The sequence below is a fragment of the Poecile atricapillus genome, chromosome 4, assembly GCF_030490865.1.
Source record: "Poecile atricapillus isolate bPoeAtr1 chromosome 4, bPoeAtr1.hap1, whole genome shotgun sequence".
Classification (NCBI taxonomy): Eukaryota; Metazoa; Chordata; class Aves; order Passeriformes; family Paridae; genus Poecile; species Poecile atricapillus.
The window spans coordinates 14,320,705-14,464,883 of record NC_081252.1 but is presented as its reverse complement, the minus strand read 5'-3'; the positions used below and the strand labels follow the sequence as shown (position 1 = coordinate 14,464,883).

The window sequence follows — 144,179 nt, the reverse complement described above, 5'->3', positions numbered from 1 at the left end:
CATGTGTATTACATCTATACCTACAAGATAAGTGAACATTAATTACTGCAATAGCTATTTCTGAACACACTCTTATTCTGTAAACAGAATATTTGGTCTGTCTTTCCCTTCACTCTCTTTGAAAGCATGTATGTGGATTGTTCATAAATCATTCCACCTAAAGAAAGATGCCGTGGGGAAGTCTTTCAGCATGCATGAAAGCTGTGGAATAAGATTTGCATCTGTCTTACTTGTGTTATAATGCAGCTCCAGTGTACCGACCTTTTGGCTCTGGGCAACGTAAAAGATGTCTAAGAGGCCAAAATAAAAGTGGCATGAAAATGTCTAAGAGGTGGAATTGCCTCTAAGATGAAAAACAGCAGCAGGGTCTCAAGCTGAAAACACATCACTAACAAATGATCAACTGTTCTCTGTTAACAGAAGAAGTAAGAAGATCCAACTGATATTTGTAACAGAAGTTCTCAGTTTGGCCTTTGGAATCTAGATCACGCAGGATGAAGGCATGTTAAAAATGGAGAGCTAATATATCTGCTTGGTACAGTGAGAAGGAAAAAAATTAAATAAAACGTAATAATAGACTATGGGATCAAGGTAGGCTAAGTGTGATTGAAAATTAGAAGTGTTGAGCACTGTGTGTTTTCTTTGGTGTGGATGAAATGAAAGTAATTTTGGAAGCTTAACAATTCTATTTCACTGATGTTCTTTGTAATTCAATGTGAGAAACAGCCCACTCCTCTTAAGTTTTGAAGACCTTAAACGTTTATAAAGGATGCATACACATAAAGCAAAACTTGCGGGCCTGGGTGCCTGGCAAAGGCCAGAACACATGCTTCCTTAACAAGTAGTCCATTTATACTTTCAATAATCATTATTCAGGATGACTTTGCAAATTTCTTATTTTAGGCCGCTAACCACAATCCCGCTCTGGATTTCTGCAGGCTTCACAGCTGCAGATGTCAGCAGCTTAGGGTGGTCTGATGATGTTCTCTTCTGATGCCTCTTGGAGCTTGGTACTTCTTTTGGAGTTTTTCTGCTACTTGCTTAGGCTATTTTGATTATACAGTTTGCAGTACCCAGCATACCTTAAAATTCATGTTTACAAGTGAGCTTCTACCATAGACCTTGCTTCCCCATTTTATGGTTGCCAGTTGTCATGGCCTGGGTCTGGATGCTGCAACCTTCCCAGAGAAGCATCCTTAGAAGGACACTCTCAGGTACACAGGCTCTCTGTGCCCTGCCAGAATGATCTCAGCTTTGAGCTCTGAAAAATACTGCTGAGTGACTGCAGCTCTTCCAGCAACATCCAGGCAACATGGAAAGAGGAACAGGAGCCTAGAGTGATGTTCTGGTACTCTTGGTCCACAAACAAGAAGAACACTAGCTACCACAAAGGTGTCAGGACAAAAGACTCCAAGTAGTCAGAGGGAAACAGAGGTTTATGTAGGAACATCAGGACTAGTCAACGGAGGGTTCAGGGGAGGAACAAAGGGAAAGGACCAATGGGGTACATAAAATTTGCATGGGCTGCAAGGCATGCTGGGGGCAACTCCTTTTTTTGCCCCAACAAAAGGAACTCATCTAGGAACTTTCCCTCCAAAGGAGAGTTGCAGGTTCTTTGTTAATCAGCCCACTGGCCTGCATAGCCAGGAAGCTATTACAAATTTTCCATATGTACAAAAATTAAAAACCTACAATAATTAATGTAAACAATTACAATCTTACAACTAAAACAGATAAATTGTAGCAGAGATCCAAGTATTACAATAACTAATTATAACATTCAAGCAAGTGTCTTTGCTGGTAATTTCTGCACAATCCTCCTGAAACCTCAATAGAGGTTTTTTAGAGAAAATAATTTTGTTTTCTAAATTCTAATTTTTCTTTCTTCTTATTTCTTCCTCACTCTTCACAGGAGTGACGGTTAATTATGGGCAGAAAATTAACTTTGGATGTTATAAGCAGTGGCATGTAGATGACTTGCAGAAGAACTCTCCAGTGTGCCTTGGACTCATGGATCCCCTTTCCAAATGCCTGGGGGAACTTGCCACAACTGCTGCCTAGTCCAGCTGCTTGGATTCCCTTTTGTTGGGTGTTATGGATGGGTCATGAGGTAATTGAGGTAAATGAGGTAAAAAGCATTTCACAGATGATTTTTGGTGTTAAAGAGGTTTATTAAGGTTTAAAGTTCCTTCGATATGTGACTCTGTTGTTTCAGTTTGGTTTTGGACCCCTTTTTGGACCTATTTAATCCTCTCTTACCCCATCCATGTTGTTTCCATCAGACAACTCCGGTTGTCAATGTTGTCAGAGACAATTTAACTTGTTGTGTGGCAAGGGTGTGTATATGTGCCCCTTGCATGAGATGGCTGGGGATGGGGGAAGCTTGCCACTGGCATGCTCACACCTCACCTCACCTCCGATCAAGTTGTATGCTCAGAGTTGGCTGTCTGGTGAGTCATGTCTTCCCAAAGCAGTTGGCTGTACAGTGTAGAAATCTTCCATCTTTCTCTCTTGGGTTTCAAACGTGATACCATCTTTCCCTTCAATCAGTGATAAAAAATAAGTTTTAGAGGTGTAACTGCAGGCTTGAGCAATGACTTTATATCCATCCTCATGTCCTGATATATTACCAGAAGAATAATGTAATTGAACATAATTTTGGAAACTTATCAGTGGGATAAAAGCGAGACCAAACCTATTTTGCCTTGTGTGTGACTTCCAAAGATACTCCACACATTGCAGAAGCTTATTAGCAGGTTATAGCAGCTATGAAATGTGTTTTGAAGGAAAGCTAGCTGTATAATTATTTGGCTTTGATAAAACTGCTATTGGTGTCAACTGTCTAGCAACTAGTCAACTGTCTAATCTTAGCACTGCATTGAAGCAGAATGTAGATGGCTTTACATTTTCCTTTTTCTACAGCTTGAAATAGTGGTGCCAGTATTGCCTGATATTACTCTTAGCAGAAAAAATTGCTGCCTTGTTGTGAAGTGCCTCAGGGAGACAAAGAGTTAGTTTCAGATAAGCATTGTGAAAGGAGAGGAATGGCTGTGGGCCACATGTGTGGATTTTGACCCCCTGTGTTGAAGGATGGGTATGTGAGCCCTGGATGAAGTTACCCCACCCCAAACCCCTTGTGAGGGGCGGTCCAGGAGTTCTGATTGGGTTTGAGTCCCTGGGGGGTTTCTCCCTTGCTGTGTTCCTAGTGGTCCCTGACCCTGAACTCCACCCTAGTTTTGTCCCTCAAAAACCCCTGCTCAGCCTCTGTTTGGGGCTCTCTGTTCTGGATCTGAGTTTGCTCCCATGCTGAATAAATGGTTTCATGAACAGAAGCCCATCTCGTTGGTGTTCCATGCTGGTCCCCAGAACCCTGCGGCTTCTCTGGATGTGATCCTGAGGTTGCGGTCTACAACACTGCGTGACATAACAAAAAAAACCCAAAAAAACCAAAAAAACAAAAAAAAAACAAAACCAAAAAAACTAAAAAAGAAAAAAGCCTGTCTTAGAGACTTCACTATCAAAAGGTATCTACAGGACACAAGATTACATGTCCTTTTTACCGTGACCTTATTGCAATGGTTGTGCTTCAACTGCTCTTTGTACCAAAAAAACCTAGCCCTGGAATCCTCTGGCAGAGCAACAAAGTTACTGTCCAGCTTAGCCTTTGGCTTTGGTCATTAACATGGGGCTAAAAATTCTCTTGTACAATAGATTTCCTGTATATTTTCTTACTATAATTATACTTTTAGAAGCTGCTGAATGTTTTGAGCTCAGTTGCAGCCTAAGTTGATCCTCTTTCTTTACATTTTATTCTGGTAATATTTACTCTTCTTTTGGTATACTACTGGGTTTGGTGAGAGAATTTTAAGTACCAAAAGATCAAGAAATAAGAATGTGACAGTGCTTTAGATTTTTCTTCAGCTATTCTTTAAACTAGCAAAGATATTAATGTGAAAATGAAAATACTAATCTTAAGATGTGGAGGTGAAGCTAAAGAATGCATGTACAATATTATTTAGTTATCCATAAATATGATGAGTGATCCTGTAGCACTTTAATTTTTGATTTTTGAGTATATTTAAATGTGTGATGGACAAAGAACTGCTAACAGCGAAGTTGGAAGAGGTAGAAATTCTTCCTCCTGCACAACAAATCTTGACCTGATATGCAGTGATAGGCAATTTCCAGAAAAAGCAGCCAAGTATGGATCATTTGTCATGGGAAAGTGAGGAACATACCATATTATGCTTCAACCTTTTAAAGTGTCCATCTCCCATGCTTACTCATACATATTGAGAAACCTCTCAGGCTATTCACGAGTCTTCACAGAACTATAGTGAATGCTGTTTATTTCTATGTTTAGCACCTTTTATAGGGTTTTACAGTGTCCATGGGCTTAGCAGGTTACTATTGGCTAATACACATAGGTTTACATTCTTTCTCCCATACACAAGGATATTGTTTTCTTTCATACTCTCTGCTTCAAGAGAGTTTCAAGGACATTAGCCTCTAATATCGCCACTTACACCAAAAGTTGGTTTGTGCAGACAGGCTTTTACTAAAATATCATGGACACATTCTGTTAAAATATTCTCTACACATACAGACAGTTTTCAGCAGAGGAGCAGTACAGAAGGTATGCACTGGACTGTAGAGTTCCACCGCTGGCCTGTTTTGTGTGTTGGTTTTAAAGTAGACCTTAAACACAGGACGAACCAAGCTTTAAGGAGAAGATCTGTTCTACAAAGTCATTTGGTAAAAACCTGAAGAGTAAGCTGCTAAGTTGTCTCAGCTTGTGTTGGTGTGTGATTGCCTTATAGTTTAATACTACTTTGACTGTGGGATTTTTCTTATAATTTGTACTACTTCTGTTCCATTTTCTGTATTACACCATTTCTCACTTAACCACTAATTGTTCAGAAATTTCTAGTGAGAATTCTTAGGTAGAAATTTTCATGCTGTCTAAAGGTTCAGTGGTTGTCATCCTACTAATCTTAAGTAGTGTGGAGTTGTGTTTTTGTATGTACTTATATATGCCTTATAAAATAACAGAATTTTGTGGACATATTTGGTTCATACTCTTAAGACGAAAACAGAGAGGATTAATGGAAACAAATTTATCACAGCATGTACCCCTAGGTGAAAACCCTGCAGTTTTCTGATACATTACAATGTTTTTCATTGTCACCTGTTGGGGAGGATGAAACAGGGAAACCTTATGAATGTGATCATTTGGCAGAAGATTCTGAAAATACGAAGCCTAGAATCGAAGTAGAAATGAAAGCCTGCTTTGAGTCATAAGATGCTGAGTACTAGTTACTATATAACCAAAGAACAATAGCCTAGCCAGCTAAAGGAGAATCCCTGCTGATGAAACAATGTCCCTCTGCTGATAGAAAGTCCAAAGGTCAAGAAGCAAGGAAAGAATTTGTAAAGCTTTTAGAGTTTAAAATGCAACACTGTATGATAATATGGGGATTCTTATAGGCTGTATGTAAATTCTTTAGTGGGTGTATCTTGTAGTGATGGTTACTGGGAATTAGAATATTCACTATAGAAAAAGATATATTGTATTGTAACAAGAACTTTGCTCTCAGCTCTCATCTCTTAGCCTTTCCTTACCCCATTCTCAGCTCTTAGCCTTTTCCTCTCTCAGCTCTTAGCCTTTCCCTACCCGGCTCTCTCTTGCTTTCCCTGTTCCTACCCCTCTCTTGTTTTTCCCTCTTTCCCCATCTTACCCCTCTCTCGTCCTCCCCCTCTCTCCTAAGCCTCCATAGTTTTCCCCTGCTCTCCCTCTGTTGCTCTTGTTTCCTCCCTCCCCATCTCTAACTTCTTTTCTCCCTCTCCCCACACTCTCTCCCCTCCCCCTGACCATGTGGATGCCGAGGCTGGTGGTGGACATGGGTCTCTCCCTCTCTTTACCCATGTAATAAATTGCTTATACCTGAACAGTTTGACCCAGGAGAAGTCTCTAGCCGTGAGAGAGTGTTCTGAACAGCAATAGTCACCTCTTGTTTTTCTGAATATATGTGCTGAATACGTGCTGGTGTGAAACTCATTAGAAAGCTGGACTTTTCAAAGCTGCTCCCTTGGCTGGAGCAAAAGTATGTAGCAATCAGTTGTTTCTGCTGTGATTCCTTTTATGTTCCCATGGTCCAGTAGTACCAAGGATGAGCAAATTATGCCTTCCCATGCTTTTATGGGTAATTTTGTTTTGGGTTTCTTTCACCACCAAAGGTAGCTTGCATTTATTTTTCCTTAAAAAAGTATTTCTGCCAAATTTTGTCAATCACTTTGTCATAATAGTACATAGTGATACTTTTGTGTAGCTAGAGAGAAACTTGCCATAGATTTGATTTAGCATAACAATGTCTTGACATACACTAGAATATACTCAATTGCTTCCTCTGAGAGTTAGTGACCATGGGAAAAGCTTTTTCTAGAGAGGTGAAGCTTAAAGCTAGCCAGTGACTTCTGACTCTGGTTTAAAGCCGGGCTGTGTAATGCTGGATAAGCAGAGGAGCTACATCACCTTTTGTTGTGAGAACCTTTTATGGTCCAGAAGGATTATACAGATACGCCTTAAAACCTGAGGACTGAAGGGATAGGTCAGAAATATGAGTAGAAGAAAGGAAAATTACATGTTTTCAAGTTCCTCTTTTCCCTGAATTATTCATGCCTTCCAAAAGTCTCCTTCCCACTTCTCCCTGTGTTCATTTCTTTGGTTACTAATGTTTTCTCTGCCCAAAGATATGCCTATGCCAATTTATTTGTCAGACTACTAGATTCACTTTAAGGCTAGGAGTTCTTATATCAGTTGGTGGTTCTTGTGTTTCTTGTGCCACTATTACCTGATGCTGAAGCTTTGTAGTGGATACACTCTATTTTTACCCACCTTGAAGTTAAGGGGTAGTTAATCTGTCAAACACCTCATTCTCCTGTAGCTTGCACTCATTGATACACTTATACATGCATCTTCAGTGGATCATTAGCTAATCATTATCTTGAATTGGCAGATGGTAATTGCTGTATTAAAATTCTACATAACTTACTTGCCATGTAGAACTCAGTAGAATTATATGTGCCTCACCAGTGAGTTGATTAGAGATGCCTTAGGCATCATCCTTTCCAAGTTTTAAAAAATTATTCACTACAGTTTTCATGTTAACTCAGAACAAGGCAAAGGTTGAAAACAAGACAGTTCTTGGAGCACACTCTATATATTCTGCATCTATATATATTCTGCATCTTTTTATGAGCCCAGTCTATCCTCTGCCTCCAATGATCCGTACCTGAAAGAAGAAAAGGAGAAATATTGTAATGAATCCCCTTTCTCCAGGCAGGGTTTCTATTTCTTGTAAAAGAAGATGTAAATGAGCAATTAAAAGCCAGAGTTGCTGAGCTGCTGATCTTGCCAGCAATGGAATGGCAAGGGTACCATACGTTTGCGTATGTCATGATTTTAACATGGTAGAGGTGGAGATGTTGTCTAGCAGAGGTGCAGAGTATTTCCAGTACAAAAAAAGACAAATTACATTCCCTAAGCCTGCAAAAGTACTCAGCTCTTAGTGAATCTCCTTCTACACTGGGGATTTTGCTATTCATACTTGGGCTGATGTGTTCTCTCAGCCACCAGTGGGTGGGTGGCTAATTGAAAACTTTATTGTATGGACAGTGTCCTCTCAAAAGAACAGTAATTCCTCTCAAAAGTACAGGAATTACAGTGGCCTAAAGAGCCCCTTTTGCAAAATATTTGAGGGAAGAGATAGAAGGTGGCACAGGCTTTTAGTGGTCACCACTCTTTACATAGCAGATTGCACCAATTTTAGTGAAGTGCTGGTCTTGCTCAGCTTTCCATGTTATGAGGAAGTCTTTGGTTAGGGTCCATCAGCAGAGCCAGAGAAGAAACTTTATGGCTTTGTTTTCCATAGCCTCGGGTCCATAGCTGGGTTTTGAGAACTGACCGAGTCTTCTTGGTGTGTTTCTATGATAGCTGGGAAAGATGTCTGCCAGATCAGTGAACAGCTGGGATGGACACTAGCACTGGAAGTTGCCACAGGAACGTGTATACTGGGATGAGAAGATGCCTGTGTGTGCCTGCGTACAGAGCAGTCTGAGGAATCTCTGTTGTGTTGATTGGTTTATATTTGTAAACTAAATACCCAATCCCTGCCTTAAAGGCTTTGCAACCTCAAATTCTATGTTGAATTTTGAGCTCTTTGCCTCAAGAAAGACACTGAGGTGCTGGAACGTGCCCAGGGAAGGACAATGAGGCTGAGTAAGTGTCTGGAGCACATGACAGGTGAGGAATGGCTGAGGGAGGTGGGGGTGTTCAGTCTGGAGAAAAGGAGGCTTGGGGGAGAGGAATGGAAAGTTGTAGCCAGGTGGAAGGAAGTTGGTCTCTTCCCCTGGGTAACATGTGATAGGACAAGAAGAAATGGCCTCAAATTGTACCAGGGAGGTTTAGATTGGATATTAAGATAAATTTCTTCACAGGAAGTAATTGGAATTGGAACAGACTGCCCAGGGAAATGGTGAACCCTCCCTGGAAGTGTTCAGAAAACATCTAGGCCTGGCACTTAGTGAGTGACATGGTTTAAAGATGAAGATGGCAGTGCTGGATTGTTGGACTGGTGACCTTAGAGACCTTTTCCAACTTAAATGATAAGAAGATTCTTAATACTACTGAAATATACCTAGTGAAATACCTAGAAAAATACCTAGTGGAATAAAATAAAGTATAGGAGTCACTGGGTAGGCAGTGGGACTGGAGATGTTGGCTGTAAATGCAAGAAGGTGGTGGAAAGAGAAGTTGAAGGGTCCTCCTCCTATGGTCTACAGTCATTTGGAGGCTAATAAGTGTTCCTCATTTTAAAAGCAGAGCGAAGAATTCACTTTTGCTTGTTACTCACATTAGAGAGGTTTTGAGAAAATCACAACAATTTTGCATTAGAAAATCTGACATACTGTAAAAGAAGCCTCTTTTGCCATTTATAGTTCACTAAGATGTAATGATGTTCACAACAAAAATGATGCCACAAGCACAAGATAATGATGAAATTTACAAGAAAAGCAATATTGTGGGGGCCGGGGAACCTGCTGGCTCCACGATCTTGGCTCTCCCCTGGAGGCAAGGCATCTTCACTCAGAGAGAGAAAAATTATCACTCCCAGGGATCTTTGAGTTAGTTATGCTAAACTGTTACACTGCATTGGTGTTCCCCCCTGTTGTCCCACCCCGATACATATATCCCGGTCTCCACCCCCCCCCATAAATACCCCAAGTTTTCCCCTGTTTGGCGGAGAAGCTGTCGCCAGCTCCCTTCGCTAAAGGCTCTGCCTGAATAAAAGCTAGTCCTAAGCGGAATGCCAAAACAGCTTTCTCGTCCCTTCATCCGTGTCGCCTGCACGCTGCCACAAGAGCTGAGCTGAAATCACTCACCGGGCTGAAGACGTATGCGTGTGTTGCTATATTTTATATATTAGTAAAGGCCTGTCTGCACAAACCAGTCTTTGAAATAAGTCATGATATTAAAGGCTAAAGTCCTTGAAACCTTTCTGCAGAAGAGAGAGTAAAGCAAAACAATATCCTTGTGTACAAGAGAAAGAATGTAAACCTGTGTGTGTTAGCCAATAGTAACTTGCTTAGCCCACGGACCCTGTAAAACCCTATAAAAGGTGTGCTAAAGATAGAAATAAACGGCGTTCACTTTTACTTCTGTGAAGAGTGGTGAATAGCTGGCGGTCTCTCAATACACATGCTTCTGGCCAGCCCTTTTCAGGGCAGCTTCGCCAAGGAAGTCGCGGCGCTCCGGACACCTCCACCTCTGCGGCACAATATGAGCAACTTACTTATTGAAAATGGGCCTAACTGAAGCCAACAGACAAAGGAGGGTAGACTGCTTTCTATTCAAACCAAAATCAATTCTTGATAGTCATGCAAAATCAATGATCAGTGTCTCTGCAGCTATGTGCTGAGGTTAGTCAATGATTATTTCACTGGATGAGCTTTTGGAGTAAGCATTGTTAAATCACATAGACTTGTATATGTATTTCTTTCTGCAATGCTGTGCTGAAGGTAAACGTAGTGATTACTTCCCTTTCCTTCCATGCAGCTTGTGTGGTATATTAAATAAATTAATGGTGTTCCTGGTTACTGCTGCCAGGTGGTAGGGTCACTTTTGCAGAAGAGGTGGTTTATATCACCGGGTTCATCATTTTCTTGATGGTTCATGACAAATATTGTCAAGTAGACATTCCTATGAACAACTGGATGAAAGAAGCTGCTTATGGACCTTCATCCTTGCCTTCTTCCAAGAGACCATAAACCTGAATTTTTCTTACCCACATATTAGGCGTAACAGTAGATTTAGCTGTTTAAATGTACAAACATCAGTAGCTTCAAAATGAGGAACTGCTAAATTTACTTTCATCCATAAAATCTGTCTCATTTTTTGTTGTTGTTGTTGTTTAATTTGCTATTGGATATATATTGAAAAAGTTCATGGCTGATAATGTGATGAAATTATTCTTATGTGTAGAAAACTCTAGCTGAGTAAGGAGCTGAAGATGTCTATGTGAACTGAATTCAAATAGTTCAAGCTTTAAGCACACCCAACAAATGTCTCTTAAAGGGTATTGTGTGCTCATCAAGGTCCGAATAGATAGATTCTCTGGTGTAAGCAATTGAATGAAGAAAGTCTTATAAGAAATGAAACAACTACAGTAGAGAAAAGTACTGCTTATTTTATTATGACATCCAAATTCTGGAGCCTGATCTGAGGACAGAATTGGTCCATATATAGTTCCTTGCAGAGAGGACAAGAGAGGAAGGTATTACACTAAAGCATTAATCTGTTGATTGACAGCTACAGTGAGATCAGTCTCACTGTACTAATGTACCACTTCTTCCTGTCTACACCTCAGATTGGCTCATCCAAGCTTTGAATTTGAGAGTGAAATGCCAAATAAGTGAAATACTACTTGTTCAAGGTTTTTCTGGAGGACTTAGAAATATTTAAGCACTACATAGTTTCCTGACCTAAATGAACAGTGTAAGAGGCTCAGAAGTCTCCTTTACCTTTGTTGTTTTTTATGGTATTTTTGTTGTTGTTTTTTTGTTCTTTTTTTTTTGTTTTTTGTTACCACCTGGTGAAAACTTAATGTAATAGTGAAATGTGCTATAATCTGTCTCTCAGAGGTCCCATTCAAAAGTTTATCTTCCTCTTCTTTAGCATTTAAGCCTGACCACTACTTCCTGAGGAATTTAAATAGGAAATGTTGAGATGTTTATAGTTTAAGTGCATATAGATGTCAAATTCCTTTGTGAATGATATTCAACAGTGTTAATGACGGGGAAAGGTCCTACAGTAGATATTGGTGAAGATCAAGATTTGGGATTTTTTTTCCTCTTTTTTCATGTTTTCTTAAAGTGGTTGAAAAATACATCTAAGAAAACTTCCCTCTAAACTTAAAGGAAACAAATTTAAGAGCAGGATAGTGTGGAGTTTCAATATGAGTGCATAGTCTAAAATAAAATATATTTTAAACAGAAATCTGGAAAGCATTTTTTTGTTTTGTTTTCTCCAGAGTTAAGGACTGATGCAAATTCCTGGTAGAGTAGTGTTCCGGCAATTAAATAGGGGTAATTCAGATGCAATTTTTGTGTCAAGAGCTCTTGGGACTGCAGCTGGAGGCAAGCTTTTGTCTTATAGGTGGATGATGTTTGCTGGGGAATCCAATTTGCCAGGCTTTGAAGAACTGCTATGACGAAATGCTATGATGACTTTAAGCTAGTGTACTGCAATTAATGAAGAAACAAGAAATGACTTATTTGTTATGAAAAGAGATGATCCTAGAAGAGAAAGGTGAACAATACCAGCTCAGTATTGTCTCACTTTTCTCCACCAAAAAATAAAGGTTGCTATTTTTTCTTTCTCTTAGCCTTTAGTTGAGAATGCACCAAGAGAACATCAGGTTACCATGGAAAGGCTTCAACATGAATAAGTATGACACTATTGGTTAAACTACTCAGATCTTCAAAAATCGTGACATCTGCTAGTTACAATGTTTGTTCCTCTGATTTTCTTGCCATACTCAGCCAACTCAGTTAATTGTGTGTGAACAATAATTGTAGAACTGGGCCAAACTGTGATGCCTTCAATATTTTGGAGATGTAGGTGAAAGTTGTCCAGCTGATGGGATGAGGTTGCACAAGGGTGCTGCTTTCTGCTTTGATGAAGGTGTCACTTCGAAGGCTGCCTTTTAGTGTTATTCATCCAAAGCATTTCTATTTTATTTCTGTCTGCAAAGACTTTGGATGCTAAGCAAAAAGTGTTTTTAAGCCTGAACAGGTTTTGTTGATACACAGAATGGGGACAGTAGAGAATGGAAATATAAGCATGCCACAGCTGAAATGTGTGTGAAAAACGATGTTCACATATTTTTTATAGAGTTTAAAAGTTTGATAGAAAGACAATTAGGAGATAAAAATAAAGTGTACCGATACGGCTGGGTGTCTCTGCATTCAGCTAAGAGAGCACACCTCACTAACAAAGCATTGTCCCTTAAAAACAGAACCCTACTACATATCTATAAATTCTCATACATATTCATACATTCTTCTTAAGTTTTTTGATGTCCCTTTGTTTAGTTTTTACCTTGCCCCCTTCCCAATAGATCAATCTTCTTGGCACCACCGGGTTTTCTATCTTCTGATAAGGATGCAATAAATCTTTCTCTTGGAGGTCTTGGAGGACCAGATAATCTTAAGAATGCAGGGGGGTCTCTGATTATCTTTTCAGTCTCTGGGTTATATAAACAAAAAGTAGTTTGTGCTTTAATATCATGTTATAGCCTAACATATATATGTATTATACCACTATTTCTTAATTTCATCAATAACAGAAATAAAAGAAACTATATTAATACAACAAAGTTTTCTAACCTTATACATAACATTCATTATAATATTTGCGAAAAGCCAGTAATATAATATGCAGTGATAACGTGTTAACAAGCAACTGAGATCCTGAACTATTTCACTGGTTATGTGTTTTAGTACTCTCTGCTTTGAATGAAATTCATTTTGCACTCAGAGTCTGTAGCACAGAGTTTTGTCGTGCTAGATGCATCTATTTAATGACTTGTACTTTCCTTATGTGCTGTATCAAAAGGGGGAAAATATATAGAAGGCAAAAAAAAATTTAAAAATTGTTCTTTTAAAAAATTATTATAGGATAGAAAAGAAAGGAGGATTTAAAAAATCGAAAGAAAAAACCCTGGCATTTCTTAGTTGGCTGTTCATGTTTTAATCCTCTTTAAGACACATGTGACCTCAGCTGGAAAACCTCTCACATTTTTCAATCTGTTGTAAAGCAGTGAGCTTAGTGACAGTCATAAGAACCTTTAAAAATCTCTGAGCAGTTTCTAGTCTCTCTCAGTGTCACTCTGCCTCTCTAGACTGGCATAATGGTACTGCTCAGTGACTTGGACCAAATTATAAATACTAAGCCTACTTCTATATATATCAGTTAGTCTGTTCCAGGACTACTGGTTCAAAATGACATGTCAGAAATTGATGTGTGGATTTTAATGCCATTTTTGAAAAGAGACTTGAACAGAATTTTTATTTTTGAAGTGGAATTTAATACTTTGTAGTGTGTGCCAAAAAAAACATGCCCTGGATTTTGGCTGTTAAAGTAGTTCAGCAGAGTTGAACTACTACTAAAAGTCCTGAAAGGACGCAGCAAAACATAATGCTGAAAGCTTTCCCTCTTGAATGACTATGGAGGTAACAAATTAAAGAGAAATAAAAGATGGTGTAGTACAATAGATGATTTTGTCTCTTATGTTGTCAAAGTTGAAGAAGGCTCATATATTGTTATTTTCAGTACTTATCCAGATTAATTTTGGTTGTCTCAAGGAGCTGGATTTTGCAGAGCTACAGACATGGGGTTATTGCAGTTTTTCTTTACTGCATGGGATCTTAAATATATTATCAGGAAATGTGGGCTGACTGAGAACACTAATAATATGGCTCATATGGTCTAACTATATGGATTAACTGTGTGACAATGGTTTTAGACCTTAAAATGAAATTATTACCTTTCATAATTCAGAGGAAAGAACAACCTAGAAAGAAAGAAAATGGTCAAATGGTTTTTTATTTCACCATTAATTTTTTTCTGCATTATCTATGAATAAGAACTGAACAGAACAGCTGTCTGCTTGAAATGATATTTTATGCTGAGCTCAGGTGAAGTTTATTTTAATCCCTTTGTTGCTATTGCAATATCTTTATTTTGCCTAAATTTTTAACACAGTTATACTGATGAAATTTGATGTTGTATGATTGCTTTCATATTGTGAGAAATGAAATACATAGCTGTCTGGAAACACCCCTCGAATAAAGTATCTTTTCAGAAATCTCATCAATTATGAGTACTTGGATTTTTCTGTGTATAAATGCTTCAGACTGATTGTCAGTAAACCTGGTAAACCTATAAAAATGGAATGAATGGTGAAACGTGGAAAATATATATCTGAAAAGATCTATTTTATCTGATGGTCATAAGATGATGTCAGGAATTAAGTACGAGAGTGTATTTTGTCTTACCAAGCTATCACTCTTAATGAAACCTTTTCATTCATGCTGACAGACTCTTTCTTCTTCCTAATTTATTTCCAGATCCTAACTAGTATTAATGAATTCAGTGACAATTTTAAAACTGTGTTTTTAAAATGTAAGTATGGCATCTCTAGTTTCATGTACTGCTTCTCTATCAACTGAAAAGGTCATCTCTAAAATTCACGTGTGTGTGTAAATTCAAAAGAAATTTAGTTTTTCCTTGTAAAATGTTCCAGTGAGAGTGATTCAAAAGCATCCTGGAAAGTGAGTCATCAAAAACAGAGGAAAAGCATCTTGAGAATATAACCTTGAGAAGTCTGGGGACCTGGTCCACAAATCCTACTGCCACTAAATTTTTGATGGCAAGTAATAAAACTCAGTGCAAAAGTTGAGTTGTATTTGAAATTATATTTTAAAATGAACTAACAGTAAAGCAGTATCTTACTGCACTTAGATGAACCTTAAAGCAGGTGCTAAATGAAAGATAAAACTTACAAAGAGAAAATATATGAATGGAAACAGCCATGAATGCAAATAAATTTCTGTAATTTGAGATCAGAAGAAGAGCATGGAAGAAGAAAAGCCATGCAGAGAAAGTTAAGTACTGAGCATGACTATAAAGACATGACAATTTCAAATACCAGAGATGTGCTGCACTTTGTTATCAGGCTACTGTGCAAGTCTGACTGGTTCAGCTGGCACCTAGGTAAGAAGGATATTGTAGTAGCTGAGAGGTTTAAACTGCACATCTGTCTTGTCCCAAGGGAAAAAAAACATCCTTTTCTCAATGTGATGGGTATTGCCATATAGGTACAGCTGGCTTTTTTTAATTCCTGAACAGGGACAAGGGCATGTCATCCATTCTCTGTTAAAATATACAGAATAGTCTCTCAGCAAGTTTCAGAGGAAGGAACAAGAAGTTCATTCATAGTTGCACACTCCCTGGTGTGCCAAAATTTCACTCTCTGGGTGAGAGTTGAGCACCTGGATATTAAGTTTCAGGGAAGAAACAAAGCAATATGTGTATGGTTTTGTTCACAGATTTTTTAATTTTTATTTTTTGTCCTTTCAGGACTTATTTTCAGAACAAAATAGTGGCAGATTTCCTTTTAACCCAGCAAACTTTAGTAGTTACAGTTCATTATGTATTTTGTGGTGCTGAGCTATGAATCTGCTTCTTCAATTACAGAAACTGCCAACACACATACAAAAATCCAGAACATAGAGGCTAAACCATTCCTGCTTTTTATCTTTGGAATTACTTTTGCATACTCTGACAATTTTCCCTTATAAACAAAATGTAGTAAGTAACAGATACAGTTAAGGAATGCAAAACAACTAATGCAAAACTTTGCTGTCAAAATAGAGAAGAAAACTACTTTTTCAAACCTGAAGTTGGCACAATTCCTGGCTTTTCTCTTCACCCTTCCCTTTGCTCTTCACACTCCCTAGTAATTAATTATCAGAAGGGAAGAAGAGGAATTAAATGCAAGATCATGCAAGTGGATATAAAAATGTATGAGTCTTACCCCAAGATGAATTCACTTACTAGGAGATCCTGAAATTTATAGCAGTGGATTTTGCATATCTGGATAGATAAGGTAGAATAAGCTCAGAAGATAAAAATAGAAGAGTGTATGTAAAAGGATCTCTGAAATTTGCAAAGGTTCCCAAATACATGGCTGCCATGCAGAAGCCAAGAGGAAAGAGAACACTTACAGAAAAACTGGTCTTTGTACTCTTCATTGGGAGATGAAGGGAGAGTTAGAAAGATGGACTGTGAGAGCATCATTTCTCATTTCCAATTTTTTTGACAGAAAAATTGTCAGGAGGTAGAATTTCTATTTTGTTGCCCAGTGTGTTCAGAACAGCTCTTGTCAGGAGAAGCAGTATTGGAAATATAATGAGAAACAAACTATAGAAAATAAAATTCTTTACTACTTTGACCTTTCAGTCCTTTACACTGTGCTTCATGGTGACATCCTCCATTTTGTGAAGGATAGCAAGGCTGTCCATACAAAGAGGAGAGGATTTCAAAATGCTCCCTACTCTGGTTATGGGATTTGTTGGAATTTCTGGATTACTGCCTCCTCTATTCTCTCTTCATGATAAAGAAGCAATGAAGCCTTTCCCATTTGGAAGGTGAGGACCAGTGGAGGAGGAGAATCAGAGAAATTACGCCCTAATTACCTCTAATACAGTAGTTGGTATTTTAATGATATTGCTTATTCTTGCTCTGCTTTGAGAAAAATAGAAATTCCTGTCTTTGGACTCTGAGTTGACTCTGCTCTGGAAAGCAGGAGCAGCACCAATGCCAAAATGCAATCTGGGAACTGCTGTCTCCTCAGCAAGATTCCTGCTTGTCTGTGCACTGGTGTGGACACACAAAGCTGGCTCAGCTGTCTGGTCATGTTTTCCTCCTCCAGTGTGCAGAACTGGCATAGCCTGAGGGGCAGGCAGGACAGAGAAAAGATCTGGATTAAGCTGCTTTGTTTGGTGAAGGTTTAGTTGAGCTATCTGGGATAATGATGGGTAACTGGATCAAAGAGTGAATTATACATTATTCATGAAGATTCACTGAGACTTGGGGCATTCACTGCCACCTGGAAAGGGTCATGAAAAAATATGGAAAGTAAGAAGAAATTCAAATGGGAATGGCTCCTACTTTAGTTCAGACTTTACTGAATGCATGCTTTCAGGTGGAAAAAAAGGGTGAGAAATAAAGATCAAAAACTAAAATAAAGCAACAATTAATGGCAAGATATCCTTATGCAGCAGATTCATTGCTGTCATGTCTGAGGAGAGGCCTTTAAATGTAGACATGACTTCTGAACCTGAGAGAATTTCAAGGTCTCAGGGACTGACTGTTCCCAAGGGAAAATCTTGAGAACCTTTTCTTGCTCAAGTATTATTTGTGTAAATAAGGCATTACTTTCCCAAAACAAGACACAGGTGTTTTAAGAGTGTTGTCTCTCTTGTCCCACCAATGGGATGAGGAAGGTGTTGTTCCTTCTACCAATCAGGATGACCTGACCGGAACAGCTTATAAATAGGGTTCTGAAAGCCTGTAATAAAGGCTTTTTTTTTGCCTCACAAAAAGCAGATGCTGTGTGTGTGATTTCTGGGAACCCTCACAATACCTCGCAATACTTCATGTCCTCTAGCCGCATTTAAATATATGTTATTTTCAGGAAACTGAACTGGGCTATTTTCCTTACTTTCTCTGAAGGGTTTTATAATTATTTTATAATTATTGAAGATAATTATTAACAAAAGGTGTACTCAGATGATTAACATAATCTATCTGGTTAACCTATACTCCTATCCAAGTAAACATGTATTTCTTGTTTAAATTAAGAACAAATAAAAGCCTACGTTGTGTAACCTGAAGAAAAATTGAAACAGGAGCAGCTCAAGTTTTCCCCAACTTAAATTTCGGTGGTATTTTGACCTATTCTGCAGTAAGTGTTCGCATGATTTAGTGCAGCATCTGTCTATACTCCCTCTCTGCGATCCTTCTGTCTACAACAGAGTATCTTTTACAGGGAGGTGTTGTGCTACTTGAAAATGACCACAGTTAAATTGGTGTGCTGTTTTAACTCAAGTACAATCTGTATTTTGATTCAGCAGGTGAGTATTCAGTACAGGAGGTATCTATATATTCAGGGTTGCATACTCAAGGGGAGGGCCATTTCAATGTGGGACAGGTTATGCACTGAGAAGGATTTGCTTTAGCTATAGAGACAGCTGACTAGATATGTTTTCTACTCTGTATATTAGCTCCAAATTTCAGCTGTGTATGTGTGTTAAAGATGAGTGAGAGTCTTTTATCCTATTGAATCCTTCTCTGCAACCATCCCCTGTGAGGGGACTGTTAGGGGCCTGCAGCCTCTAGAAAAATGTGAACAATACTGATTATATTAATTTATTTAAGGCAAGAGCCCTCAAATTGTGCTTTCTTAAAGAGTCCTCTCAACTCTCCTCTTTGAAATGCAGGCAAGGTTAACAAAGAAGACTAAAACTCTGAGGTTAGTGTCCATTTTGTTGTAAAAAAGCCTATGATAAAAGTAGAAACATTTCACAGGAAAGCCTCCTCTCTTAATCTTCGGACTAGATTGACAAAATCTGGAAGTGGTGCATTATACACAGAGTGGAGCTGTTGACTATTTCTAAGTTTATATGTGAAGCATGAGTTTGAAATGTGCTTAGGAATCCATGCCAGTACTTTTTGTTGTCCTGGAGACTGAGCTGCTCAGGATCTGGGTAAATGATACCTCTTCACAAATGTGGGGAGGGGGAAGAGGGCATATTTCTGGCATGGTTGCTGTTTTGCACAAAATTTTAAAGTCTAGAAGAAGAAACTCAGAAATACTCTATCAAGCCCACATAGTGTCCATCTGCCATACATTGGCTTCTTAGTCTTATTAGTAAATGTCACAAAACATTGTAAAACTACTATGCTTGAATAGGTAGTGCTGCTGAAGACTAGATTGTGAATGTGGAAAATAGGAACTCTGTTTTCAAAGTAAAAACAGAGGCTGACTAAACCTCTCAGGAATACCATACGGGAGACCCTTTCTCATTCTTCACTGACCTATCTGTGGGGTGTGTGTGTGAGTTTTGGATACAGTGACTGTCTGTGCCAACCCAAGAGTGTGTCTCAAGAGATGCTTTGGACTGGTAGCAGCAACAAACACTGTTACAGCTGACCTCAACAGTAAAATGCTCCTCTTTATTGAAGTGTGGGAATAATATACGGAGCTGCACTAGTACAAACTGCTGAAGCACCTTGGTGGTGCTCCAAGCATGTGTTTTTTCTGATGAAGTTATTAATACTTCAAGAAGGCAAAGTATGTGTATTTAGATGCCAAAAAAATGATTCCCTGTAGGATCCACAGGCTGCACTTCAATGCTAAACTGCTATGACTGTGTGAGTGATTGACTGCCAGTCACCGCTGAAACATTTCTGGGCGTGTACCTGCTTTTGCTTATCTGCCGGTTAAATCCCTTTTTGTGGTAAACTCTGTCACTGCTTCAACCCTTAACTGAGATGCTTCTGTCCATCTCTGTAGATGGAGGTGCTGTGCCATTGCTACTAAAGAAGCCCTGACCACCCCACAGCTCATTGGCTGAAGCCTGATCTTGCTGCATTCATGACCTGCGCAGTGCCCCAACCAAGCTTGCTTTGGTCTCCAGACAAAAAAAATCTACATTAAATGGACCAAAAAGGAAGAAGTGTGAGTATTGCTGCATGTGGCAATTGAGACAGGAATGAGAACAAAATGGGATCTACAACTCCCATTACAATTATTCTTGGGTAAGAGTGTCGTTTTTCTGCTTAAGAAAAATCAAATAACTTTGTATATATTCTCTATCTAGTCCAAATTGGATGCAGCAGAAGGGGAATGAGCTTGTTTAATCTGATGGGATACACCTTCTGTTAAGGGTGGAAGTAAGGAACTGGGCTTCAGATTAAGACAAGGGATCTGAAAGATTTCCCTACTTAGTGGTCAGTAAATTAAAACTTTGCTTAAGTTCTTGAATTTGCCTCTCCAAGATTTTGCATAGATTCTTTTCATAACAGAATTCAGCAGCTGAATCTACCAGTCACACCTGTGAACTGGGATAAGTATCATTAACCCTTTTAAAACAAGAAAGATATGATTCATAGTGGGAAACTATGATTCACAGAAAGTTCAGCACCTGATCAAGTAGAAGAGTAATGCAAATGGATGATCATACTGTAGAAATTGTATGAAAAATATGATAAAAGTGATTATGGAACTGCTAGAGCCAAGGATAAATTTGACAATCTCTGCAGTTGTATGTTTTCTTCACATTACAAGCTTTTTATCTATTGTGAAGAATCCTTCCACAAAAAATGGTGAAATGGTATAGAAAACATTCTCAATGCTTGACTCGATCTTCTCGAGTGTGGCCTGGCTAGCTCAGTGATGAGGTTTCTCTTCACTCAGGTTTCTAGCCAGCATATGTTTGTGGGGTTCACTGATTTTCTTCAAGAATTCAAGTCTATAGAGCGAGTAAAGAAATCAGGGGGGGACTCTCTCTCTCTGGTTTGCATTCCACAGTTTATTTCTGTGAAGGGGAATGCAAAGGACAAGAGACAAAGGATTTGGGGTCTGGGGGGTTTATTTTAACAGGGTTTCTCGGAGGGTGGGAACATCAGAGAGAGAACCAATTATTTTTCTCAGTTAGTACATCTTACAAACTTTCTACAAATCAAGGTTACACACACCAAGATAAGAAACAACAGACACCAACGTCTTCAAATGCCCACAAAGGTGTAGGAGTATTCTCTGCTGAGGGGCAGAGGGGGAGAGAGGGGGGGCTTGGTTTCCTGGCAACACAGGGGGGAAAGAAAGGGAAGGCAAGGTAAGCATGCCCGCCCAGCTTCCATAGCTCAGAGGCATTCTGGGACAGGAAAAACAAAGTTACAAACTTCCGTGTTGGAAAGAAGAGTCTCCTGGACTAAAGAAACTTCAAGCAGCTGGAAATGCCAGCAGGGTCTTCTCTTTACTCTATCCGGCCTCTCGCAGTGGAGATGAGGAGAGAAACTTCACTAACCATGGTAACTTGACGCCAGGTAAACAGGAGAAAGAGAAGCTGGGGGGAAATCACAACTAAAAGATGGGAAAAGATACATTTCAAGCTATCAACTACAACAAATGCTAATTCTGTCTCTAAGTTTTTCAAAGATTTTTTTTTTCTGAAGTGCCAATTAATTTTCTTCACATGCCCAGTCTAGCTTGAGTCATCTGAAATAAAATCCTGACTTGCTGAAGCTGCCAGCAGTCTTGCCATCGTGCCAGGTATCTGGCACATGCAGTTTTAATGGAAATTTACCCTGAGGTCTTGATTTCTTGAGTGCCATGGGTTATCTCAGTGTTTGCATCCAAAAGCTTTGGAAAAATAACATGGGGACTCTGAAAGTTGTTGTCTCATTCTGCTAATGAGAAATGCAAACACAGAAAGCTCAAGAATATTTATGTACAGCATTGCTTAGGTTATGATTACATATATCCTGAATATGAAAAATGAGGTGGTATAAAGTACACTCATATTTTCATATCCACAGGGCTTCAGTGAGAATTTGCTTTCTCTCATGTGGAGCTTTCATGCTTGATACCAGGTGCTAATGATTCCTGTCTGCTTAAAAAAGACACATTAAACTATGAAACCATTCAGCCAAGTTCATCGTGTCTTTTGAAATAAAACTTTAATAGTGAGAAAAAATAGGAGGGATTTCTAAAATCCTTTTTTCTTTCCTTCTTTTCCAGCTGAAAATTGACTGGCAGCTATCAGCAAATTGAAGATAGGGAAACTTTCAAAAGCATTTGCTTTCTAAGCTGCTGTTGCCTGCAGTCTTCTTGATATCAGAATTTTATTTGCTTCCTGCATTTTGTTGGAAGCTTTTGACTGAGAATACAAGAAAAAAATATCTGAATTGCTTTTGGATTTCTTACAGAGGTTTTATCTTATTTTTAAAATCTGTGGGCTGGATGTGCATTTCATTCCGTCTCATTTTTCCTTTTGCTGCTAAGTATGTTTGTATCCAGCACAAAGTGGAATGCAAAATAATTGAATAATTTGTAAGACTGACTACAAAATAACACAACCCCCAACATTCTCAGCAGTTCCATTTGTAACTAAAGATTTGACCTGTAGTAGAGATAACAAAGTATTTTGATATTCTCACAGTTCTATGTTTGCATTAAAACTTTAAAAATCTGTCCCAATCTCCTGAGATTTTTGTTACTTCATGATGATTTTGTCTCAATGACACCTTAGTTTTTAAATGCTTGTAGATTCCACCCCCCCCGCCCCCCCCCCCCCCCCCCCGCTCTCAACTAGTTAAATTCTTTCTCAACACTGCAATAGGAGCTAAAATCCTCACTCAAATCTTCTCAATGCTAGATTATCTACATGAAACAAATACTTTTAGGTGCTTTCCCATCCTTTGACATTTGAAACCGGACTATTGCCTTTCTACAAGACTGCTTTCTGAAGCTCACAAATAACTTGGCATTATACACAGAAGACTCAGATCAGTTTTCTAAACAACATTTTTCATGCCATGCCACCCACGTGTAAGAGTTTGGGGCTTTCCTCATCTCTCCAGTCTTGCTGTACTTCCTCTTTTTTTCCCATGTCTCCAGTCACCATGGCAATGTGTGGCTGAAGGCTTGGCTTGTGACTCTTCAGATTTGTTCAATGCAAAAAGCTGATAGACAAATGCCTGGAAAAATTTCTGCATCTAGAAATTATGTTTTTTGTGGGCTTGAGAATTGGGAACTCAAGTTCGGGTTTGAACTTTAGGTCCTTCTCTTCGCTGCGTCTGTTTTAGCATTACCATGAAGGTGAATGCTTTGTGTGTGTTTTGTAGCATTCCCCAGGGGAAATACGAAAATTGTAGCTTCTTTGGAAAGATACAGCTGTGTCCTGATGTTGGCAAAACTCTTATTAGTGTGATAAATAGGGGTAACACCATGTCAGGTGTGTTCAGCCTGAGGTACTGAGGTATTGTTATTCCCTGTGATTCTCAAGCACTGAGAAGAGAGGTGCAGCCGCAGCTGGCAGGAAGGTTATTCACACTGTGACAGGCCACTGGTGGCATTCAGGCAACCAGTCTGGGTTGCTGAATCTTCTGGCTGATGCTTTAGGTCTTTGCAGGGTATAAGTGTAGGACTTGTAGGCTTTTCTGGTAAGGATTTTTGTTTGGATCAGGCAGTGGGTCGATTGATCAGGGCTGGTGGTGAGATTCAAAAGGAAACTGTTTCACAGTGATGATCTCAGTTATCCTCTAAAATGTTTGTTCAGGAGAAAATGTCTATGAATTGGAAAAAAAACAACCAGAGAGAAACAATAAAAAGGCTATGCACAATGCCAGATGCCATTAGAAGATGAAAGTTTGTTTTGAGAACATGTTTTTTAGAAACATTGCTTCAAATAATTTAATCAGTCTAAAGAAAATTGCACCTTTTACCTTTTCTGTTCTGCTTTTAGAGTGACTTTTTATGGAAGATTGGGGCTGTTCTGAGTGTTGGATACTGAGCATTGTTTGCTGTGTTTGTATAGTGGTCCTTGCTCTGAGATGAATAATTGAAGCAAAAATGCCTGGTGAGATTCAAATAATCAGAAGAGATTTTGTGAGTATACTGTAAGTGGGATCAGCAGATAGTTATGACTTTCCAGCTTCATGACCTCCTCAGGACTGGGCTCAGTTGACAGATAATGCTCATGAAATTCCCAGAATATAACAAATAATTCCCCAACACCAAATAAATATTTCTTGCCTTCAGTGGAACTAATAATTTGAAGTAGGGCTGGAACTCAAAGGAGAAAAGCTCCTATTTTTCTTGTTTTTTGTGGATAGCATTGAGAAGCATTGTACACAAACACACTCCCTGGGAAGGCTACAAATGAGATCACTAGCAAGCTGCCAGGAGTTAAGAAAAGGAATTTTCTCCATCCAGCCATCCTCTGGTCCTACCTTATAAATTTCCCTGGGAATTTCACAAGATTTGTGTGCATTCTATTCCCATACCACTGAAGAAGCAAGCACCCTTTTTCCTGTGAGGGAGAGTGTTAATTGCTATGCCCAAAGGGGAAACATGTATTCTTCTGGCTAGTAATTAAATGAAATGATTGAAAGCCATTAGACTGCCCAGCATTTGTACTGGCTGGTTGTTGAAGACAGCTGGCTTGCAGGAAGTTGCCTCGGGGTCATCTGGTTATTGAGCTTTTGGTTCAATCTTGGAACCAACTTCCTGTGTAAATAAAAGGTAAACATTAGTTAAAGATGTCTACCTTAAAGTATCAGGTATTTGAAGATGTCATGTGTTTCTTCAATAAAAAGCCTTTGAAGATTAAAATAAAGGTCACCAGCCCAATTCAGTTCTCTGATTAATGCTTTTTGCTGGTTTGATTTGATCCAGTTGCCTAATTTTACTGGAGGGCAGGCTGTGGAACGTCCATCAAGAGAAAACATCTTGGCACAACATGCCACCTAATCCTGGCTTTTTTGTAGCCAGTGCCATGGAAATTGGGTTGGTTTGGGTTGTGGGGTGACAGGGAAGGCTCTGCCTGCAATCTGTGCAGTCACATGTGGGCTGCTGTACAGGGAAGTGAAGGATCATCTACTGAGCACACAGTAGGTAGAGGGATATATATTCAGAAAACCAACTGCTATGTAGTCAAAAGCTACAATGACTTCGCTTTTTACCTATATGCATGTAAATGAGATGTAAACTTTTTTAATGCCTTCTTTTATCTCAGTGCCAACTATTTCAGGTGAGTTATAACTAAAAATGCGAGGCTTTAAAAACACAGATTTTACAGCTGCAGCATGTTGGTAGTCCAGGATTTCTTCTTTCTCACAGAGATTTGAGAACACAATTGTGCTGTGAGCTCAGTGCCTGCTTTTTGAAGGATAAAATGGTTTAACTGATCTTATTTTTACTCCCAATCCTAGGTGCTGATTAAACAATACCTGTAACAGCAGTAACTGTAGCAATAATGTCTCACTTCACTGATCTAATCTGAAGCTATTAGCAGCTGCAATAGTTATACCACGAAGAATTTTTCCCCTTTAGCATATATTATAAAGGCTTTCCCTGGATTAGGTCAAAAGTGCTTGAAGGCTGTTGATTTTTGCTCTGTTTTAGGAGAACACACCTCTTTTTAACACTAATTGCTCAGTTTGAATTCGAATGATGGGATGAAGCAAATGTTTTTGTGCACCTGATTACCTCTTTATCGGGTCAGAGGAGCTCTGCGATAACACAAAAAATCCCCTTCTGATTCCTGAGGTGCTGGAGACCCTGTGGTGTGGGGTGTTGCCCTGCTCCTGCCCGGTCACACATGCAAAGTGGCTGTAAACCTTTGCAGTGCATTTTAACAAAGAAGTGGTGGTGCGATGCTGTTTCCTGACGTCCCGGAAACCAGCTGCACCTATGAAAATGCCTGTTGCGTGGAAATAATGCTTGTGTGCTCATTAGGCTGACTGGGGCGTGTTGCTAAGTAACTCAGGATAACACTGGGGCTGTATGGATCCTTTATGGTGGTTCCTGGTCCCTGCAGAGATTTCCAGATTAGTAACATGGACGTGGTAGAGGCTGATCAACTAAGACACTAGCAGTTCAGCCCCCACAAACTTAACTTTTGTTGAGAATTTTTCAAGAATGAAATTGGATTAGACCCAGGAATGACGTATCCTGTTTGATTTCTTTACCGCTTGTACTCTGACAAGCTTTGTGTTTAGGCAGGCTTTTGTTTCTGGCTCTGAACTGCTTTAAAAAAATTGGGAGTGCGTCTCAGGGTGTCGAGGGCGATATGCTTGCACTGACTAGCGAGGTTTAGGTCGAGCTGTTTGCTTTGTTCTTCTCACCACCCCCAGGCCAGTTGTACAACATGCCCGTACGGTTTAAAAAGGAAAGGAAAAAAAAAAAAAAAAAGAGAAATGCTGAGTAATGCCAGCGGTTTTTCAAATGGCTGATGCAAACCTGGAGAATTTGCATCATCATTCAGCTAGAGTAGCTTGGTATGACAAGAGCTTAAATACAAGTCCATGCGGAAGCTGAGCTGGTTTCCAATGATAGGGCAGTACCACAGTGTGAAAACGCAGGTGTTCCTGAGCTGAGCTTGGATCACAGGAAGGGCTCACATACTCTTAAAGAGCTTGTTACCTGTGTGTAGGAGCAGCTGGAAAGATAAGAGAAGACAGAGGAAGAGACAAAGTAGTTGGCTACATAGAGGGGGGGAAAAATCCCCTTCAGTTTCTGCTGAAAACTTTTCTGCCTGTGCTTGCCAGCAGTGTGTTGGTGGCACTGTAGCATGTTTAGGAAAGCTGCCGTGCCCACGGTCTCTAATGGAAGCTACTTGCAGGGACAAGGTAATGGCAAGTTGTCCTCTATGGACAGCAAACAGCCAGCCCAGGAGGGAAAAGTTATGCTGAAGAGGAAAGTGACACTTTTGAGGGGGATATCCATCATAATTGGCACTATCATTGGAGCTGGCATCTTCATCTCTCCCAAAGGCATCCTGAAGAACACAGGCAGCGTGGGCATGTCCTTGACTGTGTGGACAGTGTGTGGTATCCTCTCACTTTTTGGTAAGTCTCTGAAAAATTCTAATTGGTCTAGAGGGGCAGCTGGTGAATTATTGTGATTATTTCTCTGATTTTATGATTGGATAGGAAGTCAAAGTGCAGAGCTTGAGCACCAATGGGACTACAGAGGGTTTGTGCTGCATGATGGTTTTGTGGAGGGTGCAAAGATTTGCAAGCCCTGTCCCCCCACTCGTGGCACCAGCTGGTGAAAGTTGGAAGCTTTTTTTTTTTTTTGTGGGTCCCTAAAGGAACAGGAAAACCAAATGTGCGTTTTTCCCTATAGAACATGCTGTATGTATATTTTCCTCCTGTCTGTGAGATGTACTTATGGTTTGCTTGCAAAGCTCCTGGCTGCTGGATGAGCATGATGCATGAGCACCACTGAAATGTTTAGACAGCTCAACCTAGTTTCCTAGAGGCTACAGCAAAGTCTGAGGAATAATTCCCACTGTATGTAAGATGTATTGGCATGAAGGGGAGCAAAACAATAATACTAATAACTCCTTTTCCCAGCTCTTTTCTTCCTTCCTCGCTCATGATGTTGCTTTGAAAGACTGGGCTACAAAAAACTGTGATGGAAGAAATTTGCCCTGGGAGTTTTATTGCTAGCCTGCTTATTGTGGGAGTTTTTGCTAATTCTTTGTGTTCTTGAAGGGTGTTGAATTCTGAAGAAGTCCAGTTAAGTTGTTCTGTACACAAAACCCTCATTCAGAGTGGAAAACCCTACCCTGGCCTCTGTGGGACAGAGGGTTCATTGACCTGTTTAATAGAGTTAATCTCAAAGAAACTGAAGAACTAACATGAATATAGGCTTTATTTAAAAAGGAAACTACTTGTTTACTGGCAGGAGTGAAGAGGACAAAGAGGAACTAAGTATCTACTTAATAGGCGGAACATGCAAATGCCACCTTGTAAATTGGCTCTGACCTTAAAAGAAATATTCTTACAGGCTAAACCAACCCAGACCAAACAGTCCTAGTAAGTTTGGACCCATCTGGGTGAAATCGTAAATGTATGGGTACAACGTGCAGCATAATCTCTTGTACAAATGTGGAAGTTCTGCCTGCAACAAAATTCCCCTATCAAGAAAAACCTCAGATGCTATTTGTAACCCTGTCAAAAGATCTTGGGCTTTTGAGTTACTTAACCCAAAATTTGCTTAAGCACTGAATTTATGGCTGTAACTTTAGTAGTAGTAATCTTCTAGCTGTGTAGTAAAGCTTCTACAATAAAAAAAAAAAAAAAGCCTCACAAAGAAGCCAAACCAAACCAAGCAAACCAAAATAACCCCCTCTCTTTTATCAGACAGATTTTTTTAGGTAATTTTCCAGACTTCTAGATGGGAAGAACTGTGTAATTTGGCACAGCAAAAGATAGTCTCTTGTTCTCAGGATGGACCTGTTACAGTTTTTTGCTTTTTGGCTGTTCTTGCCTTTTTTAAAATTTTTTTCTTTTTTTTTTAGTTCCCTGCATGACTTAGTTATAGTTAAATCACATGTAGAGATCATGTAAGGTCTTGCTGAAGCTGTGTTTATAACATATATTAAAACACAATTTCATTTCATCCTGAACCTCAAAAAAAAGAGGCTGGCAAAAGAAAATGCATAAACAGCTTTCTTTAATGTGGCTGTAAGGGTTCCTTTAAACACATCTTCAGGTAAGCGAAAGAATAGCAGATAAAAGTTGCCACATTTTTGCAAAGCCTCAAACAAAACAAATTAATAAAGCTGGAGAATTTGTCATCATGTGGTACAGCTTTAATTGGCTTTTACATGTGATGTGGTTTTGGCAACTGTAGTTCTTATCTAAAAGTGTGTGACACAGAGATGTGCAGGGAAGAGAGCTGAAATGAGTTAATGTATGTTTCTGATCTTAACTCTGTGTGATGCAGTGCTAACAAACTTTATTACTGTTCATTACTGGCTCCTCAGAGTCGTCTTCCAAAAGGGCTGCCTATGTTTTTTGGTTGTGGAACACTATTGATGTGGTCCACCTGTGAAGCTGTGAATCCCTAGCTTTGTAGCTAGCTGATGGTTCCTGACTTTTCACTGCATTTGTACTACACAAAAAAAACTTCACCAGTGTTGAAAAGCTGTGGAGTCACCCCCTGAGTTTTATATGTAAAATGTTAGGAGTATTACTGAGGAAAATTCTTAATCTGAAGATCCTGGTTCCAAATTTGGGCCATTTGATTGCTTTTATCCATGGCTGAGGTGAGGTAATAGTTTTTAGACCTTTAGAGTTTGAGCCAGGCATCTCTAAGGCTGAGAGGAGTAAATCAACCTTTGATAACAAGTGTGTCAGAAATCTTTCATTTAGTGATGCAGTCTGGCTACCTGGGAAGTAACGTATCTCGTGTAACACCCCACTTTGTTGTCCTTCTTTACGAGATGCAGAGTAGTAACAACACTTACTGCAAATAGCTTGTCCAGTGGCTTTAAATATAAGTGGATAAATGGTTTAGTTTACTACGTGTCAATGAATTTAATGAATTACTACTGAATGAATTAAAACTTGCAAAATTCATTGGAAAAAAATTAAAATATATAAAAAGTAGTTATGATATCATAGCAGCTCTGTTGTTCAGGCTATAAATTATTTGATAGGTATTTCTGGATATCTCTCATGTTGGCCCTGTTGAATTCTCACAGGTGCCCTCTGCTATGCTGAACTAGGAACATGCATTAAGAAATCTGGTGGTCACTACACCTATATCCTGGAGGCCTTTGGCCCATTACCTGCATTTGTGAGGGTCTGGGTTGAACTACTCATCATTCGGTAAGTGTATCATGACTGTTTCTGATGGCAACGCACTTGTCAGTCATAAAGAAAAATCTCTTCTATATGTTGGGCAAAAAAAATCAAAGATATTTTGGTCAATTAACTGTGTTCTTTTACTATGATTGCTTCAGAGGGTTTAAAAGTGCTATTCTAATCATCTAATGTTCAAGGAGATGTGTGCATATATGGGGGAAATAAGAAAACTCCCTGCCACAAAAATTGAATTACTTGCCTTAATTTTGCTAAGCTTACTATTGATGGTCACTGATGTCACTAATAATGTTGTTTGCCATACCTAGATAGAGTACAGAAAGAGGGAAGTCACCTTTACCTTTTCTCAGTCTTAGTCTACCTTCTGGAGCAATTACTGTTGTCTGTGGATACAGGAGTAACACCTGGTAAAACTATTGTCCAGTAGTTTTTAGAGTTAAGGGCACCGTGTATGCTTTATATGTCAGATTGGGCCCTGATTTTTTGTTTTTGTGGGGTGTTGGGGAACTTGACTCTTATTTTGAAAAACACTAACTAACCAAATAATAAAACATTATCTTCACATTCCTAAAATGTCCAGTGTATTGCCTTGGTGTGCAGCCTTTGACCTTGTGCAGAAGAATTACAATATCAAGATGTTGAATTATATAATATAAACTTTCATAATGTAAATGGATCAACATAGCAAACTCATGTGTAGCCTCTCCTTTTATTTTTGCAGTTTTGCTGACTTTGGAGATCTTGATATATGTAGAACAGGGCAACTCACTTATACAAAATGTGCTTGGGAATGCTCCATCCCCAGCTCAGGCTGGTTAGCACTTCTTTCCCCTCTCTTCTGCAATCAGCAGATTAGTCACAAATGAGGCACAAGCCTCATTTCAAATCATAACTATGTTTACATAACACTGACAGGTTCTAGCATAGACTGTTGAGTTTAAAAGTGCTGACTGTGCTGAGTCATAATGAATCTATAAATCCTTATGTTGTTTCCAGGGGAAATAATTTTGTATGTCAGATGGTTCAACACAACCTCCCTACCAAAATGTAACCTTTGAATTAACTGCATAATTTCCATCAAATGTGATGAAAGGGCAGATGTCTCAACTGTATGAAACTTCTGCCAAAAAGGACAATCAGGAAGTGGATTGAGACCTATGTTTTTCATAGTGGTGTGAACAGCTATATCACTTCACATCAGAGAATCAACAAACAGGAACAGTATTAGAAATCCCCCTCTTAATCTACACTTTGTTTGACAGAGGCAACTTATTAACTTAGGCACAAACACCTATAAGAAACCAGGCATTGTAAATTCCTTTCCTCACAAAATAATTATTTTTTTTATGTATGACAGTGTCCCAGGAGTGTTGTGAAAATGCTTCTAGTAATCGTCATCTGCCCCACACCCAGAAAATAGTCATGTTGCATGGGAGAGAACATCAGTGGTTTCTTTAATCACCCAGTGTAAGAGGCAGTGAGGAAGGCATACATGTTGTAACTTGCAATGATCAGAGCAGCACTGCTGAAACTCTGTGTAGAGTTTTATAGCTGACTCCTGCATCAGGAAACTGACTGCTTCTATCAAAGAACTTGAGACCTCATATATGTTTATTTTTTGTTTTCAGCAGATGAAGTTGAAGACACACATCTCAGCTAGGCTGGGTTTTCTTATGAAAGATTGCAGGATTATCACACTTCCAGGCTGGTGGAGGAGTAACAACCAAAACAGACATTTCTTGCTCTCATATATCTCTGTAAAGCTGCCACTTGACAGTGGAGAACACACTTAACTACTCTGCCCACTTACAGAATAGTTCTGCCTTACGCTGCACTGCTTCTGACCCAGTGCAACTGTGAACCTTTTTCCCTCCCAAAGCCAGGTTGTATTTTATATATATTTATATACCTTTAAAAAACCTCCAACAACTATTTTTCAAACAAGTGAAGACAGCAGTGTGAATGCATTGTCTGTAGAGCTTCACTTGGTGGTTGCTACACAAAGGCAGGAGGAGTGTGCTGCCAGGTGCCTGACTCACCTGTGGTATGTGCTGGGACCCTGTCCCTGGGCCTCATCTGGTGTCTTCCTGTATCCTTGCCCTTCTGTGGAAGCTGATTATGCACTTTCTACCTGCTCCAGAACACACAGCTATTGAGGCCTGCCAGCCTGCCTGTAGTACTGTAGTCAAAAGGAAAAACATAGAATGAGTAAGGTTGGAAAAGACCACCAAGATCATGGAGTCCAACCATTAACTCAGCACTGCAGAGTCTGCCACTAAGCTATGTCCCTAAACATCCCATCTGTGTGTCTTTTTAATACTGCTCCATTCTTTGAACTTCTACCTCCACTAATTGACATTGCCAGCAACATCTCCCCCACGGAGAGTCGTGGTAATGTCGAAGGTAGAGCTATTAGCTCTGTTTTTAGAAACAGTGGTGTGGATAGCAGTGTCTGCTTTTTTAAAAAGGCTTTTCCTTGAAATGGGAGGTTAAAGTCCAAGTTATGGGGAAAGGAGCTGGGACTGAGGAAAAAAAGTCTGGGACAGCTCCAAAGATCTGATCTTTCATCTGATCTAGAGCACTCCAAAACTACTTATGGAAGGCTGCATGCAGTACTTAAAAACCAGAAGCCTGGTGATCTCCTGATATTAGAAGTATTGCAGTAAATGTCTGTGAAAATCCAGACAAAATTTGCAAAGCCATTTGCTGGCCAGTGAGAAGAACATCCCCATGCATGGGACATGCACATGCAGCAGCCTTTGCTTGTCTGTGCAGAAACTTACTGAGGAAGATTGTTCTGTGTTGTTCTGCAGCTTGGTCCAACACAGTGTGTGACTTCCGAGTTGTTGTAACAGAGAGAAACATTTTGTTTCCATGGTGCAACTCCCTTGTGGAAAATTCTTTTATAGTTTAATGAAGAACAACATCTCTGCAGAATTTCTACCCTGTTCCATAGAATTTTTATCAAAATTCTGTGAAGTGAGGTGTTGCAGGTTTTTTCACAAGAAATTTGGATGAATTCTGAATTCTTGTTCAACTCAGAAGTTCTTTGAGAATCATGTGCCTGTTGTCCTACAGTGTCTATATGATAAACCATACAGTGTGTATGTGATAAACCACAGATGCCACCAGCTGTCCTAATGAGGGTGAAAATGTCCTTCTAAATGGAACATGAACAGTAACCTGCAGACACAGGCTAATTTGCTACTAATGTGTGTCAGTGCTAAGGCTTCTGTCAAACAGTTAGCTTCTCTCACATAGAAGGGCTGTATGAATATTAGGAGCATTTCAAATTTGCAACTGCAACAGCTTTTTGGGTGTTGGAAAACTTAACTCTTACTATGAAAAACACTAGCTGGCCAAATAAAGAAACATTCTGTCTTTCTTCATATTCCTTTGTTTTATGGTATTCTATGGTATACTACAGGGATTTTTGCTTTCACTTGCAGTGCTAGGAAATCTTTAGTCAATAAAAGGAACAAATTCTGTTTGTATTTTAGAAATCCCATTTGGACTGTCTCAGAATTTAATAAAAGACCTGGGTATATTTTGGATACTTAATTTAGTAAACCAGAATGCTCAGCTTGAATGAAATTAATTTGCTTGTGTCTCTGAGAAGTGAGATATATATGGCCACTAAAATCCATTGACTTTTGTGCAGGGTGTTGCCAATGTAATCTGATTACTAGCTAATGCTCACTTCAGGTGAGTAAATGAGGATTTCTATTGATACTTTTCAGTTTTGATTATGACTGCTTTGCAACATGGAAGTTGTAAGAGACAATCTGGTAAGAAGTTTTGCTGTCAGATCCGAATCGCTGACTAGTGCTGCATTCAGAAACTGTGGTACATGTCAGCAAAGCTCAAAGAAAGCACCAAAATTAAGGTTCAGAGGTCTCTGATAATGAAGTTACAGCGTGATCCAATAAGAATAATAGCTATGTACTATTGCAGATTAATATAGTGACTTTGTTTTTTTTTCACTCTAGCCCTGCTGCCACAGCAGTGATATCATTGGCATTTGGACGCTATATCTTGGAACCTTTCTTTATGCAGTGTGAAATCCCAGAACTTGCAGTTAAACTTATTACAGCTGTCGGCATCAGTAAGTATCCAATTTTAGGTTTCAGGGAAAGGTAAAGATTATATAAATTGAAAAAAATGAGCAGGTAATTATTTAATGTAAATCATTAATTCCCATGCATCCAGTGCCAGGGGCACCTGTGTGACATTTTGCCTGGGTGTGTTTGTGAACAAATGCAGGAGCAAAAAGAACAGCAGACTTTATCATTGGCAGGAAAAATCTATTTTCAAGGCTGATTCTGTTGCCACTTGAATTAATGGCCAAATTTTCTTTTTGTAGAAGCAATTTCAGTCTCTAAGAGACGGTGAGGTAATGGCAGAGATATGCAAGAAAGATTACCTGCTTTAAGTGCTTTGCTGTACCTTAGATTTAGGAGGCAGTTAAATGCCAAGTATGATGCCATGAAGAAATGTAGTTCTCTTGAGTGCAGACAGACAACATGAGGTCATCTTCCCCAGTCCCACTCTTTCCATCCTGGCAATAATCCTTATTGAGGCACTTGTAGTTCAGAAAGCAAATTTTGGGAGCAGAACATTCAGCCTGGTGTGTGGTTGTTGCTCGCTTGTTGTCCTACACTTGCTAACTTTGTAGTTAGTGTAAAAGGGGTCATTTAGGGTTACAGAAAGCCAAAACTTGCAGTGGAAAGAGGGGCACTACTGTGAGAGCAGAGGCTGTACAGTGTACCTGGGCTGGTATGGAGGATGCATGAAATGGAAAGGCACAAAAGATTATGGGAATGGCACTCTAGAGCTTGTAGCATTTGAGGCTTGTTTCCCTGTCTGTCTGGTCACTGGTGAGGATACTCCTTGTGGGCACACTTTGGAATTCAGCTGTGCTGGGAGGGAGTGCAGAGTAGACCTGAGTAATTAGTAACAGATTGTTCCTTTCAATTTGCTCAGTGCACATACCAGAAACAAAAAGACTGGAAAAGGAATTAAGACATGAAAAATGATCAAAGGCCTATAGGAGACCCCTTCGGTTTTGCACAATAATAGGTTCAGATGACTTTTTCTTTCTTCAGGGCAAGGAGTTCAATTTACATTGAAATTTCCAGTCTCCAGGTTACTGTGGCTTTTTGTGGGAGCTCACTTGATAAGATTTCCTTTCCGGTTGGAGTGTTAAAAACGTATGTGACTGCATTCCTTTCTAACTTAATTATGCCCAAACTATGGGTTTCATAGGAGTAATTGAATTAGGGGTTTTAATTTTGAGGTCAATGATTTTTTACAGCTACATCTGTCTAAAACATTTTAGTGCAAGTGTGAAAAAGATGTTCAGTAATGTTAAGGTCACTGAAACAGAAGGAATGTTAAGTGAGGACTGCATCAAAGTGTTTTGTTAATTGCTTGTGAGTCAAGCACAATAGGTGAACAATTTGAAATACGTTTTTTACTGCTTTTAATTTAAGTGAAAATCTGTGTGATAAGCCAGGGCTTGGCAAAATAATTGAACTAATAAGTAGCTTTGCAGGGGAGGTGGAATTAGGCTGAAATAATCACAGCCTAAAGGGAGAAGGGAGGTCACAGCAGACACTCCTGTACAGAGTGGGTCTGTATGGAACAGGTGGGATGAACTGGCATTTCACTGAAAGGAGGGATTCTTGTAGAAAACTTGTAGTGGTGAATGGGATGACACTGAGAAAAACAGTGATATATCAGACTGAGCTTTACTCTCTGCAGTATGCTCTACAGTGGAGTTTCATTTGCAGTAGTTCTTAGAACTTCTGCTACACTTAAGCTCAGTGATCACAGAGTGTCTGGCTGTTAATCCTTGTAGGGTAAGAATCAGCTGCTGTGGTGGTAATTGTTATGAATGCTTGGTATTGGGCATGTAGGCAGAGCGATAGATAAGATTAAGTTGGTGAGCTGAACAGACACTCTGGAGCCCTGAAGATCTTATGATCCAATATAATGGTGCAAAAAGTAGTATCACTTCAAATTTTTAGTTAATCAAAAGTGAAATGACATGCCTTTTTTCTTACCCATGCCTGGTCCCTTTTCCTTCCTTGCCTGATGAGAGAGCACCGGTCATGTATATGTCTTTATTGCACAGGGAAGGGCAGTGGCATGCACCACTGAACTCTCTCCTTGGTTAAGACTTTGTTCTGTTGTTTTACCTTGTCATTTCTTGTTGTACGAGAAAGAAGAGGGAGGAATTTTGAAAAATATCCAGGTAATCCCCTGATCCCAAACACAATCAGTGTTATCTAAACAATTTCTTAGAAATGTTTGTCTAAACTGGGTTTAAAATCAGTAGTGTGAGAGTTTTTTAAAACATCGCTAGTATTTTAGCCCAGTTTTTTCTATCCTTGTCACAATACAGCTTTTCTCTTTCCTTTTTTTTTGTTTTTTTCTCTCCACCTGAATCTCTATTGATGCATCTTAAGCCTATTATTAAAAGGTTGACTGAAATGGATGCAACCAGGATTATGTTGGGGAGTGGCAAATACTATTGCTACTCTACCAGCCGCCAAAAAAATATTTCTTGTAAAAGGCAACAGCCATTCTACTCCCCACCATTTCTCCTCTGTGCCTCTTCAGTGCAAAAGGAATGATAGTGCAGAGGAGATGTAGATCAGATGAGAGTTAAAATGCAACTACTGGACACGGTGACATTTAAAAAATCTCTGTTCTTGCTTTATTATTTATAGGAAAAGGACTTTTGCTGGGCACAAAATTCCCCTCAAAATCACCTGTTTAGACCAATCTTGACCAATCTGTAAAAGAAAATTTTCTGTTCTCCAATATGCTGCTTTCGTTTTTAGTTGCCTTTATTATGTTTTTTCTTTTTTTAACACCACCAACCAACCAAAATCTCCAAACATTTCAATGTCTCAGTAGAGAGAAGGATGCTTGTGTGGAGTCTCTTTTCAGATGCCACAGCTTTCTGAAGCAAAACCTTCCTTTTTTTTTCAAACTTATAAATCACTTAAATTCACTTGGTGTTTCTTAAGCAAATCTTCACGAGGAGAAGAATCTAGATCAAATACTGGATATGCAGATATCAGTTTGTCAGAAAAAGTCAGTTAACTTTCTTAACTTGGTTAATTTAACTGTATGTGAAAGAAGAGCAGACATCTCAAAGATTTTTATTACACTATACATTTCATAGAATCATAGAATAGTTTAGGTTGGAAAGGACGTTAAAGATCATCCTGTTATGGGCAGGGACATTTTCCACTAGATCAGGTTGCTCGAAGCCCCATCCAACCTGGCCTTGAACACTTCCAGAGGCAGGATGTAATTACTACAATTTTGTGAAAAGAAATGGCCAGGTAGGGGAGAGAGAAGCTGGATGTGCTCCAACACAGGGAAGGACAGCTGCAGAAAATGCAAACAGGAGACTAGCCCTTCTAACTCCCCACTTAGTTCCAGCAGGACAAAATAGCTCCAGGACACAAAGCAAAGGGAAGTTGTCCACCTTTGTTCTGATACTGAAGGGAGTCTTTTTAGGAGAATAAGTTTAAAACTCATTTTTCTCTTGAAGTGAAAGTTGGTAGACTCCTCCATATTTATTGTTTCTTGACATAAACATCCTATCACCATGCCTATCTTTGCAAAAAATGTCCTATATTCATCTCTTGCTTTATTTATATCTATTAATTCTTTTCCTCATTGTAAACCTAAATATAATGGTAACAAGAAGGGATAAATTGCACTGTGGAAAGGTATCAAACTCTTCTGTCAATATGTAGCCCGAATAGGAACTGAGCCTGTGCCAAACTTTTCACATGGCCTCTGTACCAGAAAGCAGATAAACAGGTTTCAGCCATTAAAAACTGATACTGAAAAACACCACCTCACTTGAGTTTTTGCACTAATTCAAATGTTGTGTATTTTGGGCCTTTTACACTGCAATAATATATAACTTCCGTCTCTTTTTTTTTTTTTTTTTTTTTTTTTTTTTTTTTGGGAAGTATGCCAAAAAACTCAAATACCCCAAACTTTGGCTGTTAGAGGTAAAGTTATGCTTGAAAACTGAGATTAGCTGTACAGGTCTGTCAGTGCTTTTTAGAAAACGCTCCAGCCCCAAGTTTTATTGGTGTCTATGAGTCTATAATTAGATGCCTTTTTTCCCCCTCATTGAGGCAGATGTTACAGATGCCACTCTCTACTGCTGACAGTCATCAGACAAGCAATTTACATTAAAATATCTATTGGCTTGCAGGGATATGCTCTGATATGCTCTTGCAAATATGCTCTGATAGGTGCTTTTGTGCTTCCTGTGACTTTTAATTGGCTCATTAGGGTCTGCAAATTGAGAGTATTTTTTGGCATTTTTTGAATGCCTTGACCCTAAAAGTCTGACAAGTTATGGAAGAGCAGTTTTCTTGGTCTCCTGCTGAGGCAATGGTACATATATTCTGAAAAGTCAGACAGGATGTAATGCTCACTGCTGCTTCTCCCATTAGATTTTGTTATTCATGTATAGCTGTGTGTCTGTGGGAAGGAAAGAGATTGTGAAAAACATGCTTGGTGTTTCCATTGTGTTTGATTTTTTATGAACCCCATTTTGTTCTCCCTCCACACTCCTCTTGGTTAGGATTCATCTTGATTTTATCAATGTATTTAGGTAATCTATGCTCCCCTCCCCATAGAGTCTGTGGAGAAAGAGGAAAGAGTAACTTCCTGAAGGTAAACAATCTCATCTGGGATAGGCATCTCAGAGAGGTATTGTTATTCATCCTCTGAAGCTAACTGTCTCTTCATTGAGGATGCAGCCACACTTAATGTCTGACTTTTAGTTAGAAAAGTTAGATCCGAGTCCTCCTTTTACTGCCCTTTCTCTGAGAAACTGCTGTTCCTTCTGATATTTGCTGTGATCCCTTATCAGTGTCTGCAATCAGTTTCTCTAAATATCTCCAATAGGCCCTGTTCTGAAGGTTCTAATGGCCATAGTCCCAGAATATAATGTCCTTTTTGAACCCTGGCACAGCTGTCATCATCTTTTCTTGATTTTTAGCAGTTTTCTTCATGACTCCACTTCCCTATTGCCTTTCACTACCCAGTTGCTAACACAACCAGTTACTATGGTGCTGGTATATGATACTAGTGTAAGCTCCACATTTCTAGACAAGTGTTATCCACATAGAATCATTAAGACTAAATTTATTATTATGAAATACTACTACTATTATTAATAGTATATGATGAGCAATAATGTATATTATATAATATTATATTATAAAGAAGGCTGTATACTTATAGCTTAATAAGTACCATGAAATAAAATTTAAAAAAAAATGTAAAACTGGTCTGGAATTTTTCAAGCACTTGTAAGCACTTAAGTTTCAGCCCTGCAGCCTGAATTACTACTAGAACAGTCCTCCAATTCTGCACTTATTCTTATGAAGGACCATCAAAGGACATTTGTATCAAGGGACTTTTACAAGGGTAAGCAGTGCTAGGTGTTCTGGTTTCAGCCAGGTCAGAGTTAATTTCTTCTCAGTAGCTGTTACAGAGCTGTGTTTTGGATTTGGAATGAGAATGGTGTTGGTAACATACTGATGTTTTGTTTTTTTGGCTAAGTCCAGTTCATCAATAGTCAAGGACATTTTTTCCCTGCCTCCATGCTTTGCTAGTGAGGACGTTAACAAAAGAAACTGGGAGGGGACATAGCCAGGACAGGTGATCTGAACTGACCAAAGAGATATTCCACACCATAGAGCATCATGCCCAGCATATAAACTGTGAAGATTTAAATGGAAGGACATCTGATCTGGGTTTGGGAATGAGGGGTCTGGCTCTGTTCAGTGGGTGGTGAGCGATTGTATTGTGCAGCACTTGCTTTTTTCCCTTTCTGTTATTATTATTTATTTACCATTATTACTGTGTTTTACATTGTTTTCAATTATTAAACTGTTCTTATCTCAACCCACAAGTTTTACATTGGTTCTTCTCATGCACCGGTGGGTGGCAGGTGAAAGGGGGGGAGTTGAGCAAGCAGCTGCCAGGTTTAATTTCAATTTGGGCTTAAACTGTGACAATAGGATAAGGGGAAATGGCTTCATACCGGAAAAGGGCTGGTTTAGATTAGACACATGGAATAAATTTTTCTGATGTAGGTGGTAAGACACTGGCACAGGTTGCCCAGAGGAGTTGTGACTGCCCCTTTCTTAAGTGTTTGAGGCCTTACCATCCAGTAACTTTCTCATATGTGTATCAGGAAGGTGAAACCAATGCATTAGAAAACCTGGAGGAGCTCTCTCCACTAATGTTACCTATCTGACCTGTGTAAGATGACAGACTGATTGCTGCAGTCAACTTAAACTCTGGGTAAGCAGGATATCAAATTGCAGATTCTCTTACATGAAAGAAATCCTCCTTGAAATTTTCTTGTGCTCTGGTCCGTGCCTAGGCTTCACTTTCTACAGAATAAAAGTATGATATCCTGAGTCTTCTAGGAAAATTAAAATAAGCAAGTGCTTGACTATGGCACTGGATTATTTTATAACTTTAACACTTTCAGTGAAATTAATATTTTAAATATATTTTGCTGAAATGACGGTTGTTAGTCTTACTGGTAATCAAGCCCCAGGAAAAGAATGGGAGGCTCAAACAGCACTAATATTCATCAGCAACTTAAAGGGATCTTTCAAAATTTAAATTAGTCAAGATATGTCAGTGTAATATTGGAACAATAGAGCAATGAATCAGGGCCCTGGTATTTTCTGTTCCCTTTCAAATACAGATATACAAGGAAGCAGAAAAGCAAAAAAAAAAAAAAATAATTTTGGGTGTCAAGTGAAACTTTGCAGAAGTCCAAGTGATTTCTTTGTGACTTCAGAACACTTCAGCTCTGAAATATGGTGAAATACAGAACTGAGTAAAGATTTTGATCTTCAAGGTCCTTTTCTGGTGAAAAAATTGTGTTAGATGATGTTGTGAGTATATATTGACTTGTAAATAGCTCATTTGAGAGTGGGACTGTCTCTCTCCCAAATAAAAATTTTGGAAAAATGCTTTCTTTTTTTCCCCCTGGAATTTTTATTTTATTTAAAAATATATTAAAAATTCACTGGTATCCAGATTACTTAGAATTTTCTCCCTGTTCCATTAAACTCAAACTACTTTCAGTTGAAATGAGAAGATTTTTTTAATATTTTTTGACCTCACTGGTGAAGAGAAACTGTATAAAAGACTTGAGATAAATCAGTGGAGTTTTTTTTCCAGAAAGCCTGTGCCATGCTAGATTTACAGTGCTAGCTCCTACAAACTAGCAAATTGTGTTTTTGTGTGTCTCGAGATCTGTGATGTGGCTGATGATTTTGATGATTTACATAAACTGGTACTCTTGAGAGAGCTTGAATTACAGGAGGATTGAGATGAGGAGCTACTTCATTAGCTCCATATGATGGCAAGAAAGAGAAGAATATGCTTGACCGTGTTTCCCTGAAGCAGCAGGGGAAAGAGATTTTTTTATCTAGTAAAATAGCTCCCATTTTCCATTCTTTAGGGAAATTTTAATTTTGTTTTTAATACCTAAACTTCTGTTTAAGTAGAATAGAATAAGTGGCACTAAAATGACGAGACCTGCCCTCCTCCTGTCAGTCAGTGCTGTATGAAATGCTAGAAGATGCTGTCCCTGACCCAGAAGGAGATGCGAGCTGACCAGGCAGGGTGAAAAAACCCTTCTCTGATCTCTCCACATGCTGGTGAGCTGCAGACCTGGGCTTTGTTTTCAATAAGTAAAATGTCTCTGTTTCTTCACTGATTGCTAGCAAGGGTGGGCACAGCACTTGTGCTCTGGCCCTCCTGCATCTCTGGTGGTACAGCAAAAAGGAGGGGCAAACATGGAAAAGAGGAGCAGAGGTAAAGCAGTTACAAATTCATGCGTGGCCTAAACAAGGGTGAGAAAATTTAATATGGTTATTGTTATTGTTTTATGAAAAATACAAATCTCTACTTGAAGCAGCACAAAGAAATCTGGAGTGACAAGAGTTGGGCAATTAATTTCTTTCATCCGAAACAGGGTCCTGCCAGTCAGTTATCTATTAGCAGCTGACAATTATGGGTCAATGAAGCTGTAATTTGGTGTGTTGGGACAGATGGATGATCAGTGCAGTGGGTGAGGCGTAGAGGCTCAGCTCAAGCCTTTGGTGTGGTACCTTGAAGGGGGGTGAGAGAAGTGGGAGGACAAGAGCTGGAGAAGGTTATCAGTGTGTATTTCCTTTAATGCATCAGAATCTGTTGTTTGTGTGACCTCTCTGCTGGCAAAGAATTCTGTGACAATTTTTTCTTTCTGACTTTTCTTTTTCCCCTCACAGCACTGGTGATGGTCCTGAATAGCACAAGTGTCAGCTGGAGTGCCCGCATTCAGATGTTCCTTACCTTTTGTAAGCTTGTAGCAATTCTGATAATTATAGTCCCTGGAGTTATCCAGCTAATTAAAGGTACGAAATGAAAAGTAAATGCTTTTAAAGAGCTTTTATCTTATTTATACCCTCCACAGTCTTTCCCCACTTGCCTCTACCACATAATGCTTACAGCAGCAAAATCTCTTAATTAGTTTGTGCTTGCTTAATTGAGGTTTGGTACTGTCATGTCATTGATTAGAGTGGAACTACACTGGAATGAACTGGTATTTCCTTTAGCATGCCAATAAGACTATTCCAATCAGACTCGCTTTTCAAAGGAGCAAAAGACTGCTCTTCTCTGTAATCTGTCTTTGGCCTGAACTTTGTGAAAGGGGCGGGATGGGATTTAAAGGCAGATGTGCATACACCTCCCCAGACTATGTGCCCTGTCCAGGCAGGATGTCTCCTCTAACTGTGCTAGTCCCTAGTCATGGTACATGTGTGTGCTGGTAGAGGGGGCTCACAATTCACAGAACCACAAAATCATATGGTGGTTTGGGTTGAAAGGGGCCTTAACAATCATCTAACTTAAAACCTCTGCCATGGGCAGAGATATCTTCCACTAGGCCATGTTTCTCAAAGGCCCATCCAAAGCCTTGAACACTTTCAGAACATACCCAGCTTCTCTGAACAATCTGTTCCAGTGCCTCATTACTGTCACAGAGAAGAATTTTTCCTAATGTCTAATCTATATGTGCCCTTTGTCAGTTTATAGCAGTTTCCCCTTGTCCTGTCAGTATATGCCCTTGTAAAGGCCCTCTTTTCACTGACACCTGCTCAGCTGCCTGTAGAAACTTTTTTATTCCTGAGAAGCAGGTGTGAGATGGTGACAAGCCCCAGGTCACCCTCCTTACAACAGCTACACAGAGCATAAGCAGCCATTAAGCATAGCAAGGCAGAATAGGGAGGGAGCACTCTTGACTGTATTGGTGACAGAATTTACCTAACGAAAACTATCACAGTTTTTGGTTATGTCCCAGGGGATACTCTTTTCTGATGCTCACAAACCCTCCCCCCCAAGTGAAGTCTTGTGTTAGTGTTATAGTAAGCTCTGTTTCTCCGGGACAGATGGCTCTCTGTGGTTAATATAGACTCTGAAATAAAAGTTTTCCTGTGTAGCACTCTGCTGATTCACTGTTTTTGTTTTCTTGTTTTTCCCTTTCTTTCTGGCATTTGCAATGCCATTTCCTGTTGCACATGACACATGAAATGTGCAAAATTTCTCTCGGTTCCTATCTGCCCTCTTTTCATAGACCTTTGGAGCATGTCAAACTCAGGTTTGGTTGGGGATTGTTGCCCTGAACTAATGTCTAGTTGACTAGTGTCAATCAGTGTCCCCGATTCTCCACTGGGACCTTCCTCTGGCCACAGTTTCTCCCTTAACCAAAAAGTCTATGCTTCAATGGGAATTCTGACTGAGGGCTCAGTCAAAACAGAGTAAAGGGTAGAGGATATGACTCATTGTTTAACTCTGTATGACTCATAATTTAACTCTGAATTAATTTTCTTCCTGTTCCGTATCTATGGAGGATCATTGCTTCTCAGGAAATTTGGGATATGGTGGGGACATAAAGCACTTTGTAAATGAATAAGAGCATAACAAAAGTCTTGCATATTTGCATTTATAGATGTGTAGATAATTCTTAATTGATGTAATATTAGTACAGTATTGATTATCATGGTTGGGAGCTACTAAACTAATTTTTCAATAGTAGAAATGTTTTAAAATTTTGGGCTTATTTATCTTATAAATGTTGCCTCTGAATTAAATGCTAGCAAAGGTCCTTCTGATTAAACTGTTGAACAAGTGAAATTTTCCACATCAAAATCTACTGAGCTCATTCTGCTCTTTCATGTAAGCTGATCTAAGTCGCTGCTGGAAATGACAGAGCAGTGAGTGTCATCAAGCTCAGAATGCTTTGAAACAAACTAATAGGTCAAACTCTCCTACTGCATGAAGACAGATGCCACAAAGCCTTTTTGCTGGCAGATTATGGCTGCAAGGATTGGGTCAGAATTTAAGGTTAAGGGCAGAACTCGATGTCAGTGAACTGTTGGCTGATTTAATGTTCCATGATGTGTTATATTTATTTTCTTAGAAGTAGTTATGACCAAAAAGCTTATTTTTCAACATTTTTTTTTTGATTTTGCAGGAGAAACACAGCACTTTAAAAATGCCTTTGCAGGGAATGATGCCAGTATTATGGGATTACCACTTGCTTTCTATTCAGGAATGTATGCTTATTCAGGCTGGTAAGTGGATAAAACTTACATATATTTATCCTGAAAACGAACACTAATATGCTCTAACAAAGACATTTATTTTATGAAGCTGTGAGTATCACATTCTACATCTTCTGCGAAGCTACATCATACAACTAGGGTAGTTCTTACTACTGTTCCATATGCTCAGTGGTCATTGTGCAGGCAGCTCTGCAAAGGAAAGATTTTTCTTTTCAGTGTACAATTATATAAACATGCACTGACAACCAAAATAATCAAACCACAAGAAAGGAATATTCTTAATTTTTCATTAAATACTTTAATAAAATAATAAAAAAATAATAAAATAAAGCTTTAATTTTTTTTAGTCAGTAATTACATAAAAAACAAATCTATTGTTCTGTTACAAAGTTGTGTGGCCCTTAGCCTTGCTTTGTAAAAGAAGTATTTGACAAGTAAGAATCAGTGAGATTGGTGTGGACCACAAAACAGAATAAAAATCTCTAGATTTTTGCACTTCTTGCCCTGAGAGATTTGAAACTTAAAAGAAGTGCAACTGGCTTCCACAAAAGTCAAGTGTGATTGACTGTGAGCAGAAGTATGGGAATCTACCTTCAGATATTCTGCTTAGAACTTTCAAATTCTTTCTCTCTTTCCCCTCCAAAGTACACAGCAACTGCTTTGTAAGGTGCTACCACTTCTTGAATCTGCCTGTACAATTTATTCATGCTCATGAGGGCTCCACATTGTACAGTGCCAAAGGGCTTTTGCAGCAGCAGTGTTGGAGGAAGAAGATAGACTGCAGTGCACAGAGTGGGCTTATTTTTAGATAGCTTTGTCTGCAGGTCTTTCCTTTGCTTTCCATAGGCTCATAGGCAGCCAGGTTCTTTACCTTGCACAAAAAACGAGGGCTGCAAGATAAGGGGTTTATTTATTCAATTTGGAGGGACAATGGGCTGAGCATTGGAGTTCTCTGCCCATCTGTAACTCCCTGGTTGCAGGAGCATTATAAATCTGCATGCTGAAGTATGAACAGAACTTTATATATTAAATGGCAGCGGCGGGAAGGAACCCAAGAGAGTCCAAAGCCTTTATCTGTGATAGATATATATGAAAAGAGCCTGGCATTTTGAAGCCTCAGAGAAATGGAATTGATTATGTGAAGCATCTCTACTTCCCCCTCCCTTCTATAACTGCTTTTGTCTCTCATATCCATACATGTGATGGTTTCTCACTTTTTAAGTATTAACCTAAGTTTTTGTATGAAAGCAATTTTAAAAGCTCTTTAATATTATTCAGTTTCTTTTCTGCAAAATGCTTCATCAAAATACTGTTATTTTCCCCATATATCTTCACCATTTTTCACATAATGGTTCAAAGCCTTACAATAAAAATTATCTTTTTTTTTCTCTTTACACCTTTTGACTTTTATTTCAAGGTCCTTATTTGCCACTTATAAAAGAAGTTAGCAGGAAAAAGACCTATTTTGGCTAGTGGTTCTTCCCAGCTGTCTATTTTTCTTTGTCATCACCTAAATTCCTCTGCTCTGGAGGAGCAGATCATTAAGTGAAGTGTCAATATCCTTGCACTATCAGTTTCATGGGGCTAAATCAATACAATCAGCTGAATGTGAAGAAGTGTTGCAAGTGCTGGTGATGCAGGTAGAATTTTATGCATAGCTCAAAAGACTGTTAGCTTTTAACTGCTAACTTTTAATGATACAACTTTGAAGAAAAAAAAGAAAATCAGTATCTCTTCTGTGTGTGGGTTCATCCTACCAAGAACAAGTGTAGACTATTAGGTACGTAAAATTCCATCTGGAAAAGAACAAATGGAGAAAAGAATGCAAGGAAACATGTCTTTGCATCAATGAAAGGACTGATGCTGGGCTATCACAAACAGTTTGTGTTGAAAGGGACCTTAAAGATAATTTTGTTTCAGCCCCTTGCCAAGGGTAGGGATACTTCCTACTAGACCAGGTTGCTAAAAGCCCCATGCAGCCTGGCTTTGAACACTTCCACGGATGCAGCATCCACTGCTTCCTTGAGCAACCAGTTTCAGTGCTCCACCACTCTCACTGTAAAGATGTTTCCTCCATATATCTGTCTTCTGTGCTCTATGCACTAGGAAGTTTAAAGACAAGTACTGATGTTTTTGGATAAAGTGACAAAGAATTTCATGTTCAGTCACAAAATCACTATTTTTAAAAAGCCATCAGCCAACGTTAAGTTGTTCTGCTAACCCAGTTCTGCTCCAAGACTTGAGATGGGGCAAAGCTCCCAGACTTTCTGTCATATCAGTTACCTGTTGTTTATTCAGTGCAGCACTGCTGGCTCAGGTGCCATTCGTCTTTCTGCACAAGAGCAGAAGACCAGCATAGGCACTGTATTGACTGCTCTGTTTAATTAGACAAGATCTGACTCTAGGCCTGTCTCCAAGCCAGGAACAGTTGTGATCCAGTCAGGCACAGACCTAGTGCTAATAAATGTAGAACAGAGGGTTCGGTGACCTTGAGGCTTATGGTTGCTTTGTATGCAGGGCTGTGCCTGGTGAGCAGTTCCTATAAATTCCCATACAGAGCTATCTCTTGAATGCTACTGGAATATGATCAGAGTGCAACCTGTACTGGAGGTTGTCCAAGAGCGTGCAGGGCTAGCAGCCTGTGTTTGAGATTCTATACAAGTTCTTGGTTTAGGAGGGATTTTTCTAAGACTTTCTAAGGCTTCTAAGTTATTTGTATTGTTAAGAAGCCCTTGCTGAGTACTCTGATAAGACTTCTTGCCAATATAATCTGAAACCATAAAAGGCAGCAAACAAAAATGGAATATAAAATTTGAAGGGTGCATGTGTGTGTGTATGTATATAATTAAACCATTACCTCCATAGTATGTCAGGGGAAAAAAGTAATTACACACTGATTTTACATAGTTATTGTCTCTTTCTTTTCCTGCTTTGTTGTGTTTTCTGAGAAATTCCTTCCTGAGCGTGGAGATCAGGGAAGGTTAAATATCACTCTCTCCTTAATTCAAACATGGGCCTGCAAAGCCTACTGTAATTAACAGCAGTGATTAAATAAAAGCATCTTCTTGATTCTTAGTGAAAGAAATACAGAACAAAAATATAAGAATATAAGAATAAATCTTATAATACATTTTATAACTATTTTCTAGGTTTTACCTCAATTTTGTTACCGAAGAAGTGGAAAACCCTGAAAAGTATGTACTTAATGTTTTGCTTGACTTTTGAAAAATGGTAGCGGAATTTAAAATATTATAAAAGTAGTGATCTTCAGAAGTTCTGTATGCTGGTCAAGCTGCTTGCCTTCCAGCAGATCTGGTATCTAATTGAAGATTTGCTATTTTTGGTCTTTTGTGACCTTATTATATATTCTGCTTTTATGTACACAGAAAACAGAAAATTAAGTAGATCTCTAGGGCTCCAGTTCTCCCCCTCAGCATACAAGTAACTATCAGTGGCTCCTTTCAGTAGAAGTTACTGATATCCTGTCAGGGAAATCTTGCCCAAGAAACTTACCTACTGTAATACTTGTCAGTTTTGCTGTGTTTAAATATTAATCAAATATTTAGTTCTACTTATTTTAGTTGTCTCAGAAATGCAGGATCTTGAATACATATCACATGGCATCCAATCTAATTAAACCGAACATGGGATATGGGTCCAAGCCTGTTTCCAACCAGAGATAAATACTCTCACATCACTTACCTGTAAAACATAGAAAGAAAAGTTACCTTGTTAGGGAGAGTTTGATTTGTTCCATCTATTTTGGTAGATATGTTTTGGTATGTGGGGCCAGTAATAAAAAGCTACTAACATTTTCTAAAAGTTAGAGAGAAAATAAGCCTTTTCAGATCAATTTGTTTTCTTTCAGGAAAAGAAACTATTTACTTGATAAAGAAATTAATGGCTAAATATAATTTACTTGGGTTTTAAAAATAAGATAGCTGGCTGGGTACCAAGTTATTTTTTTATTTTAAAAGGACCCCCAGCACTGTACACTGAGATAATATGAATCTGAGACATATGGGAAAAGAAAACCCCAAGCCATTGATTCGGAGCATGCAGAAGGTTTTTGCTAGTTTCTTCAAAATTTGAACCAAAACTGGTGCTGTTTCAGAGGCCTGAAAATCATTATAAGGAAATGGATAATAAAACATGAGGCTGGTAGAAAGACTGGCAGATTTCCATTGTTTCAGTGACTTGGAGATGGGTTATGTGTTACCAGTTTCTTTGATGTGATCAGGATATGTAGAGTGAGAATTGTGTGACTGGAATCTGAGACCACAGATGCAGGTAGAAAATACTGCATTAATATTTATGAGTAATCATTATGGCAAGTACCTATGTACGAATGGCTTTTTCACTGGTAATCTTTGGTTCTGATAAAACACCATTTTAGGAGTTGTGGTTTAGTAAAACATTACTCTGGATGTATTTAAAATGTGTAGATGTGTCACCCTGAAAAATTAAAACCTTCTGATAATGTTTTCTTAGTTTTAGTTACTCTCCCATGAAGGTTCTATAAACATAACTTGTTTATCACATTCCTTCTAAGAAACTTCTTTTGATGGACATTTCGCATGACCAGTGTGCTTGGGAAGGTGGTAACTTGATTGTCCAATCCCTGGTCATTGTCGAGAAACTATAAACAATGGAGTCAGAGAATAAAGTGGCTTTTTCCTGTTCTAACACTGAGGAATGTTCATGTGAATCATTTCGTGTCCTTTAGCAACACAGATGTACTTGGGGACCTGGTTTAGTGGTGGACTTTGCAGTGCTGGTTTAATGATTGGACTGTACGGTCTTAGAGGTCTTTTCAAACCTGAAGGCTTCTATGCTTCTAAGTGATTTGTGTCAGTGGAGATCAGCTGGCTAAAGATTCCCTGGCCTGGGACACAGATTAACCCAAACTGGATGATATAGGGTTTAACTACCAAGGATCTGTGCTTTTTATAAAATCATGAGAGGCAGACATTAAAACCAAAAGGCAACCTACAAATTTTTTTACTTTTGAAAAATTGCTGTATGACAGACTGATTTTAAATGTGAAACTAAATGTAGGAGTGAAGGGATTCTGGTCCAGGACACCTATTACTTCAGGAAATTCTGGGGAGATAGGTTAGGAGTGTTGGTTGTGTGATCAAATTCAGCTAGAAGCAATATAATTTGTAAATTATCATGCGATTACCATCAATATAGCGTGATCTTTTTAAACATGCAGATGTCTACACACTTTGGGACTTCTTATACACTTCTGTGTCTCTGCAGTTCTTTTAACTGGAATTCTTGGTAATTTTCATTATAGTTGTTTTGATATATGTTGAGTTTTTTTGTGATATGAGCCAGACGAGTGCCTATTTTTGAACATTTTGCTCTCTGCTGCATAGGACAGAAAAACATAGTTCCTTTCTTTTTTAAAACCTAAGCACCCCTTAAAGCATGATATAGCTCAGCTAAGAGAAGTGGTGCTGGTTCAATCCTGATGGTTTTTTTCCATTGCTATAACTTTTTAATTCTGTTTCTTTTCTTTCTCTTTCTTTTCTGATTCTGCTGTGCTTCTTCCACACTTTTCTTCACTCCTGGATTTCTCAGCTTCTCTGAGCTGAGCTCCTTGAGGATACTCCCTCACAGGGAGTGCTGCTTATCTCAGTTCTCTGGATCAGGATGAAAACTCTAAAGCTCGTTAGGATCTTCTTTCTTGTGTTTATTAGGATGTTATAACAAAACTTGGCAGGTCTCTCCATACTTTCTGCACAAGTTTAATTCATCTTGCTCTTATGGCTCAGTTTATCCTTGTAGGCACAAAATGGCTCTGAACTATATAGTTCTTTTATCTTTATACTTATTCTTATCCAATTAACAATAGACACATACATTATTTTTCTTAATGACCCAATGACCTAACACCTGTGTGCTGCACTGCGGCATTTTCTATCCAATCACTTAGTATTACCCAAAAACCTCTAGAAGAAGAACATGAAAAAAGAAAAAGGAAAAGAAACAACATTCTAAATCTTCCATCTTGTCTTCTGCTTTCTAAACTAGCTTAAACTCTAAACTAACTTTTTCACCCAGTGACTTAAGAAAACTCTCTAATCTACACACAGTTTTGGCTTTTCTATCTACCTTTAACAGTTGTTTTCATGTAACACTACAAGAACATGCCCATAAATTTCATGTTGTATGAAATTCAGTGTTCTTCTGGATGTCAGAGCTAGGCATCAGAAACAAGGGCACACATTCTGTGTTTCAGACTCCAACAAATTGGAGCTGGGATGTGAGGGAGGAAGACTAGCTTTTACCATCTTGGAAGAGTTTCTCTGTTCTCCAGGTTATCCTTGGAGAACTGCTGAAGTTATTTGTGCTGCTAGTGAGGATGTAGTACTGGAGGGCAGACCATATACCCTGGCTGGTTTAGTGTATTCCAGGATGGTACTGGAAATGAAACAGCTCAATATTGCTAACATATTATATAACAACATGTTATTGTGATAACGTGTACTGTTATCACAAGGCTCTTAGAGCTTCCCTTTATCAGTCTTCCTCTTGAGGCTACACTTTGATAGGATGAATAGATGCCCAGTTTTTACAATTTCTGTGCAAAGGTATTATATAGAATAGAAGAGAGTAGGATTTTAAAAATTGCTAAATAAGTGACAGGTGAGGGTGAGGCAAATGGGTTGTTACTGTCTGTGCTGACAGAGACCTCTGCATCACCTGTAAATGGGGATTCTGGACTCCTTTGAGCTGAAATAAGCAATTAAAAGAAAAATTTGGAACATATTTTTTTATCTGGTTGCCACCTGTGAATGGCTCTGTTGGAAAGATGTCCTGAACCGAGGCCTGCTCTATCATTGTTCCCAAAGCTACAGAGCAAGTGAATAGTGTGCATTAATCTCAGTGGCAACTGTCTCAGCTCCCACTAAATCTAGTGGAAATGTTAGATGAGCCACTAATTGTTCTGCTGTTGTTATATAGGCATATATTAAGACTCAACTGGTTTTTAATTTTTTATTTATTCAGTTTTTTAAAAATTAAAATGCTGTCTTTCATTCTTGCTGTGAGCCTTATGTTAAAGGTTGCACTGAGCCACCTGGCCTAGTGGAAGGTGTCCCTGTCCATGGGCAGGGGACTTGGAGCTACAACTTTAAGGTCCCTCCCAAACCGAACAATTCTGTGATTCTACTGTACTGTATTTCTTTGTAGGTATGATGTAGCTTATTTTAAAAAGGAAGAGGAAAGTGCAGGCTTTAACCACTTAGAGCTTGTAACAGCTCCAGGTATGCAATTTGTAATGTTTGTCAATGATTAGGATGAATGCAAATTACGTACAGCAAAAGAGGGTGAGCACAGTGAGGTCTTCTGCCTTGAACCTGCCAAAGTAAATATTTGCCTGAGAATCAGTCACAGTTGTGCATTTCCAGGTCTGCAACAGCTTTCTAAGTAACTGAGGTAAATGATCAGCTCCATGCCCGTGTGAACCAGGAGGTTGCAAACCCCTGGTGAACGTAGCAAAGGGATGTGCCAGATTTACAGCAAATGGATGGCAGGAATGCTCTAGCAGAGAATGGGGATGGGGCTTTGAGCAACCTGGTCTGGTGGAAGGTGTCCCTGCCTATGGCAACAACATTGGAACAAGATGATCTTCAAGGTCCCTTCCAACCCAAAACATTCTGTGGAGGTGGGCCCTAGAATATATCCTGAGATGCATTAAAGGCAGAAGCATCTGCTATTAGACATTAAGTTTCCCATCTGTTATTAGACATTAAGACAGGGATTGCATTTCTTTCTGTGGTGTATAGCACCAGGAAAAATTTTTTAAGTATGGCGTGTGTCACTGGGAATGCAAGAGAGAGGCAGGGAAAGGGGGATGCTTGTGTCCTTGCCCAGTCCCCTTTGTACTCCAAGTGGTTGTTTGTAGAGGCAGGAAGGGCTTTGGATGCTGTGGGAATCTGTGGAGGTGCAACTGCCTGCCTGGGCGCAATAAATTCCATGCTGTCTTGCTTTGAAAAAGACAGGTGTCTTCTAAGGAAGGCAGAAACCTCCACTGAAATAAATAAAAATGTAAGCCACCACCCCCCAACCCCCGCTTCAAAATATTATAATCTTGAAATCAAGGTGCTCTCAGGCAAAGATATGGGAATAGGAATAACAGGTCTTTACTAAGGAAGTTTTATCACTCCTGCAGTGAGACACAATGGCCCATTAACAGAAGAGATCCCCCTGGAGGGAGGATGGATCATAGAAGGGGTAAAGAACACTGCCCCACCTGGCTTTAATAGATGGCAATAGAATACATACTTTTGGTTACATCTTGCATTTCAACCCAAGACACATAAGTAGGATAAATACTATGGGTCTTAGACACTGGGGTGGTGAGGCAATATGAAACCCTAGAGAGGGAGAGCTGAAACAGAGACAGTTGGGAATGAGCAAATCAGGGAGCAAGCACCCTTTGCATTACAGAAGGGAGAAAAAAAGACTTAAAAATCTCAAAGTGAATGTCATTACTTTCTGAACAGAATTTTGGAAGTAGTGTTGAATTCTCACTTTGGAAATGCCACTGGTCCTTCTTTTGTTTAAGGACATTATTATAACCTAAATTATCATAAGATGTAAAAGTAGCTGTTCTGCATCTCACTAAACCCCCTTTTGGTGTCTAATAATTAAACCTGAACTCATGTCTTTATTCCTCTTTGTTCAAGTGCTTCTCTCATGCATCTATTAGTGGGACCTCAAGAAACATGAAGTTCATGTTTATTTTAGAAGGAACAGTGGTTGGAGTGTTAATGTACAATTTTTTAAAATAGTCTGCAATAATCTTACTATCAAGAATATGTGGAACAACATTAAAATGCGACAACAAATTAATTTTCCTTTTTTTTTAAATTATGCTTTGAATGTACAGGCTGGATCAATAGCAATTGTTTCAAAATACCTAAATAATCCTTGAAGCAGAGCTTCACCAAAACAAACTTGTGCAGCTACATCACATGGAGCTTTGATCTTTTTTATTTTCTTACACTATAAGGATCAGTTTAAAACTGAGGCCTTACTGTAATGCATTATTAAATAATAGGTGAATGAAGGAACAGCCAGGTCTCTGAGAGAGTTTGTCAACTTGAAAATTGACAGGAGCCATGTTGTCTGAAGCAGGAAATTTGAACGTTCAGACTCATTTCTTGTTCTTAGTCTTTGATTTCATCTGTATTCTTGAGCACCCACTATATACTCTCAAAAAACAAGCTGAGTTTTTTCAATCAAGACCCTTAAAGCAGCTCATGCCTGAAGGGCACTTCCCTCTTCCCTTTCTAGGTTGAGCAGAGTTCAGGATCAGTGCTATAGTTGATCAAGAATTTTGGCAGCCTCCAGACAAGAAGATAACACAGCAGTATTTTCACAACACAGCAACATCTTCAGAGCCTTGTCAAAGTCAGAGCCAGGTTGTGTCAGATGCTGGCTAAAGAGAATAGCATTTTAACAAAACTGTGCTCCATCCTAACTATGAGTAGATGGTTGGCCTGAATGCTTCAAGTTCTGAAGATTAGGCTTGTGTTGGAAGAAAGAGAAAATATTTCACTGAAAGGGGAGGGAAACAGACTCAAATTCCTTACTAACTTCAAGGTAGTCTTGTCAAGGGAACAACTTGAGAGATGTTATTTTATAGCCCTTATTTTACTAAATAATTTTATTTCTTTGATAGTGTAGACTTTTGTTGGTGTTGTTGAATTTAGGAATTATTTTTCATTTGTTGGATAAAAATGATAGAATTTCAAAGGATGTCGATTCTGAAAGCATTTTACAGCATAGATTACTTTTCAGTTGCAGTTAAGTACTATTATATATATTATATATACTATTTGGCATAATCTGATTTACCAAAATATGGATATGATCAAGTATCAATATCCAACTGAAATGGACAAAGACGTTTTGGGGTTACAGAGTGTGTTTCAGTTTTGGAAGACAGGTGTCTGCGAGGGAAAGCAGGAGTCTCCCTTGGAATGAAAATGTAGACTCCCTCAAATTATTATAATTTTGAACTTAAGGGGCTCTCAGACAGAGATCTGGGGACAGGAATAACAGTTCTTTACTAGTAGGTATAAAAAGGCAAACAAACAACAATAACTACAGCATTAGCAAGAAAACAGAACCAGGGACCCCGTGACAGCTTTCTCAGCTGAGACAGGAAGGGATGGAGCAGAGGCTTTGCTTCACAAACCCCCTCGGGCGGGCAGTCCCGGTGCTCCTGCAGGGCTCTGAGGAACACTCAGCTGGAACAGCAGGGATGAGCTGAGATCCTGGGCCGGTGGCTGAGGTGTATCAGCAGCTCTGCGGCGGTGGCTGGCACTGCCACACGTCCCGGCAGGACAGGGGGTGCGAGGCCACCAGCGAAGAGGGAAGAAGGAGAAGAAGCAGCAGCTCCATCTGGGTGATAGCAAATTCCCTTCTCTCCGCAGCAATAGCTCCCAGCAAAGTGTCCTTCTCTAAAGCTAAAGAAGCCCAGCAAACTGTCCCAGCCCTCCCCTTTTCCTGCCCCCCTTTCCCCCTGTGCCCAGCTGAACTATTTGTGTTTCTCAAGGACCCACCAAGTACGAGCAGTCAGGTTTTCCCAGCAACTAATAGGTAAAAATTCCCCTGGTGAGCCAGAACTAAAGGAAAGACACCTTAACCTTCAACAAGAGTGGTATGTTTATTAGCAGTGCTGGGCAGTGCTGGGTCTCCCCTTAATGCACACGGCCCCGAATACAGGTGAATACAGGCTTTTTATTTAGAGAAATATTGAATACAAATGCATATTCGTAACCCAGTTGCCATCCACTTTCCACTTCCTATGCTAGTTGAGAAAAAAGCAATTAAGCATGCGTAGTTTGTTCCTTGAAATGGATCGGTGGTCCTTTTATGAGTAGGGGTCACAAAAAGAAGGAAGGGGTATGGCTCTTCCTTGTTTCTGACCTTTCTACCTTTTCAATGCAAAGTGACAAATGAACCCTTGGCTGGGCTCCCAGTTTCATATCTTCAGTGGGTTGCTGATTTGCAATTGTCTTATGTTCTTGAAGTTCCTTACCAGATTCTTTGTTTCTCATTATAAGCCCAGATGAACAAGCATAAAGTTGACAGACAATTAGTTATTAGCCAATGATTATCCTCTAATTTTAGCAAATCCTCTTTATCTACCTTAAATTTTAGCAAGGTCCATGTATTTTTTTTCATTAGATTTAACGGGGCTTATTTTTAATTAAGGCCTCAGCTTCTCTAAAATCTTGAATTCTTCAAAGTTTGTCTCAAATCCTTTCATTTTTTCCTCTTTTTTTTTTTTTTTTTTTTTTTTACATTTCCCTCCCCCCCTTATTGAACCATTTCATTTGCAAATATTTCATTTCTGTTTGTAAAATAACTGTGGTCAAGCCCAGGCAATCTATCATTGTTTAAAAAGTTACACAGTGCGAAGAACATATTATTGAGATGTATAGTGTTTATAAGTGTGGTCTCTGATTGATAAATCATATCTTGTGCTGCTGAAAAACCAAGAAGTTAATTGCTTTGCTATGACCTTGGGGTCTAAGATTAGTCAGTTTTTCTATTAGATTTATCCAGTGTTCTTCTCACTTCATTTATTCCTTCTTTTCCAAAGTACCAAGAAACAGTAGCTGTATAGCAAGTCACCAGAGCTTGATGTCATGTGACATTTTGTAAAATTAGGATATCAAAATGTTTGATATAATCTATTTTTATACTGTTTTTAAATAATGTGACTGTCATGTCTAGCTAATGTGCCAGCCACTCATTGTGATTATAGAGTCAACTTTGCATCTGTGAAGACTGAGTGAGAGAAAAAAAAGTATTAAGGGTGTTATCTTCAGTCTGTCTGAGCATTATAGAGATGCAGATGGATGGAAGTAGAATGGTGGCTAAGATGCTACAACTCTTCTAGCTCCCTTGTTATTTTTAGCCATCTGATTTTTGGCGTTTCACGTTAAAATGCAACCCCCTATCAAAGTCAGTCAGAAACTTGAATTGCACTATTGCTCACTGTCAATCTAGCCACTGATTAGGGATCAGATTCCCAGTAATCAAAATACTAAGAAATATTTTTTGTGTTAATTGAGAGGATGCAAGCCTTTGATATTTCTGCCTCTCTGCTTCTTGCATTTCTTTTTTGTTATCTTATAATTTAATGACAAGATTTACTCTGAGGCTCTTAGACACTAGAAAGATTTATCTGCCTGAAGTTTGAAATATTTCTTGTGTCATCATAGTCTACTTATTCTTAAAAGATACATTTGACTCCAATTCATTTTCTTCATGTCAGGCTACAGTGCCAAATATTCAGTGCAGAAGTTATAGGATTACATAGTGATATTTTATCTGAAGATAATCAAAAGAGACAAATGCTAATCTTTCCAGTATTTTGTAAAGCGCATTTGCTCATGTGAATTCATCAGATTACCTTAAAGGAAAAACCAGGTCAGTTAAGTGAGCATTTGCATTTTTTCCTCTAGATATTATTCGTGTCTTGCTATTTTTTTGCACTTGAATACTTATCCTTCATTTTAGATTGAGGATGTTCTAATTAGCTTCCCCACAGCGATTTTTATGTCTCTTTAATAGAAGTTTTATAATTTCTAAATTTGACTGTATCTAACAGCATTACAGTCTGCTTAAATTCTTTCAGTTATCTGGGAGGCATCTCGGATGAAGCATCCAAACCTGGTGAATTCAGTAATTTCTACAGTCTATTTGTTCCCTCTGTAAGTGATAAATCTATGTTCACAGATCTATAAAATCCTTTAATGGGGAGCTGAATCTGCCAAATACAGAAAAAAATTAACTTACTAGCTGAAATGTACTTTCACGAAACCAAGCATGGGTTTTGCTATTTGTAAAACATATGAAAATCATTTAACTAAGAATACAATTCAGTAGTATTTGTGTGTGTTTGAGAGGGACAAGTAGACAATTACTACCTCTTAGGGGAATTGACTCACCAGCATGAGACTGTTGTTAATAAAATGATCTTTACTTCTGTTTTCTCATTAACCTTATTAGCTCCTTACTATTTGCATGACTCATATCTTCAGCTCATTACTTACTGTTTCTTTTAGAAATTACTAATAATTCATTTCTGTAACTAAGTATTTCAGTCTTGGATGTTTTTAATAATTCAGATTTATGAAATCTCTGTATGTGAACTTTTATCTCTTCCTAAATTTCTTCTATTCTTTTTAGTTGAAGGATGCCACTCTTGCTGGAAGTTGGAAATTCTCTTATGAGTAGGATCAAAATAGTCTGAGTTGCTTTGCCTTTGTTTATATTCTTTTTTCATGCCTAATTTGGGAGATTTTAGACCAGGCTTCTCAGGGCCCCATCCAACCTGACCGTGAACATTCCTGAATTCTGGCTCCAACCTTTCCTCTTTTCACTCTTGTACTAGTTTGAAAGCAATAAGTGAGAGGCTCCAACTCAGAACTCCAATTTGATCAGAAAATTAAAATAAATGCAAAAAAACACCGACTCAACCTGACATAGTCAGGATACAACCTGACATCCTGTTGGTCAGGATGGTGGTAGTAGTCTGATTAAATGGTGGCTGCAATCCTTCTGAAGTGATAGATGTCATTCTGTTGGTGATCCTGTAGAAAGATCTGGTCATCCTCTGAAGGTCCAGTGGTGGTTATGTAGCTCTTGCCCTCTGGGAATTCAGTGGATAAGGCTCCTTGCGGTGTTCCAAAAATCAGCTTATATCCAGGCAGGAATGCTTAGTTCCTCCCCCTGGGTGGAGCATCTCACAATGGGAGGATGGCATTTTATCAGTCCTGCAGTGAGACTCAATGGCCCATTAACAGAAGATATCATCCTGGAGGGAGGATGGGTCATGGAAGAGATAAAGAACACTGCCACACCTGGTTTTAACAGATGGTAATAGAATACATACTTTTGGCTACATCATACATTGTAGCCTAAGACAGCTCTCCATCCCACTCCATAGGAGCTGTGCCATAAATGCCTTAACCTTGACAATCTGTTGGTTCTGCTGACAAAAAATGTGAGTCACTTTTACATTCACATTGCATGTGATACATGTAAATGATTCAAGGGTTGCAACTTGCTTGTGAGCCCTAATTGGAGTCTGTGATAGGATTTGTTGGGAGTCACTGAATCCACAAAATATTTCCAACCAGAGAAAGAAGTGAAATTGTGATTTTAACTGTGTTATCATCTTGAGTTAAAATGGAGAAAGGGTCAGAATGGAATTGGAAATGGTAACCCAAACTAAAATCCAAATAATAGGTTTCTTTAACCAAGAAAGTTAAAGTTTTTTGTTAGCTTCAATTACATTGGACTAGACTTTTGGATTTGATATTGTGGATTATCCTGTAGTCTTGTAGTGAAGACATTTCTTTGGCCCTGTAATTTTTGAGAGTTTCAACATAATAGCTACCGTATATAATATAATCAACTGAGGATACAGATTTGGTCCTTCTGTTCTTATTTTCCTTATTCTTGGCCATTGAACACAAATTCCTCCCACTACACCTGAGTGTCCACTGCCCCATAGGTGCATTGGGTCCTACTTAACAGCAGTGCTGTGTCACAAGAGAGAGGGAATAGAGAGCACATCTAGAAAGTACAGTGTTCTGTGCAGTCTGAGTCTGGAGGGATCCAGATGTATGCAGAAAAACTCTGCAAAACCCCTGCCCTGTGTTTGACAGATGCACTTTGTGTCTGAGCAGTGCTCTGAATTCACCAGAGAAATAGATGCAGGCAGCAGAGGGTCTGGGAAGATGACTCACTGCATGAATTCACCTGTCATCAGGGTGATGAAAGGAAGCAAAGGCTTCAGCAGGAGGGATTACAGATTTCATTGGGCACTGTTGCTTTTCTCTGAGACAGGCAGAGGCAGCGACTGTGTGTACCTGCTTCTTTCCAGAGGCTGCACGTTTTCCTTAGGCATTTAGTTAGGGACTGACCTAATGGATGCTGTTACAGTCTACATCTACAGATGTTCAGAGATGTGTACATGACATACATTCAACACATATTATTAGATATTTTTATTTATTTTTCCTTTTCTTGTGGGCAGTTGCTTGCTTTTTCTTTTTGCTACCCCATTTTTTTGGTTGCTTTTATGACTGCTGAGTCCTGTGGTGAATTTCTACACCATAAGAGAGATGACCCATGGGTGCTGTATCTTCGTCATTGGCAGCTGCTTTCTACCCAAATTTAGCATTTGAATTGGTTCACTTGTCTTCAGGTCTTTGTATCTCCTACTTCCGCTTCATTATCTTTCTATTTCATGTAAAAAAAAGGAAAAAAAAGAAAAAAAAGTGATGTTCTGTTTAGAAATTGACTGCAGTGAAGTGGCAGGGTTTAAACTGATAAGCCAGTCAATATGTGTAAATTAGAAAAGAGACTGATGTAATCTATAGTGTCTGTAAAGATTTCAAAGATGTACCTTGATCATTAATTAAGACAATAAGGATGTCTTATAAAACTGCAGTTGAGAAGACTAATGATTCACTATCGAATGGAGCCAGGCAAGGTCACTTGTATAATTGCCTTTTCTAACATTTATATTGATTGTACAAAATACTTTTACTCACATGAAAGTTAAGCTGAAGGCTTAATATTCAGGACTAGGCAATGCAGTTTTCATACCTAAACTTTGAGGGCACACTAAAGAAACACAATACTCATCTTTTTCTATGTATTTGTTTCATTTTTATAAACTAAATTATTACTTCATACAGACTTAACTTACAGCAGACACCTGGCATTGGGTGTTGGAGAAGAGTGAGTGGGAGAATGGCAGAATAGAAATGAGTGCTATAGATGCAAAGATAGACACTGTATTGCTCTGCTGGGTTCTATTTGTGGATACGTGTGTTGAAATTAATAGTGCTACCTCTGCTCTTTCTCCCCTAATTGTCTGATACAGAATCTGATTCTAACTCCTTTTATGTCTCAAAAATGTAATAAGGATACCACCAAGACATTAGTTAGAAATCATGAAGGTAGTCAGCTACCTGCAAAATCATATCTATTCAGCAAACATAGGTGTAGGATGGAAGGAAAAAGATAAATTGCAAGGGCAGAAAGTGTAATACCATACTGCTATATACTAACCCAGGACACTGGGTTAGTAGTGGCTGTTCTGTGTGTGCTGTTGGGAGGGAGGATGGTAAAACATCATGGGAATGCATGCTGCCTGCAGGATTGTCCCCCTCTAAGGCAGCATCTACATTAAGGCAATACTTCAGAAGCCATTGCTATGATACGTTTGTTTCTGTTTATGTAGATTCTATGGCTTAAGATAAAAGAACCAGCTTGAAATGAAAATGACTGGATGAATTCCTTCACAATCCTGGAGACAACTGAAGTTTTTTGAAGTTTATTTGTTAGAACTATTTGATAGTTCTAAAAATGCATCATTGGGGCAGGATCTTACTGCAGGAGAGATGGGTGGGAGAGGCTCCTGCAAACTCACTGGGTGAGTGGACATGCGGATGCCTGGGCTGCTGTGATGTATGTCCTTATTTCTTTTTTTTTCCCAGGGCCAGTGGAGAAATTGTGTCTGGGCTAATCTTTTCTGAGGGGATGAGGATTGAGCAAACTGGTCAAGGGGAAAGTGTCTGTGTCCATGGCAGAGGGTTGGAATTAGGTGGTCTTTAAGGTAGCTTCCAACCAAAACTATTGTATTATTACAATATTTTGATTTTTACATGTGACTGCTTTTGTTAATTCATTGGTGACAATTGAAGATGCCATGACCAGGTATAGGTGAGGTTTTGCTTGCAGTGTACACAGAAGGGGTAAATATCTACATGGAAATAGACACTTAGGATACAAGCTCTCAATCAGGTTTTCTTCTGCCAAACTTGTGGCACCTCTTTTGCGGAAGCAAAGACCAGGGAACTCGGCTGGAGCTTCCTGCCCTCCTTCCTGCTTCAGAGTGGAGAAGGTGTGTCCCAGGTGTCAAGGCTGTGGCTGGCTGCTGCAGAGGGTCCTGCAGCCACTCTGTTTCATGGAGCTTTGGTGTCTCCAAGGTGTGAGGATGTGACAAGACCACGTGCTGGCCCTGTCTGTTCCCTCAGTGGCTATTCATGTGGTGCATGGTGTTGTTCCACTGCACAGCAGATTGTTCCTTTCTAGCCCTCATGGCTCATCTTGTTTGCCAGTGTGATAACCTGCTGAGTGTAAGGTTTGTTTTTTAAATAATTTCTGTTTGTTTATATGAGTCATGGTTACTATGAATCAGCTCTCCTAAGAAAGTAAAACAAATGTTTATCCACAGTCTGGGTAGCTGGAAAAACTGCAATCTTTCTTGTAATTTACCAGCAGGGTAATGTAATGCAACGCAAAACATCAGAACCTTTAAAGTTTTCATTGCCCTGGATTTTCCTTCATTTTCACCAGCTGAAACTCATACAAAACTGTTCTAACATCTATTTCTGTTTCACTGAGGGACATAGTACCTGTACAGAAGGGTGGCAGTATCCTTGTTATGGGGAACCTGAGCTGCTCTGCAGAATATTCATGGTGGGAATAAAAATCCCTTACAAGACTGATGTTTGCTGAAGGTCCAGAGCTGTAGAAAAGAATTTATTTTACTGGAGAGACGATAAGTTTCTCAGGGCTGAGCAGCTCTCCTCTTGGCCACAGGGAAGGTTCCATTAGACATTTTCATTCTCTTTTGGTGGTTCATAAGCACGAGGCCTGACTGAAATTACTGGAAAAGAGATGGGCAACAGTGTATTAGGGGTAGATAGAAAAATTAATAAATTCACTGGGGTGACAAGTCCAACTGAGGTGGTTCAGAACAGTCGCACACATCTCTTGTCTTGGGTACTAGGGGTGTTGCACTCTTTATAAGAGCAAGCATGTTTTATAGAACTTCTGGTGTGAGTGCTGCTCTGCATTGTAGCAAACCTCTCCCAGGTTTTTCCCACTTTAAAACTGGAACCTGTTTTTGTCTGATGTTTGAGCTTTTATTTCAGTATTTACCAACAGCATTAGCTCTTGTGGAGGTGACTCAGAGCACTCACTCTAATGTTTTGGTCTGAGATTTAAATCTGTGTTTCAAATAACACTGAAATCTCACTGTAAACCCCAGTCAAAACCATGAAGTTCCTTATGAAATTGTAGATCAGCCTTTTCTCACAGGTACTGTCAGTGTTGGTTTATAGCCTGGGTATAGAAAAAGGTCTCACATCCATTTATCCAGGTATTTGTGAAAGCAAACCACCCCCATTATATATGGTTAGTTACATAGGGCAGCAACAGCTACTTTAATTCATAGTGCAATGTTGTGATCTGTATGTGGTGCATCCTCTTCTGGAGCCAAAGGGGGATGGCCCTCTTCTTCCACTTTTTATTTCCTTTTCTCTTTAATGCTGAACCTCAAAAATTAGGAAGAGCAGAATGCCAAGGCAGTTTTAGGTAAGCAGGGTGTTATACCAGCACAAGTAGCAGCATCTTGCTTGCCATTAACAGTAAATCTTTTATTGGAGCACCATTAGGCTGATGCCGGCTGGTATCATCTGACAGAGGTGGTGAGATGACTGTCAGAGAAAGAAAGACAGCATTTTTTTCTGTGATAAGATATAAAATCAGAGAATAAAATACAAACAGAGCAACGGGCAACAAAAATTGCAAGGGTCGTATGCTCTCTATTACAGTCATGCACATCAGATTGGAGTTTTATAATGCACAAAGAGTCATTAACATGTGCCATGCCACCATGATTAGTTATTCTTTAGAACAGCATGGTCAAAATTCCAATAGCAATGGTATTATTGCACACAAGGAAAGGAATATGTTCCACTTAGTTCAGCCAGCACAATAACTTACTCTGATACTGTCTTTTTGTATGAGACATTAAATGGGGTTCTCTTATATGATTGTTCATCTTTAATAGGTAGTCAGCTTGCTGGCTTGTATTTAAGATATGTAATAGTCATATCAAAACAAGACAGTGTGGCTTTGTACATCTTTTCTGTAGATGGATACATCCTTTCTTGTGTTACACCAGAATTTCCATCAGAAGAGCACTGATCTTAGCTAGTGAATGCTAAGATTCTTAATCCCCTGCACACCCCTTTCCTGCATGGTGGCTATTTTATGTGAGTGCTTATGGGTGTGCAGATGTTCTGGGACCAGGTTCTGGTCACTTACAGTGTAGCTTACATGTTGATATTTGGCTGTGAATATTCTTGGAATTTTAAACACATAGTGATAGTGATATTTTATTTATGGAACAACTGTTGTTAACTAAGTGACCATTAGGGTTTTTTAGTAGTTTAAATTACAGTACAGCCTATATCCATGAAATGTAAACTAAGAAGATTTATATAAGATTATTAACACTTCGGGGTGCTGTGAAGTGAATAAACTGCATTTCACAAGTTGTGGTGCTGTGGTTTATTATGTCAATCCTCATTCACTTGTGACACTTGCTGTTGAACAAGTGCTGTTATTTGTATCTTCACCTTCTCATTATGTTTTGTTTATTGTGAAAAAGTAGACTATATAATAATATTTAATTTTTTGAAATGTGTTGGAATTAAAAATCCCTTACAAGAACAGTTTTGATATAATCATTTGAAAATGTCTAACTAACAGCAGTTTAGAGACCTCCTCCATAGAGAATGGATAATGAATAGGAGCACTCTGATATGAAAAGAAGTGTAACTTCTATGTGGTGATATTTTAAAGGAAAGAAAATTTACATTTATCCAACATTGTAGAGGAATGACAGACATTTCTAGTTTATCATATCTGTTTATTACAGGAAAAAACAGTTGCTAAGCACAACCAGATAAAAGTAAAGATTTATCCACAAGGAAAATGGAAGACTGTGGAATTCCTTTTCCTTGGGCAAAACTCCCATCAGAGAATAAGCTGCTTGTGAGTCTAAGGGAGAAATATTTCAATGGATGTGAAAATAAGCAGAAATGCTTTAGGATTCTTGCTTGGTGATTGTGAAAGCCATGAAGAGAGTTTTTTTCTTAGTTGCAGGCTATCCCAGACATGAATAGATTCAAGCTGTAGGCCACCTCAGCTTGGTGTTGTTGACAGTCACAATGCTGTACTAGAATGACCATGGAGCACAGAGAATGACATATTTTCTCTGCTTTTAAGAATGTAATTTTTCTCACAGAGGCCCAGATCCTGCTATTTATTTTGTGCTTATTTTTGTTACTGAAAAAATGTGTTGCAAGTACTATTGCTAAACTAACAAGAAATTTGTCCTGTTCCACAGAGCTTATGTTTTTAAATGGGGGCCTGCAAGAGAAATGAAAACAAAATTTTGTGTTGGTTTTGGAAGACAGATGTCTGCTAGGGAGGGCAGGAGCCTCCCTTGGAATGAAAAATGTAGGCCCCCTCCCTCCCATATTATTATAATTCTGAACTCAAGGGGCTCTCAGACAGAGATCTGGGGATAGGAATAACAGTTCTTTACTAGTATGTATAACCAGGCAAACAAACAACAATAACTACAGCGTTAGCAAGAACACAGAACCAGGGGCCCCGTGACAGCTTTCTCGGCTGAGACAGGATGGAGGAGAGGCTTTGCTTCACAAACCCCCTCGGGCGGGCAGTCCCAGTGCTCCTGCAGGGCTCTGAGGAACACTCAGCTGGAACAGCAGGGATGAGCAGAGATCCTGGGCCAGTGGCTGAGGTGGATCAGCAGCTCCACGGCGGTGGCTGGCACTGCCACACGTCCCGGCAGGACAGGGGGTGTGAGGCCACCAGCGAAGAGGGAAGGAGAAGAAGAAGTACCAGCTCCATCTGGTACTGGTAATGGCGAATTTCCCTTCCCTCCACCGCAACAGCTCTGCACCCAATGTGTCCTTCTCCAAAGCTGAAGAAAGCCTGCCAAACTGTCCCCACCCTCCCCTTTTCCTGCCCCCTTCCCCACCTGGGCCCAAACGAGCTCTTTGTGTTCTTCAAGTATCCACCAAGTACCCGCAGTCAAGTTTTCCCTGCAACTAATGGGTAAAAATTCCACAGGTAACTAAAAGAACAACACCTAACCCCTAACAAATTTTTACCAGGATCTGTTGCAATCTATGGAAAAAGGAGTAATGATTGTAAACCAGATAGGTTTACATTAGATACATGGAAGAAGGGGTTTACAATGAGGATTGTAAAGCTGTGTGCTGCAAAGGCATATTTAAGATCACATTTGGAGTTTTCTGGATTTCTGTTCTATGTCAGAAATACAGAGTTATTTCAGTTTGCTATATGGGCTGTCCTTAGCAAGGCCATAATTTCCCTCCTTTCTGCAGAAAAAATAATTTATCTGCCAGATAGCTACATTCATGGAAGTGCAGTATTGGTAAGACATCTCCTTTTAATTTAATTTACACCTTTTTGTATCTTTAAAAATGTTAATGCTTTAAGGCACCTACAGTTACCATTTTTCTCATTTTGAATTCCTTCAGAAGAAGAGCCTTTCTTGGTAAATGATAATTCAGTTTCCATGGTGCTCCTTGTTACAAATAGCTGCTCTTTTCCTCACCAATGGTGCAGTTTTCATTAATGCTAAAATATCAGTGGTAACATACAGCAGCAAATTGTTCCTTTATGATTCTTGGCATTGTGGAAAGTCTCCTGCTCAAAACTAAATATCAAAGAATTTAGCAAGTATGAAAAATCTGTCTCCTTTTATGCACATACACACAGGGATACACACTCTTCCCTCTGTGCTCTGTGCACCTAAGCATTTACCTTCCTTCATTATGTAACTTTTGTTTCTCCTCCTGGATTTTTCAGTCTTCTCTGAGCTGAGCTCCTTTTGGGATCCTCCCTCGTGGGGAGTCCCACTTATCTTAGTTCTCTAGATTTGAAGAAAACTCCCGAGCTCGTTAGAATCTTGTTTCTTGTGTTTATTGGAAGGTCATTACAAAACTTGGCAGGTCTCTCCAGACTAGCTGCACAAGTTTAAATCACTGCAATCTGGTACATTTTTTCTGATGGTACAACAAGGCCTTGTGGCTCACTTTGGCTTTGAAAGCACAAAATGGCCTCGAACAATGCAGTTCTTTTATCTTTATACTTATTCTTACCCAATTAACAAGAGACACGTATATTATTTTTCTTAATGACCCAATGACCCATCACCTGTGTGCTGCACTGCAGTATTTTCTAACCAATCACTTACTATTACCCAAAAACCTCTAGAAGAAGAACATGAAGAAGAAAGAAGAAGGAAACGAAGCAACATTCTAAATCCTCCATCTTGCCATCTGCTTTCTAAACTAATTTAAATTCTAACTTTTTCACCCAGTGACTTAAGAAAACTCTATAATCTACATACTTTCACTTTTAGCTTTTTCTATCTAACTTTAACAGTTGTTTTCATGTATCACCATGAAAACATGCTCATTAATTCCATATTATATGAAATTCAGTGTTTTTCTGGATCTTAGAGTTAGGTATCAGAAACAAGGGCACACACTCTGTGTCTCAGACTCCAACATATTACTGTAAGGAGTTATTAATATGCTACCAGTTATATGCTTCCCAAAAAGTCCAGCTGTTAGAGGGGTTGAGGGGGTAGCATTCCTTCCTGTACCTTCCACTGGAACTGAGCAAGGTGTTTTGTATTCAGGCTACTTGTTGCCAGGCTGTGAGCTTGAATGGCTCATTTTGGGACTGATAGCAGCCTTGCCAGCCTGCTTCCCTGCATTACTCAAAGTGTTGCTCTGTCATTTGCCCTGACCCAATTTAGAAACCTGTATCATTGGTGTGGGCAATAGAAATACTCAGAGATCAAGGCAGGGCTCTTCTTGCACCCCAGCTCCACTCCCTGCACACAATGAGGTACTTACAGGAACATGGGTAGAGTACTGTGATAGGCAGCATGATTTTTAGTGGGATTCTTTTCACAACCACTGTAATCTCTTTCCTTGGCCATGATCTTCTTATGGAGTAGATGATGGCTTAGGTTTCTCAGTTGTGTGGCCTGATTGGCACACCTCCCAGATCAGGTTCCCTTGTTTAGAATTCTAAATATCCCTCACTCCCCCACTGCCAACTACTGCCAGTGGTCCATCTTTCCTAAGAAAAGTGATCCTGTCTGGAGAAAGTAGATGCTGTTCATAAATCAGGTACTCAGGGAATTAATAATTTCAAATTCCCAGGAGAGCCTGCTGTAATAAATGAAACTACTTTTAATACACAATTACTTCACTTCCTCCCTTTTACATTTATTTAAGTCTGGCAATGAGATATGTGTTGGTGTGGAGCTGTTAAGAGGAAGTTAGACCCACTATCATGTGCTAAATAAAGCAGCTTGGAGGAAGTGCTTTGGATTGTGCCTCTGCCCCTTTCCCCTTCATTTCCATACAGGAGCTGTATGCAGGCAGATGCTTTGTTTTTATGGCCCTGTGTCAGGTTTGTTGTTATAGCTTCCTTGCCTCCAAGCAAGCACTGTGATTTACTAGTGCTTCTCACCATAACCTACGCTACTGGCAGTACTGGGAGCACTTCCAGCAAATAGACCTCAGAAGAAAGTAACATGCTGGAGCTTTCTGAGAGAGCAGAGATGCTCCTTTCTACTCCTGGTTGGGAGAGAGCTGGGCAATAAAGGTAAAATCTGAAGTTTTGCCTCTCTGGTGGAAAAGGTGACAAACTTCCTTGAGGACATTAAGGTTTCCCACAAATGAAATAAAAGGAGGGTGATGTTAAATTATGCTGTAATATAGAAACATAATAGACATTCATAAAATTCAGGAGTGACAATATGTTTGTACTTGAATCCTCTGAATTTAGACTGTACTGCTTTTAAAAAGGCAAGTTTTATGAGAGTGGCAAACTTTTAATTACAGGTCAAACTTAAACCTCACTTTTGTTGCAGTACACTAGATAAATAACCATTGTCTTCATTACCATTTCAGGTTGTGAAATGCAAAATTCAGATTCTTTGCTAGAGATCTTGCATTTTCCAGGCATTGGCTGTTCTCTGGTTAAGCTTCCCAGACTCTAACACTAAGCACACTTGAGTTCCTAGTGTAGGCCTATTTTCCTGCAGGTATGACTATAGCAATAGGAAAGAAAAGCCAGCTCCTTGGGACTTTCAGGTTCTCAGGATGGATGTAACTTGGGGTCAAGTTACAGTGCAGAATAAAAGCCACATTTCACGTGCCTTTTGGAAACAGTTGTAAACTTTGTACAACAAGTTTGCAACTGAGGTAACATGAAGATGTTGAACACTGGCACTTGATATACTTATGGAAATAGAATTGACTGAGAAGTCAGAGGGGGTGATCAATATTTTATGTTTTATGTCTGTATTCCATTTTTTCTTTTAAAGAGATTTTAAAAATTAGTCCCCATAGCAGCTCTGTGTGCTGCCTCTTTTGCTCAGTTTCTGGCTCCTAACAGTGCTCATATGCCTGCTATACAAGAAATGACTAAGCAGAGACAGAGAGACTAATATTTAGTGCTGTAATCTTAAAAGTCTTTTGTCTTTAGCTGTCATCTTTGATATCTGTGTTTGCATAGTTTGCTTCAGGAATGCCGGTAGTGCTGTTTGCTCCATGCAGAATGATTCAGGATTCTGCTTGACCACAAGGAGTATCTCTGGCTGGTAATCCAAATTTCAGAGCAATCAATAAGAAAGATGTTTCATAAAAGGTATTGACTTGACAGGGTGGGGCTTGAGCCATGACAGTAAATGAGCACTCTGGTCAGATCTTGGCAACCTGAGTTTGTACAAAAAGACATTGTAGCCAACTTCAAATCTCTGTTAAAATTAAAGCAAATCCACTTGCGAGCATAACAACTCAGTTTCCCAAGGGCTGTGGACAGATTTCCTTCTTGAGATTTGAGCTGGGAGGATTTGCCTGAAAGGAGATGTCTTATGGAAAAGAGTGTTACTCTGTGCAATTTTTACCGAAGTCTTACTACAAGTCAGTATTTATGCTAATTGGTTTTTGAGGAAAGCCTGTTGGAAAAAGTGCTGAAAACATCTGAGAAGTTAAGGAAATTTCCTGCTTTTTGCAGCACACTGATGACACAATATGACCCTTTAAAGTTAGTTGATCATGGAAGACCAGAATATTTATGAACTCTAAGCAATTATAATCTGAACCAGCGAAGTTAAACACTAAGAAGTAAGTGAGTAACACAGCAGAAGCTCTTTTCTTCTCTTGCTGGGTGGTAGAATGCAAGAAGGCTTTTAAATGCAGACTGTAGCCTGACTCTTCACTTTTTTTTTCCCAGTGTCATGCTGCTGTGTCTCTGAAGTAAAAACCAAAGCATGGAAATGAAGAAGGGGAACTCTTTAAAATTCACTTCAGCAGTAGCATCCATGGAGTATGTGATGGTGTAAATGAGAGTGCAGCTTAATGACTGGGCTTTCCTTTCTTTCATTCCTTCTCTCAAAATAAAAAAAAAAAATCACAGGATGATGAAGAGCAGTTATGTAATTGAATATGGTCTATTCAATAATTTTGTAATTGTAAGCTGCAAGCCCACAGACTGCAAGTTCCTCTGATCTGGAACATAAGGATGGAACATAATGGGAGGCAGTGAAGGGAAGAGATGATTTGCTGATGGGAATCTTCAATAAACAAATTAATAATAGCTTGTCACTGAAGTCAGCAGTTGCTGAGACACTAGTTAGCATGTAGAAATACGTGCATTTGATACGTACTGTGATGATTCCTATCCGTTTTGTCTCTATTCCTGGCTTTGATTCAGTCCTGGGAGGTGACCTCCTTTGAAGTTTTACATCTGCCTTTTCTCCTAGCAGATGGATGAGCTTGTAGTTTTTTTCACCTGTTGACATGGTGAGGACTGTTTGATCCCTTCAGTGTAATGTGTTGTTTTATAGGCTGCTCTTTACATGAAAAACATGTCAGGGATAAGTGAGTTTATATCAAAATGTACTGCTTACTGTTCAGGATTTGGGATCGCCACAGCTCACAGAATGACTGCCTGGGAATGGTCAGAGACATAGTTTGGACTCTGGAACACAGCACTTACTAAGGCAAGCCTGTATGTCTTTTAGTCTTGCACTGAAGTCCTGGGAATATTAAATTTCTCTTGCCACTTTCTTATTTCTGTATTTGGTTATTTCTTTTCCAGTGACAAGTTATTTGGATAAATTTGCTCTTGTAATAAATTTGCTCTTTTTCTGCCAGGCTTCGGTGCTATGGGAAGTGCAGTGGATTTTTTTAAGAGTGCCAAAATCTGGGAAGAGTTCATTTGGAAAATTGCTTAGCAGATTGCAAATGGTGAATAAATTATTGCAAAAGGGAAATTTTGAAACTCCTCTGGTGGTAAATTTTCAATTAAGGAAATGTTGTTCTAATTGGGAACGGCCGGAAGAACGGCATGGACTCTCAAAGGAGTCAGAACAGGAGAGAATCTCTAGTTTATTGCTACAGCCATGTTATATAGACGAGTTCGTGGAAAGTACAGAAAGGAAACTCTTATTGGTTAGTAAGGTGCTACATTACCATCATTGGTCAGTGGGGTTCACCACCCCCCTGACCCTCTCCTGCAAGGAAAACACGGGAACAGACAAACAGCACCTGCAGGCTGTTTTCTGTCTTTGAGGATTGTTTTGAATCCTCCCATGAAATTCCCAGGCTAGCTCTCAGGCAGGGCTGGCAGGCCATGGGGCCTGCAGCTTGCTCTAAAGCTAGCCTCCACAAGGAAATACATGATATACAGCATCATGCTCATGAAAACTAAGCAAATACTTGCCTGTAAGTCATGTGAGGGAATTAGGATTTCTCTCCTTCTTTACTATTTTCATTCTAAATTTATATGTAAAATTATCTTCCACCTTTTCCTTTCTACAGTAAAGATGTAATTTCATGTAACTTTATCAGTAATTAAGCTATGTATTTCAACCTTTTTTTTATGTTTCCTGGCTGGGTCCCACTCTTGCAGGCTTGTTCAGGACAGTTGACTATGATGAGCATTTGTAAAACCTGGCTTTGATATGGATGCAAGGAAAAGGTTTTGGTATGACCTCTAAGGTTTTGGTATCACCTCTAAGGAACAAAGAATCTGGCAACAACGTACTTCATTGCTGTGAACTCAGCTGGCTTGGAGAGGTGTCTTTGACTCTGTGGTTGTCATTTCATAGAAAGAACACCCCTCAGTGGACACAGCTCTCAGTGCTTACTGCTTGCTCTTATAAAAGTTGCCATTAACCTGGGATATATGCGGTACATTTCCAGAAATGTTGCTCAGCTGATTTGTTGACATGTTTTTTCTCTTCCTCAGGTTCTTGCTCTGGCTTTCTTTCTTTTTTTCCTTTTAACTTTTTTTCTCTTTTTCCCTTCTCTTGCTTACTCTGCTTTCATTTTTTTCTTGCAAAAGTATTTGTAGGACTAGAGCTGTACTAGAGCTGAAGATCTATGATTCTGCAACACTGAAGGTTAAATGCAAAATCCAGTGGTTATCCTGATTAACTGAACCATATGCCCTAGCACCTGTGCCTTTTACAGGTTCTAGAGGAAGGAAATCTGCTTCCAAGCAATATACAGCATTACTTAGCAACAATTTCAACCTTGTATAGCACAGGATGGGTTAGCTGTATTCCCAGCACTGAAATTCTTATTGATGGTAGGCTCCTTGGTGACTCTTTTTCTGGGGATCACAAAGTAAATGTGTTCTTTGTTCAAGTGTGATTCTTCATTACAGTTGCTCTGTATATAGGGCAGAAGGGGAAGGTTTAGCTTTGAATAGCAGCTGGGATGGGTAAGTCTTAAAAGGTATGGAGATTCAATTCAATTTTAGTCAACATTTAGCTACATAGAAGCTGTCCTAATTGTCTCTCACCCACTTTTTAAAAGACTTTTTAATATCAATATCAATATCCTCAGATTCCTTTTGATATTGATTTTCTTCAAAGTTTTGGGAGAAGACATGAGTATTGCAGCAGCTTCCCCTTCTAACCAAGGAGCAGCCTGCTTGAATATCATCTAAACACTAATGCTCAAGACATTTACAAATAATTGTATAAGTTTGGAGCTAATATCAAGGCTAGGTTGAATGGGGCCCTGAGCAACCTGGTTCAATGAAATGTGACCTTGCCCACAGCAGGGGGACAGTAACTACATGATTAAGATCTGTTCCACCCCAAACAATTCTATGATTCTATGATGATTCTGTGATTAGCACCTCAAGGTCTACTCAGACAAACAGCTGGTTTGAAAAGAATTGTTTTTCCTTTTGAAATCTTTAGAAGTATCACTCTGAAATGAAGTGCAAAAATAGGAACACTATCCTATAGTAACCAGTAACCACTTCAATGCAAGTTGAAGTCCTGAGTTTGCTTTAAGGATATGAGATTCTGCAGTCTCCTGTATCTGAGCAGCCATGCTTTTTAAGCCATTGACCATTCTGAGGTCTTTGTCAGTAGGATAAGATTTGTGTTTTGCTTCTAAGATTTTTTTCCCAAAGAAATCTCCTACTGATAGGGTCAAGTTTCCCATCAGACGTTTGAGCTTTGATGAATCAAAATCTTTAAAAAAAATAAAAGTGGAAAATATGTTTTCTCAAATTTTCTCTCTCTCTCGAGTCCAAAAGTCTCAGCTAGCTGTGAGGCAGCTGTGAATTTGTTTTACATCAGAAACATTGCTAATCAGTATGATGGACACCCTGTCTTGTGTGTGAGATTTACAGAATGCAGAAGTGAAAAGGTGGAAACTCCATCAGTAGAGGAAATTTAATGGAGAATAGAACATAGGTATGATTTTTCTTACTTAGAGACAATATTTGGAAGTCTGGAGAATATCTAAAATATTCCAAGAAAATTGGTACAGTGATCCTCTAGGGAAAGGCGGTAGTCTTTATTGCGAATGGCACTACAGCTTTTATTTCAGCATGGAGACTTTAGTTCACTGCAGAGAGTCTGATAATGGGATCCTGTTGCAAATTGGAAACTGTCTCTTAAATTGGATGGTTAGAAAAGACACAATTAAAGCTCTCACTCAGTGGTTTTACATATGGTTCCTACCTGTCTGCCTGTGTTTTCAGGTGATCTGAGGACCAAGTCTGAATCTGAGTGGAGGTGTCAGTGAGACATGAACCATCCTGTATTGCTTATCTCTGAAATCTTGAAACTGGCCTTTTATTTCTGTCTAAATCTGTCACTGGAAGCAGTAGGTAATAAGCAGCACTTGGAAGGGTTGTGCGGGTGTACGACAGCCGTCTGAAAGGAGACAAAAGGAGGTGCTGCCTGAGCAGTTGTTTCCTTCCAGAAGAGGGATTTGGGAGCTTATAAGTCAGCATCCCTTGTGCTGCTCCAGGCACTGAGTTATGATTTGCAGGCTTTTTAATGAATAGTGCTTCCTGACTAGTTCTGGCTTATTCTTCTGAGTGTGTTTTTTTGTTGGTATTACTATCCAAGGGCGTTAGCACTCTTCAGCACAACAAAGCAGGACTTGCAGTGTCAAGATAATGGTCATGTTTGGAAGCATGATTCTTTGAACCCCACCCCCCTCACTCCCCCAGTTTTGAATTACCATTTTGTTTTATCAGAAATTAAACTGAGATTTAAATTATATGTGAATATAAAGTGTTTAGTAAAAGTTAGAATAAAGAAAGATAATCTGTGTAAGTTTAGCAATATGCTTTCAGTCATTTAAATGGTATTTGTGAAAAAAGCCCAAATTTGCTATATTTGGCTGAAAAAACTGTTTTTAAGGTTGGAGTCAGGGTTGATTTTTCAAAAGCTTGGTGGTTGAAGCATTCATCTGCAATGCAGAAAATACAGATAAAATACCCACTCTGAGAGGCTTTAAATCCATGTATCCCTACCTTGAATCAGATGCCAAGAGGATTGAATTCAATTTGCACCCAGGTCAGGTAAGAAGCTTAACCCAACTGATTGCAATGTATCTGGCAACTGACCTACAAGCCCCATTTTGGCATATATTATCAGCATGCAGAGCTGCAGTATTTTTTGTGTATTCTGTATTCTGGACTCTTTGCTCTAGTCCTTGCTGTTGTCTTCTCCAATTAACACATCCTAAAGTTGTCTGGCTTCCCTTTTTCCCATTTCTTCAACCGAGATGTGTGCATGAGGTATCTGTGACTTAATACAGTATCATGATGTATACCCAGATTTGGTGTTACATTACTAGCATGATCCTCTTACCTACCTGTGTGTCTGGGTTAATGGGAGCATTTGACACCATGGTTTCTGAGGTGGGCAAGATGTGCAACAATGATACTGTCCTGCTTTACTTATTTATAAATACATTTATTTATTCAGTCTCAGGTTAGAGCTTGTTTTCAGCTCTATATAGCCATACTGATGTGAAGGATCTATTTGAGAAATAAGGACTGGTAGTGAAGAAGGTCCTTAGATTCTGACCTGGCTGTGTTATCACAATATCAGAAAAGAATGGATCTTTGTGTTGGTTTTCAAAATACCTTTTTCTTTGTGGCAATTACAGTAGTCCTTTAGAAATGTACTTCTGGTCTTTTCTGGAATACCAGAATTCCTAGTTCTGTTTTTCCCTTCTTCCACCTCCTGGGGTGACCTGTTTTATGTATGGTAACCTCTCCATCCCTCCAAAAGCAGCCTTAATATAGACAGCTGGAGGGAACCAGCCATGAAAGAGGAGCTGTCAGCTCTCCTCAGAGGGACCGTACATACTGTCACTCAGCCTTGGAACTAAAGGATTAGTTTCAGATCTGAGTTTTTTCTAGACGTGATGTAGATATCAATAATATTAGATGGAAAGAGACTAGAGTAACACTTCAGGCATCTGGGTTTTTCTCCTGAGTCAAACAAATATTTGCAATGTGGCTTTGGACAAATTCACTGTGCCTTGTGTTCCTCCTTTTGAAAACAGAAATAATTCTGCTTTTCTAGATATAATTCTGCTGACTAGAAGGACATGCTATATAAAAGTTTGGCATTATTATATATTTGTTATTGTTCCATCTTCTAGCTAGGATGGCAGAGGGGTTGTGCTTTTCAATACCATTTGTGCTGTGCTAAATTTACAAATTTGTGCTGTTTCCATTTCTGTGTCATATTCTGCTCTCATGTTCCCCTGAATAGTGAGAGAGATAACTGGGATGTGATAAGGTATGTAAAGGAAGAAATACACCCAGGAGGAAAGGGCAGAATTTTGCATGCTGCATATTTTGGTATCCAGGGGAAGATGGCAAACACCCCCCGGTGTTTCGGTTCAGCTTGCAAGTCAGAGTAGGCAACTTAAATGGGAAGTGGGGGACCAGTGGGAAGCATGAGGGCCACAAGCCTTGGTGTCCCCAAAGGACTCTTTTTTCAAATGGTTTCTCACCTTTTCATTATAAACCTGTTTCCTTTGTGTAGAGGGTTTTGTTTATTCCTTTTTTTTTTCTGGTAGTTTCTGATGATGTTATTTTGGGATCACCAAATATGCATTCACCATCATTAGTGGCTTCTTCTCATGTTATTTGATTCATGTTCATTGAATCATGTTCAAACCAGATTGCAAAATAATGAGCTACCTTGTGTATTTCAGAAACATACCCCTCGCAATATGCATTTCAATGATTATCGTCACAGTTGGCTATGTGTTAACAAACGTGGCTTATTTCACTACAATCAGTGCTGGGGAATTGCTGCTTTCAAAAGCTGTAGCAGTGGTAAGTTACAGAAGAAAAATACAAAGATATATTCCTGCTGCAGTTGTGTTTGTTGATATTATTCTTATTTTCAGGGGGTAAAAAGATTGGGTGGACAGATACAGTCAGGTTTTAGTATGGCAGCACTCACTAGCATTCCAGGGAAATTTGATTTTTGGCTGATGAGTGGGATTGCACTTCAGGCCATCAGTAGCATTTATAATGTAACTTTGGACTGTATTTATTTACCTCTTACAACAAAGTCAGTAGGAGCTACATTTCATAGCCAAGTACATGGTTGAAAAATTCAGTGCTAAATTGTAAGTTCAGCTCCTGGGAAGCAGGAATTGCAGACATCGTGGAAGAGAGAGCTCTGAAATATCTTGTGTAGCCGAATACAGGACCTTTTTCTCTGCACAATGTGTGTCCTGAGTGCTTGGAAGGGGGTTGCTGTGAATACTGGAGCTCATTTGGGAAGAAATTGCAAGGCAACCTGGCTGGGAAATACTGCTTTGATTGTTCTCGCTGAATTGTGGTGATGACACTGATTTTTATATTTGTAGTGTCTGAGTCACAAGGAGAAAATAAATAATTCCATTTCTTTTCCAGTAGTGATACTGCTTGTATTTATTTCAATTGATGTGAGTTTTAAAAAATGACCAAATTCTGTAGCTTACAGGATGTCTAGAAAGAAAGCATTTTATAAACATGACAAAAATTATGCATGTTGTCTGTAGTGCCCCAAACTCCAGTTAAGGCTCTTCTGCTAACCTAAAGCACTAAAGCCTGAATGGATGGACTATACCACTGAGTCATACCAGCTGAGTGCAATGAAAGCTGTAGATGAAAGGTATTTGGTGTGCGGATCAGACCTTGATCCATTCAGACTTGGTCTTCTTTGGAGCCATAATGGTCTAAATTGACATGAGTCAGGGCCTGATTCCACCTCCTCATCACTGCTTCAACTGGAGGTCTTCCACATGCCATCAGGGGTAAGGGTAGGACAGCTCAGCTGTAGTAGCTGTGCTCTCACAGAAGAGGCAACATATACACAGCACAGTTTTCATCAAGGGATGCAGAGAAGGAGTATAACTAACACCATGATAATTTTTTAATAGAGGACAATTATCTTCCCATTTTATGAAAAATCATTGTGTGTTTTTCTGTTTTTTCTAACAGACCTTTGCTGAACGACTAATGGGAAACTTTTCTTTAGCTGTACCAGTGTTTGTTGCTCTCTCCTGCTTTGGATCTATGAATGGTGGCATTTTTGCAGTCTCCAGGTGAGCACTGCTGATGTTCCTGGGGGTGAGGGCTTGGGAGACATACTGAAAGCATGGAAGCAAGGGGAAGGGAGAGTAGGATTCATTCCTTTAGCAGGATATGATAAATGACTACACTGTTTACCAGGTGTAGGCCTTTTTCTCATTTTTTAAAAAATCTTTTGAATGGTTGGAAATTAATCTCTCTGAGGCTAGCCCTTAATCAATGGCTGCTTTTTTTCACATAAAGGAGGAAAACTGAAGGGAAGATATTAACTCCTTCCAAATCAAAGGACACCTTCAGAGATTATTTTGATTTCTGTGTGTGAGTTTCTCCTGCCAGTGCTTTCATTTAGAACGCCTCAAACAAGACTAAGAAGAGCTGCTCTGCTCTGTGACTTTCATGAGCCACTTTGCATACTCATGGTAATGAGTACTTTTAAAGTCTGTCCACATTTATTTCCTACCAGGATGTTCTTCGTTGCATCCCGTGAGGGTCACCTTCCAGAAATTCTCTCCATGATTCATGTCCGCAAGCACACTCCTCTGCCAGCTGTCACTGTTTTGGTAAATCATACAAAGAAATGTTCCTGCACTAGAATTCATATGATAGGCTTGCTCTGGAGGATTCAAACAGAATTTGGTCACTGCTTGAGTCTCATTTATTAATGTGAACATGGGCTTTGGGCAGGGCGGAGGACAGGAGAAAGAGGAATGAGATTTAGAAGTTGTTCTTATTCTATCATCTCCTTGCTTTCTTGCCTATCACTGCAATCTAATTCATATCTCACTGCTTTGAATTTCTAAGGACCTTCTAGTGATGAGCTAGTTCCCTTTCAGAGAAACAAATTACAGTTAAACAAACAAAAAAGGGATTAAGTTAACTGAAAGTTGAACTAAACACCAGCGTCTGGGAGCACCCTAAAGGCTCATTATACTACCTTATAGTGACAAATGCAAACAGTTTTGCACTCAGATAATGGAGAGGGAACCCTCAGCTGTCCAGCATTGTGTTGATTAAAAAATAAGAGAACATGTGCCTGGGAAATAGTCTGTGACTTCTCTAGGAAAAAACACTGGTGCTTTAGTGGAAATCCTATTACTGACTTCTAAAATAAGTAGCAAAGGTAAATGTTAGCCATGTGTTAGCTTTTCAGACTAATTTGTATGGTAAAATGTTACGACTAAATGTCAAAATATCAACTTTAAAGTTCAGTTTTTAAGTGCGAGGAAGATTCTCACTTAACTTGCAGTCTTCATAGTCATGGGTGTTCAGCCCCTCTTTTGGGATCAGTGACTGCAGTGTATCTGGATAGGCGTGTGCCATATTTGGGGACTTACAGCCAAAGCAAAAGCTGTACCTATGAGTCTATGCTAGTAAGAGCAAATGCTTGTGGAATTTGAATCAGCTTTTGCTATTGATGCCTGTAAGCTCACTGCTGAATTGTTGAATTTTATATGTACACATACAACCATAGGCTTTGAAATTTTGTAAATTAGGCAGTGTGATTATGGTGACAAGTTTTAATGAAATCAATTTTCCATAAACATTTAGTTTGAATTTATTTCTTTGGGTATAGTCATACCTTGTGAGTTAATTGCATTGACTATTTTTTGTGGAATGAAATGCACAAAATGTATTAATACATTATTCTTTACTGACAGACATTTTCTGCTATTGCATATAGTCCTGTTACACCAGTGCATTGATTTCCTTTGAAAAAGTCAGATTCTCATATGAAGATGGCTTTCCTTCAAAGATTGCAATGTTTTAGCTAACCTTATTGCAAATAGAGCAGTGGCAGGATATATTCTACATCAATAGTAATTTTAGCATTTCCCTATTTTATTTCTCCTTCCAAGTTCTGCACACTGTAAGAAAGGAAAGAGCTCTTCAGGATAAATTGAGAAAACAAGCATGTGTTTGAAGCTTGTTAAATTAAAAAACAAACCAACACCTTTTTTTGAAATTAAGAAATTTGTTTATGTGTGTATGTTCCTAGAGAAATTTCCCAGTTTGACCATTCACGAGACTTCCCGGCAATCACACGCCCAATGCCAGATCACTGCTGGGACCATAGCCCCTTCACAGTGGTGACTCTGGTGACTCGATGGGTCACCGCTGGACTCCTGCACATCCTACTCACAGGCCTGGTTTCCCCACTGCTTCAGCCCTGAGTTTTCCATGGCAGAGTATCAGATGTCTCATTCCATAAAGCCACTTAGTCCCAGCACAGGAACACAGAAACAGATGAACCTGTGCCCCTGAGGAGGGGACCCCCAGCAAAGGAATCCCATGGCTTTTATACCCTACATTCTCCCCACAAGTCTTGTTCTTCCTTCCAAGTCCTTGTTTCCTCCTCCATCTCTGTGTTCATCCACTTTGCTGGCTTCACCAGTCTTCATCTGCTTTGGTATCTGAAGGGTCAGCAATTCCTGGCTCCTGCTGTGTCACCCATTGTCTCTTCCTCTGGCTGGAGTCACCAGTCTTTCATAGGCTTTGTTATCGCAAAGGCTGGCACTTCATGGCCTCTTGTCAGCCTTCCTCATGGATCTATGAGCTCAGTCTGCATTTCAATTTGCATCTTAGTCTGCATCTGAATTCGCAAGTTGAGCTACCTGGACCAGAAGTATTCCTCACCAATGTGAGGAATTTTATAGATGTGTGTAGTAACTCACAGAAATTATGCAATCTGATTGTAATCCTGCTTTCTTGTAGTTTTTCTCTTCTTTTCTTGTATTTTTTGAAGGAGAGATGATAGCTCTCCTTCACTTGCATTATTGCATATAGCTTGCATTATAGTTATAACAGATTTTAAACTTTTAGAGGCTGAGTCTGTAGAGAAGAAATCTTTCCCAATGTAATTCAGCGGTACAATTTCCCTTGACATTTACGTAGGAGTTTGTTTAATATCTATATGTAAGTAACCAAGTACTTTATAAGTCATTAAAAGTTGGAGTCCAGAGATCCACATTTGAAATATCGATCCTTCTGATTCAAATCCATGTTGTCTGCACTGCTTTGAAAAAAAGGAGAGGCTAGATAAATGATACAAGTTAATTTTCTCTGTTTAAAGATTTAGCTCAGTGTTTTACTGTATCTGCAGTTGATTTCACCTATTGCCTTGTTATAAACCTAAGGGCTCTCACTTCCAGGATCTTTCCTCTTGCTGAAGAATGAGGGATATGGTGAATTTGACTTAGTCCTTCATGCCCAAATGCAAAGACATTTTTTGTCCAGATACTACTTTGAAATTGATCCATGTAGCCTTCACTAACCATCTAACTCACGACAAAACACTCTGTTTTATACATAACCTTCTGCCTGCCTCTCAGAAGCCTTGTATTCAGACTAGCTTTTTAAGGAGAAACACTAGTCTGGTATCTCCTCTCCTTCTAGCTCTTCTGTAGCTGCCTGAATGACAGCTAAATTCTTCCTTCTGCTTATAAATATTTGCATTTACAATGTGCAATAAGTCTGCACTCTGCAAGTCAGAAAGGCAAAACTAAGCTGGTGGCAACCCAGTGTTCCCAGCTGGTATCTCATGGTGTGGAACTGCCCCTTGCCATTTCCTCTTTGCTTACTTCCCCTTTGAAGCCTGAGGGACTAGGACGTTTTCCTTCCACAAAACACCTAGAAACCTCTGCTTTCATATGATCAGATGTGACCAAAATTTAACTGTTCTTATCATTTGCATCAGCAATGAGCAAGTAAACCTGCAGTGGGCTCATATCCCATGAGAATTCTGCCCAGGATGCTCCAGCACTTTGGTGGTGCAGTGTGCCTGTGCATTTTTGTCTGGGTCACAGGGGACAGATTTGTATTGACTATGTGTGGCCACCCAGGGGGTGGGCTAGACATTGATCACACACCAGATTGCATGACAAAGGCAAGCCTGAAGTCTGTGGCACTCAGGTGTGTGCATAAGGCTGTGGTGCTTGTCCCTGTGGGAAAATTTGACATCACTGCTGTAAAATAATAGAGACCGATCTACTGAACCCCTCTTATGCTCTGAATTTCTTTTGCAGCATCCTCTCACAATGATAATGTTATTCAACGGGGATCTCTACAGCCTCTTGAATTTCCTCAGCTTTGCCAGGTGGCTTTTTATTGGACTAGTAGTTGCTGGGTTGATTTATCTCAGATATAAACGTCCTGATATGCCTCGTCCTTTCAAGGTAATATCTGCTCTCTACTATTTTACATGAATCCTCCTTCCTTTTTATCCTGTAGTCAGATAGCAAAGGAGCATTTTCTGATGTAACTCTTTTTCAGGAAAAACAGATTTAAGAGACAACAGTGTTTTGCAGTGAAGACAGAGTTTTCCTGCAAGGTCCCCAGTGCTACCCCAGCTGTGTTCCATTCTGGAAAAGAATTCTTGCCTCTTCCCTGTGCTTGGGGGGCAGAGACTGAAGCTGCTGTGCTGAGATGAAGGTGTTTGCTCAGTTTTGCCTGTCTGTTGTGTTCAGGCTGTGTGATGTGAGCTGTGTGATGGATGGAAATACCTTGAGCCCTCTGCAGTAACAAAGGGTTCAGACTGCAAACACTGGGGTTACATGTGCCAACCTAATTTTCAGCCAGTCTTTTTATTCTATTTGATGTCTCTTTTGATAAAGGTCGGGATAATTTTACCACCAAAAAGTCATGTCAAGCATTAGAATTTATGAGAGAGAGCATTTATGTCTGTTGGGGATTAGGTGTCCTTCTTTTAGTTCTGGCTCACCTGTGGAATTTTTACCCATTAGTTGCTGGGAAACCCTGACTGCTGGTACTTGGTGGTGTCATAATTCACAAGGTGGGATTCGTGGTGTAGTTCTTTTATTGAATCTTAGAGTACAAAAGCTTATCAGCAAACCAAGGACTTAAACAGCAAACCACATTTTATTGAGTGCTCATCAGCACTAATATTTGATAGAGGGAAAAGAGGAGAAAGCAAAGCATAAGAGAGTAAGGGGTTATAGCTACCAATGTTGAAGTCCACTCAGCCGTCCAACGATGCAGAGTCTTCTGTCCGTTGGGGAGATGTCAAAGGAAGGTAAACTTGGGTGTGATTTTATAGTCTTTTACAAAGCAAGGGGCACAGGGCCAAAAGCAGAGGAGAATGGTGATCATTGTGATGAATTCCATTGTGCAGGGGGCAGGTGTAGGGTACAGAGCAAACCACATCTTGCAAGCCTCTGCTCACCAGCAGGAACGAGGGCAATGTGTTGTGGAAACCCATTGTGCGGGGTACCACGCACAAGCCTCTACTCACCAGCAGGAATGAGGGCAGTGTACTGTGCAACCACCTGCAAACAGTCACTTGGCAAACATCCACCTCAGCTAGGCCCAAACCCCTAAACCAAGTCCTTTGTGATATTCAGGGTCTTAGTCTCTGTTCTTGAGATGGTTGTGAGACAGATGAGGGAATCTTCGGACTGTCTGTTATGGGTGGGTACTTGAAAAACACAAAGCTGGGCCTAGGAGGAAAGGGGGGCAGGAAAAGAGGAGGGCGGGGACAGTTTGGTGGGCTTCTTCAGCTTCAGAGGACACTTCACTAAGATCTGTTGCTGTGGAGGGAAGGGAATTTTGCCATCACCCAGACAGAACTGGTACTTCTTCTTCTCCTTCTTCCCTCTTCCTTGCTGGGCCTCGCACCCCCTGTTTTGCCTGGATGTGTGGCAGTGCCAGCCACCGCCGTGGAGCTGCTGATCCACCTCAGCCACTGGCCCAGGATCTCAGCTCATTCCTGCTGTTCCAGCTAAGTGTTCCTCAGAGCCCTGCAGGAGCACTGGGACTGCCCACCCAAGGGGGTTTGTGAAGCAAAGCCTCTCCTCCATCCCTTCCCATCTTGGCCGAGAAGGCTGTCACGGGGTCCCTGGTTCTGTTTTCTTGCTAATGCTGTAGTTATTGTTGTTTGTGTGCCTTGTTATACACACTAGTAAAGAACTGTTATTCCTATCCCGAGATCTCTGCCTGAGAACACCTTGATTTCAAAATCTTGGCGCCCAACAGTGGGGCCTGAGGGCACTGAGAAAAAAAGGTCAAGAAAGAAATAACAGTTCTTAAATAACCTAACTTGTGTGTGCTAGATTTAGAAACCCCATTAAGTAGAACCATGTGGTCCAGCTTACCCAGGTTCAGGTGGCATGTGGTCACAGCTATATTTCTCCCATTTGCTCCACCTTATCTAAATATGGGTGCTATAACTAAGGCTTGTGTGGCTGTTATCCAGTTTGTTTTGTGAGTTGATAAGGTGAGGAATTTGTGGGTGTTTAATTTCTTCTGGAAAGCAGGCACATGGATTCAGAGCTATCACACACTGACTGGTTGGTTTTGGGATTGCTTTAATAATGGTACCTACTGGGAGAAAATGACACCTGGGGAAATTTTCTCCCAACCTTTCACTCAGTTCCTTGAGCTTACCCCACCAGCTTTCAAAGGGTTAAAATCTTCTCTAGGTGCTAATGACACCATACACTAGCTGGTGTTGCTGATAGGCCTGTTCTACTTAGCATTCAGAGATAAGGGGAGATTGACTGGGATACGCACCCTGACACCCACCCCAGAAACTAGGGGTGCTGCCCCAGAGCCTGCCCCTGCCGCAGAGCCCACCTCAGAAATGAACCACCCAGAGTGGGTGGGGGTTCTGGTGAGGGAGATGCATGAGATGGGCCAGATGCTAAAGGAGTGCATTTACTCAGCTGCTGGGAAACCCTCCCCCTGTCTCGAAGATGGAGAGTCTGATGGTGCAGCAGTGGAATCCGCAGATGTTACAACTGTCCAGGCTCCAGCTGAACCACAAGGGCAGTCACAGCCAGCAACAGTTGCCCCTGTGGAAACGAGGAAGTCTCAGATGAAATCACAGCACCCTGTTGATAAGGATAAGAAAGGAGGGCCCTCACAACCCACAGGGGAGCCAGAGGTTGAGATCTTCACCAAGTCCCTGATGTATGAGAGCCACCATAATCTGCCGAAAGACATTGTGAGGCAGGGGCGTGAGGCTTATACAACCTGGTTACTTTGGGTCTGGGACCTTATGAGTACAGGCATGTAACTGGATGGTGGTGAGGCAAAGAATGTGGGACCCTTGACCCAGGACTCAGGTGTGAATCAAGTATTTGTAAGGGAGCCAGGGCCCCTTTCCATCTGGGAGTGGCTTTTGATGAGTGTAAGAGAGAGAGAGGTTTGTCCACAGAGAGAGAATGGAAGAGCACTATCATAGAAGGGAATGGAAAACCATTGAGGAAGGGATCCAACAGTTGAGAGAAGTGGCAATATTAGAGGTCCTTTTTGGAATGGGTGGACAGCATGATAATGACCCCGACAAAGTCAGGTGCACTGGGCAGATGTTGTGGAATCTGGCAAGTCTAGGGCCATGTGAATACACCACCTTCATTGCAAGGATTAATGCAGATAACAACTGAGAGACAGTGGGTTCTGTCACCAACAAGCTTAGAGAGTATGGTCCATGGCCCGCTGCAAGCTCAGGTCTCTGCTGTGATTAAGGAACTCAAAGAAGAAATGAATGAAATGAGGGAAGAGATGAGGAAGAGCAGCTCCCATATGGCAGGCACCAGGGTGAGTCACAAGCCCCAAACTCCACCCCCAGCGTCCCCCAGCTAGAGAGAGAGGGTACACCTCACGAACTGAGCTGTGGTTCTTTCTACGTGACCATGGGGAAGACATGGGAAAGTGGGATAGGAAACCCACTTCTGCCCTGGCAGCATGAGTGCGTCTACTCAGGGAAGGAACCATTAACCAAAAAAGTTCCACTAAAGTGAAGGTAGCCTCAACCTCCCATGACCAAACTGCCAGATATTACAGAAAAGAGGATGATCTGTCAGATTGCCTTGAAGGAACCTCTAGGATGTATGCCCAGGGAGGAGAGGATAATCAGTGCTAGAGGAGCCCTGCCTGTAGCCAGGAAGAGGCACAGGAAAACCGGGTCTTTTAGACAATGTGGATCCGATGGCCTAGCACATCAGAACCACAAAAATACAAAGATTTAGTTGATACCAGTGCACAGTGTACCCTAATGCCATCGGGACATGTGGGCAGAACCTGTTTCCATTGCTGGGGTGACGGGGAGATCACAGCAATTGACTGTTGGAAGCTGAAGTGAGCCCGACTGGGAAGGAATGGCAGAAACATCCCATTGTGACTGGCCCAGAGGCCCCGTGTATTCTGGGCATAGACGTCCTTTGGAATGGCTATTACAGAGACACAAAGGGACTCAGGTGGGCTTTTGGAATAGCTGCTGTAGAAGCAGAGGACATTAAGTTCCAAGGTATGGAACACCTTGCCTGGACTATCAGAGAACCCATCTGCAGTAGGACTCCTGAAAGTAGAAGAACAGTGAGTACCAATTGCCACCTCGATGGTGCACCACTGGCAGTATTGGATGAATCAAGATGCTGTGATCCCCATCCACAAGATGATCTGTGAGCTGGAGAGCCAAGGGGTGATCTGCAAAACCCATTCACCCTTCAACAGTCCCATCTGGCCTGTGCACAAGTCTGACAGAATGGAGATTGACTGTGGACTATCGTGCATTGAATGAAGTGACTCCACCGCTGAGCGCTGCCGTGCCGGACATGCTGGAGCTCCAGTATGAGCTGGAGTCCAAAGCAGTGAAGTGGTACGCCACTATCGACATTGCTAATGCATTTTTCTCCATTCCCTTGGCAGCAGAATGCAGGCCTCAGTTTGCCTTCACATGAAGGGAAGTGCAGTACTGTAGTGGTTTAGATTTGCTATTTTCGTTTCCTGGCCAACGCACCACATAAATGTCGTGGTTTTAAAGCAGCAACTAAAAAAATCACTAGAAAACTTACTTATTTCTGGCTGTGAGATATGGATTAGAACAAGAGCAAAACAGGCTTAAAACTTAAAAGGAATAATGAAAGTTTATTAACAAAATTACAAGAATAAGAACACAAGAATAAACCTCCAGAAAACCCCTTAATCCCCCACTACCAAACCATTCCCTTGTTCACATGACAACATAGAGACAAAAAACTTTGGAACTTTGACGTTTAAAACAGTTCCAATTCCTGCTAGAGTCTTTTCATCAGTCTTTGTAGAGAAACAGAAGTCTTCCGCTAATCTATGGAGTTTCTCACAAGAAGACTATTTCTGTTATAGCTTTCTATTTCTGATGCCAGCTGCCCGGAAAAATTCTGCCATCAGATTTTTCTCCTCCCATTTCACATCACTCTGAGGTGTGTTATGGGTCAATGAGTCTAGGGATGTCATTTTAAGGATGAATTATTCAAAGGCAAAAGTTCTCTTCATCTGTTTCTGTGAGCCTCCCTGGAAACAGAAGTTTTCCCTTTGCCTCTACAACGGCCCCAAATCTTCAACTATTACTTCTTCTCCTCTGTTCCAGCACCTCACTGTATCACAACTACTTCACTGTTTTGCTCAAAATCCACACTTTGAACACTCTATTCCTCCCAATATACTCTGTAATGAATTAAAGGAGTTTTTTCAGAACACTATTGTCTATCTCCATAGCTTTAACAGAAAAAATATTTCAGCTTATAAAGCATCTTCTTATTCTCTCTTCCCTATCTAAAACTTAACTCTTTTCTTCACTGTCTTTGATGGTTTTATGATGTCTCTTTCATGTTGATTGTGTCTCTCTGTCTCTCTGGGAAAAAAGGAGTAATCTGTAAGTCTCATCCAGGTAGTAAAAGAGTTAAAGTCTTGGAAAGCTGCAGATGTTCATGGTGTCGTGTATCAGTTCAGCAGCAGAAACTGCAAACCAAGCCAGGCCGGCCAGCTCCGTTTCTATCACCCCCGCCCTCTGCAGCCTTGTCCAGCCTGGAGGGGGGGAGGAAGCTGAGACAGAGCCTTGTTACCTTGTCAGAAGCCGGAAACCAAAGAGGACAAGAGAACCCTGGCTTTACATCTTAAGGTGGTGTTCACAAGTTGATCTCACTTCTGGATGGTTAAAACTGCCGCCAATTCTCAGAAATGACCGATAACTGGTCAGGAGAAAAGACTCCCATCAGCCCCCAGCAGCTTCAACTTCCTTAGCTCCCAAAGCTATCTTAAAGGTAAAGTCACCCTATGACAAGTACACCTGGAACTGACTGCCCCAGGGGTGAAAGCACAGCCCCACCATCTGCCATAAACTGATCCAGGCTGTGCTGGAAAAGGGTGAGGCTCCAGAACATGTGCAGTACATTGCTGACATCATTGTGTGAGGAAACACAGCAGTGGAAGTATTTGAGAAAGGATCATCCAGTTTCTACTGGAAGCCGGCTCTGCCATCAAGAACAAAGTCAAAGGACCTGCTCAAGAGATCCAGTTCATGGAGGTAAAGTGGCAAGACAGATGGCGTCAGATTCCTGCTGAAGTCATTAATAAGATCACAGTGATGTCTCCATTGACCAGCAATAAGGAAATGCAAGTTTTCCTAGGTGCCATAGGTTTTTGGAAGATGCACATTCCTGAGTACAGTCAGATTGTGAGCTCTGTCTACCCGGTTACCCGAAAAAAAAAGATTTCCACTGGAGCCCTGAACAGCAACAAGCCCTTTCCCAGATCAAGCAAGATATGGCTCTTGTGGTAACCCTTGGCCCAGTCAGGACAGGACCAGATGTGAAGAATGTGCTCTACTCTGCAGCTGAAAACAATGGCTTGTCTTGGAGCCTTTGGCAGAAAGTGCCTGGTAAGACTCGAGGCCGACCACTGGGATTCTGAGCCAAAGCTAGAGAGGGTCCGAAGCCAACTACACTCCCACAGAGAAAGAATTTTTAGCCACCTATGAAGGAGACCAAACTGCCTCAGAAGTGATTGGCATGGAAGCGCAACTCCTCCTGGCACCCTGACTACCAGTGCTGGGGTGGATGTTTAAAAGAAAGGTTCCTGCTACCCACCACATCACTGACGCTACATGGAGCAAGTGGATCGCCCTCATCATGCAGCACGCCCATATTGGAAACCCAAATCGCCCTGAGATTTTGGAGATAATTACAAACTGGCCTGAAGGTGAAAACTTTGGTCTCACTGATGAAGAGGAGCAGGAATAAGTGACACGGGCTGAAAAAGCTCCACTGTACAACCGTTGCAAGCAGAAGAAACACGTTATGCTCGTTTCACTGATGGTAACTGTTGCATTGTAGGGATGAACCAGAAGTGGAAAGCAGCTGTATGGAGCCCCAGACAACAGGTCGCAGAAGCTACTAAGGAGAGATTAGATCGAGCCAATTTGCTGAACTCAAAGCTGTTCAATTGGCCCTGGACATTGCTGAAAGAGAGAAGTGGCCAAAGCTCTACCTCTACACAGATTCATGGATGGTAGCCAATGCTCTGTGGGGATGGCTGGAACGGTAGAAAAAGGCCAATTGGCAGCATAAGGCCAATCTGGGCTGCTGATGAGTAGAAAGACATCGCTACCAGGGTAGAGAAACTGTGAGGGTCCGTCATGTGGATGCCCATGTCCCCAGGAGTCGGGCTAATGAAGAGCATTGAAACAGTGAGCAGGTGGATCAGGCTGCAAAGATAGAGGTGTCAAAGATAGTCTTAAAATTAGCAACACAAAGGTGAGTTGTTCCTAGCTCGATGGGCCCATGACGCCTCAGGTCATCAGGGTAGAGATGCCACCTATAAGTGAGCACGAGACTGAGGGATGGATTAAACCATAGACAGTATTTCTCAGGTTATCAATGACTGTGAGACATGTGCCATGATCAAGCAGGCCAAGCGGTTGAAGCCCCTCTGGTACGGTGGGCGGTGGTCCAGATAAAAGTATGGGGAGGCCTGGCAGATTGACTACATCACACTGCCCCAAACCCGCCAAGGCAAGCGCTATGTGCTCACCATGGTAGAAGCCACCACTGGATGGTTGGAAACCTACCCTGTGCCCCATGCCACTGCCCGTAACACCATCCTGGGACTTGAAAAGCAGGTCCTTTGGAGGCATGGCACCCCTGAGAGGATTGAGTCAGACAATGGGACTCATTTCAAGAACAGCCTTATAAACACCTGGGCTAGGAACATGGCATTCATTGAGGGGGCTGGGAAAGTTGAACGGTGCAATGGCCTGCATAAAACCAGCTTGAAGACACTGGGTGGGGGCACTTTCAAGAACTGGGAGATTAACCTAGCAAAAGCCACATAGTGAACTCCCGAGGTTCCACTAACCGAGCAGGTGCTGCCCAATCTGAGCCCTTTAAAACAACAGATGGAGATAAAGTTCCAGTGGTACATATGAGAGGTATGCTGGGAAAAACTGTTTAAGTTAATTCTGCCTCCAGCAAAGACAATCCCATCCGTGGGGTTGTCTTTGCTCAGAGACCAGGTTGCATCTGGTGGTTGATGCAAAAGAATGGAGAGACCCAGTGCATACCTCAAGAGGACCTTGTTTTAGGGTGAACTACCCATGACACTGTGCTTGTATCTGTATCTGCATGTACATAGGTATATAGTTAAAATAGTGTGTGTTTGTATATAATTTAAAGGTTTAAAATTAGATGTAACATTTTGGTATGGGAAAAAAATCGAAGTGGATAATGTTGGGGGTAGGTGTCTTTTTTTTAATTCTGGCTCACCTGTGGAATTTTTACCCATTAGTTGCTGATAAACCCTGACTGCTGGTACTTGGTGGGTCCTTGAAAAACACAAAGAGTTCAGCTGGGCCCAGGGGAAAGGGAGGCAGGAAAAGGGGAGGGCGGGGACAGTTTGGCGGGCTTCTTCAGCTTCAGAGGAAGACACTTTGCTGAGAGCTGTTGCTGTGGAAGGAAAGGAATCTCGCCATGACCCAGATGGAGCTGGTACTTCTCCTTCTTCCCTCTTCCTTGCTGGGCCTCGCACCCCCTGTCCTGCCGGGACGTGTGGCAGTGCCAGCCACTGCCGTGGAGCTGCTGATCCACCTCAGCCACCAGCCCAGGATCTCAGCTCGTCCCTGCTGTTCCAGTTGAGTGTTCCTCAGAGCCCTGCAGGAGCACCGGGACTGACTGCCCGAGGGGGTTTGTGAAGCAAAGCCTCTCCTCCATCCCCTCCTGTCTCAGCTGAGAAAGCTGTCACGGGGTCCTTGGTTTTGTTTTCGTGCTAATGCTGTAGTTATTGTTGTTTGTGTGCCTTGTTATACACACCAGTAAAGAACTGTTATTCCTATCCCCAGATCTCTGCCTGAGAGCCCCTTGATTTCAAAAGTATAATAATTCGGAGGGAGGGCGTCTACATTTTCATTCCAAAGGAGGCTTCTGCCCTCCCTAGCAGACACCTGACTTCCAAAGCCGAGGCAATGTCATTGCATATCCAATATCATATATTCCAATTTTCTGTGCAAATTAGTGTGATTATTGTAATATTTGACACTTGAAGGGGATTTGCAGACAGAGTTATTGTGAACCCAGAAAGAAAATGCTAATAGTCCAGCCTTTTGAATAGTAGCTATTTTTCTTGTTCATTTTGAGTAGCATCATACTAAGTTGTCTCATTGTGTATCCAGAAAGATAATATCTATCCTCAAAAAATTGAGAAATATATCCCTATTTAGATGCTGCCAAGAAGACTATTTTGTGAAGAACTAAGAATCTGAATTGTTGCATACGTGTGTAGGTATATTAGTAAATAAGAAGGTGAACAGTACAACCTATTTTGCTTTGATTAAAAAAATGCTTTGACAGTGCAAAAAAAAGAGGAACAGTAATGCTTTGAGGCATGAAAGGAAGAGAACAATCTCTAAGGAATTCTCGATTCTCCATTACACTTAATGTATCATAAGCCATGCCTGTAGGTATTTCCTTCAGAGAGTTGTTAAGAGAGTGATTGTATTGGTTTTTTGAAAGTTGAGCAGATAAATTTGATATAGTTACTTTGTGTGCTTTCAACAGTGACACTGGCAATGCTATCAGTCATACAGTCAGAAAGTGCTTTTTCAGTGGCTATTAGGTGCATAACACTACCAAATGTCTTTATGACTAGTCAAATTAGTGTTTAATTTGCTCTCTTTTACTAGATTTTGATTTTTACCTTAGGAAGAAAATCAATATGTTCTTAATAGTTTCAAAAGGTGACTTGAGCTCCTGGTTGTGTTTCAAAATGTTTTCTAGTAGGTAATCATCAAAACGGAAATCTTTGCTGTGGTTAGACCTGCTTACTTATATGCTGGGGGATTAGAGCTTTAACAATGTAACTTATTTACAGTCCTTACATTTTAATGGATGTAAAACACTGGTGTGTTTTAGAGTATAATTAAGAGCCTTCTGTGGTGCCCACTTCATAGCAGTCAGCAGGGCCTGCCTTCTGCAGACACTGACATTTTATGTGTTTGTTCTAGATATCCTTATTTCTCCAGAACTGTCCTGTACTGCTGGGTCTTATCCAATTTATATTTCGTGAAATGTTAAATGCCTTAGTCACAACTTTGCATTGACCTTATCTTTTAATGTTTCTTTGTGTGGTTATTTTTCAGGTTCCTCTGTTTATTCCAGCACTGTTTTCCTTCACTTGCCTCTTCATGGTTGCGCTGTCACTTTACTCTGACCCAGTGAACACAGGGATTGGATTTGCAATAACCCTGACTGGCATTCCTGCCTACTACCTCTTTATTGTATGGGACAATAAACCAAAGTGGTTCAGAAAGCTTCTAGGTAAGTCCTGGTATGGGACTTCTCTCCTTCAAGTTGACTCCAGGAGTTTCTCAGAGCTCTCCCCTGTTGTGAATTCCATCAGATTGATGCTCTCAGCTCCTCTGAGCTAGGGCTGACAACACAAGTTGCTTTTGGGCACATACTGTAGCATTGCTCTGCCAGTGGCAATCAGTGTCCCCTAACTAATGAGGTACATTCACAGCAAGGCTGTTTTTTCAGCCAGTGATTGACTTTAAATGACTGATGCTTCTTCTCCTCACTCCCCTACAAATATCTAATTCCTTTTAAATCACCATCATCTTCTCCTGACCCCATCTCTGTGCTAATAAAAACAGTACTGCACTCTTTGGAGAATCTGTTTTGAACCTTGAGCAAAACAGCTGAGATGACAGGATGAGCTTGGTGTTCCTCTACTGAGACTATGTCTCTGTGGACCACTGAGGAGTGTTTGGAATGGAACTGGAAGTGTCTGGAAGGTTCAGGCAGGCTGGGCTTGGGGATACTGTCCTTAGCAGTATCTCCTGACAAGGTGAGAGCAGCATACACCATGGCTGACATGCCTCTATGGAAATTATTTCTGTGCTTCATGAAGAATAACTTCTGTATGACTTGGATAGTAGTATTTCATGTCTGAAGTACACTGAGAATCCTTTCTGTACCATTTCTGAAAGGTTTTGAAAAGATTTGTGGAAGTTCTAATGTGTTAGAGAAGGATTACTTGGAACATTTCAGTTAGAAGTCAATATCATTTATTACAGTTCTTCATTCTCATTATTTATTACTCAGGATGATAGGCTTCCAAAATAAAGGGAATTTTCAAAACATGAAATAAAAGCATTGGCAAAATATTTCAGGAATTATGGATAATTTATTGAACAAAGCAAAAAGAAAATCTCTTTTGCTGCAAAACTAAAACTCATCCTGTGAAATCTTTAACTAAAAATAGTTGATTTCCGTAGTTGATGAATCAAAAGTGCATATTGTCTTCTGTGCTTCAGTCTTAATTGATGATTTAAAATGAGCTGCTCACAAGAAAATAATAATACTTTTATATGTAATTACAGTATAACCAGTTGTATGTATTTTCTCAATATAAATATGTTATTAAGTTATATCCTATCTGCTGTAGAATATGTGAATTTCCCTCTCAATATATACTGGGAAGTCCATAGGCAATAGGGCAGAAAGTACTTACAGAAAAATATGTTAGTTTAGGCCAGCAAAATCTTGATTTTATAGCCAAAAAGTTATAAATTACTTGCAGTGTCCTGGGAATGGGTAGAAATCTTCAGTACAAATTAAAGCAGTTTTATGCAGAAGGACATTCTATTAAGTAGTTGGGGTTTAGTCTGTTTATAATTTCTCAGTGTTGACTTTCAGGGTCTAAGAGTTTTTCCCTTATCAAATCCAGGAGCTTTTTGGCATTTTCTATCATATCTCAGAGGTTTTGGAATACAGCTACTTGAATCTTTGGCCATGGGATGCCAGTGTTGAACTACATTACTTGGGCAAGAGAAAGAATATTCTCTTTAAGGTAGACTGGATAGATGTGAAGATTTTACTGCCAGCTGTGACAATGAAGGTGAATAATTTCTAGCCTTTGAGATAACACAAAATTCTTCTCCTAGAAGGAAGTCTTTGTGCCTGTGTCATATCTATGGATAGGCATGGTGTACTGGCTCAGAGGGGAAGGCAGCAGAAGCCAGTCAGTGAGGGAAACAGCTTCTTTGCTTTGCAATTATCATCCCCAAAATAAAAACAGTAATGATGGAAAACTGATGCTAACAGTTTTGAGGTGGAGCAGAGTGGAGATTTACTTGTAAAATAAACAGATTTTTCTTTTCCTTAAGAAGAAGCAATAAACCTTCTGTGTGGAGTCATTTAAGCTGGCATTATTTTAGAAGTCCCATTGTATAGCCTGAGAACATTTACAAAAGGTATTGAATGAGGATAAATTGACTTAAGGTAGCTCTGTGAGATGTAGAAAAGAAATTGGGCAGCTGATTCTAACCTTGAAACAATATGTCTAACATAGGCATGAAAGTGTAATTCCTGACATGAGGTAAAGGACAGTATAAAAAAAATGGGATTGTCATAAAAGAGGTAGATTTTTGCCAGAGTAACTGGGTAACTTTCTATGAGAAGGTAAATTACATTTGTTTTGTTTTTTTTTTTTTTTTACAAAGGAGAATGTGATGAATCCAATCTACATAGATTTAACCAAAGCATTTTGTGTGTACCAGAGGAGAAGTAGGAACCTGCTAGGCTGAACACACTGCTGTGCTACCAGTACTGTTCACAAGTTGCTTCATGTGCTCAGATCAGCGCATGGGCAGCTGGTGTGAGGCTTTGAAAAGTCACTTTCTTGAAGCATTGACTGGTTCAGCTGCCCAGCTGTGCTTTGTCAATGAGAGACGGCTCTTGTTCATAAAACCCATAAAGTGCAAATACCCATGGGTACAGACCAGCCCCACATAAGGTCAGGGGAATATCCTGAATAGGCTTTGTAAGGATCAGAGGAAAGAAAGGGATATTGAGCAGCCGGAGTGGGTAGCAGGATAAGAGCCAGTGTGAAGATACATATATTTCTGAAAGGAGTTTCAGGCTTATCTGGTAACACTAGCAGAGCCCTCAAATGCATTACCAAGGAATCCTCTCCCAAGGCTGAAAGTCTTTGTTCTGTACTTATGGCATTTACGTTACCCATTCTCTTTACGAAATTGCTCCATTGAACAAAAGGTAACTTTACAGCTTGTAGGGCTTGTAGATTCTGAGATGGTATTTTGCAATGAGAATAACATTTTGTTCTCTCTTCTTCCAAAGCAATTTTACTGTAGTAGTAGATGTGATGGAACTTAAAATTTTCAGCTAGTACAGGCTTCAATTGACATCTACATTCGTGCTATTTGTAAAACAAATGTGAAAATGAAAAAAGTTTAGCCTAGCAAATCCTAAGCAGCAAATCAGTGTCTAAAAGGATGCATCACCAGCATGAGAATGTTTCTATCTGCTCTTCCTCATTTGAAAACCCAACTTTATACTCACGCTTAAAACATCTATTTCTTTATAGTGGGTTGAATTGCGAGGAGGTAAAAAGTTGAATCCTACTTTTTTTCATAGCTGAGCCCTTGCTGGAAATGAGATCTCTTTATATAACAAAATATCTCTGCCAGGGTTATTTAGCAATACCAGAGGATGACTTTTGTTCACTTAGGACAAAGGTTTATATGCTCAATTTACTTCTCTTTGTCGAGTTTGTGGTTGGATCCACAGGAGATTATTTCAGCATTTTGTTATTATAGATTTAATGTCCAGTCATATATGTGTGATAAAATTCCTGCTTTCTTTCTTCACCTAAATTTTATGTGGTGCTTGTGTGGATACAAGGTCTGGGTTTTTTTTAATAAAGGTTGTCCACTGGGATCCATTCGCAGTGTATTCTCCTCTCAAAAAGGGAAAATTAGGATTTAAAGTGGGCTGGGAAAGTTATCTGCTCTGTCATGGTATGTTGTCTTGTAACTCTAGGTACTGCTCCAAGCAGATACTGTAGAGGTACTGACTGGAAACAGATTGGAACATTTTCGTAGGGGGAAATGCTCCTTATACTGATTTATTCTGGGTACATTGCAACCAAAAAATGCAAAGAAAGCCAGCTCCCCCAACTTGTCTGCTCTGCTGTGGCTTCATCCCAGGAGAGAGAACTGCTGCATGGAAATGGACTGGACAAGGTCTTGCTGCTGGTGGGTCTGTCCACTTAGGTGAACAAAATCACACCCAGCTCTAGAGATGCCCAGGATTTCTCTCTGCTTTTCCAAGAGCTGTCACACTACTGCTCAGCTTCAGAAAATTCTCTTTTTCCCTTTGCTTGTCCTCAAAGCTGGAAGGGCTGGGATGGCAGGGGAGAAGCCCTGCTGTTTTCCTGCTGCTTGCTTTCCTCCTGTCCTTTGTCCCTGCTACACACAGCCCAGCTCTGATGTCCCCACTATGAGTAGGGAAGGCAGATGGGAGGAAAATGCAGAAAACCTGGAGACTCTCAGCCTCTCTGCGCCTATCAGTTTATAGTCTAAGGGCAACCTGAACTGCGCTGAACTGGTGACATCCAGAGAAAGGAGGAAAGGGTGGTAGAATTTGCCTTAGACAAGAGGTCAGAGAAGTGGTTTCAGTTTATATCTTCTGTGAGTTGCACTGTTTTACCCTCCTGGCTTTGCACGGTGTTGATGTCAATATTCATGCCAGATATTCAAGGAAAATCAGAACTTCCTTTTACAACAATTTCTGCTTATTTAAAATAGGATACTAAAAAAGAGTGGTAAGTGAAAGGAATTGTAAGAAAATGTTCTTTTACTATTCTGTATGTGCTATAGGTGAATTAACTGTGCCATTTATGCTTCAGTACCCTAAAAAGAAAACCACCAAAAGCACCAGAATGACATAAATGTCCAGAATGAAAAAAAGAAAACATGAAGTTACTTTGGATGGGTGACTTTTTTTTTTTTTTTCTTTTTTGCTTAGGCAGGTCTTGGCACAAGTAAATTAATTTATTTGAATTCTTCCAGACTTTTATTTCAACATAACATGTTGATTAAAGCTAAGCAGTAATGAAGAGTAGTCGTTTTTTAAGATAGCCTTTAAAAGCATGCAGACTTTTATTGAGTAAGATTATACAGCCATGCCCTTCCATTATTACTGTATATGCATAGCCTTGGATCAGAGGCACAGGAAACAGTTAAAAAGAATAAAATTTTAAGTTTTAATGATATATGTATATGTGATATATATGAAGTCTATGTGTTGTGTGAAGTCTATGTGCAAGTAGCCTGTATAGAATCTAAGATAATTTTCCTGACTGCGTCTCCTTCTTCATCTCTCCTACAAAATTTTACCATGTATATGCTTTTATCTTTGCAGGCAGGGTAACCATAACATTGCAAATCCTCTTGGAAGTCATCCCAGCAGAGGAAGATCAGAAATCATGATCATCATGTACAGCTTTTGGCTTGGTGTTTCATTTCTACCTGAAATAAAAAGAGTAGGGAGACTTACTCCCCTTCCTAACATGCTGCAAACTGGAGGAACAAGTCACTTACCAGAATTGTCTTTTATAATGCTGTTGCAAAATTTTTTTTAACATGGTTATGTATATATAGAAAGCAAGTACTTGTGCTATGAGGGAACTCTTTACTATTTCTTTTGGTACAGTGTCTTATTTTAACAAACTGCATTTGTTTTCCTTGTCACTGAAGATAGGTTCAAGTAATGTATAATAGCTGGGTGAACTGTGAATAATGTACCTTACTTTCTGTCCCTGGAGATCTCAAATCTCACCAGGGCAAGGATGAGATAAAGCTGCTGAGTTTCACATACTACATTCTTCCCATCAATGTCTTTGGCAGCCTGATTTCTTTTGACTTCTTTTGACTCGCTGGAAGCCCCAGGACACTGATGCAGAAGCACCACTCCCCAGATCTTTGTGATGGTAAACTCAAGGTTTCTTCATTCCAGAGTTCTAATACCATAGCCAACAAAAACATGTTTTGAGACTTAATAATTCTGCCAGTGGGGCAGAAAGATTTTAGCATGGGAATTTTATGCAGGTTAAATTTTATGCATGTTAAATTTTTTACCAGGCTAGAATTGTTTTACCAGTGTTTGTGTACCCACACACTCAAAATCCAGTAAGTTGAGCAATGACCTTCAAATGAATCAAAATATTTGAATGTCACCTCCACTGCTATATGAATATTTTCTGTCTGGAAGCATATGGTTCTGCAGTTATCAGTCAGGCAAACTTGATTTTAAAGTTTTATTATCAGCATTGGTGGGCAGAAATAGATGTCAGTTGGTGGAAACATGGTAGAGACATGACAATAAATGCAGTACTTTTTTATGAATAAGGTATAAGCAGATTTGCTGATTCAGATAGGATGTTAGCCTGATCTGTGGGCTTTTCACTCAAGCACACTCCGGTTAACAGGGCTTTGGAACACTGAGGAACATGTGCTTTTCCTGTCTTCTCATGGGTTTTATCTCAGCAGAAACAGAGAAAGACCTTCAAAACTGATAAAATAAAATTAAATTCATCTCCAGAACTATTTTTGAGCTGAGCTCTGGCCCAAAGATGAGCTGAAATTTTGCCCTTTTAAAAATATAATTGTATAGTTAAAGAAGTTTTTTAATACTTAGAAATTGAGTTTTGTATTAATGACTACCCAGCCTTAAGGTTAAGGTTTATTACCACCCTTTGAAGAACACCTAACTACTGAATGCACTACTATTTGAGCTGTCTGCTTTCAGCAAGTCACATTTCATGAAAATTCTAATGGAACTAAGCAACATTTAACTTCCTAAATGGGGAGAAAAGCACAACTAGTAACCAGACCACTACAGTAAAGGGAGTCTGTGTATTGTATATGTGTTGTATATATCCAGAATATTTACTCCTTTAAAGGTTTTAAAGGTACAGTAATGTGTCTTAAATGTATACATGTTTTTTGATTTTGTATCTCTGGTGGAATTTCACAAAAGTAGGGAAATGCAAGTAACTGCTTGCGGAGAAGAGCAGTAATTTAAGACACAGAAAGCATTTTGGAAATTATTTTTCTTTAAATGTTTTCTGTTTACAGTAATTTAATGTTATTTGAATTTTTTTAGGCAAACTTTTTGAGAGACTTTTTTTGTGTTGACAGTGGATGTGTTTATTTAGCACTTACATTTGGGTCACAATTCTGCCTTGAGGCCATCTTCTACCATCCCCTTTCATCGAGGTTTGGCCTGTGTCATCATGGAGCATTTTCAAAGTACACAAACTCTTCTTCTCTCTGACAAAAATAAACTGTCTGGCACCTTGCAGGAATGCACCTAACCCATTCCTTCCCTAATGAATGCAAAGTGCATGGGATCCAGAGCAAAACCACTTCCAGAATGACAGTGGATGTGACTTTTTATCTCTGTTTCATTCCCATGTATTCACTCCTGTTGTGCCACATTACTTGAAAGTTTAATTGTAGGCAGTGTTAACTTGTAGAAATAAATGGGCTTCATAAATAAAACCGAATGTTGTTTTTTTTTCCCATCATGGTCTTTAAGGTTTAGAAATGTTTCTGAAGCCTGATTCAGTGATCATATTTTTACTAGCTTTATTTCATATAAAGGGTTAATTTATCCCAAGGGAAATCCTAGGACTTGTTGATTGTGAAGTTGTATATTTTAGGAAGGAAAAAAATTACATGCAAAATAGAAATTGGGTTTTTTGAATGTGCATGGGGATTTTAATTTCAGGTTTAGTTTCATTAGCACATGCAAGTACAGTACAAAATAATGTAACTGGGTTTCCATTCTATTATGAAAGTCAGTAATAAGGATTTTTATTACACTTGAAAGTAAGGCATATTTTCAGAAATTGAGGAAAAACATTTTTTTCTGAAAGTATCAAGTTCTCTTATAAGATTGTTAAGTATTTCTTTTCTGAGTCATAGAGAAAATTCTTCTAGAATAAAGGATAGACTTTATATATACTTTTTCTTATTAGGGCCTGAGGTGGTCAGGCCAATGAGACTATTTCTATTGAGAATCTCAGTGTTTCTTCTTTTTCTTGCCTTTTGCACTTTTATATCAACTGGATGTGCCAAAAGGTACCTTTCTTTTTGTTTAGGTGGTTGTTGCTATTTTTTTTTTTTTCTTTAAATTTCTTCCTTTTCTGGGTTATAGGTAAAAGTGTCACTAAAGTCAAGAGAAATGAACGTACATCAGTAGCAAATACTGCTCAGGTTTAGCGCAACACAGAGAAACCGTTCAGCACTTGAAGACTCTGAATGGGCTGACAGGCCTTTGCATCTCCTAATCTAGAGCATCACAATTACAGCCCCATAACAATTACTTATTTTCAATTCAAATTGCAATAGAGGCTTCTTTTGACCACAACACATCTTCTGTATTTTTCAATCTGAATGAAAAACAAACCAAAAAACTTTGCTTGCCAGAGGTTCATGTGCCTTTTACTATATGTATAGAAATATAACTCAGTCTGAAGGTGTATGATCCTGCTTTTTTTGATTTCACAGGAAAATCAGGCTTCAGTTTAAGAATGGTTTTCAAATATTTTTCTACAGAAGAAGGTAGTAGTTACCTGTATCCACAAGGTGCTTAATTGTGTTGATGTAACAAGATAAAAAGGATTTCCCATTATGTTCAGTACCCTCCAGAATTTCTGACTTAAAAATTAGCCATATATCAGGATCCAAACAGATTTTAATTAGCATAAGTCTTTGAGAAATGGAGATACTTAATTTTTTCAATGTACCTATCAAATATTGTGTTTAATGACCAGCAGACCACAGAGAGCTTGGACAGCAGAGCATGGAGCAGGTAACGAACACACTGAAATCCAACATAAAACTTGTATTTATGTCTGTGAAGGATGCAAAGTACAAAGTCTGGCATTTGAACCCAGGGAGGGGTGGTCAGAAGTGCAGGATGACAATGTGTGATGACCCCTATCTGGTTAGAGGGCAGCTGCCCAAGGCTGGAAACTCTTCTACAGGACAACCATCCCAAGAATGTATACTTGTGCCCATGCCAGTTTGTGTCCTGCCTAAGGTGCTGTGGCGTCCCTTTTAGCTTGGCTCTTCCCCTGGCAGGATAAGTCTCATGGAAGGCTGGTACTGTCGAAGGGACAGATCGAGATATCCCTGTGCCTTTTCTGTAGAAGACATCACTTGTGATTTTTCTTTTCCCCTTTGAACATCCCCCTGCATTCTTTGAACCATCCCTCCCTGATGGTGTCTGGAGTAACTGAGAAAATCCTCCATGCCTTAAACACCTCTGGGGATTTGTTGAGGCTTGGCAAACTGATGGAGTTTTTTTGTTGCCTTCAGAAGCCTGTAGAATTTTTTTGTGTGTTAGTCCATGTTTAATTTGTTTACTATTGTATTTTTGCCAAGGAACTCTTGGGGAACATGTAAGCAATTTACACAATTTCTGTTTACATCTGCTTTCTTGTTTCTTTTTTGTTCAAAGAAACTTCTGAAATAATTTTTCCTGGAAGTGCAAAGATCCAAATGGATAAAATACCTGTTCCAACAAAGGATTAACTTTATCAAAAGAGCATGTGGATTCTCTTCATATTCCCTGTGACAGGAAGTCTCTGTGGTGTTGTGATGTATATCAGAGCTTTGATATTTTCTAAATATGATATTGGTGATGATCCAACATGGTTATAGATATGCTGCTGCTACAGTCAGTTTTATGCTGCTGTAGCTCATTCTCTGCTCCTAACTCAGGGTTCAAAATGTTCCCACTACTAAGATTTTCTACAAGCCTTTTTCAGATCCAGAAATTCACCTACATCTCCTTTGAAAGGGAAATGCCATCTCTTCCTTTATGGTCCACCCCTGTCCCTAGAGCTGGATGTTAGCAGGTCACCTTAGCTCTAGACAGGCTCTTTGGTGATCCCAGAGTTTCTTCTGTTCAAGCGAAGTTGGAGCCCTAGGTTTCAAAAAGTAGCTGGCTTTTGAAATCACTTCTCTCCTTTGTGCTTAAAATGTTCCGTAAAACTTTTAGATAGAAATTTTGGTGCTGTTTTTTAATGTGGTTTTGTGTGTGTGTGTGATTTTTATTTTTTTCTCCTCCCTGTTAGTTATGAGAAGATAAATGTTATGGGATCTTCTAATTTTACCCTGTACCTTTGGCTCTGCCTGAAGAAAGCCACTTGATGCAGTTTTAGCTGCCAATATCTCTTTGCCACTCAGTCATTACAGTGTAATTTGATCTAAAGTACATGTATAATTTGCTGCTAGCAATGCTGGCTTGTCTTAATTATGACTTCCAGCTGATTTCTAACTATACTCATCAATGAATATGCATAGCATAGCAGTCAGACTGGTGCAGATTAATAACTTCTTGAGAACTTAAGCTTTCATGCTATCCATGTATCAACTGTTTAAAAGCATCAGGGCAGGATCTCTGGCTTAAACTGGATGGAGGCTTTCAGGAGGGCCTATGTCACAGCACAGGACACAATGAGTGCAAAACCTGAGATGTTTTAGATTCTATATATGTCTGCATGCTTCCACATTTGGCAAAATTTCTGGGAGAAAATGAGGAAAATCTGAGACATATAAATGTGACCTCCTAGGCAGACAACTTCCCCAGCGCTTTCTTCTGCATTCACCTTAACAGAAGGGTACAAATACATTTTCACTGAGAGCATTTCTATTCAGTGTCTTGTCTGCAAGCCAGCTCTTTGAAATGTCTGTATTTAATTTTAAGCTGGGTGCTACTCTTGCCCATCTGCTTGTGATTTTTTTAAACCTTCTATTTTTCCTCACCTGAAAACTGTCATGTCATAGAAAACTGGTTTTCTAGGCTGTAACAGTGCTTTTAAAAAGTAGCATGGTCATAAATTAGGGTCATATAAAGCTCTAAAGCAGTTCTAAGTAGCTCCCACAGGTTCATATAGTTTTGTTTGCAGATTGCAGCCAGAGGATCTTAAAGTTTATCACAGAAAATGCTCAGCTCCTCTCAGGTATCAAGATGTGTTGTTTTACTAGAATCCTTGCACTTGCACTCCAACACCTGATTAGAGGTCTGACTTGGCCTACTTGGCATTAGAAAATTTGGCCATGTGGTAAACCCCACCCAAGGTTATGAAAACTCTGTGGGGATAGTGAGAGATTTGAACAAGCTGAAAGACATGCACAACAGTGAATTTTATGATTAGCCATGTACCTATGCTTAATTACTTGCATATTTTCAATTACCAATACCTTCTTTAAAAAAATATCTGTTGTACTGTTCTAGAGAGACATTTCAGGTTTCCTGAGTTTGTCTTTTTGTTTGTTTTTTTGGTTTTTTGAGTTGCTTTTTTGTGTGTGTGTGTGTTTTTGTTTTGGGTTTGTTATTTGGTTTTTTTTTTTCATTTTTCTTTCCTTTGGTTTTGAGCCTTATATTTAGGACAGCTTCCCCAGCTGTTCTGCTTGAAAGCTGGGGCAGACAAAGAAGCTTTTAGGGAATTCTCATTGTATTTTCTCTACCTTTGTTGCACAGTGCAATTCAGTATTCAAAAATTACTTATGGATGCTGTTAGTATTTCTCATCTTTGTTTGATAATTCATGTACCAGATATATTTAAAATTAATCATTAAACAGCAGGGGATTTGATGCTTGTTCCACATGCAGCAGCTCACCATTGACAAAACTCCAGTGCTTTCTACTAATGCTAAGCCATACCTTTGATTTGGTAATAAATATAGGAGTCAGAGGCAGAATAAATACGATCCTGTACTGTCAGGTTGGCAGAGATGATTGATCATACCTTTCTGACAGCACTGCATTTGACTGCAGGTATCATGCAGCCTTACTTTAGATCATATAGAGTCATCTAGATGATGAAAAGCAGGCTGGCTTAGAGGACAGTGCTGCACCACTGTCATGTTTATTTAGTAGCATGTGTCTGCTAAAATGCTTCAGGTTGTAGCTCATGGTAGTAATTCTCTCTTGTGTTGAATCCATCTTGGCCCATTTTTATTTCTTTACCCATATTTTAAACAAAAATTGTTTTAAAAAATCTTTCCAAAATGGAAACATAAAGCCTTTCTCTAAAGCAGGCACATGTGGGTAATAAAACAGCTCATCTCTGCACTCACTAAGAGTGCTGTTTTTAGAAATTAAACCATTATGTGTTAGTCAAAAGGTTAGGTGGTCACGCAAACACTCATGTTCTTCCTGCTTTAGAAAAGCATCTTCTTTTTTAATACTATTTCTAAAGTAAATTGCAGCAAGCACACAGCTATCCCACATGGAATAATAAATTGATATAGAATGTGTAGGGAAAAGGTAGTAAGCCAGTATTATTAAAAATCTCAGTGCATCACTCCAGCAACACAAAGCTGAGGTTGGAATTGCACACATCAAATGGTGTACACCAGTAAATCTGGCCCTGGTAATTTTATTGGAAATGACATAGAAGACTGAAAAACATTTAGCTAATTGAAATTAACACTTTTAACAATGATCTATAAAGCAGTGAATGATAATCAAGAGGTTCTTTCAAGCTCTTTGCTGCAAACCTATAGTACTTCACCCTATATTTTTCTCCGAGATAAATGAGAGAAAATAACACAGATCCTCTTTTCCTTAAGAATAGAACATCTTTTTGGTAAGGTATCATACCAGCCCCTAATTTGCCAAATACTACAACTGTGCATGGAATGAAGGCTTGTTATTTTGGTCTTGGAACAAAGTTGGATGAAAAAGGAGCTGTTGGAAAAACATTAAACTTTTTTTTTTTTTTTTTTTTTAATGCAAATCTGCACCTGTGTTTACTTATATCAAAGTGACTGTTCATACCAGATCATGTGAACATAGCCCTTGGGTAGGTAGAAAAGCTGCTGCAAACTTTGAAGTCTTTTGGAGGGTGTAACCACTACTGGGAGACTTTGGATAGTCTTCACTGATACTCTCAAAATTAAAAAGCTTTTTTATTTTGTATTTCATCTGCTTCATATTTTTCAATATTGCTCTTAAAATACAACCATTTCCTTTCTTTCTAACTAAACTGATAAAAGAGAAGATTCAATGTCTCAGGCAATAAATCAGCTTTTTAATGTTGGATCAGCTATTTAAATCACTGTTTGACCATATTATTGGCCACTGTCTTTTTTTAAGCTGCCTCCCAAAGCCACCAGATAGGGAGCATGCTATTTTACAGCACCCTATACAGGCTACAAGCCTTTAAAATTAACCTGGGAAGAAGTGGGAAGACTGCTTTGCATCATGTGCACAGGGATGAAATGTTTCCCTGTGAATTAGAACTAAAATCCCACCAGAACCCTTTTAAAAACTGAGATAGTTTTACTTTAGCTTTCTGTGCAGAAGTCTGGCCATCACTTTATCAATCTGAGCTCTTTCATGAATACCAGATTCATTTAAAAAAAAATCAGAGTCAGTAAAACAATTTCTGTAGAGGAAGCAGCAGTATTGGGAGAGTGATGGAAATATGGGTTTGCATTAAATTCCCCTTTTTTGTTAGATGATAGGGATGCTTCAGAAGTATTACTGCACATATTTTAAAATAACCCAACAATTTCTCCAGACTTATATAAAACATTCTGTTCTCAAATAAAAGCAGACAAATATGTCTGTGTGAGAGAAGAAATAAAGCATTGCAGGTGGGAGAACACATAAGAGCAATGTTCTGTGTACTAATCCTAAAACTCTGAGGAAGGAGTGAGTGCTTCAGGAGGGGAATTGTGCTGCCAAAATTTTGTGACTGATATTCCTATCTCTTCTCCCTAGCACCTCCAGCATCAGTCTTTCAGGTGCTGCCACCTGAAAGGTGGAGAAATTTGGCTGGAGTAGTTTTGTCAGGGTGGTGGATAAGTTGCAATATACCTGGGAAAGTCATTAGCCCCTATGGAGAGGTGGCCCCTTACCCAGTGGGACTGTGGAATATAGTGAGAACAAAGTCTGGGAAAAAATGGGTGGCTTTTGAGAACCCACCCAGAAGCCCATTTTTGTGACAAATATAAGTTACTGGAAGCTCTAAAACCATGAAGTCTTTTATACCAAGCTCCAATAGACTGTATAAAAGAAACTGCGCTTCAAAGTGAACATAGAGGTGCTGTCAGTGTTATATTTCTGTGCTTCTGTTTCTGTGGAGGATAATTAATTCACCTGGAGAGGTAAACACATCTCAAGGAAAAAAAAAAAAAAAGAAGGTACAGTTCATGAGGGCAGTTGTGAAAACTGGGTTATTTTAGGAGGCTGGAGAAAAGGAGAAAAATAACAGTAGGGAGACAGGCTGAATTGAGAGGATCAGGACAGTATGCCAACAAGAGTGATCACCCGTAGGAAAGAATGGGCAGAGTTTTCTCCCTATGAATTTCAAGTCCTGGTGTCATGAAAAGGAAACTACAGGCTTAAAGTCCCCTTAAGGAGGGATGCCAGAGATAGAGACCTGTCTCTTCTTCCAGAGGAAACTGGTGGCTACTGTATGAAACCTGAGGGCAAGTAAGAACTGCCTGGGACAAGTTATAATGACCAGGACTGAGCTGGAAAGAGGTCCAAGCAGTTGCGGCATTTGTTTGTATGAACAGAGAATGAATGTTCATATAAACCTTGGGAAATATCTGATTTGCCTTCCATATTTTTCCTCATATTTACATTCAGAGAACAAATGCATTTGAGTTTGGATGACCTTGTACCAATTAAAAAAGTGTGGTTTCTTGACAGTCAACTCATATTCAACAGTATTTGAGGAATATTGTTTTGAAATCGTTAGTCTACAATTGAGGAATTATATCCATAAAGAAATTGTGATTGATTGATTGATTGATTGATTGATTGATTGATTGATTGAGACAGACCCATAATATTGTTCCTGTTCTGCTAAGGCACCTACTGATGTTGTGGATATCCCATATATGGAAACATTCAAGGCCAGGTTTGGTGGGGCTTTGAGCAACCTGATCAAATGAAAAGTGACATTGCTCATGGCAAGGGGGTTGGAATAAGGTGGTCCTTAAGGTTTTTGCCAACCAAACTATTTTATGATTCTATTCCAAACATTTATGTTCCAAGTATCATAGGAAGAGCATCCACAAAGAACTTCAGTTACAATTACACTTTTGAAGTTATAAAATAATAAATAAAAAGACAGCAACAGATTTTGGGTTTCTTTTGGAACATCTAATTTGATATGTCTTAAACTGAGCAACTGAATATTCAAATTTAAGAGGAACTTACAGAGGCATCATTTAGAAGTTGTTGACTCTTTTTGGAATGGTAATTCTTTTTCCCTCTTAACTGTGTTCGTATTGCTCATGGGATTCCAAAGTACTTTGAAATTTTTGCTTGCAGTTCAAGTCCATTCCTAAAAGATTTTGTTCATTAAAAAATAAAAGTGCTTAGCTTTTATTTTCTACACAGTTCATATTCTTGCATTCTTGGCAATGCTGGGAGCAGACCAGGAGCTATCATTCCAGAAGCAGCTATCTGAAATCCAGGCAGACTTACAAATTTTACATTAACAGCCTATTTTTCAGAATCTTTTACTCTTCATTAAGAAGATACAAGTTTGATAAGTATCATGATACTCCCACTATTTTATGTCTCTGTTATTACAAAATTTGTAAGATTGTGACTCCAGCTGGTTTTCCTATCTGGTATAATAAGCCAAGTTCAATATGCTTTTTTTAAGACAACAATTTATGTTTAGAAGTTCTAGTCCAGAAAATCTTATTATTCATCATTTCTTTCTGGTTTTCACTGTTTATTTCTAATAATTGGTAATGCTCAGAGTCCTGCATTTCAGATTTTTTGTCTTCCTGCCAAAACTTTCAGAATCATTCTGTTGTCCTTGGTACTCAGTGTTTGTTCTTGTAAACAGCTACAGGATTTCCTTACAAAGAGGTTATTGACAGGACAAGGGGAAATAGCTTCCAGCTGAAGGAGGGTACATTGGGAATAGATATTAGAAATTCTTCCTTGTGAGGGGGTTGAGGCCCTGGCACAGCTTGGCAAGAGAAGCTGGGGATGCCCCATTGTGAACAACTGAGTCACAGACCCAGACCAGCAGGGAATCTGAATCCTTTATTCAAAGAAATGAGCTGGTTTTATACGCTTTTTCAAGGCATAGTATTTCCTTGCATGGTAATTCTCACTATGTGACCCTATCCCATGTTGCCATGTCAGCAACACACTTTCTAAATGTCCTTCTATGGGGTGATCACACTCTGTTCACCCATCTGGCTGCTTCTGGCAGGCTCCTCTCCCATAGGGGTCTGCCGTATGGCACCTCCTCCCCACAGGGTCGGGCAGAAACAAGCCTCTCTGTGCCACCATGGGCTTCTCTCTGCTGCCATGTACTTCTTTGTGCTACCATGTGCTTCTTTGTGCCACCATGTGCTTCTGCAGGTGGGTCCCATAGCCTGCAGCTCAACTGCATCCCATCTTTTCCTACCTCCCATCCCTGAAAGTGTTCAAGGCCATGTTGGATGGGCTTCTGGGCAACCTAGTGGGAAGCATCCCTACCTGTGGCAGAGGGGTTGAAACTAGATGATCTTTAAGATCCCTTCCAACTCAAATGACTCTATGATTCTATGGGTACCTCAGTAGAATACTTTTATTTATAAATATATGTATGTAAGAATTCAATTTTCTTGATGATCTGTGGCTGGTTCTGCAGCTAAAAAGCAGAAGTGATCCTGCTAAATATTGCTTTACAAAAAACATTAGGGAAGACTTGTTATTGTGCTGTGTTATAATTTCATCTCAAATTTTTCTGTTTCTTGTTCTGAACGTTATAGCTCAGAACATGAATATTCTGCTGTCTTCACTCTGATGCCAAGTGTTCTGGACTGTAATAATAGAACACACTAAATTCCTTACTCCAAGTCTTTGTATCAAAATAATTGGTATCACTTCACAGATTATACACCAGTTTCAGCCTGGGTTACAACAAACTCTGTAACCTTTGTGTAGTGGTACACAAAATACCTCCCCATATTACGAAATTTTTACATAGTCAAAACATGTTTTTTTTCATTTACAAACCTTATAGTTTTCTTTTTAGTCTTTATAAAAAGTTATAGTTATAATAATTTTATAGTCTTCTTTTTTCCTCCTCGTGTCCTATAGTACAAGATTTCTCTTGGCAATTCCTTTTGTATTCTTTGTATTTTAGGAGTCACACTGAGAAAGGTAAAGCTCTGCAAGGGCTGTCTCCTTTTGAATACATTTATTTACACATGTATGTGTAAATGGCCAGGAGAGTACTTTCCTTTGGTCCTTATGTTTTTTTTCTGTCCCTTAAGTGGATCAAGCTGCAGCAAAAAAATTATATTCCATCTGCATGAACAGCCTTCCAGAAAAAAAGAAGAGCGAATTAAGAACTAACTTCAGAGCTGTGGATGCTGGATATTTGAAGATGTATTTATTTCACTTGCCTCTAACCATCTGAAAACTCAAGACTGGAAGGTCTTTGTAGTAACTGGAGACAAACTGGTCCTCCCAGGAGGCAATGTGAGCTGTTCTGGTGTATGAAGTATGAATTTTTATGTGTCTGCCTTCTGCTTGTAGAAGTTGTACTTTCTTATCTCTCCAGCACTGTTGGATTTCATTGCCTTTCACTCCCTTTGACACATCTCAGCTCACAGCATTGTGAGAATGGTGGGTTTTCTCTTCACCCCCTCTGGAGCAGTCTGGTTTTCTCCACTGACCATGGAGAACCACTCTTATACTATAAAGGAACTTAAGTCACACATCAGATGCCAAGGCAACTGAGAATTTAGGAGAGAAATCCCAGTCTTTGAAGCAGTACTGATAAGCCAAATGTCCTGGTTTAGGGCAAATTTGTGAGGAAACTTCCAAAGATATCCCTCTAGAAAGCAGTTTTAAGTGAGCCTTCCCCCAACTGGTTCAGGAAAATATTTCCTTGGAGAAAAGTGGAAAAAACCTATTTAACAAGTGAAGTATTCACAAGCATTAAAAAAAAAGTGAATAGTATTAAACAATAAAACCTCTCACTGTTCTGAAGAGATGGCAAATTCAGAAAGTTCTTTTTGTAGGGTGGAGTTTGGCTCACTCAGTCTCTTATCAGTCCCTGCTGCACTGGAAAATGCCACGTCCTGGGCCCCAGTGGACCACAGGTGTGAGCTCCTGGTGTTTTTTTGCGTTTTCAGCCCAGAGGAGGGCTGATCAGTTCCAAGAAAAATAAAAGCCACAGTCCAGGAAACTTCTCTGCCTCAGGTAGCTAAAAAAAATCTAACTAAAAAGCAAAGGAGAGCTCTCTCCTACTGTCTGTGCTACAGATAACACGGTCTGTGAGAAGGAATGCAGGGGAGCAAGTGCAGTTTCTGAACACAAACTGCGCTGTTATCCCCCTGTGCTCTTGGAACCAGTCTTAAAGGTGAAGAACTTACTATCCAGCATAAACAGAACAGACGATTTGGGATACAAGTACCATAAAGTCACCCTAAGACACCCAACAAGACAATCCCTCCAACTAGCAGTGCACATGCCTGCTAGTGTAAGTAGTAAGAAGAGAAAGAAGTCAGGAAAATGTGCAGGGGGAAGAAAACATTTGGGGAGAATGCAGAAAAAAGGGTGCTTCAGTCCTACTCCAAAAGCTATGTTGGTTCTATCACTGGGACAGATGGAGTGACTTACCTTTTGCAGATTTTATAGCCGTAGAGTTAAGGGAAAACACATTTGGGTTTTTTCTTGTTTGTTTTTTTTTTTGTTTGTTTGTGGGTTTTTTTGTTTTTGTTTTTGTTTCCAGTAAACCTCAAACACAAAAATTTGAAGGTGAAATACACGGTGGTCAGTACCAGTGATGGGAGCCTTCATTTCAGATCTTCCCACTCCTGCAGTATTGCTGGGGACTCTCCGTCCCTTATCCTGAGGCTGCTTCACTTCATCCAAACCCTTTTGTGATAAATGCAGGCAGTGGGAGCAACAAGGGGTCCAAGGGGAATGCTTCAGCAGTCATGGCCAGAAGGGATTTTTACTCCCATACTCTTTTTCACTAGTCCCATTCAGTTCAAAATGCTTCAGACAATGAACTGATGGTTTATTTTCTGAAGCAAATAAGAACTTCAGAGAGAATCTAGTGTTCTGATCAAAAGAAAGGCAGCATTAAAAATATGCAAGCAGTAGGAGGAACATCTACTGTTAGAAAAACAATGCTTTGCAGCCCTGATCGGTTACTAAAAGCTCCCATTAATCCCTAGTAATACAATCAATCTGTGCTGAAAATTTAGTCTTACATGTATGAATTGGAAGTGATCTTACTAGTTTTTTATTACATCAGGTCTAATAAACTCCCATATCTATTTCAGTTAAGCTTGTATTGATCCACTTAGAAGATAATTTTGACTTCCATTATTTTTGGAGGGCAATTTCATTTGTCTCTGAAGTTATGAAAAGAGTATAGTTTAGCAGTTGGGAGATGCATGCACTCTCCCACACGTGCATGCAACACACAGATATCCACTTATTTGTGTAGCAGAGGTGCCTGTGTGATGTTTTGGAATTACTGTCTTGGTTCCTCAGTTCCTAATACTGTACTTGTGTCAGACTTGGGTGTCTGAACTGCAATATACCTATGGGAAGAAAAATTCAGTGAGTAACAGAGACTTCCCAGTTCAGCTGCAAAGTTCCATCTGCAAGTCAGAAAGTGTACTACAAGCAAAAGGCTTTGTTTCCAAAATAAGACCAAGGATGCTGATGAAGGAGACAGGTGTGAAGTCTAGACCCTGGATAAATATCAACTGCAATAGGTCATCGTTAGGAAGGAGGTTTCTCTGTTCTTTTCTGCAAAAAAATAGATAGGGGGATGTAGCACCTCTCCTGTGAGGATAAGCCAAGTCAGGTTGTTCAGCATAAGAGATGCATAGAAATGCAGCATAATTGCAGCATTTCAGTATTTACAAGGAACTTGTAAGAAAGATGGGACAAACTTTGAAGACTTTCTCCAGAATGAGGAAAACTGCTGCTCTCAAGAAGGTTTAATTAGTTCTATTAATAATGAAGGGCACCACCTATGGCCACTACTTAGTTGAATGATCACAGAAAATTTTTATTTTTTCAAAACAACGTGATTTACATTAAGATACATATTAGTGGGGCCTATAATAATAGGACAAGGAGTAATGGTTTTAAATTAAAACAGGTTCTGTTTAGGTTAGATATAAGAGTGGTAAAACACTGGACAAGTTCCCAGAGAGGTGGTAGATGCCCTGTCCCTGGAAACATTCAAGGCCTGCTTGGACAGAACTCTGAGCAATCTGATATTGTTAAAGATGTACCCATTTGTTGTAGAGGAGTTGGACTAGATGACCTATAAAGTCCCCTTCCAACCGAAACTATTCTAGGATTTTTTCAGGTGTGTTAGGTCATGCCCATAAGTGGAGGGGAATAAGGAGGGAAGGACTGTGAGAAACCGCCCTTTCTCCAATGTATCTGCCAGTGGTTTTTGGCTTGTCTTCCACCAGTGAAAACAGAAATAGCTCCTGGAGGTGTGGAATAGAGACAAGATCTCATCCCACATGCAGGTTTACATCTTTCTCTCACATGAGGCAAATACTCCCCATTTCCCATTGACAATGCATGGATCAGGACTGTGCCTCCTGTTGCTGCTAGTCCCAGGAGAAAAAAATTGTACAGGCAAAGCACTACACTCATGGTGAATTTGAAACATTTTTTTTTTTAGTACTGACATGGGAAGGAGGCATCGCTGCACTTCTTCTCTGAAATGCATTAAGTCACTGAACAATCACAAAAAGAAGAGTGAGGAAGGCCATAAGAAGTAACCCTGCTGTGTTATTTTTCCTCTGTAAAGATGTCATAGACTAGTTTCTTTTAGTATCTATTCCTTTATAGTAGCATATGCTGAACTCAATTTTTCAGAAGGTATTTTGCTATAAGCTTACTCTCTGTCTTTACCATTGTTATTTGCACTCTATATTCAGATGAAGTTATTAACAGATGACCTATAAATTCAAGTCATTAAACAGAATATCTGTCATTCCACTGAAAATAATTCAGAATAATAAACTGAAAACATTAAAACCCCTTCCAAACTTAGAGTTAGACATCTTGTCCAGAGATCTGAAGACTCTGAGTCACCTAGTAAAGGCTACTGGTCCCCTCCATTCACTGTTTCACTGTGAATTAAAAACTGATCACATTTGTCATGGTTTCTACTTCAGCAAAAGAAGACTGGTGGAAATGGAATACTTGACCCAATATGCAAAACCTCAACGTTTCTTAGTGACTCAGGAGGTGTCAATTGACCACTCCCTATGGTCAATCTCAGAATTCCTGTGGGAAGAGATACCACAGAAGTGAGTTACAGCTGTGGGACTCACCTGCAGAGGTACACGACAGCACAGAGAAGCACATGGCAGCACAGAGCAGCTTGTCTCCACCTGACCTTGGGGAGAGGAGGCACTACACCTCAGAGAGTTAACCTATAGATGAACGTGCCAGAAGCTGACAAACAAGTGAACAGCAGTGATAACCCTACATAAGGACATTAAGAAAGTGAGTTGCTGACATGGCAATGCGTAATAAGTCGCTTAGTGAGAATTGCCATATAAGGAAATATTGTGTCTTAAAGAAGTGTATAAAACCAGCTCCTTTCTCTGAATAAAGGATTCAGATTCCCTGCCAGTCTGAGTCCATGCCTCAGTTGTTATACATTTCCGTGGGTGCAAGTATCCTGCTGTGCAATAAGATTGAATTAATATAGTTGTCCTATTCCTAAATGCAGTAGATATTACAGTCTTGGAAGCTGTCTTGTCAATGGCGGGAAACAAACTTGTTTATTATGAAGCTTGTAAAGCAGGAAACAGGAACCTTCCTTTTCAGGAGAGCCTGGCACAGATGCAAAATTCTTCGGAAGTTATTTATTCACCACTATAACTGTCAATGGATGAAAAGTCTAAAGCAGAGTGTAAAATATCTTGCTTTTCCAATACTCTAACTCCACTTGGAAAGGCTCCCAGTGGCAGACTGAGCACAGTCAGTACTGCTGCAAGGGTTGCTCATGAATTCAACAAGGAACAGGAGACCTCCTGGCATAATATCTTGCAGTTCCACCTTGGAGTACTCTGCAAATTTGTGTTTGCATGAGTCTGAAGTGTTGAAATATGCTGATGTTTAGAGCTCTGAGAAACATGCTTTAAGCCTGCTTTCCTTCTTGAAATACTGCCTTATATATAGTGAAATATAATGCAAACTAAGTGAAACAATGTCAGAAAATAAGTCCTTTACAATCAAACTCTGGAATATATTATTACTGCTTACAATTTCTATTGATAGAAGTATTAATAATAGTGATTATCATCACCCTGCTGTATCTTTCCTTTCTGGTGCTATGGCAGTTTCTGCACATGTGTGCTATTCAGACAGTTTCTCTTAAAATACTTGCTCAGATTTACAGATAAATATGCAATTTGCAAATGCAGCCCCCAGCTGAGTAGTGCATTCTTAGTTAGCAAACCGCATCTGCCTCCTATAAACTGGAATGTGCTTAAGTGCTTTTTCAGATGTGACTTAGACATATAATATTGGACAAAACAACGGTCTAGTAGAAGGCAAAGCTTTTAACATGCTCTACAGAGCCACTATTTATTTCCTTCATGCAACCTCTGCTCTGAGGGCTAAATTTTTGTTTAGCATAAGTGATAAACCAGGTTAAGCAAAAGAATGTTTGTGTCTTGCACTGTTGTTACAGTTAAACTTTGCAAAATTGGCTTTTGAGTTATTAAAAAAAAGATCAGGAAAAAGGAGAGGGAAGAAAGAAATGTAAAGCTCTGGAAAGATAATTTACGTGTCTGCTATGAAAGAAGAATTCTCTTACTGGAATGTAAATAAATAAAACTTGAAAAAAAATAGAGAAAATCAATGGAATAAATTCTAAATGCCACCTCGTCTCTCTTATATAGGAGGAATTAGAACATAAATGCAACAAACTCCCTCAACCTTTCATTTCTGGGAAAGGTGAAATTTTAAGCCACAATAACCTCCATTACCCATCTCATTAGTCATCATGCAGTCATAATTGGTATTGCTAGGCTAGATGCCTGCTTTTCAGCTTTTCACCTACTCCTGTTGAGCAGAGAGTACAATTAATCACCTCTTCTTGGGCTGGCTGTCCCTCTGTTAAATGCCATCAAAAATCTGTGCACATTTTGTGAGGAGAGGAAGATTGTCATTCAGGAAGACTTCTCTCAATGTTAGTGCACTTTATAAAAGAACCTTAGGAACTGGACATTTTCCTCGTGATGTTTGTGAGGTGCTTAACCATCTCAAATGGCAGAGGAATTAGTCTCGGATTAAAACTACCCTGGTTTCTTCCCCTTCTTTATACCACTACCTGTTGTTTTGTATCTTACTTCATTTCTTTGTAGGACTTTTATATTTGCAAACAAGAATCACATGAGAAAAACTGGGTTGGAAGGGACCTCAATGGATCATTTGGTCCATCCTGGAGTCTGGTTTACAGGCTGATACTAAGTCTGTAAGTAGGACAGAGGGAACCGGGGGTGTTGGACATTATTACCATTAAAAGTCTGTGAGCCTTTAGGCAGTGTTTGTGGTTTCTAAAAGAGAAAGCAAACCTCTCTCACAGCATAGCATGACAGCACACATGAGGCCAGCAAATAAAAGTATTAAAACGGCAGGAACAGCAACCAAAGCTCCTATTAGACTGAGGATAATAGTAAAATAAAATTTTACTTTTAGAATTTGGTGTGTATAAGTGACCTTCTCCCAAGTAACAACAAACAGGACAAGATGAAATGTTTTCAAGTTGCATCAGAGAGGGTTTAGATTGGATTTTAAGAAAGAATTCTTCATGGAAAGTGTTGCCAAGCATTGGAGTAGGCTGCCCAGGAAAGTGGTTAAGCTACCATCCCCAGAGATATTTAAAAGATGTGTAGATATTGTACTGAAGGACAAGGTTTTGTAACAGCAGTACTAGGTTAGCAGTTGGACTCATAGTTTTAGAGGTCTTTTTCAACCAAAGTGATTCTGTGATTGTATAAATAGGTGCTACTGCTGAAGGAATAGTTAAGGCAAGTCTGGATTTTAAAACAGAAAGAGACCATAGTTTTCTCTGTAAATAGGCCTGTCAGTACAGCCCACTCATCCCAACTATAAGGCATATTTTTAATATCTCTTGAATTTTTGGCTTGTCTAAAACCTCTTGAATTTTTATTTTTTTTTAACACAGATACATGTTAATTTATGTATATAAAAAGTGAATTGTTTTTATGGAAAAGCTTTGGTCAGAAACAATTAATTACTTTTACCTCCAGGCACCACTGTAATATCAAACTCAGGTCCAGGTTTAAAGAAATGTAAAACTTCTGGCACTCCTCAGCAAGAACAGGTACATATTTTATCACCAGGTTCTGAAATTTATGGCATTGAAATCAAGAGCCAGCTAAAAGCTGACTCAGCAGATTGTACTTGTGACATGGACAGAAGAATGCCTAAATTATGTTTGCCGGGCAGAGTATGTTATCTAAATTAATACAGAGGAATTGCCTCATAAGTCATCTCTGCAGTTGCTCTGTATTGCACTATTTGAGGACCAGAATTCAGCACTACACTAATTTTGCAGATGTAACACTGATTCATTTGGTCTGGATCTTCATATTTTGTTACACAGAGAGAGTTTTAATGACACTCAGATTATTCAGAGAACCATGCTAGCTAGACCATTAAACCCAGCATTAAATCTCCAAGGAGCTTAATTTATTTAATATGAGGTGGTACAGTGTTGCTGATGACTCCAGTGAAATATTTAAAATATAGTGTATTCCGCCAAAAGATAAACAAATGCGAGAAATACATAAAAGCAGGCAACATTTTTCAATTACTACTGGGTTTTTTTTCTGCTTGGAGGGACACCAAAGAAATTTCATTTTAAACTACATGATTACCCTGGGTGTTGCATTGTGTAGACCTGCATTTCATACTTACTGTGAGCTCTCTGAAGAAGTCAGTATTGGAGAGTAGAGATTTCTTTCTGCAGTGTTGAGGAATTCAGAAGCCTTGGGGCTTTGAAGATATTTTTCTTATTTATTTATTCTAATTTTTTTTGGGGGGGTGGGGAATGGTGGGGGGAAGTGTGTGTGTTAAACCTATGGGGGGAAAAAATCAAATTATGAAAAAACTTGGAGAAAAAACTTTTTGAGAAACTTGCATAGCCTCTTATATATGACAGCCAGCAAGTGGGATCTGTTCCTGGGCTGTGAATCATATAATAATTGCTGGGCTTTCAAGAGCAATCACATATTCATGACAGACCCTAGATTCCTGAGGGTTGCTTCATCTGGCTAGAAACCAACTGTTTAAAAAAATTAATAATTAATAAAAAATAACAAAAAAACAATATTTGATGCTTGGAAAATTACATACATTTCAATGAAAACATGTTTTTCTGGAATTTTCCTGGCTTGTTTTGTTTGGGATATTTTCCCAGAAAAGTGTTGGCAATTAAGACAATTCTCTGGTCTGGCTTTGCTCCAGCAAATTATGGCCTCATTCCAGCCTGCTGTTTATGGCAGTACTGGAGTGACACACACCAGTCTACACATTATTGTGCAGAGGGAAGAAACTGCACAAAATAGTCTATTTAACAACAGAGAAAATAGGTAAACTTGACAGGCTTTGGAAGCAGACTTCACTATAGTTAGGCACTGGCAAATGTAAGAAGTATAATGTAATCATGTGCTCGTGCTTTTATTGAACACAAAATTAATTTGAGAAAGAAAAGTGGAGAATGCTTCCCTCCAAAGTGGCATCTCTTGTGAAAAATAGCTGATTTCTCCAGAGGGTTCCTTGAGGAGGAATTAATATTTTGTTTTGTATTTTGTATTTTGCTCTCCCAGGGTTTTTTTTTTTGTTTTTGTTGTTTTTTTTTTTTGTGAGTTTTGTTTTTTGTTTGTTTAGTTTGGTTTTGTTTTGTTTTTTGTTTGTTTTACAGTAGAAACTCTTGCTGTCAATAATTATAACCTTTCTTTCCTAAGCAGATGTTTCATTGTTTCTGGTAGATGTTCAAGGTTTGAGCACTGTGACAATGCTTCAAAACCCAAGAGTATTCTCTGTAGCTCCCAGCATTTCTGTTTTGAAATTCATTGCCTGCACCATTTGTATGCTGAGTGCAACACCACCAGAACAGAGCTGATGTGCTGTTGATACACTTGAGCAAAAGGAAATCATAAGACTCAAGATGCTCAGTAAGGCCCAGAGAACAACTGAAATATGCCAGACAAAGCAACAAACTGCAGCTCTCTTTTAGGAATGGCTTGTTTTTGAGCCTCCTTTTCTCAAAGGACTGAGCTGTCAGAAGACCATGAAAAACACTGTTATGGGTCAAAGAAAAGTCATCTCTACAGCATCTCCAAAAATTGGTCTAATTCCTGTGTGCTGTTTTGTGGGCTAGTCTCATAACAATAGTTTGAAGATGCTATTTAAATGCTTTGGGAAGTGAAAAGAAGGGCAAGAAGTGACTCTACTGTAGGGAATTAAATGAGTGAGTTATGTATGAGGTGATGTTTGCATAGTACATTATCTCCAGGCCTAGAAGGAAGGTGACAGAAGAGGGGTCTAACTGCATGATGTAGTCCCTAAGGATGTTCATACAATAATGAATGACAGAATGTGTTCACACTTTAAGGGAATGGATAAATAATCTATAGACCTTGTCTGAAAGGAAGAAATGAATAGTTCAGACTGCCCATAAAGTCCCTAGTGTTTCTCCCAGATGGCTTTTGTCATAAAAACAGGTTAAAACATAACTAATTTTACCAGTTCATGTACATATGTGTACATAGACACACATATAGGTGTATTTCAAGACAGCATGTATTAGATGCCCAGAGATTAAAAGCATTTGTTAACCTATTGTAAATTATGCACAAGCATAGGTATTCCTGCCTACTTTTTACCAACCTTTTTTTACTTCTGTTGTGCATGACTTGAGTTGTTTCCCTTTGTTAAAAGGAAAGGTTTTGTTGTGTGTTCTTTTGTTTATTCTGCCGAAGAGGAAGAAAAACCCCATACCTGTGACAAGCATGCTATATGGACAAGAACACATGGAGAATGGAGCCAAGGCACTGTGCCTCACTGACCATGAGGCCACACTATTGCAAGCTACACATTTTTTTCCAAAGTGTAAACAAATTGCTATCTAATTATGTTCAGCTGCAACAATGACAGATATACTTACAGAGGAGATAATGATTGCTGCAGGCAAAGTAGTAATGCAGTTGAGATTCTTGCACTGTGAGGTTACCCTGACTTTGTACACACCAACATCATCTGGACCATATATAAATCCATATAAGGCCAGCTGACCCATCAGTGCAGTGTGTTCAGGCAGACCAAGTCCTGCAGCCAGAGACACATAAGGGGTTGATTGCACTTGGCACGGCATTTGTCTTCAGTTGATTTCCAGTTTAAATTTAACTTTTTAGGGACCAACCAGATACAGCTGTGTAGAGCAGCTATGAGGCCTGTCTCTCCATGAGGAACAGCAAAACTCCTTGGCAGATTCCAGCTGCCTGGGCTGTGCTTGCTCAGCTCCTCTGCTGGCCAAGGCCCAATGGCCCAAACCTCATGCTGCTTGTGAGACTTCAGCCATGCTTTTCTTCAAGAATCTCAAAACACTTCCTTGATAAGTGTCCTGGTTCCAGCTGGGATAGAGTTCATGTTCATCTTAGCAGCTGGTACAGTGCTGTGGCTTGGATTTAGTATGAGAATAACACGGATAACACACTGATGTTTTGGCTGTTGCTCAGTAGTGCCTACCATAAATAAAACACTTTTCAGTGTCCCAGTCTCAGCAGGGAGAGGGTACACAAGAATCTGGGAGGGAGCATGGCTGGGACAACTGAACTAAACTGGCCAAAAGGGAGTTTAATATTTTAGTTTCAAGGAAGTTCATGTCTTAGAATGTCATGGTCAGGATAAACTGGGGAGGGTTACCCAAAAAGAGGACAATCACTGTTTGGGAATGAGCTGCATATTGGTCAGTGGGGGGTGAGCAATTTTATCATGTGCAACTTGTCTGTTGTGGGTTTTATTTCTTTCTCTCTTCTTCCCCCCTCATTACTAGAATTGTTTTTGTTATTATTATTTTATTTATTTAATTAATTTAGTTTCTATTATTAAACTCTTCTTTTATTATTAAACCTCCATGAGGTTCTTTTTGTCTTTTTCTGATTCCCCTCCCCATCCCACAGTGGGGAAGAGGGAGTGAGTGAGAATCTGTGTGATACTTAGTTGCTGGATGGAGTTAAGTCGTCTTGACAGTAGGATAGAATTCATCAGCCTTCTCTGAAGGCTCATTGGTATGGTAAAGATAGAATAATAATACAATCATGGAGCTTTGATGTTTTTCCCTGAAGCGTTTTTCTAGGATATTTTAGGATGATGTCTGTGGCACAGTGACTCAGTTCATGAAGACCTCCAGTCTCCCAAAGCAGTAAGAATTCACCAGTCAACAGACCTCCTCAGATTTTGCTCCTGTTGTAGAATGCTGTGAACAATAGGGCAATATGTGGGGAAGAAGAACAGCAAAAATTTGCTGTTCTAGTTATTTGGGTATCTCATATGGAGGGTGCATACTCATAAGGCTACATTATAGGCATTCTGTATGTTGATCACATTGAACAAAATGACAGTGGTTGTGCAGAGATGTTTGTGTTAGCAAATTTGTCCCAAAGTTACAAGGTTATTTACTCTGAACTATGAAGGTACTTTGAACCTAGAGCTGAATTTTCTGTGCTTAGTGGGCTATTTTTTTCTCCTTAGGAGGTTTAATTTGTTCAAGCAGTAGAAATGACCTTGCCAGAGCAATGACTTGTTTTCAGGTATTGTGAGACGCACACAGAAGATGCTGTTAACTGTTGCACTTCATTGGATAATGCAATGCATCTGAATCCTGAAAGCCCAGAACTCATTGACTGTGAATAATATAGGATGGCTCTTCCTGTACTTCCTGTAGAACACCAGATGCAGAAATTTTAATCTTTATCAGAAAATTAACTTTCCTACAAAAAGCTTTAAATGTTGCTTTGAGATATATATCAAGAGAAACTGTACATCACCTGTCCCTTTACACGGAGTATTTCTGTGCCTCAGAGATGTCCCTGACAAGTGCTCTCATGCTGAATGAAGAGGATACCAGGGCTGGCCAGAGATCCATTGATAGGGCATGAAGGGTGACACACATAATGTGTATCAGATGAGCTACTGCTAGGTTACGTGTCTGGCAGAACTGGATATTTTCCAGGGTGACTTTTAATACTTTGGGGATTAAATCTGACCTGAGGTACTGATGGATGGGGGTTGGCAGTATGGTGACTGCTCTGAGTGACAAAAAGGAGGGAGAAACTCACACTCTGAGAACACAATTCACCTATACAAAACCTGTACTCTATCCCCTACTCCATGTTCCTGCAGGTGAAAACCATCCCTGTTGAGATGCTGGAGGTGTTGTGGCTTATGATCAGCACTTTGAGGAGATCGTGGTGGGAGTTGAAAATTTAGTGAAGTGTGATGTACAAGAAAACAGAGGAGCCTGGTGAAAATCTATAACAAACTTAATCTCTCCTTACAGTGGGTTATGACTCCCTCCTGGTGGAGGGAGAAGGCTGTCTGTCTTCTGTACTGGGAAGTTCTTGGGATCTGTGATGGCCATAAAAATTAGCAGAGAACCCCTGAAAGAATAGTATCTGTCAAAGCCTCCATCCCATAGGCAGTTGCATTGCCTATCTGCCCTCTGCCCTTGATTACCTCCTTGGGTCCCTGAGCCAGAATGCACTAACTCCCTCACAGATTTTTCTATGATGACACAGCTGAAAAACAGACTAGAGCATTTTGTTTGAAACCCAGATAACAGAAAGGCAGATTGTGCTGGAAGAAAGTCCAATACAATTTAAAGAAAAGTCATGCTGCTGTAAGGTTCCATCACTCAAAGTTATATGATACAAAAAAAAAAAAAAGAAAAAAACCAGAGAATTTAATTTTAATTTAGTAGAAGTCATTTTGATTTGAGCTAGGCTGCATGCTGTCTACTGAAAAAAAATAATTTATAGACTTTAACTGTAAAAGAGTGAAGCCTTTTGCTTTGAAGGGCCCATCAGCAATCTGTATTTCCTGTTTTATCAGTAAGCAAAGCTGAGAGAAAATAACAGATTGAAGCCATAAAATAGATAGCCTTCGAGAAATAATGGGTTAAAACATAGAATATGAAGGGAACATCTGGAAGTAATAAACACAACGACAGGAGGGAAAGAGAAGGATAAAAAAAATCACCGGACTAAGCGTAATTTAAGCCGAAGCTAAAGCATGCCTAATGTCAATATGATAAGTTGGCCCTAGGAGGTTGGGAACTCGGCCAACTACACCGGGAAAGGACCAAATTTGGAAAGAAGTTCAAAAGTTTAAGGAGGAAGACTCCTCGGAGACCCTCGCCCACGATGAAGGCCGACCGGAACGACCCCCGAAAAGATCCTCAAAATAGAAGTTTCCGCCCACGCCCCGCCTACGGCACGCCCCATATGAATATGCATTGATATGATGTAATTCCAAACCTAAACTGTATAAAAGGCATGCTTTTGTTGTAAGACTTTGGAAAACTCCCTTTAGAGATTTCCCCAACGTGCACGTTGCTAATAAAATACCTCCTGTCTATCTGACTTAAACTGCGTCTCTTAGACAGTTATTCATCGCCTTTTGGGGCAAAATTCGGCATCAGTTCTGGCGACCCAGATGGGACGAAACAGGAGACTCAGACTTTGAGGGGTTCCCTCCGAAGAGCCGGTCCGGGGCCGGGATCCTCTGGGGCCCCTGACGGATTTTTGTCAGAAGAGACTCCCCTCCCGGACCAGCGCTCTTCGGCAGAGGAAGGATTCCCTGCATCTCCTGCTCCAATTAAGAGGTATTTTTAATTGTTTATTTGTTTTGGTTTAAAGCGCTTTATTGGGACACGGGGGTCAGACGTGACCACCGAAGGGTAAACCAGGGGACGCCCTGGTAAAAATCCCTAATTGGTACCATTTGTGTTCGATATCTCGGACATCATAGGTTTTGGTACTATTGGTGTTTGTCCCTAATTGGTACCATTTGTGTTCGATATCTCGGACATCATAGGTTTTGGTACTATTGGTGTTTGTCCCTAATTGGTACCATTTGTGTTCGATATCTCGGACATCATAGGTTTTGGTACTATTGGTGTTTGTCCCTAATTGGTACCATTTGTGTTCGATATCTCGGACATCATAGGTTTTGGTACTATTGGTGTTTGTCCCTAATTGGTACCATTTGTGTTCGATATCTCGGACATCATAGGTTTTGGTACCATTGGTGTTTGTATGTGTTTTGTGTCATAGGTTTTGGTACCATTGGTGTTTGTATGTGTTTTGTGTCATAGGTTTTGGTACCATTGGTGTTTGTATGTGTTTTGTGTCATAGGTTTTGGTACCATTGGTGTTTGTATGTGTTTTGTGTCATAGGTTTTGGTACCATTGGTGTTTGTATGTGTTTTGTGTGTTCGTTTTATGTGTTTGTTGCAAAGTTTTATAGGAGACATCTTGTCACTCTTTATGTAATAGACTGAAACGCGCATTGTGCTGTCTACGTGCCTTGAATTTGGGAAGCCGGTACTTCACAGTTTGAGGGCGACTTTTTTTGTGACAAAACCTGGTAAAACAATTTTATTTTATAAGTGTGTGTTGTATGTGAGGGTGAGTGAGACGCAGCGTAGCTGCGAAGCGAGAGGGAGTCCTGCTCCGCATTTCCTGTTCTTCGCGAGAAGCCAGGTCGGAAACGGACGAAGCGATTGAGATTGTGTGCATGAAGTGTTAAAATATATCAGCATATCGTGGTTGCGAGAGAGGGACTGTTTCGGTTAACAGAAAACGCAGATACAGGGGATAGTCATGGGAGGTCAACAGAGTAAGGACGTAAATATGAAAACCCCCTTAGGGTGCATCCTAAAGCATTGGAAGGACCTGGGAGGGAGTCCGGGGTTGGAAGGAGGGCAGCCCATTAAAATCAGAGATTGACGGGAGAAAAAACAACCCTCAGGGACTAGATAGTCCACAGGGGTCAGGGAGCTACATGAATGCTGACAGCCCACCCACACTGGAGGTTGAGGGGGAGGAAGGCAGTGGGTCAGAAGCAGAGAGCCGAAGGGAGGCACGTAGCATACCCGAGCTCAGTCCATATGGAGATAGCAACACCTCCAGAAATGGAGGCGTCTGTAGAATGGAAACCAGTGCACCAAGGACTGGGGATAAAAGCAATTCACCGGGAGGCGACGTCCCTAAATTGAGATACAGCAAGAAGAATGATAATGAGGCATGCGAAAGGGAGGCAGAGAGTAACTCACAGAAACTGAACATAGTAATTCAGATAGAGGATAAGAGAAGTGGAGGGGGAGCAGAGGATGAGAGGAACCGCAGCCCGGGACAGGATAAGAGCTGGCAGATACAAAAGAGGCGACAGACGCAGGATGAGAATCGGATGGATTGTGTGATAGAGATAGGAGAGGAAAATGAAGAGCAAGAAGGGGGAAAGAAGAAAGAGAAGAGAAAGAATAGGGAAAGCATTGAGGCACAGGAAGAAAATCCCGGGGAGGGGACCAGTCACTCGTATTACACCAGATCTGTGGCACGGGGGGAAGCAAAGCAAGGGGAGAAAGGGAATCGCACGATAGCTCCTCTCCGACAAGTTATGCCAATGGTAGGGGAAAAGACTAGAGTAAAGGTGCCATTCTCGACGAGTGATTTGAACAATTGGAGGGATGAGGCAAGGAACTTCAGGAGGAATCCAGAGGGAGTAGCAAAGAGGTTTGAACTAATGGCAAAGAACTTAGATATTGATTGGGAGGATATAGAAGTGATGTTGTCAGAGTTGACAGATACGGAAAGGGAACTCGTATTGGAAACGGGGAGGCGACATGCCCAACTATTATCGGGGAGACTAGAAGATAATTTTCCCAGCAGTAAACCAGAGTGGGACCCGGGCAACGCGGAACACTATCAACGGCTAGTGCAGTATAGAGCTAGGGGAGGGTAAAAAGGAATTAGACTTTTTGATTGATACGGGAGCAACCTTTTCGGTTTTAAATCAAGAATTTGTACCTAAAAGTGATGAATTTGTGCAAGTTGTGGGAGCAACAGGCCAACCAGAAAAGGCTTACTTTTGAAACCCATTAAATACAAAATTGGGAAGCAAATGGGAATTCATCAGTTCCTGTATTTACCAAATTCACCAAAACCCCTACTAGGGAGAGACTTATTGGAGAACTTGGGGGCCGTAATAAAGTTTAACAAAGACCAATTGGAGTTTCAAGTAAATGAAGAACAACTGATTACAGCTCTAAGCCTAACGATCAGTTGTGTGGAGCCTAAACCTGAAAGCCACAATTTCGAGCAAATCCTGAGCAAGATGTACCCATTGGTGTGGGCTACTGATATACCTGGAAAATCAAAACAAGCAGCACCGATTGTCGTTGAACTTAAAGCTGGGACAAAACCGGTGAGAAAGAAACAATACCCTCTGAGGATAGAAGATAGGAAAGGGATTGAGCCCACAATCAGAAGGTTTATGGAACTGGGGTTATTGGTAGAATGCGAATCAGATTTTAATACACCAATCCTGCCAGTCAAGAAACCTAATGGAACCTATAGGTTAGTCCAGGATCTGAGAGCAGTAAATGAAATAACTAAGGCATTGCATCCAGTAGTTGCTAACCCATACACGCTTTTGACCAGACTGAAGGAGAATTTGGCCTGGTTCACCGTATTAGATTTAAAAGACGCGTTCTTTTGCCTCCCCTTAGCTCTCGAGAGTCAAAAGATTTTTGCCTTTGAGTGGGAATCTGTAGATAGTGGAAGAAAGACCCAACTCACCTGGACAGTGTTGCCCCAAGGGTGGTGCAATTCCCCTACGATTTTTGGGAATCAGTTAGCCAAGGAACTAGAACAGTGGGAAAGGCCGCTGGGAGATGGCACCCTTCTGCAGTACGTAGACGACCTCCTAATAGCAACAGCGACAGAGGAAGAATGCATTGAATGGACCATTTCCTTGCTGAATTTCCTGGGTTTAAATGGATATCGAGTCTCTCGACAGAAAGCACAGCTGGTACAGACACAAGTGGTGTACCTGGGATACGAAGTCTCCAGAGGACAGCGATCCCTGGGAGCAGCTAGGAAAGAGGCCATCTGCCAGATGCCCAAACCAGAGACGGTGAGAGATCTGCGCGCCTTTTTGGGGATGACAGGTTGGTGTCGGTTATGGATCTACCAGTACGGGATACTCGCTAAACCACTGTATGATTTGTTGAAGGAGGCTAAGAGCATCCTAGTTTGGACTCCCGAGGCAGAAGAAGCCTTCAAGAAGTTGAAGATGGAACTAATGAGAGCACCAGCCTTAGGTCTCCCAGACGTATCAAAACCATTCTGGCTGTTCTCCCACGAACGACAAGGGATGGCCTTAGGAGTCCTAGCACAGCAGCTGGGACCGCACAAGAGAGCTGTGGCCTACTTCTCTAAGCGATTGGATGAAGTAAGCAAAGGATGGCCAGGCTGTCTGAGGGCAGTGGCCGCAGTGATAATTAACATAGAAGAGGCCAGGAAGCTCATGCTGGGCCAAAAGGTGACTGTACTAGTATCCCACACCGTGTCAGCTGTGCTGGAACAGAAAGGCAACCATTGGTTGTCGCCTTCCAGATTCCTAAAATACCAGGCCGTTCTGGCTGAATCAGATGACGTAACCATTCAGGTAACTAACATTGTGAACCCAGCTTCATTTCTAGAAGGAAGAGCCCCGGCAGAACCCATCGAACACGACTACCTGGAGACAATTGAAGCTGTCTATTCCAGTCGCCCGGACCTCAAAGAAGAGCCGTTCGAAGATGCGGACAACTGGTTCTCAGATGGCAGCAGCTTCGTGAAGCAAGGAGTAAGAATGGCTGGTTATGCGGTCACTACTACAGAAAGGGTAATTGAGTCGAACCCCTTACCCACAGGAACTTCAGCCCAGAAGGCAGAACTGATAGCTCTGACTCGAGCTCTGGAATTGGCAGAGAATATGCAAATCAATATATGGACAGACTCTAAATATGCCTTTTCTGTTCTACATGCTCATGGGGCCATCTGGAAAGAAAGAGGACTGTTGACTACACAAGGAAAAACAGTCAAACATGCAGAAGAGGTTCTGCGATTGCTAGAGGCGGTCCAACTCCCAGCTCAAGTGGCCATAATGCATTGTAAGGGACATCTGAAAGGCAATACTATTCCAGAAATAGGAAATAGAAAGGCAGATACAGAGGCCAAATTGGCTGCCACAAAGTCTAGGGAAGTGGGAATAATGGCCCTAATACCAGGAGACCTGGATATCAGTATCAAGCCAGATTACCAGGAATCAGACCATAAATGGATTCAAAGAAATAAGGGCAAAATATTAGAAAATGGTTAGGGTCAATTGGAAACAGGACAGTTAGTAGTACCAGGAAATGTGATGTGGCAGTTTGTAAAAGCAGAACATGAGAAGGCCCATTGGGGTTTGGATCCGCTTTACCAATATTTGCAAACCAGGATAGCAGGACCGAAATTATTTACTACTATAAAGCACGTAACATCCCAGTGCGAACGGTGCCTGAGAAATAACCCGAATACGAGAACCAAGATACACCAAGGAGCCATAAGTCGAGGTAAATTCCCAGGTGAAGTATGGCAAATTGATTTTTCTGAGCTCCCAAGAAAAGGGGGGGCTCCGATATTTGTTGGTATTAACTGATACATTTTCTGGGTGGCCTGAAGCATTCCCTTGCAGGACAAACAAGGAAAGAGAAGTGACCGAAATACTGTTGAATGAAATCATTCCGCGGTTTGGGGTACCGAAGAGTATTTCCTCGGATAGGGGTACACACTTCTGTGCGAAAGTGGTGAGAGCAATAAGCAAAGCATTATGGTATCAAGCCTTGCCTATTGCTCTGCTGAGGCTGAGAGTCAAACCAAGGTCAAAAGAGAAGCTAAGCCCATTCGAAATCCTGTATGGTAGACCTTATGCTATGCAAGTTGTAAACGGGGATGCCATAGGCCAAATCGGTAACCAGTACATTTATGATTATGTAATTACAGTGGGGAAACAATTGGATAAGAATGCTACCGTGGTAATAGAGCACCAACCTAAACAACCTGATTGTAAATTGCATCCGTTTAACCCCGGTGATTGGGTGTATGTTAAGAATCTTTTAGGAAAACCCCTACAAGAGAAGTGGGAAGGACCTTTCCAAGTGCTGCTGACTACCTTCACCGCGGTCCGGATCAAGGAGCGACCTACGTGGATTCATTACTCGCGGGTCAAGAAAGCTCCAGAGAGTAAACAAGAGGAACGGACATCATGACCTTGACTTCACCTCAAGCCCTTTCAACCCTGATCATTGGACTCTCGATAAGTATAGTTCTTCCCCGAGACTCTGACCCGATAGATCCATGGTCTCACGCACACCAGTGTACCCACCCGGAATGGGGAGCGAAGGGACCCTATTTCGAGGTATATGCCCTACGTAACAATCAGCCATACGCAAGTAAATTATGGCATCAATCTTCCATGGTAGCATACAAGGGAGACCAAATCCAAATTGGGTGTCGAGAGCTTGACTCAGTGGAAGGAAGAACAAAGCAGCTAGTATTGACAATTCGATCCTTGGGGAAGTCAGCATCCGAACATAACTTAATTACCTTTAGTCCGGTAAAAATGGGTAAGCCCACTATTTGGAGGCAGCAAAAGGGCCCAATTTCATGTCGGTGGAGTGATTTCCGGGAAGATCCAACCGGATCACAGCCCCAAAGACTTGCCCCAAGAAACCACTCCACCAGCGGAATGCAAACAATGTTTGGGCCAGTTATGATTATATCAAAAATAAGTGGCAATCGGTTAGCACAGAAGCATGTATTCCTAGAGGACAGCTAGGTTATGTTTGCGAAAACGCTGTAGTAGAGGCAGAAGATTTATGCTTAGATGCTGAGAATAGAGTGTGCACCTTTGAAGTGCTTTTGCGTAATCGAACACAGTCACAAGTTTACTATATAGGGAATGGGTGTGCTTGCGTACGGACAGCCTGTGACAATGTCACTATAGATAATTGCCAAGAGGAAACTAACAATACTAACTTTTGTGTGTGCAACTTTACCAAAGTAGTGGGTTGCGATTTTCATTATACTGTCCCAATAACTACTCAACAGCTAATTAACACAGATTTTAACCTGTATCGAGAAATACCAGAATTGCAAATAGGGATGGATGTCAAAATTCTCAAAGCAATGCTTGCACACCCTAAAGTAAAGGAATTGGTGCAAAGAGTGAATCAAACAACTACACGGATGGTATGGCAGGTAGAACATGATTCAGAAAGAATAAAGAATGTCCTCACCGAAGTAGAACAAGTAGGCCAGCATCATTGGTGGGATATCTTCACAGGATTTTCCCCAACAGCCACACAGGTTTTCAATTACCTGGTGCCCCCAATGATATTGGTAGTTGGAGCCTTGTTGGTTTTAACTTTTACAAATATTTTTATGTGGTGGAAGCTAAGGATCATAATGAAAAGGACCCAAATGGTTTGGGCTATGGTACGAGCGCATCAGCGCTCTTAGGATTAGACATCAGCACTCTTAGGATCAGACCTTGACGAAAGAATTCGTAAGTCATAAGAAAAGGGGGGAATGAAGCCATAAAATAGATAGCCTTCGAGAAATAATGGGTTAAAACATAGAATATGAAGGGAACATCTGGAAGTAATAAACACAACGACAGGAGGGAAAGAGAAGGATAAAAAAAATCACCGGACTAAGCGTAATTTAAGCCGAAGCTAAAGCATGCCTAATGTCAATATGATAAGTTGGCCCTAGGAGGTTGGGAACTCGGCCAACTACACCGGGAAAGGACCAAATTTGGAAAGAAGTTCAAAAGTTTAAGGAGGAAGACTCCTCGGAGACCCTCGCCCACGATGAAGGCCGACCGGAACGACCCCCGAAAAGATCCTCAAAATAGAAGTTTCCGCCCACGCCCCGCCTACGGCACGCCCCATATGAATATGCATTGATATGATGTAATTCCAAACCTAAACTGTATAAAAGGCATGCTTTTGTTGTAAGACTTTGGAAAACTCCCTTTAGAGATTTCCCCAACGTGCACGTTGCTAATAAAATACCTCCTGTCTATCTGACTTAAACTGCGTCTCTTAGACAGTTATTCATCGCCTTTTGGGGCAAAATTCGGCATCAAGATGGGTATGTCCCTTACCACCAGCAGTGAATGTTCATGAAATATAGCACAATCTACCTCCGAAGTGCTATGTTTTTTAACAGTAGTAGTAAGGGTGGGGCAAGATGAATAATTAGCTAAAAGATCCCTTTTTTCCTACTGAGAAGGTGGCAGTGGCTGGCACTTGGGAAAATGACCATATTATTTTAGTGTGATGGTTGAAGCAGAGACAAACAGCTTCAGAAGACACGTAGAATGAATTTTAGGGGGTGATAGGTGCCGCGGCGGTGTCGATGACAGGGGTGCCGCGACTACCCTGAAGAAGCCGTCCTGAAAAGGACTGCCCAGGGCACAGGCACGTCCTCTGCCCGGTGAGTGAGCTCAGCTCAGCAGCAGTGTGCAGGCGACGCGGAGAGAGAGACTAGAGAGCTGTATGGCATTCCACTGAGAAATAGCCTTTATTATAGCTGGGCCCTCAGTGAAGGGAGCCAGTGACACCACCTCCTCAAACAGGGGAAAAAAAAACAAAAAAAAAAAAAACAAAAAAAAAAAAACAAAAAAAAAAACAAAACAAAAAAAAAAACACCTGGGTATTTATAGAGGAGGAGAGGGGCGGGGGAAACTTGGATACATGTATCGGGGTGGATTGATAGGGAGGGAAACCAATGGGGTGTAACAAATTAACATGTTCAACTCTAGGGCCTCTGGGAGTGACACTTCTCTGCATGACATTAAAGTGTCTTGCCTAGGGAGAAGCTCTCCAGGGGCGAGCAAGATTTCTGAACTGGCCGGTTCCCCGGCCTCCACAGATAGGAGCATGAGAAAGATTTTATATCTGGATTCAGATCCCCCTGAAAGAAAAAAAAAATCCAGTTAACTCATTGCCCCATCAGGAGGCAAATAAATTTCTAGACATAGAAAAAAAAAAAGATTAGATTCTTCAGTGGACTTAGTACTGCAATGCAGGGAGATGATGCAGAGGGAGAGCCACTTTGCATTGCTCAGATGGCTGGGTAGAGCACTGGATGGAGCATGGCTGTGTTGGATCAACAGCCTCCCTGGGCACGTAGAGCCCAGATCAGTTACCAGTGGACTCTGTGCTAACACAGACAGAGCCCTTCTGATTCCTGTTTTGCCTTGAAAAGCGCCATCCAAATTTGGAAATAGCTCTTAATGGGCTAAGACTGGGGCTTATAAAAACCAGCATACTGAGTACGAAGCTGTTTAGCTTGCCCAGCAGAAGCAAGAGAAATGCTTAGCTGCCTTACTCAGAAATGAAAGGTCTCTGTGTGTGTTCAGGATGCACAGCTCTGAAAGCTGGTCAGCCCCAAAAACTGGCCAGCCCCTCCCTGCTCTGAAAAAGCAAACAAGCAGAAAAATCCTATGAATCAAAGCATCACAGAATGTCACGGATAACTCAACAGACTGGCTTGTTCAGAGCTCCATTCAACCTAGCCTTGAACACTTTTGGGGATGGGGCATCCACAACTTACATGGGCAAACTAATCATCCTCGAAGTAAAGAATTTCTTCCTAATACCTCACCTAAACCTGCCCTCTTTCAGTTTGAAGCGATTCTCCCTTTTCCTATCATTACCTGCCTTTGTAAAATATCCCTCTCTCAATCTTTTGTAGGTCACTTTAGGTACTCTAAGGTAATTTAAGGTCTCCCTGGTGTGTTTTCTTCTCTAGGGCAAACACCCCCAGCTCTCCCCACCGCTCTTCACAGGAGAGATATTCCAGATCTGTGATCACAATCCTGGACCTCCTCTGGACTCACTTGGAGAGGTCACCAGTGTCACGCCAAGCTTTCTGAGGGCTTGAGGGGATTTTGGTTTCTACCACTACTGAGGAAGAGAGAGAGAGATGTTATCTCCCTGAGCTAGGGTTCCTCATTGATTTAATATTGAATGCATTGGTGCAAGCAGAGCCACTTCAGCATATCCCTGAGTGATGAGGGAAACATGCTGGTGAACACTCCAGGGGATTTGTCATGGCATAAGTGCTGGGGAAGTCTGTGTGTATCCAGCCTGAAATAGTTCTGTGAGTTAAGGCAAGTTACAGTCCAGTATTTTCAGCATCTAAATTTCAGATGAATTCACTTTCATGCAAGATGAAGACCATAATTAAATCTTATCTGCAGAATCTATTTCTTACTTTCCCAATTACAAAATGGACAACTGTTTTACATATGTTCACTGTCTGTTAGTTTATGCTTAGCTACTCAACTGTTACTCTAGCTCAATTTGATAGAAAATGCCAGAGGGCTAGATTGTTAAACAGTGTAAATTAAACAATTCCACTGACATCAGCTGAATTTCATAAGCAGGAATTTGGGGCCCTCATGGGTAGGCTTAACAGAAAAGCAGTGTGATCTGTTTGCAAACAAATGGAAATGTGTAAATTGAAGTGATGCTTCAGCTGTAGTGGTTCAGACTTTCAGAATGTGAAGTATTCCAGAGCCATGGGATTATTTCTTAGTAGTATCCAAGTTACCTTAAAGCTTACAGATATAAATCCTTGTTCCACCGTTCTAAGCTTTCCAAACATTTCAGGTGACTGCACTGATGGTAGCTTGAATGGCAGTTGAATTTCACTTAGTTTAAAATTCTATATCTGGAAAAATAAAAAAGTTTGGATAGAGATGATGTGAATTCAGAATAAACTCAAGTTCAGATAGAGTTTCACTAGGGTGAGACCTTTTATGCGCTTGTAAACAATAAAATTCCAGGATATCACATTCAGATTAGACTTGGAAGAATACATAATCTTCTGAGAGGGCAAATCAAAACTCCATGAAACCAAAAGCACAGACTTTTTAATTCTCCTGGAATGGAAGGTGAGGAATATTGTATTGTGCATCCATATAATTGCAAATGAGATGATATATTTGTAAAAGTGAGATTCTGTCATGTTTTGAAGTATAATGCTGTAAAGAAGTGATTGAGGAAGTAAAAAAAAAACCAAAACAATCCCAACCCCAAAACTGAAGTAAGAATCATTATCAGAAGATATAAATTTAAGTTGCATACATTACTCCAGACTGAAAATATGTTCTGGAAAACAAACAGGAGATGCTTTAGTGGCAGTATCTAAATACAGAAACAACAAGAAAATAATAGCCAGAAAAAGAAGACAACAGCATAAACAAGGCAAAAATATTTGGAAGTGTGCTAAGCACATATATACAAAGTTTCTCTGGCCTTCATTTTTGCAGTGGTTTTTACACTTACATTTTTGAGTGGCTGTAAAATTCCTGTACTTATGTAGAACTGGGTTCTTTGTAACATTCATCATCCTGTGAGGGGAAATCCTTCCAAATTTGTTTTAGTAGCTATTTGCTTTACTTTAATTTTTTTTGTTTGTTTTCTCATTCATGTGTGCCAAAGAGCAACAAAGTTTAAAAACCACCAGTTTTCCTGAAGAAGAAATAAAATCAGACTTTCTTAGTTAGTGGTACTACATAACTGAATATTACAGCAGTAGCTATGAGAGGTTTCTTTTAATCCATTACATATAAAAAGCCAACTGAGGAAAAACTGATAATAAACCACTATGTAGGCATTATGGGATTCTGGTAGTAAAAAGAGAAAAACACGAGTAGTTTATGATGTCTTCAGACTCTGAGGACAGTTATATACCTGTATCATGTTTTTCTAGTTTCAACACTTTCATTATCCTATAGCACCATGAGGAGCAACATAATTTTCCTGTGTTTATGGCTTGTTGTGACCACATATTCACAGACTTCTGAGGAAGAAAGTCCCCATCAGTGTAGTATTTTGTGCATTTCGTTTATAAAAATGTTGTATCCTTGTGCACTAAACCCTAGTATTGGGAGGGACCAGGAAGCCTGAAGATATTTCTTCTAGAACAGCCATCCTTCTGAAGTTTAACAGAACTTCAAGAAAAAGAAAAAAAGAAATGCTGGTTTTATCTATTTTTATTAAAAACCCAATTAGAAAAAACCCCAAAACCCACAAGAAAAAACAAGCAAAAAACAAAACAAAACAAAAAAAATCAAAAAATCCCAAACCAAAACAAAAATACCCCCAAAACCCAAACAAATGTAAACCCAAAACCAAAGCAAACAAACAAAACACACACACACACAGAACACACACACACACACCACCACCACCACCACCAAAAAAAAAAACCCTCAAGAACCCCGAACTCAGAAGAAAAAGGGGAAAAGAAGGAAAAAAAGGAAGGGAAAAAAACATTAAAAAACACCAATTAAGTGACTTTTTGCTTTTTTCATTTGCAATAGTAGTGATAATATTTCAGTGGGAGACTCAATAATAAGAACTACTGAGTTTGGGCCTGTTTCTCATAGCCCAGAAACAGTGCATGGATCATCCTTTGCTCCCTGTGGATGACAGACTCCTGACTGCTTTTAAATAGTCCTGACCTTTTATTTTTGCTCAAATAAAATATTTTTTAGCAAGTCTTCCTTCTTAGTTGGGGACTTCCCTGAAAAGCAGTAGACCGTGAGACTGCTAATTTGTAACCCACCTTTTACCGTTTCCAGTGTGGTTCCAGTCGAATTGCAGGTGCGTTAGAGAGTTGGGAAGGTGCTGCATGCTAATCTGCTTTTTCCTTCCTCTCTGGTTTCGCTCTCCCAGTGATCCCCACCAGATGGTAGTATCAGCCCAGCTCAGAATTCCATCTCCTCCGTCTATCCCCCGTTCCACCTGCAAAATATCGCTCTGATGGGGATTTGCCTTTTTTGCTGTTGCTATTTTGCGGAAGGAATCGGTGTTCTTGCTGTTCTGAGGTGTTTCGTGCTGCTTCTAGGGTGGTGTCTCAGCATGAGAGGTGATACCAGTGTTTGTTGTATGGGATCGGTGCAAGCGCCGGTGACAATCCAGGCTGGGGATGAGCAGATGGAGAGCAGCCCTGCAGAGGACTCAGGGGTGCTGGTGGAGGAGAGGCTGGACGTGCCCTGGCCATGTGCACTCACAGCCCAGAGAGCCAAGTATGTCCTGGGCTCATCCAGAACACTGGGCAGCAGGGAAAGGTGGGGATTCTGCCACTCTGCTCTGCTCTGATGAGAGCCCACCTGCAGTGCTGCATCCAGCTCTGGGGTCCCAGCACAGGAAGAACATGGACCTGTTGGTCTCCTGACCTTTTTAGGTCATTTGAAGTGGCAAGTACAGCAAAGTATTTTGATGATGAGGGTTTTGAAAATGTTTCATAAAGTTAAGTTTCAGTTAAGCAGAAACTTATAAAGGGGAAGACAGTGGGGGTGGGTTTGTCCATGAGTAAATAAGTAAAGCCAAAAATTTACTGAAGATTAATGAGGAATAAGGAAGGATTCTTGTGTGTGCAGACTGTATATTGCACAGAGCATAGTGAATGAGACAGAGATAAATATGCATTCTTCCAGTCATGTTGTTCCAATGTGTTTTAAATTATGGGATCTTCTTGTTTTTAGTCATACTCTTTTAAGATAGAAAATTACAAAAATACTAACAGTGAGAGTGTGTTAAAACCTCAGATATTTTTCTTATAAGGCTGGTAGTGACTAAATTAAAGCTTTATCTCAGCCATACTAATGAGATGCAATTGCATTGTAGTCTTTAATTATGTGATTGCTTGGACCAAACCCTCAATGCATATGAATGACTGTAGCTCCCTCAGAGCCAATGCCAGTGTACACTAATAGAGAATGTAACTCCCTTTCTTGAACAGAGTAATTTTCCAGAGAAGAACCTTCATTTACTTGAATTAAAAGGAATTCTATGTATGAAATATTTTAATCTGGTCTACATACCCACAAGTGTAGGGGGCTGCATAAGCTTATCAAGGGCAGTATGCCAGGAAATGTGTTGTTGCTATACATCATTAATGACTGATCATATACTTAAAAACCTCTATCATCATCCATATGGACAAGGGGCAGAGCCCTGGAACCCATTTTTGGCTAGCAGCTACCTAAATGTGCAGTTCCCCCATTCTATTAATGTGTAATTTTATAGGGCTGCTCTAGAGCCTTCTTCAAGTATTGTTGCAGCATTTCTTTCATATACCTCTCTCATTCCAGGATGCAAATATATTGCTCTTAATGTTTCAACCTATTTTTGTTTTGCATCAGCAGTTAAGGTAAAAAAGTTAAATCTAATGTTTCCAACCTTCCCCATACAATTTCCTTGATTATAAATACATAATGGGTTTGGATTCCCTGTACTAAATTGCTGCAGGCTCCCTGTGAGCATTAAAGGTTGCTGTTAAATGCTGACTAGTTTTAAATACCCCAGCAGGCACTAAAAGCCTGCCATGAAGGCACTTGTCCACATCTCTCTGACAGTGGGGCTGCAGTGCTGGGTTTAAGTAGCAGACACAACAGCGAGGACCCAGGTATACCCTGCACTTGCTGCCATATGCAGGCTCCTCTTGCCTTGATTTTTCATGAAACTGTTGTGTATTTAAATTTCCTGGAGCATAATTAATAAACATGACAATGAAGTGAGACTTGGCACAAAGCCATTTCCCATCCAGCACATGGGCATAGTAGGATAATTGCAGTTATTTACATTTGGCATTCAGCTGACTGAACTAACAGCACAGTATTTTTTTTTTTTTTTTCTCCTCTTGGAATAGAGAGGCTATTAAATTAAGCAGGTTAATGTAGCTGCAGCATTTCACCCCCTGCTATCCCTGCAGTCATAGTAAATCTGCCACCTGTTTATTTCCATAAAAATTCAATTACAGCACCACCAGTTTATTCTTCTTATGTGTGTTGTTAACTTCAGGCAGTTTCAGACTCAAAGTGCATGGCCTGTTCCTTTCCAAAGCTGTTTTTCTGATGCTTCTCCTTAGTTAGTAGCTTTTTATTTTGCTAAGTATTCCCAACCTCTTGAAATGAGAGAATAGATTTCTGCTGTGGTGCTTTGCCTTGGTGGTGCAAAAGACGCAGCAACATGTGCAGATACACATACACACATCTCGTCCTACTGTGGGGCACAAGCAGAGAACTGGCTGTAGGCTCCTAGCAGTAGCAGTTAAAAGAGCTTACTAATGACTAAAAGTAAACCAGACATCTTTTAAAATCATGCATAAATTCTCCCCCTTTCTTCCTCTTTCCTGACTTTCTCCTCTGAGAGACACAAACGCATCTCTCTGTAGCAAGGAGGTTCTGAATGAGGTTCCCCTTCATATTTGGGTTGCATTAGGTAAAACACAATCTTTACATTATCATCCTTGAGATTCTTGTCATGGAATCAGAAGCTGTAAGTGGTCTGGACTGGCTCTGTCTCTGCTGGCTGCAGGTGCTCATTTGGGTCCAACAAGAACTGGATGTGGATGTCAGAGGGAGGAGAGAAAGGGAAAGGCATGAAGGTAAGTCATCTGGCAGGTTTGTTTCATGGTATCACTTCATCCCCTCAGGATCCCAAAGGGAATGATAACATTTCATTCACTCCCTTATTTCTGGTGGTACAAATAAGTAGGAAATTTTATTCTTCCAACAGTCTAATTTCTGGCCAGATGCTTGACTTTTTCCATTTCATCACTGTTCCCTCCTCTTCTTCCACTTTCACCTGATTTTGTGGTTAAGAGCTTTTGCTTCTGCCAAAACCAACATTTTTAATGGGGAGCCTGAAGGTCAGAATTCAGAAAAAGAAACAGTATTTGACTCAGAAACACGTATGCTGTTCTTGTATTCTTGTATCTTGGTTCTGGTATTCCTGCTAGCACAGGCATTATGGGAATGAAAGGACCCTTTTCCATGTGCTGTAGCTGGGAGGTATTTAAGTAATTAAGGAGAATAGGAGCAGAGTGCTCTTATTGCAGAGAAGGGAAAAACACTGGTTTTTTTCTTCAGGGGATGGGATAGCATCATTTAAAAATTGCAGGAACTAAAAGTGGTTTCACTTTAGGAATTAAAAGTAAGTTTCAGGACTTACACAGAGATTCAGGGGCTGATTTCCTCCTGCTTCCTCCCAAATCTGTGCTCTGGGACATTGTAAGTGGCCACCAAGCCTGTGACTTCCCTAGAACATCCCTTGTGGCAGCATTTGGCAGAGGTACAAGCTGATCTACAGGCTGAGCAGAATAGTCCACTGGGCTTGTGGAGCTCTTGAGAGATACTAGATTTAGTCTACAAAATCCACTAGAAAGTGGATAGAAAATCCACTAGACTTTCTTCTGTGGCAAACAGGTGTTTTCCTCAAAAAAAGACCCCACTACCAAAAGAACATTGACTTATAAAATATTGACAACTATTCTTGCCTGTTGCGTTATTGGTTTTGAGTTTTACAAATATAGACTCACTCTGAATACGTTTTGTGACTGGCTTCTTCCTCCTGAAGTCAGTTGACAGAACATGCTCCAAAGCCGCCTTCTCATCCTGCAGTGGCTTGAAGGCTGCTGTGGTGGGAGAAACTGTCATTGCACCTCTATGAAAGGGAGGATGCATTTGCTTCATCCCACTGTCCATGAAAATACTAGTTATAAATCAATTGTGTTGCATTTGTAAGAGAAAATTGGGCCATAAGGAAATTCTGATACTACCAAATTATATGGGTTTTATCTCATATGTTTAATAGCCTTTGACACGAATAGTATGTCTACTTTCATATACTTTTTCTGAGTTTTGAATAATTATTTATTATGTATGACCAATGCATTGCTCAGGTTGGATTACACTAACAGTCTTTGGCATGAAATCTCCCTCATTTTTTATTTTACTGTTTTCCTCTCCAGAGTTATATTCTTAGGAGAAGAATGGCTGCAGAATTTTGTGAAATTATTTACATTTGGAATGACAATATTTTCAAAGGACAATTAAGAGAGAGTAAATGAGGTTTACATCTATGTTATGGTATTTTGTCAGAACCAAACACGAGTGAATTTTCTTTGGATGCCAAATTGCTCATCTTCAACACAGTTGAACAGTAGTATTTTTATTAATTCTGGATGATTAGAATCTTTCAAGTAAAATTCTAATTAATGTTTTTCTCTCTTGACTATCATCTTAAACAAAATTACACAAGGAATTTATGCCTCTGCTTACATTTAAGAATGCAATTGACCTGGGGTTCTTTACATGCCAGAGTTCAAGTTTGCCTCCTGGTTCAAGGATTTGCATAACCATGTTGAAGCCAGAGTAAATGTTTATGCAGGAAAAAGGAAAGACTTCTTCAGAGGAGCCAGAATGTCAGAATCTAGTCCTTCTGCAAAATACAGGATAGCAAAATGTTGCTGTTTTGCTTTTAAGTAGTAAAGACTTACTTAAAAAAAGAAAACTATGATGGTGTGTTTGCTCTTGCTGCAGGTGATCTTATGTGGTTGTTATGAAACTCAAGGCTATGTTATTTGTATTAATTGACCACAAGCTATATTAGAAAGACTGTTGAGGAAATTATTAAAGAAATGCAAAGAACATTGGACAAAGTTTCCGAACCTTTCTCATTTTGAGGTTTTAGGGTTTAACTGGCAGTTTTAACAGCACCCCTCCATAAGAATGAGTAGGGAATAAGTTATTTTATGATTACAGAGGAATTGTCATTGTGGTGGAGAACTTTTCCACATGATCCCTGAGGAAAAAAAAGATATATCTTTATATATGTTCCTTGTATCTTTTGTAAGGAACAATTGACCAAGTAGCCCTGTGAAGCTTTAAAAGCCTGAAATTGTTTGCAAGCAATACACAAGTGCTATTCATCCCTATTGAAATGTGACCTTTTGCAGGGTAAAATGTGACAACTCTTCAATACAAAAGAAAATGACCATGTAGTAAAGGTAGATTCTGTGGGCTGTAGTAAGGCAGTTACCTTGACTAATATGTGGTCAAAGAAGTCAGGGTCCCATTTTATTCTAGAGAGACTCCTTTTCATTATGAAGAATGATGCAACTTTGGTTTTGTTTTTGTCTTTTTTGTTTGTTTGGTTTTTAGGGTTTTTTTTGTTTTATTATATAATAAAAATTGAGTTTTGGGTTGGATGAGTCCTTTTTACCATAGAACACCATCATTTTAGACTCTTTTTATGTCCTTTTATATAGGTTAAATTTCTCAGCCATTATCCTTTATGTGATATAATCCCCTAAAGAAAGTTTTAATGCATTTAATAAAATATTTAGGCATGGTTTTTATCTTAATTCAAAAAGGTACTTTGTCCTGAATCCAGGACACTGTATTCAGATGATCTGGTTTTACCAATTCCTTGCAGAATCTTCTAGAAAGGAGGAATGTTTTTATTGTGCTGGACTTCCTGGAGGAGTACATTATAGAATGGAAATGTGTTAATCTTTATGGACACTATCCTTCCTCAAGCTTCACATAGGAAACCTTCCCTCCTGTTATCTTCCACATTTATTTATTTTATCCTAGCAGATGCATTTAATATTTGCTGTCTATCTTATGATAGATTTGCTATCATCTTCATAAGAAAAAAATCAATTTATCCTTTATCAGGACACACTTGCTACTACCAAAGGCATACTCAGTATTCTTTGTCACGATGCAGTTTGGATTTATTTAAATATAATTTATTCTCCTACTTTTATGGGTGGATAAAGTTCAGTGCCAACTGGACCTCAAGTACTCTTCTGATGAATAGGTGGATTCCATCCAAAATGGAACAATTAGGGCATCTAGAAGAAAAAGCTTTTTCACATCCTTAGCAAATTTTCCATGGGAAAAAAAATATTTGGAGACTGCCTCTTATTGTTACACAAATTATTTGGAAAAGGGAAATGTCTTCTTTCTCTTTACCATACCTAAAAAATGAAGACGGATTGTTCCAGATTATGTGAAGAGAATGCAATCAATGGTTTATCAATACTCCAAAAATAAAAGAAGTCTTGAAATTGCTGCGTTCACCAGTCAGGAGGAAGCCACTGATGATATCTAATTATGCTTATTTATGCAACCCAAAATATAACTATACAACAGATCTGCAGTAGTGGAAAAGTTGAATTTTGAAGAACATTGTACAAATATTTTAAAACCACCAACTATATACATGAGAAGGGAGAGAACTGTACTTCCCTCCCCCCCCCCCCCCCCCTTTTCTTATCTTTTTTTTCTCAGTTTTAGTTACTTTTGGTGACACAGTTTATAAGATCTGGTAGAATACATTTGGAACATGGGAATAGAACACTGGAAATATGTTTCCTAATTTGACTGTCTGTATAATTGTGAAATCAATGAAAGCTAAAGTTGCATAAGAAAGAATAGAGAAAAGGCAAAATTTCCAAACAGTCCTTTGTGCATGCAATTTTAAGAGTTATTCTTGTTCCTATTAATGTTAAATTCTCACGTAAAACTTTGTTTTAGCAACTGGCAAAGAAAAAGTTGCTGAGGGTTGACAGCATTGCTCAATCTACCCTTTCTTTCTGTGAGGAACAGATGTCACTATTCTTAAGGAGAGGTTGTGAATACACAACTGAAAAATTACTTAGAAGAGCATCCAAATGGAGTATCTCATTCAAATAACAGCAGGAAGACTGACAGCCTTAAAGAACCACTGACAGCCAGAACCTGGGGTGTTTGTGGGCAACATTAAGGTGTCAACAGCCCGACAGAGTCTATCATTCTAAAAGGAAATAACATATTTGGAAACTTGTGAACTTTAAGGTGTAATAACTATAAAGGCAGTCTGGGAAATCACTTCCTCTGTGTGTTCCTTCCAAGGATAAGCTGAAGGGTAAATACTGGTTTCCTGTAAGGTTTTGATCAGAACTTCTTGGAGGTATGAATGAACAACAGTGTAATGATTTTGTGTTTTAACCCTCTGGTTGAATTTTACTATTTGGAAAGCAGGAACACAGCTCACTTCAGAAGTTCAGGCAGCATATGAAATTCTCTCTTTTTTCTCTCTTCCCCCTAAGTTTCATTAAAGCTTTTCCACTAGTAGTAAGATTCTTAATAAAACTAAAGGAGTGATTCCTGTGTGCTCTTTAGAAGCAGTGATTTCAGGATTCTTAGATTGTATTTCATATGAAAAATCAGAGGAAATAACCCCGCCAGTATTTTTCCTTCAGCACTATTAGATGGTTGCATTTGCTGTGGCAGAAGCATTCCTACAAGCTCATTGGAATACAATGACTTGATCCTTTTCCTCTTAATATTTCAGTAGGATAGCCGATGGCTATATAATAATTTATTGTTAGTTTCAAGTTTTTTTAAAACAAAAATAAAATAAAGAACATAGAATATACTTATAAGAGTGATTTTTGATCAGAAATTTTTTTCTTATCTTGGGTGCAATTGCGCCACAACAGGGTACAGAACACATGTGAATAGTACCACAAAAAGGGATTTAAATAAATCAAGTTAGGTTAGTGTAGAGAAAGTTATGTTAGTTCATCCCACTGAGATTCATATCTTTGTGTCTTCTCATTAGATGTTTGTGTGAAAATTACTTGATGATTGCTAACAGAAGATTGTTTTGTAGATATATAGACATTTTTATTTTTAAGAATGTGAGCTGCAGGAAAACCTCAAAAAGTCATACTAGAAGTGTTTGAAGATATAATAATTTCACGTGGGATGCATCTCATACTTTAAAAACAGTGTGACAAGGTATAGTCTATTTCAAATCGATAAAATAAGATAAACTGTGTTTTCAGTGTTCTTATCTTCACTGATACTCTGAGAATATCAGTCACAGTTTACCTGTTGAAATCTTCATCTTGAGCATCAGATTAAGGTCCCTGATTTATTGCATGAATTAGCTTAACTATTTATTATTGCTAATAATAAAAAGATACAACCAAAGTGCTGTACACTGTATTGCCAGAGTTAGTTACCCTTTGTAAAGCAGAATCATCAGTTCTAATCATCTGTGTCCTGCTACACTTTATGGACTATGTAAGAGAAGAAACAGCAGTAGTGGTTGTGTGTGAGAGCTCATTACTTTTAAAGGTGTTTTGCAATTTTTTTTATTGATGTAATTAAGTCAAGAGAAGAAGTTGTGGAAAGGCTATTCTAGATAAAGGCAACAGAAGCCTATGAATACAGATGTTCAGCGTCAGGTAGGGATGGGTAGGCAAAGGATCAAGTACAAAAGCAGATATCCTTTCAAACAAATCTATTGCAGTTTTACAACCTGCTAGCAAACTAATTTTGACAAATAAGGGGCAGTGGAGCTGTGTGAGAGATATGTTCTTCTTCAAGCCCCTGTGTTTCTGAGGCCTGAGCAGCTTTCTGGCGTAGAGGAGAGTATTTGCATACTCTGGGAAAGAGGAAATTAAAGCACCATATGAATTCTTCTGCAGAAACAAAGTAATAGCAGAGGTTTGTGGAGGTGATGCAATAACATAGGGAATGCATGAAGTCTCTAAATGGAAATAGAGTCCTTTCATTTTAGGCAGAGCAGATGTTTTACTGCTTACTTTATGGTGATAATAATGTTCAGCATTGTGTATTGACTTCTGCTGTTCTGTAAGCTGCAGGAGTAAGATGCCAACAAACAATTTCTTGCCTGATTTGGGCACTGGAAACTTGGGATACAAAATACTTTCTAGATGATAATAGATGTTTGTTTCTCTCACTTTGTAAGATTTTGCAGTATTACTGCAAAATTTGCATTTGCAGTAATTATTTGGAATATTACTGATATCATTCTTGTTCAATTGCAAACTATATATAAAAATAAACTTTAATATTCTAAAATATCTTCTATTTTTGAAGTCTGAATAGCTTTCTAAATTTGAAAAATGTTGAGATGCTTTTACAGAAAAACAAAAAACATTGGAAACATATTTTTAATCAAAAGAATCCCTTTATACACCTTTTCTACATGCTGTTATTTATCCCAATGCATTTTTTGTAATCAAAATGTGTATAATCAATCTCTATGTGTACATTGTCCTATCATCCATTCATTCTTTCAATTTGTTTTGACAGGATCAAGAAAGAAATGTGAGGGTGTCAAGAAGAGAAACAATTACAACAGAAAGAAATGGGCTTGCTACAAGCCTACAGGCAGTTAAAATGTTATTTGTTCTACTGTGAAGCAATTAACAGCTAAGACTGTAGGAAATTTTTAATTGAGTATTGATTTGAAACAAAAGCAGTGATCACTTAAGTAGTTGTGTTCTGTTGATCGGCCCTCATCTTGGCTTAATGCAGACTTTCAGACAACTGTTAATTAATCTGTATATGACATCTGCCTTTTTAAAAACCTTTTGGAGGATCAGGATAGGGATCTTCTGGATGATCAAAAATGGCAGTGTTTGGAAGATGCTACTATAAGGTTATAGGTGACAACTATGAGAATTCTGTTCAATTATATAACAATACTGAAGTTTCATCTTCAAAGAACAAAATTGGTATCTGTATTATCTCCAAGTTCAATGGAAGGTTCTTTGCAGTGTTTAAGGTTTAAATTACATGTGTGGATGTTCTTGAACATGTATTCAGGAAAAGGGAACCTGAAACAGTGGAGAAGTTTTGTTAGAAAAGTTTCTCATGTCTTAGAGAAATATCTGTTTGAGACTGAAGGACTTTAACTCCCTTCTTAGCCATAAAAGCTAGTTTCCTGACAACCCCTCCTTTTTTTTTATTTTTGCGGGGAGAGAAGCAGCAGGTTCTTTTTCCCCAGCCCATTTTTTTTGGTGTGATATGTTTGTATCCTTTAGTTTTACATTGTTTCTTGTCAAGTAATTCTCTTTGCACACCCTTATCTAGTACAGTTTATCTTATACTTTCAACTTAGAAATCAAATATCTAGTTTTAGTCATAAACTTTAAAATATTTATGAAAAATGCTAAT

At 39.8% G+C, this 144,179-nt stretch overlaps 1 protein-coding gene across 2 annotated transcripts; it reads left to right on the top strand.

Annotated features, from left to right (window-relative positions):
- The first annotated feature begins 25,693 nt into the window (after positions 1-25,693).
- On the top strand, positions 25,694-96,972 carry SLC7A11 (solute carrier family 7 member 11). 2 transcript variants are annotated; one of them, XM_058838771.1, is made up of 12 exons: positions 25,694-26,758; positions 29,407-29,533; positions 33,517-33,632; positions 41,878-42,003; positions 44,121-44,220; positions 47,361-47,405; positions 75,705-75,828; positions 76,987-77,090; positions 77,540-77,636; positions 81,099-81,248; positions 91,481-91,662; positions 96,571-96,972. In XM_058838771.1, exons 1-12 carry the CDS (start codon positions 26,482-26,484, stop codon positions 96,632-96,634), a joined length of 1,512 nt encoding a protein of 503 aa, XP_058694754.1. In that variant the 5' UTR covers positions 25,694-26,481; the 3' UTR covers positions 96,635-96,972. The 2 variants fall into 2 exon arrangements, with proteins under 2 accessions (XP_058694754.1, XP_058694755.1); XM_058838772.1 differs by having other exon boundaries at positions 26,447-26,758; positions 91,481-91,658; positions 96,567-96,972.
- Positions 96,973-144,179: the final 47,207 nt, after the last annotated feature.

Excerpts from the sequence above, each read along its gene's own strand:
- SLC7A11 (XM_058838771.1), top strand. The coding sequence starts at position 26,482 with ATGTTTAGGAAAGCTGCCGTGCCCACGGTCTCTAATGGAAGCTACTTG. Across the intron at positions 47,406-75,704 it reads GAAGTGGAAAACCCTGAAAA|AAACATACCCCTCGCAATAT; the intron begins GTATGTACTTAA and ends TGTGTATTTCAG. Across the intron at positions 91,663-96,570 it reads TTCAGAAAGCTTCTAGGTAA|GGTAACCATAACATTGCAAA; the intron begins GTCCTGGTATGG and ends CTTTGCAGGCAG.